Below are 144,179 nucleotides of genomic sequence, written 5' to 3' on the forward strand. Positions count from 1 at the left end.
TGTTCTGCGTTTCTTCTCTCGGGTTCCCTGTTTTGGATAGGTGTTTATTACCACGGTGTCCAATCTTCCTCTCTTGGGGGATTGTGCACACAATTTCCCCCCCCTCCTCGGTTTTGTGTTTGTCCACGTCCCCTCCATGGTGGTCCTCCATAACCTCTCTTGGGAAAACCCCCTCGGGGTTGGTTACAATTCCAGGTTGGTGGGTTATAAGTGTAATATTGATTATTTTGTTGTCATTGGGGTCTTCCTCTTCCCATTCCCCTTCCTCTATTATTCCCATTATGGGAGGGTGGTTGTCCATTTCCTCTATTATTCCCATTGTAAGGAGATGGTTGTTTGTTCCTTAAGATTTCAAATCTATTTTGTACTGGAACTCTGTATTGGGGGGTACTAAGGTTGCGACTCCTTGATTGTGGGGTGTTTTGATAGGGGGTATCATATATTTAGCGGACTGAATGAGGTGTTGCATATTCATCCTCACTGCTAGACCGCCTTTCTCTTGCATAAGTGTGTAGAGAAAAGCAGCCTCAGCCGGAGGAGGTAGGTACAGGCCAACTATCACAAACTGAACAGAGTAAATTGTGGCATGTAACAAATCATAGCGACCTCCCGGGTCAATCCTGACCTTGAGAAGGTGAAATGGCAGAGATCTGTGAATGAGGATGCGGACCCCCCCTGGCATAGTTGGAGTACAGCACGCTGCACTCAACTCCTCTGGACCACAGGGCCTCCTTAACCTCATCAAATGACTGCTGCAGCCTCTGCGTCTCAACAGTGTAATCAGGGAAGATCATCAGCCTGGTGTTGTGGTAGGTCAGGAAACGTGCAACCCAGGCCGCCCGCAGGGTCTCATCCCTATCCCTGAAATTCAACAGGCGTAGGATCATCGTGCGAGGGGGGAAGCCCTCTGGACCCGGTCTCAGGGTGACTCGATGGGCACGCTCCACCGTGTAGTGGGGAGAGTACTAGGCAGAGGGTAGCAGCATCTTCAGTAGATCCTCCGCGAAGAGCGTAGAATCCTTGCCTTCCCCACCCTCTGGTAAGCCCACGATCCTGAGATTGTTGCGTCTGTTTTTGTTCTCAGCATCCTCCGCTCCACATTCAAGGCACTTACTTTGGTGTGCAGCATTCGCAGGGAGGCAGAGTGATCAGCCACATCATCCTCCACGTGGCCGATCCGCTGTTCCGCTGAAGCAAGCCTGTAGCGGATCAAAGTCCTGGTGCAGCGGGCCCACGTCCAGCCTCGATTTTAGTGGTCAGGGCCATTTGACATGCCGTAATGGCCGCCATCTCCTCCGGGATACCAGGCGGATGGGCGGCGGGAGCTTTCTCCGAGTCTGTCTGAGAGGCCATGTTGATAGCACGTGACGGCGATCTCGGCCGCTCCGGTCCAGGGGACAGGGCCGCACGCTGATCCGTGCCCTGGGGGGGAACCAAAGCTTCTTCCCCCTCTGCGATCTACCTGAAGACTTACAGGGCATGCAGAAACTGTGACAGGCACACAGGGAGGGGTAAGTTAAGTGCCGGATGGCTTACAGGATTTTTTCTCTCGGAGCTCACAGCAGACACGTAGGCTCAGTTCGCTATTTTGGACACGCCCCCACCTGTGTGTAATTAATTCTCAGTATGAATATAGCTGTTCTGTGAAGCCCCCAGAGGTTTGTTAAAGAACCTTAGTGAACAAACAGCATCATGAAGGCCAAGGAACACAACAGACAGGTCAGGCATAAAGTTGTGGAGAAGTTTAAAGCAGGGTTAGGTTATAAAAAATATCCCAAGCTTTGAATATCTCACAGAGTACTGTTTAATCCATCATCCAAAAATGGAAAGAGTATGGCACAATTTCAAACCTACCAAGACATGGCCATTCACCTAAAGTGATTGGCGGGGCAAGGAGAGCATTAATAAGAGAAGCAACCAAGAGGCCCATGGTATTTCTGGAGGGGCTGCAGAGATCCATAGCTCAGGTGGGAGTACATTTCAAAAATCTGGCCTTTATGGAAGAGTAGCAAAAAAGAAAGTTATTGGAGAAAGAAAGCCATGAAAAGTCCCATTTGCAGTTTATGAGACGCTATGTGGGGGGACAGAGCAAGCATGTGGAAGAAGGTGCTCTGGTTAGATGAGACCAAAATTGAATTTTTTGGCCTAAAAGCAAAACGCTATGTATGGCGGGAAACACTGCACATCATCCTGAACACACCATCCCCATGGTGGTAGCAGCATCAGGATGTGGGGATGCTTTTCTTTTAGCAAGGACAGGGAAGCAGGCAATTTTTGAAGAAAACCTGTTAGAGTGCAAAATACTTGTGACTGGGGCAGGGGTTCACCTTTCAGCAGGTCAACAACCCTAAACATACAGCCAAAGCTACAATGGAATTGTTTAGATCAAAGCATGTGTTAGAATGGCCCAGTCAATGTCCAGACCTAAATCCAATTGAGAAACTGTGGCAAGACTTGAAAATTGCTGTTCACAGACACTCTCCATCCAATCTGACAGACGTTCAGTTATTTTGCAAGGAAGAATGGACAAAATTTTCACTCTAGATGTGCAAAGCTGGTAGAGACATACCCAAAAAGACTTGCAGCTGTAATTGCAGTGAAAGGTGGTTCTACAAAGTATTGACTCAGGGGAGCTGAATACAAATGCACACCACACTTTTCGGGAATTTGGAAAACATTTGGAAAACCATTTTTCATTTTCCTTCCACTTCACAATTATGTACCACTTTGTGTCGGTCTATCACATATCCTAATAAAGTAATTTACGTTTTTGGTTGTAACATGAAAAAACTTTGAAAAATATCATGGGGTATCAATACTTTTTCAAGGCACTGAATACATAGATAGATAAGGGCTGCAACTAACAAATATTTTCATAATCAATTAGTTGGTAGATTATTGTTTTTATTAATCATATAATGAACCTTAAGAAAAGTGTGGTGTATGTTTTAGTTAATATGTAAAGTTTAAAAAAAAAAAGGCAATTTATTTTTAAACTTTGATATGCAGTTGGTAAATATAAATAGCCAACTATATGGTTAGGGAGCAAAAGCTCTAATCCACTCTGAGAATAACAGACAGAAGAGATATACTATAAGATGTTGAATCTGGTAAATATCATCAGACTCAGAGATCCAATTTTTTATTTAAAGTAAAAAAAAAATGACAGACTGTTTTGCTAATTTTCAGACAGAACTGTAATATATTATGTATGACGGAATCCTTTGTCATAGGCAGGTGGCTTGATAAAAGCTACCTGCACCTGCTGTCACTTTTTTGGGCATTTTTTTGGGTTCTTTGGAGGCAGGCAAAACATCTGAACTTGTGTATAGGGGTATATATATATATATATACACACACACTTATATGTATTTTACACATACACATAATATAGGTGTGATAGAAGCGTAACTATATTGGTGTTAATTATTTCATTAGCGCAAGTAGTGTTTTCTGCTCCTTTCACACCTATATATGTGCAGGTGTATATATACATACATGGGTGTGTATATATACCCCCTATACACATGTTCAGATGTCATGCCTGACTCCAAACATGTGCTCAAAAAAAACACCTACAGCCAAAAAGCAAGCTGACCGGTGAGAAGCCATATTCCTGCACCGAATGTGACTTAAGAGAAACTATCTTTTCTCTATAGCGGTCACCCTGATATGGAAGGGTTTGGTCACCCTGCCATAGCAGTCAGTTAACCCTACACTACACTACAGTGTCCTTACACTTAACACTTTCCCTACAGAAACTAAATTTTTGCATCTAACTAAAGTGTAAAAGAGCACCCTAACTACACTAGATATCCCTTACCTCACACTAATAAATGCTAAATCACACTTTTAAAGTAAAATTAACAGAACTGCTTCCACTCTCTTCCATGTCCCTGTATTACAATGCTAGGAATTTGCCAGGGCTATCTTATATACTGGGGGGCGTATTCACTAATGATTGGTCTAGGGACCCCTTAGTCACTTCAATCACATTCCTAGCATTCTCCTGCCCCCTCAATTGGCTTTTGCTAATGGTTCTGATCCAATCATGGGCTTTAAAGCCCATTTCCTGTCCCATTGCATTTTGGTCGGTTCTGGTTGCCGAATTCCGAACTTTTTCAGCAAAAAGTTCTAAATTCGGCCGAACCTCGAACAGTCAATGTTCGGGTCGAACCGATGGTCGACCCGAACCGTTCGATCATCCCTAGTCTTAATGCCATAAGGCATATAAGACTCACGTGGTCTGGTGAGTGAGCAATTTTACTATTAGCCACGGTGGAAAGTAAAAAGTGACACCAGTGATTGATTGGAGAGCCTGGCACTGAGCACCTGCACTTTGCACTGCATTGAATTACCTTAATATCTTTGAACTTTGAACAAGAATTCACATTTGCACATGAACTGTATGGAGTATTTATGAGATCATTCACACATCTCATGCACTACTTATGAACTTGAACTTTTCCATTTTATTTGTACATTTTTATATATATTATTTTATATATCTAATTTTATTGAACAAGCAATTTTGTTTTTTTTGAATATCCCATTTATTCGCTCACTTGGTTTTTTGCACAACGCTATGCACTTTAATATAAGTACTAATTTTTCTGAAATATTATAAGATTGTATATAATTTATATCAAATATCTGCACTTTAAATAGAGCAAGCGCTATAGGTAATCCTGTATCAAGGTTACTTCACACACAGATTAAAAGCGCAAATTGTGGCAAAAATGCACTACTTGCTTTTCTGCAGCTTCTCCATTGAAGTCTATTGAACCAAAAAAGCAAACAAAAGCACCATTTTGCGTTGAATAAAGTCCTTGACCTTTCCAAATACCAAGCGCCTGAAAAAAGCATAGATGTAAATGTGTCCCATAGGACACCATATTAAATGAACTGTAGTGCGTTTCCTTTTGTAGCAATATTTCCAGGCATTGGGCCTGATGTGAGTCCGCCATGGTCACCGGTAACACCAACAGCACATTTAAACTGATTTCCCAAGTGTGAGATCTGAGTCAAAGAACAGTCCGGCATCTTTGTTTTGTTTTGTTTTTTTTATATAGGGATGGGAGAAGGAAATGAATGGGATACTCCTCTGGCTCAACTAGGTACAAATTGGGACACTTGAGAGAAAAATGCCTTTCAGCACTGACTTGACGCCGGCTGGATGCCAACCAACGCTTGCTGGTGCTTGAAATCACTGACTTGCTTGTACTGTACTGAAGACTGACTTCTGACACTCTGGTTAGCTCAAAAGTCCTTGACACTGCTCCCTCCAGTCCTTCCTGACTGAGGTATCCTTTTGTAACACTGCTGCTGCTGCAACTCTCAACACTGTACACTGCATGCTGTACACTTCCACTGTAAACTGAATACTTCAGGGCCCAATCACTGGCACCCCCTTTACTCTTTAGGGTCAACAATGGCACCCCCTTTTACTCTTCCTGCACTAGCTAGCTACCAGATCCCTCTGACCTTCTCCGGAGTGGTCCCCTCTCACTAGGCAGACCCTAAGGGGCAGTTTGCAGTACTCACGACTGGGAATGCTTTCCTGCAACTCGACCCCTCTCAGCTCCGCTGGTCCTCAAAACACTGGATCCACTCTGCAGCTCAGCCCTCTGTCCCCTCAGGCAAGCCGCCTGGGACACCTGATTCCTTTTGACAGGAGGAGAGACAGCCACACTCTCCCCCCTGGGACTCTACTTCCCGCCAAAGACGCTGCGTCATGTGCTCACCTCAAACTGATACCCACTCCCAGAATGCTGTGCGGCAGAATCTGCCTTTCTGGGGTAGATACAAGCCTGGGTGTGCCATTGGCCGGGTTTCCTACACTGCCCAATGAGAGCCCACATTGAGCACAGTGGGGAGACTCCCCAGTCTCAACAGTCACACCTGGGAACCATGACAACCTAGCTGAAAATCGTGGCCCTGCTGATAAGCAGACCAGGCTTACTACACTTTACCTAGCACCTACCTTATAGGGTGCTACATCTTTATACTGAACTTTTTTTGTTGCTTTTTTTCTACAATCAAGTTGTTCCTGTGAGAACTACAATCAACTGCCGGACTGGGTGATGCACTGGATATCATAGATCCTTACGGTTGTTCCTGTCTGGCCAACGAGTGCATGCAGACCTCAGCTCCGTACTAGGTTGGCCGTGACATGGTCCCACTGGAGGGACTGACTTGCGAGTGGGACACCTCGTGAGGACGCACACAACCTGGTCGTGACCGGAGTCCCAGCGTTCCTCTGGCCCGCAGCAGCCCCCGTTCCAAGATAGGAAGGTGACCTGTTTAGAGTGACCCCCGCCTGGTTCCAATGGTATGGTGAGTAGTGCCCCCGTCTCCCTCTGGAGTGAACGCAGGGCTCCCATGCGTCCTTCCCACCCACATCCCCCCCCCAACTAGCGGGGTTCCCCCTGCATGGGCTCTCTCTCCCCTACTCCCGTGGGGTGCACTGGGGACTTTAACAGTTTTTAGTGGTAAACTGTCACCTCAGTGAGGTGAGGTGAGTTGTGTGCCTGTTAGGTGGGGTGGGAACATCGAGTCACATCTGGGTCGCTCCGAGTTGCTGAGCGGCTGGATGCCTGCCTTGAGGGTGTGGTGTACTGAGGGGGTTTAATACAAAGCCCCCCTGGCTGTGTACATGCCTCATGGTATTTGCACACCCTCCAGCACCGTTGCCATTTTCTTGTGGCCGCATGTATGGCTGTTCGGTGGCCATTTTCCCAGAGTCAGGGGCCATGTTTTGGTGTTTTTTCTATAGAAGTTGTGGCAGCCATTTTCTTGTAGCCACGTATTTATTTTTACACTGTCGCTTTAACTTTTTTTAAATCCTTTTATTACTGTCACAAAGAATGTAAACATGCCTTGTGACAGCAATAGGCATGTGATAGGTACTCTTCATGGAGAGATCTGGGGTCAATAGGACCCCAGATCCCTCCTCTGACCTTAAAAGCATTTGATCACACCAAGTTCATTGGTCATTGCTTCCGGGTTACTATATCATAGAGCGGAACAAAGCTGATACAATCTTTGCTGGGCTCTAAACTTGATTGGAACTCCTGATGGGATGGGAGATCCCGGTAAAGACAAGGAACGTAGTGGGAGGGGTTGGGGATGTCCCCTCCTGCTGCTTATAAAAGTAATCCAGCAGCTAGTTAGCCACTTGGATTGCTTTTACAAGAGAGCCAACTGTCGACTGTACCGGGGTCGCATCAGCCCAGTACTACCACTTGAAATCCAGCTATGTAGGAGTAAGTCGCTAGTTGGCAAAAGGTTAAGTTGCCCCCTCTCTTCCAGGAACCCTGCATGAAAGTACTTCTGGAGGGAGCAAGAGATCTCACCTTTCCCCAACTTCAGTAGTGCAGGGGGTGACGTCATCCTCTGGTTGACAAAAATGTGGGGAATTCCGAGCACAGCACAGTGCAGAGTCATCTTGTGAGATCTGGCCAGAAGTATGAGGACATCTGCCTCCCCCAGGTGCAGTAGAAGGAAGACAGGGAAAGGGAAGTATATTATACATTTTCCCTTAGTGTTTTGGGGAGGGGGTACAATATGAATTGCCTCTAAAGTGAAAGATCCATTATGAAGATACAATTGGAAACAATTTATATTAGTTCGACAAGTGCAGAAAAAAATCCCAGGAGCAGCCTCTAATGTTTAGCAGACTATATAGCTTCCTATAGGACAACTGCAGGACACAGGGAGGGCTCATGCACATGGCTGTATAGAAATGGCTAATTTTTATCCATCCAGTATATTTTTCTATAGGCCCATGTACAAAGCAGTGTAAAGATCATTAAACTCATGCTCTGTTCACAGCTATAATATCAAATAAAAGAAATCTGTATCCACAGTCTTGTGAATAGATTGTATTTTATGCAGTATGTTTGTGCCTTAAGTGTACAATGTAAATGTCTTCTATTGGCCTGCTAGGGGCCAACCTCGATTCATCAGCAATGTGTAATGAGATTGATTCCACACTAGTCAGGTGACATGGCAGCTTGCATCCTACCAACCAACAGGGACAACTGATCTGTGCTACACACTATAGATATGTGAATTACAGCACAGTTGTTACACGAGCACAGTGTACAGACAAAAGTTTACATTGGATCTCACTACCAGCAAGATGCTCAGTCATATCACATGCTTCATGTGCACAAGTCTGGAATGGAGGTTAATGCTGGGCCTCAGTCAGCTGAAGGGGCGCACACCGATGCATGGACAACAAAATCCTTTGGGCTGCCATACTGTGATCTGGTTTCCCTGCTGGTACTTGTAGTTGTAGGAGCACAGATTGAAATAAATGTGTGTATAGCCCAAACTTCTCATTTCTGGAAAGGGTAGGAAAGGGCACACGCCAAGGATGATGTCATTCTGCCAGCGGCCAATCGAGAAGCCAAATCCCAGCACCCGGAATTAGCCAGGGAGAAGATGACATCGGCCAGAGAGAAATTTCACTGCTGCATCACTGGAATAAAGAGGTGGGTATTTCTCAGAGTTGAGTTCCACTTTAACCACTTTACCACTGGAGGATTTTGCTGTCTTATGTCTGGGCCACTTTTTGCGATTCGGCGCTGTGCGAATTTAACTGACAATTGCACGGTCGTGCAACGCCGTACCCAAACAAAATTTACGTCCTTTTTTCCCCACAAACAGAGCTTTCTTTTGGTGGTATTTGATCACCTGTGCGATTTTTACTTTTTGCGCTATAAACAAAAAAAGAGTGTTTATTTTGAAAAAATAACAATATTTTTCACATTTTTTTATATGAAATTCCCCCCAAAAAATATGTAAAAATCAAATTTTTTTAAAATTTTTGGCCAATTTGTTTTCTGCTACCTATGTTTGGTAAAAAAAAAATCACAATTAGCGTATTTTGATTGGTTTGCGCAAAAGTTATTGCGTTTACTAACTAAGGGAAAGATTTTTGTCATTTTTGGTGTTTTTTTTTTAACGAGTAATGGCGGCGATCTGCGATTTATTTTGCGGGACTGCGACATTGCGGTGGACAGATCGGACCCTTGACCGACATTTTTGACACTTTTGGGGGTACCAGTGACATTACTGCAGTAATCAGTGCTATATATATGCACTGTTACTGTAAAAATGACACTGGCAGGGAAGGGGTTAATTTTATTGGAGAGGGAGGGGTTAATGTATGCCTGGTGCTTACTAACGTGTGGGGGGGGGGGAGGTGACTGAGTGACACAAGGACAGATCGGATGTTCAGCTATGCTGAACACTCCGATCTGTCACTCAGGAGATCCGTCCGCTCTGTTTACACAGGCGGCCGGATCTCCAAACTAGATTCCCCGACGATCGGGGAAGAGCGGCGGTGATCGCCGCCGCTCCTCCCCTGGCCCGACTCCCGCTGTGAATGAAAACAGCGCGAGTGCCGCCTACAGGGGGAGGAGTCCAGCGACGTAGGTCTACGTCGCTGGACAATAAACGAGCCACTGTGCTGCAGTAGAGGCACAGTGAGCGGAGGTCAAGTGGTTAAGGTCTGATACACACATCCTCCTGCATTTCTGCAAAATAAATTGGAAAATTTGGGAAGTATAAACAAACTATATTTTCCAGATTCATTTCTCCTGCATCTAGATGTATTTGTGTTTACACACATTCAGCTGCAGAAAGTCAGGCTAAATGGTCCTGGGACGCACAAATATCTTGTTTATCTAAACAGCTACATCTTCTCCATCCTGTCCCTGTAGTGACCTGTATATGAAGACCTTCACCTCCCCTATCCTGCCCATTATGGCCCTCATCTCTATTTTCCCATTGTGTGTGACCTGTACATTAACCCCTTCAACCCATCCTTCCTCTGTGTGGGACCTGTACATCAAAAATGGCATCACCTTGTGCAGTTGCTCCAGAGCTTACTATATATGAGGGGAAGTGCTGCTGACTCCCATCATCCAATCATGTGCAAGCAAAAACACTTGTTTTTTTTTTTTTTTTTTTTCCTTGTATGTAATTGGGTATTCTTTGCAAAGTGAAGCTTTACCTCATTTTCTAAGCTGTAGAACAACTGCACTTGTCCAGTCTATTTGCAATTAGGAAATCAACCCTACACTGTCTGCATTGAGGGACATGCACCCAAATGGATGTCAAAATGAGACCAGCGGCTTTGTCCATGTACCTGCTGTATTCCAACAGACATGTGCACCCATTGTGGGTTAAGACTGCACTTCACATGGTTTGAACATAGGTACACGCGTGTGAATGAAAAATAAATACCACCAAAACTAGATTGACCCCAAAAAAAAGATATTAAATGCATTGGGTATTGTGTTGCATACCCAAGTAATTATCCATAAACGATCACAGCACTGAAAACTGAAATTTGGCTTAGAAATGAAGGAGTATATACCGGCTAGTACTCAAGTGGTTAAAGGAAAAGCTTCCCACCTTGCATTCATTCTGAATGATTTTCACAAGTGCACTGAAACGACCTGCTTCCGCGCCTGGAGAACAGCACGGGTACAAATATCCCATAACTTGAATTCCTTGGATCATATTATACTGTAATGTTACATCGCTGGCAAGATTTGTCTATAGAAATGAGTAATCATCCTTGTTAATGACCGAATAAATTGATTTGCTCCATAATAGACACTGGCCTGATTTTGCCATGAATTTAGTCATGCCACATATGATATCAGTAGTATAATAAAAAAAAAAAAAAAAACCTTTACACATCATTAGGAATTTATCTGAGCAATAAAAGGATAGGTTTACTACAAAACACCTGAACATGGGGGAATTAACATGAGCAAGTTCTGCTCATCAGTTTCGAATGACAACGGCTACATTGGAGTGAAAATGGCAAGTATCAAAACTATTACATATAATAAACTAAATCAAATGGTTTTGTTAAATGTAATCATTATCATTCTGGAGTTAGTAAACCGATAATAAATGCTGTAAATACACCGAGAGATATCTAGAAAGTTTTTGAATCGTTTCAGAAACCTGTGGCTGTTTTACGTACCCCAAAATATTTGTACATGAACAGTTCTATCCATTGCCCACGGCTGTCTATCTGTGAGATGATTTGCTCACAGCACTGCACTGAATAGGCAATTGATCTTATAAGTTGGATATGGTTGTCTAAGATGGCCCTGCCCAAAAAAAAAAAAAAACCCCTGCCTCAAAAAAAAGAAGGCTGTACATACACTCACCTTTTCCAGTGCCTGGGCCACTGGACATTGGTCCCCCGAGAACTGCTAATAACATTAGTGATGTGAGGTCATAGGGAGTCGTCCTCGAGAGCTGTGAGAACTTTGCAGACTGACACTTCCAGAAGTGTTGTCTTCCCAGAGCACTTCGGGGGCTAATTCTGTGACTACCATGGTGTTCAGCAGCAAGTGAATTATTAACTTCTTCTTTTAATTTTCTTGACAGGCTCTCTTTAAGTATGTCAGTAGTCAGGGACTACCAAGCAATCAGCAACTGTTGAGACAAGTAACACTTTGGTTAGAAATACAGTATTATTTTCAGTGTATAAAGTGCAGGGTCAAGAGGATATAATGTACAACATAAGGTATATAGTGCAGAAGTCAGGTGTATATAATGCACAAAGTGCAAATATCAGGAGTATATAATGTATTGAGCGCAGAGGTCAGGAATAGAGAGTGCATGAAACATGCAGTATACAAATGCAACAGTAAGGGACATGGGCGTCCACAAGGGGGGGGCGGGGGGGCGAGTGCCCCCCCCCCCCCCCCGGAATATCAGCTTGATTGCACACACACACAAATATCTTTTTGCTTTTGCTCAGCAGCGCTGATCCGCCCGCCGCCTCTGGCTCCCGCCTCTCTCCGTCCTCGGGTCCTCTGCTGCCCTTTCCGACAGCTGCAGGGGGCGGGCCGGAGATTCCCTGCTGGCTGCTGCTGATGTCAGTCAGCAAGGGGCGGAGCTGCGGCCCGCGGAGGAGAGAGGAGCCTTAGCGTGCCCTGGAGAGGATGCGGGAGAGAAAGCGGGTCTCGGAGTGAGAGTGACCTGACAGTCTGACACGTGACCTGAGCGGTGAAGAGTAAAGCCCCGTACACACGTACCGAATGTCAGCCGAACGATCGGCCGCCTTTTGTCTGGTGCTGTCCTGTCGGCTGAAAAGTGCTAAAGACTGCACACGAATTTTGTCGGCCAACAACAGCCGACTGCAGAAGGGATGTCATGTGATGGTTAAATTTCCGTGTCTTTTTTCTTTTCTGAACATGCCCAGTCTTGCTAATCGGCTGTTTGTCGGCCGAATTCTGTACTGACTGGCGAACAATCGGCCGTTCTGGTGTCGGCCAACAAAAATTTTAATGCCTGCACAACAGATTCTGTTCGGCCGAAAAGTCGCTGTCGGTTGTCGGAAGCATCATACTAACAAGCTGACAATCGGCCGATCGTTCGGCGGCCGAATTTTTACGGCCGACAATCGCTACGTGTGTACGGGGCTTAAGTCTTATTGTCACTGTCATCATGTCACTGATAATCAATTAGACATTTACTAAATAGTGACATACTACATCTATTGCTGTTATAATATTATAGTGAGCAGATCTATACAGCCTGGAGGACTACAGGTACCAGCTGCACCAGGGATCCTGTCTGCTTTATGGAGTCACTAATCTCTAATTGTAAAACAGACAAATGACATCTAATATTATAGTGAATAGATCTATACAGCCTGGGGGACTACAAGTACCAGCTGCGCCTGGGATCCTGTTTGCTTACCCTATAGAGTCACAGATCTCTAATTTCTGTACATAAATACTACATCTACTGCTGTCATATACTGTTATAATGAGTAGATCTATACAGCCTGGAGGACGACAAGTACCAGCTGTATTTACTAATGTCATTTAGTTCTACATCTGAAAATTTCTCAGAAGAAGATGTAGAACTAAATGTCTAATTGATTGTCAGACTCAGATTATGCAGAAAAATGTGTAATAATTGTGTCTACCTACCTACTGAATGTCAGACTCAGAATATGCAGAAAAATGTCTAATAATTGTGGCTACCTACCTACTGAATGTCAGACTCAGAAGAAGATGTAGAACTAATGGCAAATGGCATGAGCCATCAGCCATGATAAGACACAGTCAGGGCCAGAGGCACTGCCACTAACTCACACAACATGATTGGCGATTTAAAGTGAAGGATATTAATCCTAGGGAATGGGAATGGGAATGGGATATTGGTGTCTTAGGCCCTTTTCACACAGGCTTTTCGATCTGATCCGCCTGTCAGTTTCTCAGGCGGACCTGATCGGATACTCCATGCACCTCTATGGAGCAGCAGATGTCAGCAGGGACATATCCGCCGACACACGCTGCTATCCGATCCGATCCTGTCCGTGAAATCCAGAAGGAAGGAAACCCTATTTTCTATCTGTCTGGAGGATCGGATCGGATGAAAACGGACAGGCGGTCCATTTTTATCCAATCTCCCATAGAGGAGAGCAGGAGGAGCTCTGTCTCTGCAAAGTAAGCAGAAATGGAGCTGTCATCCGCCTGCTCAGCGGGGATCAGCGGATCAATCCCCGCTGAGCAAAATGGAATCTGCCGGGCGCACCCCTCATTTGAAAGGACCCTTATACACCAGGGGCGCGCAGCCGCCCCCACTAGACAGCGGGGATGCCGATCAACGGGACTGGTGGCACCGAGTGTCGCCGGCCACCCACGACCACTCCCCACTGAGAGAGAAGAACGGTCATCCATGTAGACACAGCAGACCGTTGTTCTCCCTGAAATGAACACAGAGCGCCTGTGATCCTGCTATATAGGATCACAGATCTCCGTGTTAATTTCATAAGCCCATCCCCCATACAGTTAGAAAACACCCCCTAGGCTCACACTTAACCCTTTGATCACCCCTTGTGTTAACTCCTTCCCTGCCAGTGTCATTTTTACAGTAACAGTGCATATTTTTAGCACTGATTACTGTAGTAATGACACTGGTACCCCCAAAAGTGTCATGTCAGTTAGGGGTCCGATCTGTCCGCTGCAATGTCGCAGTCCCACTAAAAATCGCAGATCGCTGCCATTACTACTGTGTTTCCCCGAAAATAAGACCAGGTCTTATATTCATTTTGGCACCAAAAGACACAGTAGGACTTATTTTTGGGGTAGGTCTTATATAATGTGTGGTCTTCTCTCCCTCCCTGACTGTCAGGAATCCCCTGTGTGAACCTAGTAAAAGTGTTTGTAAAATCCTAGAATCCACTCTATTATTAGTGTATCATGTCCAATGTGTGTGTTCCTGTATTATAATTGTGCCAAATACCTTCCGTTACAGCGCCGCTCGGTGCTTCCGTGACCCCCCTGGAGCTCTCTTCTCTTTGTATAACATGTCCAATGTGTGTGTTACTGTATAATTGTGCCAAATACCTTAGTAGGAGCCCTCTTCTACTATATGCTCTGAGCACTGCAGAGGGAGGGTCTGAGATCCCCCGCTGACAGCTGGGAGAAGAGAAAGAAAGCAGCAGGGCAGGAGATCAGCTGAGCGCCGAGCGGGGCTGCACCAAAGGTATTTGACTGTTATAATACAGAAACACACACATTGGACATTTTATAAAACAGTAATAGAGTGGATTCTAGGATTTTTTAAACACTTTAAACTAGGGCTTATTTTCAGGGTAGGGCTTATATTGCAGCCCTCCCCGAAAATCACAGAAGGTCTTATATTAAGGATTGGTCTTATTTGCGGAGAAAAACGGCAGTAAAACCAATTAAAATACGCTTATTGTGATTTTTTTTTTTACCGAAAACATGTAGCAGAATAAAAATTGGCCTAAAAGGATGACAAAATGTGGGAATGTCATATAGCAGAATGTGAAAAATGTTTTTTTTTTTTCAGAATTGTCGCTCTTTTTTTTTTATAGCGCAAACAAAAAAAAAAACGGCAGAGGTGATCAAATACCATCAAAAGAAAGCTCTATTTGTGGGAAAAAAGGACATCAATATTTTGGGTACAGCGTCGCACCACCGCGCAATTGTCAGTTAAAGTAACGCAGTGCCTAATCGTAAAAAATGGCCTGGTCGTTAAGGGGGCAAATCCTTCAGGTCCAGAAGTAGTTAAATATCTCTGTGCATGCAGGAGTGAGAGCAAAAAATATAGGTCCATTGTAGGCATGTGACGGTATCAGATTTCCATGCTGCGATTAATTGATTAAGGTTTTGCCACGGTATACGGTTTTATCACGGTATTCAATTATATGATTTCAAGTGGCCTTGATCCGATGGCCTGGTGATTAAGGGGGCAAATCCTTGTGGTCCAGAAGTGGTTAAACCTGCAGGAGGACCAGTGTTTTTATTTATAAATTACTTTACTACTGCTTTAGGCCTGGTTCACATGTATGTGGGTTGGCGGCCCACATTTGCACAGGCATAGCAGCCCATTGATTTAAATGGGCTGCTATGCCCTCATTTTCTGCAGAAAAAAGGTGAATGCAGCATTTAAAAAAATATAGTGGCCCGTGAAATCCATCCTGCTTTTGCACCATGCGACTTACCTGCAGTTCCTGCACTGGCAAGCTTTCTGCGTTTTTATATACGTGGGCCCAGTATTTAAAAACACAGTTTGCTTGTGCAGTGTGCAGGAACTGCAGGTAAGTCGCATGGTGCAAAAGCAGGATGGATTTCATGGCTACTGCATTTTTTTTAATTCTGCATGCACCTTTTTTCAGCCGAAAACGCAGGCATAGCAGCCCAAGCCTATTCGAATCAATGGGCTGCTATGCCTGTGCAAATGTGGGCAGCCAACCCGCATACATGTGAACCAGGCCTAAAGCAAAAGTAAAGACTTTGACCACATGATGCGATAGTTTGGCTGATTTTATATATTTTACTCCAATTGTTGAAGGGAGTTTTTTGGTCTGATATGTTCCAGGCCCACCAGTGATAACGCAAGTCAAAGTTTTATTGTTTCTATTTTATCCATACGTTTTATTCAGGATTTTTATGGCATGATGCAATGTCAGCTCTCCTAGAGCCTTTAAGATTTTATTCCATCAGCGCCGATTCATTTTTTGCATAAAATTTATAAATAAAAACACTGGTCCTCCTGCAGGTTTAACCACTTCTGGACCGCAACCCCCTTAATGACCAGGCCATCGGATCGGAGCTGAGCGGCAGGACCAGTCACCAGGTAGGCCAGACACTGCTTGATCACTATATAATAATGTAATGTGGGCTGCTATGCCTATGCATATACATATATCTCATATACGTGTATATATATATATATATATATATATATGTATACACACAGTGACAGTATATAATAATAGTAATGGGTAGGTACTTTCAGAGATCTGTAGTAGGCACTGTGTCTGTCTGTCTGAGCCTGGGAGGAAGCATGCGGTTGCAGTATAGAGCAAAGCTGCTGCTTCCTGTGTATGGCTCCTCCTGTCACAGGCGGAGTTCATCTGATATCACTCCGCCTGTCAGCCGAATCTTTACAGGAAGTAGTGGCTCCGTTCTAGTAAAGGAAAGCTGACCCGGGATTCCGACACAACGGGGAGACGCGGGGGGCAGCTGGGCAGACGTGAAGAACAGAAAAATACCGTATTTTAAAAATGACCACAATAACAATACAGTGTATATGCGATATATCGCATTACCGAAAACCGGCATATCTCTAGTCCGTTGTTCACAGTTAACTCTACACTGTTGACCTGTAGGAGCTTTAAAAAATTGGCTATGGAAAGTATAAGGTATTGCAGTTTGTTGCCGTTTTACAGGTGCACACAATTTTAACACTTGACATGTTGGGTATCTATTCCCTTGTCACAACTTCATCTTTTTTATTTTACCAAAATTTGGGTAATAGATTGCGTTTATGTTCTCTAAATTTAACTCTAGTGCATTTTTTTTTTTTTTAATTAAGCATTTAGTTAATTAAGATAAGTGAAGCCTTGGGTTGGGCATCAAAGTGCTACTTTTATTACTATATAGTGAGAAGTTGGGTGGGGGTTGTCAAGAGAGTCATGGCATGTTAGTGAAACCTCCCTCCAGGTCCCATTAGATTCCTTTGTAGTCTCTAATTGGGACTGGAGGGGGCTCTTTCTAACAGAGACTCTCTAATAGACACAGAGAGGGCCTCTGTTTGAGCAATCTGTTGCTGTGGGTATATATTTACTATGGTGTTGTTTCTGGTGCTGTGGAGTTTTGCCCATTGCTCTGAATCTTTATCTTGTGCTGTGGGTTTATACTTGTGCTGTGGGTGTATATTTTGTTCTGTGGTTTTATTGCTGGCGTGGCGGTGCCATGGGTTAATATCTGGTGAAGTGGATCTTTATCTGGTGTGGTGGGTTTATATCTTGTGCCATGGGGTTAATTTATAGATTTGGTGATGTGGCAAGTCTTTTGGGTGCAATCTAGGGCTGTGGCAACTGCTGTGGGTACAATCTGGTGATGTAGCCTGGTGATTAGCAGAATATTTAATGATCTCCATTTCTTTTTAGAAATAGATATCCGCAAAATTTTTTCAAAACGAAAATTGGATAATGTAGAATATGATAAGGGAGCAAGAAAAGAATCTAGACATGGTGAACAAGAGGCAGAATCAAGCACAAGTAGTTCTAAAGGTCCAGTTCCAGCTCCAACAGAATGTAGCCACGTTGATGCCCCTGTAAATGATATTGGATTGTATTTTAATTCATCAAAAAAACTAACAGTTGATCTTAAATATAATCTGGTAATAAATACATATACCCCACCAGAAAATTATGACTTCAAGAAGGATTCAACTGGACCACGCTATTTCCGTCAGGTGTGGATTAATCCATATTCACCTTGGCTTAGCTACTCTCCACAACTGAAAGGTGCAATTTGCAAGTATTGCACAGTTTTTCCACAGCCAGTTCATTGTGGTATACAAGGGGCGTTAATAACTACGCCTTTCACAAAATATAAAGATTTCCATGAAAGTGCACGGAACCAAGTTTCAACGTCTTGGCATAGAAATGCACAAGTTAATGCAACTAATTTTTTGGAGATCAGAAAGAAACCAGAAACAAGTATTGTTTGCCAAATAGACAGCGCTGTCAAAAGGCAAGTTGAAGAAAATCTGAAAAAGTTATTTCCAATTTTGTCTACTATCTTTTTTTGTGGAACACATGACATTGCTTTACGTGGGAAAAAAAGTACAACCGGAAACGTGCAAAGTCTGTACCAATTTCACATTGAGGCAGGAGATGTGATCCTAAAGAACCATCTGGAAAATGTACCAGTTAATGCACGTTATACATCAGTTTGTGTTGCAAATGAATTGATTGCATTATGTGAAGAAACATTACGAGAAGATCTAGTATCCTTAGTCAACATGTCAAATGGGTTTTCAATCATTGATGAAAGTGCTGACATATCCGAGAGAGAACAGATGTCACTTGGAGTATGTTTTGTAGACATAAGTAGCACCGTAGCTGTCATTAGAGAAGAATTCCTTGGATTTGCAACCTTAAAAGAAATGGATGCTATCTCAATTGCAAATATGATTATGGATACATGTTCTAAATTGCGATTAAACTTAGAAAAACTCTATGGCCAAGGATATGATGGATGCACTACAATGGCAGGAAAAGAAGGTGGCGTTCAAGCCATAATAAAGAGAAAATATCCTAAAGCTGCTTTTGCTCACTGTGCTGCACATAAACTCAATTTGGTTGTTAATGACCTGAATGCTGTTCCTGATATACGGAATTCTATTGGCACAGTAATAGCCATCATCAAGTTTTTCTGTGAGAGTCCAAAAAGAAGATCTCTTATTCCTAATGTGCCATTGCTGAGTGAAACAGGATGGACAGCCAAATAAAAAAGCACTAGAATTTTTAGCTCAAACTTTGAAGATATTTTTAATCTATTAAGCTTACTGGCCACTACAGCATCAGGGAAAACACGTCAGGATGCATATCAATTGCAATGTTCTTCAAGCACAGTGAGCTTCCTCTTTTGCTTGACCCTCATTTCAAAATACTCTTCAATATTGGAATCAGTAAGTCAGGCTCTCCAAGCTGTTCAGCTTGATATCCTCAACGTGTGTAAACACGTGCTAGACCTTCTGACTATGTTCCGCGATCACAGAGAAAAAGCAGAAGAACAAGTTAAGGAAATATTTTTAAATGTTCAAATAATGGCGGAAAAATTGAACATCGGACTTTGTGTTCCCAGACACTGTGGTAGGCAGGTATTTCATTCTAATTTTGGTTCCTCTTCTGTGGAAGAATACTATCGTCAGTCTATCTATGTGCCATACATGGACTCAATCATTGCATCATTAGAAAGCGGGATTGGAAATGAAAACAAGAAACATTTCAGTCTGTTCTCACTTTACCCAAGACAAATGGCAAAAATGACACTTGAGCAATACAAATGCCATATTACAGACATCAAAGAAATTTACGGCATTGAAAACCTGGAAGCCGAAGCGGTCACGTGGTTTGAGATCTGGTCATTGAAGGATGAGCAGTTTGATAATGGATTTCTGGATTTGCTAAACCACACAGATTTATTTCCATCAGTCCAGCAAGCAATTATCATTGGTGTATGTGTATAAAATTCCGCGCTAATAGATAGTGATGAAAATTAAAAAATGAGAACTAGCAGCTGCACATAGGAATCATAGAAAAATCCCCATATAATATCCAGTAACAAAATGTGCTGCGCTAAAGGATATGTGATTAGGATATCACTAAGTGTGACGTTAGTGCATAGAAGTATTTATATAAAATTAGAGAGTGTTAAATCAACTACTTTCTTTAAGCATATATATTAACCAATACATGTATCAAACAAACCAGTCCATGCAATGAAAAATGAGAAAAAAAAAATAAAAATCTGAATCCAAAAAAACAGAAAGTCCTCAGTGATGTGGTATAGTGAAGAAAAAATTAGAATTCAAAATAAACCACAAGTCCCAGAAATTATTACATCCGCAGGGTATGTTGAAGATGAAAAGAACACCAATGTGCAGGTCACCGTGTGATTGAATAAGTTGGCAGCTTACCAGATCGAATGGGTCACTCAAGTGAATGAGTAGACCTGTATGAGCTTTTAGGTGGTAATACCAGGAATGGCCACAGGGTGTCACCTCACCGACTCAAAGCAGATATCCATAAGATATACACAGGAAAGATGATGACAGGGACATAGCGTAATTCCGTTTTAAATAAAATCCGTTTATTCAATAAAAACGTATCAAACTCACATTTAAGATGAATGACATAGGCATGTAGAACTGTGGACCAACACTTAGAAGAGAACGAACATCTCCTACGGTATGGCGAATCGTGGAAGCCGGCTGTTGGGGGCATGGTAGCATCACGTCTGACTCACCCGACCAGTTTCGTCATATGCTTGACGTCATCAGGGGCCCTGACATTACCATTGACCACTTGTACAGTGGAACGGCCTTTCAGCACAATAAGAAGGGTGAAGACCTGGCTGAGGTCAACAATGGCAGATGATCGATTATCGGGTTTGTGCATGATGAGCATACATAGAGCAAACATTTCTGAAAACAAACAACAACTGATTGATAAAGTAATTGATAAATTTGCACAGGACCACAGACGTTTACAGTTTCTTTTTCGAGATCACTAACCAGTGAACAAAAATTGTACGAAACTACTCATTGAAAAATGTGATTGTTAAAGTTGAGCAAGAGTGTAGTGGTTTGCAGTTCCTAACCTGCAACAGATATTCAGTTAAAGTTTATATGGTTTTTTTTTTCCAAATTAGATGAGAACAGTTATATAAATATTTAAGTTAATATACCTACTGTTATTTATTTTAATATATTTAAGTTAATACTAGAGTTGAGCGGACACCTGGATGTCTGTGTTCGGCGGGTTCGGCCGAACTTGAAAAAAAAGTCTGGGTCCGTGACCCGGACCTTTTCCGAACTTTACCCGGACACCGAACCCCATTGAAGTCAATGGGGACCCGAACTTTCAGGCACTAAAATGGCTCTAAAAAACCAATGGAAAGGGCTAGAGTGCTGCAAATGGCAGCAACGTGTAGTTAAGAGCATGGCAATTGCTCTGCAAACAAATGTGGATGGGGAAATAACTTAAAACAACAAAAAAACAGAAAAATAAAACAATTTTCTTCATCTGTGAAGGACCAGGCCCATATGGAGTAAGAGGGAGGTTGAGGTGGCGGTGGATGTGGCGGTGTAGGTGGAAGCGGCGGTGGAGGGGGACGAGGTAGCCAACACTGCTTTTTTTAGTCATTTTAAATTAGGGTACACCCCAAAAGAGTGAGAAAGTTCAAAAATATAACAATGGCTGGGTAAGGTCGGTATCCATCTCTATTCTGCACAAGGTACGGAAAAGTCCTGTGGGATCCATGCCTGGTTCATTTTAATGAATGTGAGCTTGTCCACATTGTCTCTGGACAGGCGGCTGCGCTTGTCTGTGATAACGCCCCCAGCCGTGCTAAATACACGTTCAGATAATACACTGGCTGCAGGGCACGCCAGCACCTCCAAGGCGTAAAGGGCAAGCTCAGGCATGTGCCCAATTTGGAGACCCAGAAGTTGAAGGGGGCAGACCTGTTATTCACTACATGTAGACGTGTGCACACATACTGCTCCACCATGTTGGTGAAATGCTGCCTCCTGCTAAAACGTTCCATATGAGCTGCTGGTGCTGCTGTTTGTTGTGGCGTGCTGACAAAGCTTTTCCACATTTCGGCCATGCTAACCCTGCCTTCTGAGGTGCTGGCGGTGCCCTGGTTGCGTTGGCGACCTCTTCCTCCTCCTCCTTTGCCTTGGCTTTGTGCTTCCACTGTGGCCTCGCTGTCAGGTGGGAATGCCAGAATCATCGCGTCTACCAGCGTGCGCTTGTACTCGCGCATCTTGCGATCACGCTCCAGTGAGTGAATTAAGGACGGTACGTTGTCCTTGTAACGGGGATCCAGCAGCGTGGCCACCCAGTAATCAGCACAAGTTAGAATGTGGGCAACTTGGTGCTCGTTGTGGAGACACTGCAGCATGTAATCGCTCATGTGTGCCAGGCTGCCCAGAGGCAACGAAAGGCTGTCCTCTGTGGGAGGTGTATCGCCTGTGTCCTCTGTATCCCCCCAGCCACGCACCAGTGATGGCCATGAGCTGGCCTGGGTGCCACCCTGCTGTGAACATGGTTCCATCTCCTCCTCCATCTCCTCCTTCTCATCCTCCTCATCCTCCAGAACTGTGCCCCTGCTGGCAGGGCCGGACTGGGAATAAAATTCAGCCCTGGAAAAAATGTCATACCAGCCCCATAGCATTATTATACCGGCCCAACAGCATAGCGCCATTATTTCCTTGTTCATAAAAGGGAAAACCATGCATTTTAAAGCAAATTTGAAGAGTGTATTATACATAGATAAGATAGATATGAAAGCATATAGTGCTTTATATATAAAAGAGCAAATTCTAGTTAAAAGTGGTAAAAGTGCGGACATGGTAAAGGAGATGTCATAGGCTGTGCGGACATGGTACAGGACATGTCAGGAGCTGTGTGGACATGGTACAGGACATGTCAGGGGCTGTGTGGACATGTTACAGGAGAGGTCATTGGCTGTGCGGACATGTTACAGGAGATGTCAGGGGCTGTGTGGACATGGTATAGGAGATGTTAGGGGCTGTGCGGACATGGTACAGGAGATGTCAGGGGCTGTGCGTACATGGTATAGGAGATGTCATAGGCTGTGCGGACATGGTACAGGAGATGTCACAGGCTGTGCGGATATGGTACAGGAGATGTCAGAGGCTGTGCGGACATGGTACAGGATATGTCATAGGCTGTGCGGACATGGTACAGGAGATGTCATAGGCTGTGCGGACATGGTACAGGAGATGTCAGAGGCTGTGCGGACATGGTACAGGAGATGTCAGGGGCTGTGTGGACATGGTACAGGAGATGTCAGAGGCTGTGCGGACATGGTACAGGAGATGTCACAGGCTGTGCAGGCATGGTACAGGAGATGTCATAGGCTGTGCGGACATGGTACAGGAGATGTCAGAGGCTGTGCGGACATGGTACAGGAGATGTCAGGGGCTGTGTGGACATGGTACAGGAGATGTCAGAGGCTGTGCGGACATGGTACAGGAGATGTCACAGGCTGTGCGGACATGGTACAGGAGATGTCAGAGGATGTGCGGACATGGTACAGGAGATGTCAGAGGATGTGCGGACATGGTACAGGAGATGTCAGAGGCTGTGCGGACATGGTACAGGAGATGTCAGGCGCTGTGCAGACATGGTACAGGAGATGTCAGAGGTTGCAGACATTATGAGGGGGGGTGGGATGAGTGGCAGCAGGGGTGGTGGTGAGGGGGGTGGCATCAGTGGAAGCAGTGGTGATGGTGAGGGGGGTGGGATAAGTGGCAGCAGGGGTGGTGGGATCGGTGGCAGTGGTGGTGGTGAGATCGGTGGCAGCGGTGGTGGTGAGGGGGGTGGGATCAGTGGCATCAGGGGTGGTGATGAGGGGGGTGGGATTGGTGGCAGCGGTGGTGGTGGTGAGGGGGGTGGGAATCGGTGGCAGCGGTGGTGGTGGTGAGGGGGGTGGGAATCGGTGGAAGCGGTGGTGGTGGTGAGGGGGGTGGGAATCGGAGGCAGCGGTGGTGGTGGTGAGGGGGGTGGGAATCGGTGGCAGTGGTGGTGGTGGTGAGGGGGATGGGAATCGGTGGTGGTGGTGGTGAGGGGGGTGGGAATCGGTGGCAGTGGTGGTGAGGGGGATGGGAATCAGTGGCAGTGGTGGTGAGGGGGGTGGGAATCGGTGGCAGTGGTGGTGGTGGTGAGGGGGGTGGGAATCGGTGGCAGTGGTGGTGAGGGGGGTGGGAATCGGTGGCAGTGGTGGTGAGGGGGTGGGAATCGGTGGCAGTGGTGGTGAGAGGGGTGGGAATCGGTGAAAGTGGTGGTGAGGGGGGTGGGAATCGGTGGCAGTGGCAGTGGTGATGGGGGGTGCCATCCTCCCCACCGCCACTGCTTCCCCCCCATCCTATTAGGGATAAGATCTGTGGGGGTGGTGAGATCAGCAGGGGGCAGTGGTGGTCTGGTGGAGGTCGAAGGATGGGATCAATAATTGCACTGCAGTCTGCTGATTTTTATTACTAACTTGGTCAGTGTAACGCTCCTGCGTTTCTTATATGGTGTGGATTTTCAGCTGCAGAAATAGTTCCACGTCAGTAGTCATGTAAGAGATATGCTGAGATACCATTCCCAACCTCAATGACTCATCATGTGTGGAAGGTCTTATTTCAGCCAGTAAATACACACAATTAGCAAGCTGGTTCCTAGAGTGACTTTATATATGTGATAACATAATGATGAAGGTTGAGGGATAGGTTGAGTGGAGGTGGTAGGTGATAGACACTTGAAGGTGAGACAGTAGCAGATGGATGCAGGAAGGTTTAGCAATGTTGTATGATAGCAGATGATAGAATAGCAGGTGGACATACAAAAGAGATCAACCCAGTGCAGAAAAGTAGCAGTAGTCTCAAGAGCTAGCAATCTAGTTTATGCAGATGTGATAAACAGTCTCTACTATGCAGAGCTAGATAGTGTAAGCTTAGTATAAGTTTATAGAGAATTCCCCTGCGGGGTACTTAGCACTATTAGCGATACAGCCGAAGGGTGGTTCAGGAGAGGCGGATGATCCAGTAGCGGGATACAGGGATCAGCGCAGCGAGGTTCCGTCAGCGAAGTAAGCTTGCAAGCATGGAAGCTTCAAGCAAGGTTAGCATCCAGATAAGGGTGTTTGAACGAACACATGTGAGTGAGAACCGACGCCTTAAATAGCCATCTAGTCCGGCGCTGAGTGATGACAGCTCCAGTCTTAAAGGTGTATGCGCACCTTTCCAAAAGTAAATGGTAGGGCGCATACACTTGTGGAAAGTGTAATTTAGGGTACCAAAGGTACCGGAACATTACAATACCCCCCCCTTAAGGCCTGCTCCTGAAGGCCTCTGGAGCTGGTTTGTCTGGGTATCTCGCATGAAAATTGCGGATTAATCTAGGGGCATGTATGTCAGAGGTGTTTAGCCAGGTGTCGTCTTGGGGCCCATAGTTCTTCCATCTAACCAAGTACTGAAGTCTTCTTCTGTAGATACGAGAATCCAGAATCTCTTTTATCTCGTATTCTTCTCCACCTTCAACTTGTACAGGAGGGGGAGGTGGAATATTAGGCCTTATTCCTTGGTCCGGAACATGGGGTTTTAGTAGCGACACATGGAAAATGGGATGGATTTTTAGGTCCATTGGCAATGTAAGCTGCACTGCAGCTTTTCCAATAAGTTTCTTGATTGGGAAAGGTCCCAAGAACAGAGGTCCAAGCTTTTTGCTAGGGATCTTCAGTCTCAAGTTTTTTGTTGAGAGCCAAACGAGGTCCCCGATAGTATACTGTGGAGAAGGTCTTCTACGAAGATCATAGTACTTCTTTTGTTGACTGTGAGCGTGTGCAATGGTAGTATTTAGTAAACCCAGAGAATCCTTTATTTGGGAAAGATAGTCTGAGGCTACTGGGTTATTTGAAGGAAGGATGCGTGGAGGGAGAATAGAGGGATGGAACCCATAGTTCAAGTAGAACGGACTCTGCTTGGTTGTACTGTGAGTTGCGTTGTTGTAGGCAAATTCTGCCAGGGGGAGAAGATCCAACCAATCATCCTGTTGGTAAGAAGTGTAACAACGTAAATACTGCTCGATGCATTGGTTGACTCTTTCAGTCTGTCCGTTGGTCTGCGGATGGTAAGGAGAAGTGAGCTTCCGCTCAATCCGTAGTATGTGACATAGTTCTTGCCAGAATTTAGAAATAAATTGGGATCCACGGTCAGACAAAAGAGTTTTTGGGATACCATGTAATCTGAAGACATGTTTCATCAGGAGTTCTGCCGTTTGTTTGGACGAAGGTAGTCTGCGAATAGCAATGAAATGTGCCATCTTTGTCAGATGGTCCACTGACACCAAGATGGTATTAAATCCTTTGGAAGGAGGCAATTCTACGATGAAGTCCAATGACAGAACCTCCCATGGAGTTTGGGGTATTGGTAGACTGCATAGTAGACCGGATGGTCTCGTAGTGTCAATTTTGGACCTGGCACAGACATTGCATGAAGAGACGAATTTTTGTATAGATGTTTTCATGTCAGGCCACCAGAATTGCCGAGAAATCAAATTGAAAGTCTTTGTCATACCCATATGTCCTGCCATAGGCACATCATGCGATAATTCCAAGATCTTGGTGCGTAGGGTAGGTGGTATGTAAAGTTTGTCGTTGTAGTAGAGGAAGCCTTCTGCATCAGTATTTAGTTGTGGTGGGGGTGAATCCAACCTTATACCATGCAGAACCTCTTCCTTCAAGGAACGGACAACTCCAATAATGCGTTTGTGAGGTATTATAGGAACGGAAGGAATTTCAAAGTAGTTTTCTTCAGTTAGTCGTGATAGTGCATCCGCCTTTTTGTTCTTATCTGCAGGTGTGTAGGTCACTAGGAAGTTAAACCTTAGAAAGAATAGTGACCATCGTACCTGTCGATGCGAGAGAGTTTTGCTAGTCTGAAGATATTGGAGGTTTTTATGGTCCGTGTATATAATTATTGGTAATTGGGTGCCTTCGAGTAAATGTCGCCAATTCTCCAGAGCCAATTTTATAGCAAGCAGTTCCTTCTCACCCACGGGGTAATTTATCTCGGGACTGCTCAGGGATTTAGAAAAAAAGGCGACTGGATGAAGTGGTGAAGTGGGGGTAGGTCGTTGGGAGAGTATTGCTCCTACTGCCAGGTTTGACGCATCTACCTCCAGAATGTATTGGAGGGATGGGTCTGGATGGCGTAATATGGGAGCGGAAGTAAACCTTGTCTTTAACAAGTGGAAAGCCTTATTTGCTTCTTCTGACCATTTAAATGGTATTTTTATGCTAGTGAGCTGTGTGAGGGGTCTCACAATAGCAGAAAAGTTTTTTATGAACTTCCTGTAGAAATTTGAAAATCCCAGGAATCGCTGTAGCGCCTTGCGTGTAGTTGGTGTAGGCCAATCCTGAATGCAGGATATTTTACTCATGTCCATCTCGATTCTTGTTTTGGATATGATGTAGCCTAGAAAGAGTACCTCATCTTTATGGAACAAGCATTTCTTCAGCTTCACATAAAGATTATGTGCAAGCAATCTCGATAATACAAGTCTTACATGTCTTATGTGTTCAGACAGGGTCCGTGAATATATAAGTATATCGTCCAGATATACCACAACACAGACATCTAGTAAGTCTTTAAAAATATCGTTTATAAATCGTTGGAAAACTGCAGGGGCATTGCATAGGCCGAATGGCATCACAAGATATTCGAACAATCCGTATCTAGTTCTGAACGCAGTCTTCCACTCGTGTCCAACACGGATTCGAATGAGATTGTATGCTCCTTTCAGGTCTAATTTTGAAAAATAGGTAGCTCCACGCACCTGCTCAATGAGCTCAGGGATAAGCGGTAGAGGATAGCGATCTTTTATTGTGATAGCATTCAATTTCCTGTAGTCGATGATAGGTCTGAGACTTGAATCTTTATTGCGAACAAAAAAGAGTCCTGCTGCTGTGGAAGAAGTGGAAGGTCTAATAAAACCTTTTTCCAAGTTCTCATCCAAATAGGTTTTGAGATGGGCAAGTTCATCCTGTGAAAGAGGATAAACATGACCGAACGGCAATTTGCTATTTGGGAGTAGATCAATGCTACAATCATAGTCTCGATGAGGAGGTAATGCTTGAGCATTTTTCTCAAGAAAAACCTCAGAAAGATCCTGATAACATAGTGGTGCAATCTCATCTGTCACCACAGACAGAATCTTCCCGGAAAACGGGAGGTTACACGTTTCCTCGCAATAACAAGAAGGGAAGGTCAAGGACCGTTTCTTCCAATCTATGGTTGGTTGGTGTGTGTGCAACCAGGGAAGTCCCAACACAATGGGAAAGTGGGGTGATGGTATTAAATCGAAGGTAGAAGTCTCCCTATGAGACTCGTTAATAATGACTAGAAGTGCTTGTGTCTGATCGGTGATCGGACCAGAGGATAACGGAACACCGGTAATAAGACTTACTGAGACAGGTTTGAGTTTAGAAATAATAGGAATTTTATTTAAAGCAGCAAAACATATATCCATATAATTTCCACAAGATCCTGTGTCAATCATGGCCTTAGTAGTAATCCTGTTCTGGTCCCACTGTAATGTCAAAAAAACAGAAATGTAGGGGTTAGTGAATGAAGTTGTCAATCCTCCTAGAGAGACATGTGAACACTCACCCTTCTTTTTGTTGACTAGGGGACAGACGTTTATCTTGTGATCCGGGGATGCACAGTACAAGCAGAGATTTTCATTTCGTCTTTTGGCTTTTTCCATAGTTGATAGCGGTGGGCGTATGGTTCCTACCTCCATAGGAACGGCCAGACTCCGAGAGGAAACGGATAATGGCATTCCCATCTTTTCAGCCTTTCTTTCTCGTAGTCTTCTATCTATGGTAATACTGAGTTGTATTAATGCATCCAGGGTTTTTGGCTGATCCGCTCGGGCGAGCTCGTCCTTAACGGCTTCTGATAGGCCAAGCCTAAATTGGGTTTTCAGAGATGCATCATTCCATTCTGAATCAAGGGTCCATCTCTTGAACTCTGCGACAAAGTCTTCCACAGGCCTCCTTCCTTGTTTCAAGGATCTTAACTGAAGATCAGCAGTACTCTGCCTATTGGGGTCATCATATAGGCTAGTGAGCTCTGCCAGGAACAAGGCATAGGAGTTGAGAAGCTGGTCGTTTTTCTCAAAAAGAGAATCTGCCCAGGCTCGAGGATCGCTTGATAGGTAAGATATAATAGTACAAACCTTAATGTGATCAGTAAGGTAGGTACGAGGTTTTAGCAAAAAAAGTAATTCACATGCGTTTTTAAATTCGCAAAATTTTTTGCTGAATCCATTTTTAGGTTCGTTCAATCTGTAACGCTCCTGCGTTTCTTCTATGGTGTGGATTTTCAGCTGCAGAAATAGTTCCACGTCAGTAGTCATGTAAGAGATATGCTGAGATACCATTCCCAACCTCAATGACTCATCATGTGTGGAAGGTCTTATTTCAGCCAGTAAATACACACAATTAGCAAGCTGGTTCCTAGAGTGACTTTATATATGTGATAACATAATGATGAAGGTTGAGGGATAGGTTGTGTGGAGGTGGTAGGTGATAGACACTTGAAGGTGAGACAGTAGCAGATGGATGCAGGAAGGTTCCCCGGGTGCGATCATGCTGCTGGGCTGGCGTCTGTGTAGTGGGTCTCTCTGCGCCGTCACCTTGACCGTCCGTCTTGCTGACAGTCACATGATCCACCGCCGGCCGCAAGATCTGACGTCATGCCGCTCATAGCGGCTGACGTAGTACAGACTTCACCAGGGCTGCAGCGGCCATCACAGCGCGCCCGCGGCGCGGTCCCAATAGCGGCCGCGTCTTAAAGCGGCCACAATAGCGGTCGCGTCTTAAAGCGGCCACAATAGCGGCCGCGTCTTAAAGCGGCCACAATAGCGGCCGCGTCTTTAAGCGTCCACAATCTTAAAGCGGCCCCAGGGCCGGCGGCCCACTGGGAAATTTCCCGGTATCCCGGTAGGCCAGTCCGGCCCTGCCTGCTGGACAATTGTGTACCTGGCGTTTGTGGGTGCAGGAACCCACCCTCGGAGCCACTTGTGAATGACTGCCCTGAAAGCCTTGGAAATGATCCCTCTTCCTCCTCATCCTCCTCCTGTGCCACATCCTCTTCCATCATCGCCCGAATCGTTTTTTGAAGGAGGCATAGAAGTGGGATAGTTAAGCTGACAACGGCGTCATCGGCACTGGCCATGTTGGTGGAGTACTCAAAACAGCGTAACAAAGCACACAGGTCTCGCATGGAGGCCCAGTTATTGGTGGTGAAGTGGTGCTGTTCCGCAGAGCGACTCATGCGTAGTGATGTCGCGAACCTAAAATTCGCGGTTCGCGAACGGCGAACGCGAACATCGGCAAATGTTCGCGAACCGGCGAACCGGGCGAACCGCCATAGACTTCAATAGGCAGGCGAATTTTAAAACACACAGGGACTCTTTCTGGCCACAATAGTGATGGAAAAGTTGTTTCAAGGGGACTAACACCTGGACTGTGGCATGCCGGAGAGGGATCACGCAAAAAAAAGTTCTTAAAAATTATAATTTTTTGATAGAGAGCCAATTATTGGAAAAATTAAAAAAAAATAAAAATAAAAAATTTCTTTGGATTTAGCATCTGGGGGGTCTAAAAAGTGTACCTGTGAAGTTTCAGCTCTGTAGCATGTCCAGAACCCCTAAAAAACAGCATTTTTCTTATATTTTCAGGAATATGGCTTCTCTGCGGCTGGCTTTTTCTCTTGCAGGCATTTATCGGGCATTTTTTTAGGCAGGCATGTCATTTTTTGTATTTAGTGTCTGGGGGGTCACAAAAGTGTACCTGTCAAGTTTCAGCTCTGTAGCATGTCCAGAACCCCTAAAAAACAGCATTTTTCTTATATTTTCAGGAATACAGCTTCTCTGCGGCTGGCTTTTTCTCTTGCAGGCATTTATCGGGCATTTTTTTAGGCAGGCATGTCATTTTTTGTATTTAGTGTCTGGGGGGTCACAAAAGTGTACCTGTCAAGTTTCAGCTCTGTAGCATGTCCAGAACCCCTAAAAAACAGCATTTTTCTTATATTTTCAGGAATACGGCTTCTCTGCGGCTTACTTTTTCTCTTGCAGGCATTTATCGGGCATTTTTATAGGCAGGCATGTCATTTTTTGTATTTAGTGTCTGGGGGGTCACAAAAGTGTACCTGTCAAGTTTCAGCTCTGTAGCATGTCCAGAACCCCTAAAAAACAGCATTTTTCTTATATTTTCAGGAATACGGCTTCTCTGCGGCTGGCTTTTTCTCTTGCAGGCATTTATCGGGCATTTTTTTAGGCAGGCATGTAATTTTTTGTATTTAGTGTCTGGGGGGTCTAAAAAGTGTACCTGTCAAGTTTCAGCTCTGTAGCATGTCCAGAACCCCTAAAAAACAGCATTTTTCTTATATTTTCAGGAATACGGCTTCTCTGCGGCTGGCTTTTTCTCTTGCAGGCATTTATCGGGCATTTTTTTAGGCAGGCATGTCATTTTTTGTATTTAGTGTCTGGGGGGTCACAAAAGTGTACCTGTCAAGTTTCAGCTCTGTAGCATGTCCAGAACCCCTAAAAAACAGCATTTTTCTTATATTTTCAGGAATACGGCTTCTCTGCGGCTGGCTTTTTCTCTTGCAGGCATTTATCGGGCATTTTTTTAGGCAGGCATGTAATTTTTTGTATTTAGTGTCTGGGGGGTCACAAAAGTGTACCTGTCAAGTTTCAGATCTGTAGCATGTCCAGAACCCCTAAAAAACAGCATTTTTCTTATATTTTCAGGAATACGGCTTCTCTGCGGCTGTCTTTTTCTCTTGCAGGCATTTATCGGGCATTTTTTTAGGCAGGCATGTAATTTTTTGTATTTAGTGTCTGGGGGGTCACAAAAGTGTACCTGTCAAGTTTCAGATCTGTAGCATGTCCAGAACCCCTAAAAAACAGCATTTTTCTTATATTTTCAGGAATACGGCTTCTCTGCGGCTGTCTTTTTCTCTTGCAGGCATTTATCGGGCATTTTTTTAGGCAGGCATGTCATTTTTTGTATTTAGTGTCTGGGGGGTCTAAAAAGTGTACCTGTCAAGTTTCAGCTCTGTAGTATGTCCACAACCCAAAAAAAACAGCATTTTTCTTATGATTTTTAGTAGAAAACTAATGCAGTGTCTTTCCAGCTGTCTTTTTTTCTTTCTGGCAAGCTGAAATATGATATGCCAAGGCAAACATGCCTATCAGTTGAGCTATGACACAGACAACACTGCACACATGGGGAAATATGTAAAACAAAAAACAGGAAAAGGAAATTAGGTGACGGTAACAAAACATGATATTGTGATTGGCCAAATAAAAAGTCACCTCGCGATGAGGTCGCGCCAAAGTCGCGCTAAGTCGCGCCAAAGTCGCACTGGAAGCGACGCTACTTTAGTGGTAGCGGCAGTGTAAACCAGCACTAAAACATCCAGTGTGTGAATACGATCAGGTATGATGTTTTATCGGTCAAGTAGTGTAAGGGTTACGCCCGTTGCCCGCTTCACAGTGACAGACCAAACTCTGACAGACCAAACTCCCCGTTTAACAGTCAGTCAGTCCATTTGCACAACCGCAAACTCCCAATTTGCACAAGGTTGGATACCAAGCTAGCCATGTCCCGTTCCTTGTCCTCACTGACATCATTGAAGGTCTCTTCCTCCACCCAGCCACATACAACACCAAGGGTCCCCGAAAGGTGAGAACAAGCCCCCTGGGACGCCTGCTGTGGCTGGTATTCCACCTCCTCAAAGCCACCTTCCTCCTCTGACTTCTCTTCTTCAGACTCCTCTCTCTGCGTTGCCACAGGTCCAGCAATTGACAACGACAAGGCTGCTTCTGGTGGTGATGAGGACCACAACTCTTCCTCTTCATGCTCATCTACAGCCTGATCCAGTACTCTTCGCAGGGCACGCTCCAGAAAAAACGCATATGGGATGAGGTCGATGATGTTGCCTTGGGTTCGACTGACCACCAGGGTTGTCATCTCCGCAAAAGGACGCATGAGCCTACAGCCATTGTTCATGAGCATTCAGTAACGCGGCCAAAAAATACCCAGCTCCGCAGAAAGAATGAAAGAAAATGAATGTTTTTTTTTATGAAAAATTATCCTGCGGATCGCTTTTGGTCTGTACACAATGAAGCAACGACCTTATCATCTGGGGTGTGCCAACACAATCCTAGAGGTGATCGCTTCATTGTGATACGCAAGCCCCTTCACCACGACAAGGTAACGATCACGAAGGGGAATTGACACATGTATGTGCCTTTTTTTTTGTTTTTTGTTTTTTTGCAGCCACAGTGTAGCACCAGAGGCCAGAAAAATTAGGCATGTACACATGCATGAAAAAGTAGGTATTGTTGCAGCCGCTGCTGTAGCAGCGGCCTGAAAAATTGAGGTTTTAAGGCAGAAAGTGCACTAAAACATTGCTGCTTGAACCGTAGTTGGTGGCGGAGACGTCACGTATGTCATCCGGCATGCAGAGAATGATTATATACAGCAGCGTGTGGACCATTTTTAGGCCAAGGCATCTCAGTCATCACCAGGCCTTTTTTAGTCAAATGCATCCCCCACTGTCAGTCCCTTCGGGATCCATGCCTCATTCATCTTAATAAACGTGAGGTAATCAAGACTTTTTTGACCTAGGCGACTTCTCTTCTCAGTGACAATACCTCCTGCTGCGCTGAAGGTCCTTTCTGACAGCACACTTGAAGCGGGGCAGGCCAGAAGTTCAATGGCAAACTGGGATAGCTCAGGCCACAGGTCAAGCCTGCACACCCAGTAGTCAAGGGGTTCATCGCTCCTCAGAGTGTCGATATCTGCAGTTAAGGCAAGGTAGTCTGCTACCTGTCGGTCGAGTCGTTCTCTGAGGGTGGACCCCGAAGGGCTGTGGCGATGCATAGGACTAAAAAAGCTCCGCATGTCCTCCATCAACAAGACGTCTGTAAAGCGTCCTGTCCTTGCCGGCGTGGTTGTGGTGGTAGGAGGAGGATTACTTTCACCTCTTCCCCTGTTGGATTCCCGTTGTGCTGTGACATCACCCTTATACGCTGTGTAGAGCATAGTTTTTAACTTATTTTGTAGCTGCTGCATCCTTTGCGACTGCCGGTAATTGGGTAACATGTCACAGACTTTCTGCTTATACCGGGGGTCTAGTAGCGTGGCCACCCAGTACAGGTCGTTCTCCTTCAGCCTTTTTATACGAGGGTCTCTCAACAGGCATGACAGCATGAAAGACCCCATTTGGACAAGGTTGGATGCCGAGCTACTCATGTCCAATTCCTCGTCCTCACTGATGTCATTGAAGGTGTGTTCTTCCCCCCAGCCACGTACAACACCACGGGTACCAGATAGGTGACAACGAGCACCCTGGGATGCCTGCTGTGGTTGGTGTTCCTCCTCCTCAAAGCCACATTCCTCCTCTGACTCCTCTTCCTCACACTCCTCTTCCAGTGTTGCCGCAGGTCCAGCAATCGATGGTAAGGCTGTTTCTGGTGGTGGTGATGGTGACCACAACTCTTCCTCTTCCTCTTCACGCTCATCTACGGCCTGATCCAGCACTCTTCGCAGGGCACGCTCCAGGAAAAAAACATATGGGATGATGTCGCTGATGGTGCCTTCAGTGCGACTCACTAGGTTTGTCACCTCCTCAAAAGGACGCATGAGCCTACAGGCATTGCGCATGAGCGTCCAGTAGCGTGGCAAAAAAATACCCAGCTCCGCAGAGGCTGTCCTAGCACCCCGGTCATACAAATACTCGTTGACCGCTTTTTCTTGTTGGAGCAGGCGGTCGAACATTAGCAGTGTTGAATTCCAACGTGTCGGGCTGTCGCAAATCAAGCGCCTCACTGGCATGTTGTTTCGCCGCTGAATATCTGCAAAGTGCGCCATGGCCGTGTAGGAACGCCTGAAATGGCCACACACCTTCCTGGCCTGCTTGAGGACGTCCTGTAAGCCTGGGTACTTCTGCACAAAACGTTGCACAATCAGATTCAACACATGTGCCATGCACGGCACATGTGTCAACTTGCCCAAATTCAATGCCGCCAACAAATTGCTCCCGTTGTCACACACCACTTTGCCGATCTCCAGTTGGTGCGGGGTCAGCCACTGATCCACCTGTGCATTCAGGGCGGACAGTAGTGCTGGTCCGGTGTGACTCTCTGCTTTCAGGCAAGTCAACCCCAAGACAGCGTGACACTGTCGTATCCGGCATGTGGAATAGCCCCTGGGGAGCTGGGGGGGTGCAGTTGGTGTGGAGCAAGACGCAACAGCAGAAGAGGACTCAGCCGAGGAGGTTAGCATAGAGGATGGAGTAGGAGGAGTAGAGGAGGTGGCAGCAGGCCTGCCTGCAAGTCGTGGCGGTGTCACCAACTCCTCTGCAGCAGAGCCACGCATTCCATGCTTGGCAGCCGCCAGCAGGTTTACCCAATGCGCAGTGTACGTTATATACCTGCCCTGACCGTGCTTTGCAGACCAGCTATCAGTGGTCAGATGGACCCTTGCCCCAACACTGTGTGCCAGACGTGACATGATTTCTTTTTCCACAATAGAGTACAGGTTGGGGATTGCCTTTTGTGAAAAATAATTTCGGCCGGGTACCTTCCACTGCGGTGTCCCAATAGCGACAAATTTTTTGAAGGCCTCAGACTCCACCAGCTTGTATGGTAAAAGCTGGCGGGCTAAGAGTTCCGACAAGCCAGCTGTCAGACGCCGGGCAAGGGGGTGACTCTGCGAGATTGGCTTTTTGCGCTCAAACATTTCCTTCACAGACACCTGACTGTGGGCAGGTGACGAGCAGGAACTGCTGAAGGTGAGAGGCGGAGGGGCGGGTTGTTGATAGGGGGCATGGAGGACAGCAGTGGTTGACGTGGCTGAAGATGCTGGACCAGGAGGAGGATGGTGGCTTTCAGTTTGTGTGCTGCTTTTACTCATGTGTTGATCCCATAGGCGTTTGTGATGTGAGATCATGTGCCTTCGCAAAGCAGTTGTACCTAGGTGGGTGTTGGACTTCCCACGACTCAGTTTCTTTTGGCACAGGTTACAAATGGCATCGCTGATATCAGAGGCAGACACACAAAAAAAATGCCACACTGCTGAGCTTTGCAAGGACGGCATTCTGGTGGTGGCAACAGCTTGCGTTGATTGGCGTGCTGTCTGGCTGACCCCGGGTGCCGAATCTACATGCTGTCTGACTGCGCCACTAGCTCCTTGCGATGACCTCCTCCCCCTGCTTCCAACTCGTCTCCTCCTCCTCTCTGTCTCCCCATCTGAACTTTCCCCCTCTTCTTCTGCTCTTCGAGCAGGCACCCAGGTGACATCCACAGACACATCGTCATCATCAGCCGCTTCACTTGACAACTCAGCAAAGGCAGCAGCAGCAGGTACAACATCATCATCATCACAATGTACGTCCATGTGTATAATGCTGCCTGACTGAGACATATCCCCGTTATCTACATCCTCTGGCACTAATAGTTGCGCATCACTTATTTCTTCAAACTGATGTGAAAATAACTCCTCTGACGGATCAAGTGAAGCGGCTGTGGTGCTAGTGTTGGTGGTGGTGCCGGCGGGCTGGCGAGTGGTAAATTGAGAGGTGCCCGAAGCTGAGCTGGAGGAGGATGGTGCATTAAGGTTCCGAGCGGAAGCTGTAGACGATTGGGTGTCCTGTGTAAGCCAGTCAACTATGGCCTCAGAATTTTTTGAGTTCAGGGGCTGTGGTGGCCTCTGAACACTGGGCATTATTCTAGAGCCTAAGGAAATCACAGCACCACGACCACGACGGCCCTTGCGGGGTGGCCTGCCTCTGCCTGTCATTTTTTTTTTAATGTGTTGTTACTGTTGTACTATGAGTGCAAGCTGCTGTGCCACCTTATATATCAGTGGTGGGTGGGCAGTGGCACAGTACACTCTCTGTGGACCTGACAGCAGTCACTGGCACCCAGGCAACTGCAATTTAAAAAATATATATATTTTTTTTTACTTTGCAAGCTGCTGTGCCACCTTATATATCAGTGGTGGGTGGGCAGTGGCACAGTACACTCTCTGTGGACCTGACAGCAGTCACTGGCACCCAGACAACTGCAATTTAAAAAATATATATATATTTTTTTACTTTGCAAGCTGCTGTGCCACCTTATATATCAGTGGTGGGTGGGCAGTGGCACAGTACACTCTCTGTGGACCTGACAGCAGTCACTGGCACCCAGGCAACTGCAATTTAAAAAAATATATATATATTTTTTACTTTGCAAGCTGCTGTGCCACCTTATATATCAGTGGTGGGTGGGTGGGCAGTGGCACAGTACACTCTCTGTGGACCTGACAGCAGTCACTGGCACCCAGGCAACTGCAATTTAAAAAAATATATATATTTTTTTTACTTTGCAAGCTGCTGTGCCACCTTATATATCAGTGGTGGGTGGGCAGTGGCACAGTACACTCTCTGTGGACCTGACAGCAGTCACTGGCACCCAGGCAACTGCAATTTAAAAAAATATATATTTTTTTTTTACTTTGCAAGCTGCTGTGCCACCTTATATATCAGTGGTGGGTGGGCACACAGTGGCACTGCAGTGGGCACAGTACACTCTGTGGACCTGACAGTCACTGGCAGCCCAGGCAACTGCAATAATAAAAAATATTTTTTTTTTCAATTTATTGCAACAAGATGCTGTGCCAACGTATATATATCAGTGGTGGGCAGTGCACTGCAGTGGGTACAGTGCACTCTGTGGACCTGACACAGCACTCACTGCAATTATGACAGAGAAAAAAAAAATATTTTTTAAAATGCCAGGTACTGTGCCTGTGCCACCCGAAATGAGTGTGGTGTGCACACAGTACAGTCTGTGGTAGGTCTGTGGCCTCTCACACACAGCGGGCAGGCAACTGCAGTGTACAATAGATATATATATATATATATATATATATATATATATATATATATATAAAGAAAAAAATCTATTACCTTACCAGCCCTTGAAAGGGCTTTTGGGGACACTATATATATATATATATATATGTATATATATAAAAATAAAAAAATCCTCAATTACCAGCCCTTAAAAGGGCTTTTGGGGACACTAGATAGATATAGATATATATATATATGAAGAAACAACTCAATTACCAGCCCTTAAAAGGGCTTTTGGGGACGCTAGGTACAGTGGGTACAGAAAGTATTCAGACCCCCTTAAATTTTTCACTCTTTGTTATATTGTAGCCATTTGCTAAAATCATTTAAGTTCATTCTTCTTCCTCATGAATGTACACATAGCACCCCATACTGACAGAAAAACACAGAATTGTTGACATTGTTGAAGATTTATTAAAAAAGAAAAACTGAAATATCACATGGTCCTAAGTATTCAGACCCTTTGCTGTGACACTCATATATTTAACTCAGGTGCTTTCCATTTCTTCTGATCATCCTTGAGATGGTTCTACACCATCATTTGAGTCCAGCTGTGTTTGATTATACTGATTGGACTTGATTAGGAAAGCCACACACCTGTCTATATAAGACCTTCCAGATCACAATGCATGTCAGAGCAAATGAGAATCATGAGGTCAAAAGAACTGCCTGAAGAGCTCAGAGACAGAATTGTGGCAAGGCACAGAACTGACCAAGGTTACAAAAAGATTTCTGCTGCACTTAAGGTTCCTAAGAGCACAGTGGCCTCCATAATCCTCAAATGGAAGACGTTTGGGACGACCAGAACCCTTCCTAGAGCTGGCCGTCCGGCCAAACTGAGCTATCGGGGGAGAAGAGCCTTGGTGAGAGAGGTAAAGTAGAACCCAAAGATCACTGTGGCTGAGCTCCAGAGATGCAGTCAGGAGATGGGAGAAAGTTGTAGAAAGTCAACCATCACTGCAGCCCTCCACCAGTCGGGGCGTTATGGCAGAGTGGCCCGACGGAAGCCTCTCCTCAGTGTAAGACACATGAAAGCCCGCATGGAGTTTGCTAAAATAGACCTGAAGGACTCCAAGATGGTGAGAAATAAGATTCTCTGGTCTGATGAGACCAAAATAGAACTTTTTGGCCTTAATTCTAAGCGGTATGTGTGGAGAAAACCAGGCACTTCTCATCACCTGTCCAATACAGTCCCAACAGTGAAGCATGGTGGTGGCAGCATCATGCTGTGGGGGTGTTTTTCAGCTGCAGGGACAGGACGACTGGTTGCAATCGAGGGAAAGATGAATGCGGCCAAGCACAGGGATATCCTGGACAAAAACCTTCTCCAGAGTGATCTGGACCTCAGACTGGGCCGAAGGTTTACCTTCCAACAAGACAATGACCCTAAGCACACAGCTAAAATAACGAAGGAGTGGCCTCACAACAACTCCGTGACTGTTCTTGAATGGCCCAGCCAGAGCCCTGACTTAAACCCAATTGACCATCTCTGGAGAGACCTAAAAATGGCTGTCCACCAACGTTTACCATCCAACCTGACAGAACTGGAGAGGATCTGCAAGGAGGAGAGGCAGAGGATCCCCAAATCCAGGTGTGAAAGACTTGTTGCATCTTTCCCAAAAAGACTCCTGGCTGTATTAGATCAAAAGGGGGCTTCTACTAAATACTGAGCAAAGGGTCTGAATACTTAGGACCATGTGATATTTCAGTTTTTCTTTTTTAATAAATCTTCAACAATGTCAACAATTCTGTGTTTTTCTGTCAGTATGGGGTGCTATGTGTACATTCATGAGGAAGAAGAATGAACTTAAATGATTTTAGCAAATGGCTGCAATATAACAAAGAGTGAAAAATTTAAGGGGGTCTGAATACTTTCCGTACCCACTGTATATATATATATATATATATATATAAAAAAAAAAAAAAACACAAATACCAGCCCTTAGAAGGGCTTTTTGGGGTGCTGATATTACAGCAGTAGTGGACCAAGAACACTGCAAGACCAGGAACACTGACTAACTGTCCCTAGCTTAACAGCAGCAGCAGCAGCTCTCTCCCTATTCTCACTACACACACTGCTTCAGAATGATCTAAGATGGATGCTGCCCTTGCTTATTTATAGGAGGTGGGAGGGTGTGGGAGGGAGGTACGCTGATTGGCTGGAAATGTGTCTGCTGACTGTAAAGTTCAGGGTCAAAGTTTGCCTCAATGATGTCTTATGGGGGGCGGACCGAACATCGCATATGTTCGCCGGCAGCGGCGAACGCGAACATGCTAAGTTCGCCGGGAACTGTTCGCCGGCGAACAGTTCTATACATCTCTACTCATGCGGGCGTGCTGCAGCTGAAACTCCACTATGGCCTGCTGCTGCTCGCACAGTCTTTCCAGCATGTGCAAGGTGGAGTTCAACCTTGTGGGCACGTCACATATGAGGCGGTGAGCGGGAAGGCCGAAGTTACGCTGCAGCGCTGACAGGCGAGCAGCAGCTGTGTGAGAATGCCGAAAGTGCGCACAGACGGCCCGCACTTTCTGCAGCAGCTCTGACATATCGGGGTAATTTTTAAGGAACCTCTGCACCACCAAATTCAGCACATGCGCCAGGCAAGGGATGTGCGTCAAACCGGCTAGGCCCAGAGCTGCTATGAGATTTCGCCCGTTATCGCACACCACCAGGCCGGGCTTGAGGCTCGCTGGCAGCAACCACTCATTTGTCTGCTGTTCCATGCTCCTCCACAACTCCTGCACGGTGTGTGGTTTTCCCCCCAAACAGGCAAGTTTTAAAACTGCCTGCTGTCGTTTACCCCTGGCTGTGCTGAAGTTGGTGGTGAAGGTGTTACGCTGACCGGATGAGGAGGCGGTAGAGGATGAGGAAGCGGAGTAGGAGGAGTTAGGAACAGGAGGCAAACTGAAGCGCCCTGCAATCCTCGGTGGTGGAAGGACATGCGCCAAATTGCTATCTGCCTCAGGCCCAGCCACCAATGGGCCTGAGGCAGATAGCAATTTGGCGCATTTACCCAGTGTGCCGTTAGGGAGATATAACGCCCCTGACCGTGCTTACTGGTCCACGTATCGGTAGTTAGGTGGACCTTGCCACAGATGGCGTTGCGCAGTGCACACCTGATTTTTTCCCCCACTTGGTTGTGCATTGAAGGGATGGCTTGCCTGGAAAAGTAGTGGCGGCTGGGCACGACGTACTGTGGGAGAGCCACCGACATAAGGCTTTTAAAACTGTGCGTCTCCACCAGACGGAATGACAGCATTTCAAAGGCCAAGAGTTTTGAAACGCTGGCATTCAGGGCCAGGGATCGCAGGTGGGTAGGGGGGTACTTCCTCTTCCTCTGAAGTGTTTGGGAGATGGAAAGCTGAACGCTTCCACGGGATATTGTGGAGATGGTTGGTGACCCTGGTGGTGGTGTTGCTGACAGATCCTCTGTTTGCGTGGGTGGCAGGTGCCGGTATCACTACAGAGTTGGATGAAGAGGCCGAGACTGCAGCAGAAGAGGAAGCAGGAGGAGCCTTTCTTGGTTTTGAAGGTGTCTACTCCACTGCAGCTCATGCTTTGCATTTAGATGCCTGATCATGCAGGTTGTGCTCAGGTTAAGAAGGTTTATGCCTCGCTTCAGGCTCTGATTGCACAGGGAGCAAACCACTCGTGTCCTGTCATCAGCACATTGTCTGAAGAACTTCCACGCTAGAGAACTCCTTTGAGCTGGCTTTGGTGCGCTCGGTCCCTTGCTGCGTTGGGCAATAGCAGGTGTATTGTCTAGGGCACGGCCGCTCCGCTTCTGCACCCTGCTCCCTCTTCTGCTGTGCTGGTGGCTCTGTGCGACCACTGCCTCTTCCTCCAAACTACTCAGGTCACCTGCATGACCTACATTCCATGTGGGGTCGAGTACCTCATTGTCCTCAACATCATCTTCCACCCAGTCTTCACCCCTGCCCTCCTTGTCGGTCTCCACAATTCTGAGTGCCGCAGCAGTTGGCACCTGCATTTCGTCATCATTGGAGACGTGCTGTGATGGTCCTTCCATGTACTCATCTTGAGAAATAAGTGGTTGGGCATCGCTGCACTCAATCTCTTCCACTTCTGGGGCAGGGGCTAGGTGGATGGCCCTGGGAAACCCTGCTGACAGAGTCATCAAAAAGAAGAAGAAACTGCTGCATGACTTGGGGCTCAGACTGCTTGCCTGATTTGCAAGGGGGTGAGGTGAAAGACGGTTGGACATCGGCTGCAGGTGCCAACTCTGACCTTTCTGCAGTAGACTGGGTGGGAGACAATGTGAAGGAACTGGAGGCACTGTCAGCAACCCAATCTACTATCGCCTGTACTTGTTCTTGCCTCAACACTTAGAGGCGCATGATGCCCTACCAAATTCTGCTGCAGGTTCTGTCGCCTACTCACACTTGAGGAAGGTGTTTCACTTGTGCGTGTAGCTGGCACAGATCGACCACGTCCTCTCCTTGCAACAGGAGCTCTACCAGCAGCACCACGACCCAGGCCATGGCCCCTATTTGACGGTCTCCTCATATTTCTGTAATTTATGATCTTGCCCTAGAAAGGTGTTTATTGAATAGCGGAACAAAACAACAACAGTATCGCACGGGTGTATCTCACAGTCAAATATGCAAACTATGCCGCAATTTAATTTTTTTTACCCCAAAAGGGTGTTTATTAAATAGCGGAATAGAAAAACAGTATACAAATACAACGGGTGTATCTCACAGTCAAATATGCAAAGTATGCCGCAATTTAATTTTTTTCACCCCAAAAGGGTGTATATTGAATAGCGGAATAGAAAAATTTTTATAAAACGGTGTATCTCACACGTACAAACACAGACTAGGCCCCGATTACAATTTTTTGTACCCTAAAGGGAGGATGAGGAAGAGGAGTAGGAGGAAAAAGCGCTGAGCCACCCCCACCTTCGTGATATCCTGGCTGTGATTGGTCCAGTCTCCAGCCTGGACCAATCATCATCCAGGACATCGCTGACTCACAATGGGGGCGGTGCCGGTGCGTGCGTCAGTCACGCACCGTCACCGCCCGATCTCCTTTCTGCCGCCCGGACCGGAAGACAGAAGACTGAAGAGGAGGACGTCCACGACGCTGCTCGTCTCGGTTCCCGGAATCTTGCCATCCTGCCGCCGTCAGAAGGTAAGTGATTGAAGCCGACCTGTGCCCTCACCTGTGCCATGCCTGTGCCCTCACCTGTGCCATGCCGGTACCATCACCTCTGCCATGCCTATGCTATCACCTGTGCCATCACCTGTGCCATGCCTGTACCATCACATGTGCCATGCCTATGCCATCACCTGTGCCATGCCTATACCATCACCTGTGCCATGCCTATGCCTTCACCTGTGCCATCACCTGTGCCATGCCTATGCCATCACCGGTGCCATCACCTGTGCCATGCCTATGCCATCACCTGTGCCATGCCTATATCATCACCTGTGCCATGCCTATGCCATCACCTGTGCCATCACCTGTGCCATGCCTGTGCTCTCTCCTGTGCCATGCCTGTACCATCACCTGTGCCATGCCTATGCCATCACCTGTGCCATGCCTATACCATCACCTGTGCCATGCCTATGCCATCACCTGTGCCATCACCTGTGCCATGCCTATGCCATCACCTGTGCCATGCCTATACCATCACCTGTGCCATGCCTATGCCATCACCTGTGCCATCACCTGTGCCATGCCTATACCATGACCTGTGCCATGCCTATACCATGTCTATACCATCACCTGTGCCATGCCTGTGCCATCACCTGTCCCATGCCTATACCATCACCTGTGCCATGCCTATACCATCACCTGTGCCATACCTGTGCCATCACCTGTGCTATGCCTATACCATCACCTGTGCCATGCCTATATCATCACCTGTGCCATGCCTGTACCATCACCTGTACCATCATCTGTGCCATGCCTGTACCATCACCTGTGCCATGCCTATACCATCACCTGTGCCATGCCTATACCATCACCTGTGCCATGCCTGTACCATCACCTGTGCCATGCCTATACCATCACCTGTGCCATGCCTGTACCCTCACCTGTGCCATGCCTATACCATCACCTGTGCCATGCCTATACCATCACCTGTGCCATGCCTGTACCATCACCTGTGCCATGCCTATACCATCACCTGTGCCATGCCTGTGCCATGCCTATACCATCACCTGTGCCATGCCTATACCATCACCTGTGCCATACCTGTGCCATCACCTGTGCCATGCCTGTGCCATGCCTATACCATCACCTGTGCCATGCCTGTACCATCACCTGTGCCATGCCTGTACCATCACCTGTGCCATGCCTATACCATCACCTGTGCCATGCCTGTACCATCACCTGTGCCATGCCTATACCATCACCTGTGCCATGCCTGTACCATGCCTATACCATGACCTGTGCCATGCCTATACCATGTCTATACCATCACCTGTGCCATGCCTGTGCCATCACCTGTCCCATGCCTATACCATCACCTGTGCCATGCCTATACCATCACCTGTGCCATACCTGTGCCATCACCTGTGCTATGCCTATACCATCACCTGTGCCATGCCTATACCATCACCTGTGCCATGCCTGTACCATCACCTGTACCATCACCTGTGCCATGCCTGTACCATCACCTGTGCCATGCCTATACCATCACCTGTGCCATGCCTGTACCCTCACCTGTGCCATGCCTATACCATCACCTGTGCCATGCCTATACCATCACCTGTGCCATGCCTGTACCATCACCTGTGCCATGCCTATACCATCACCTGTGCCATGCCTGTGCCATGCCTATACCATCACCTGTGCCATGCCTATACCATCACCTGTGCCATACCTGTGCCATCACCTGTGCCATGCCTGTACCATCACCTGTGCCATGCCTATACCATCACCTGTGCCATGCCTGTACCATCACCTGTGCCATGCCTGTACCATCACCTGTGCCATGCCTATGCCATCACCTGTGCCATGCCTATACCATCACCTGTGCCATGCCTATGCCATCACCTGTGCCATCATCACCTGTGCCATGCCTATGCCATCACCTGTGCCATGCCTATACCATCACCTGTGCCATGCCTATGCCATCACCTGTGCCATCACCTGTGCCATGCCTATACCATGACCTGTGCCATGCCTATACCATGTCTATACCATCACCTGTGCCATGCCTGTGCCATCACCTGTCCCATGCCTATACCATCACCTGTGCCATGCCTATACCATCACCTGTGCCATACCTGTGCCATCACCTGTGCTATGCCTATACCATCACCTGTGCCATGCCTATACCATCACCTGTGCCATGCCTGTACCATCACCTGTACCATCACCTGTGCCATGCCTATACCATCACCTGTGCCATGCCTATACCATCACCTGTGCCATGCCTGTACCATCACCTGTGCCATGCCTATACCATCACCTGTGCCATGCCTGTACCCTCACCTGTGCCATGCCTATACCATCACCTGTGCCATGCCTATACCATCACCTGTGCCATGCCTGTACCATCACCTGTGCCATGCCTATACCATCACCTGTGCCATGCCTGTGCCATGCCTATACCATCACCTGTGCCATGCCTATATCATCACCTGTGCCATACCTGTGCCATCACCTGTGCCATGCCTGTGCCATGCCTATACCATCACCTGTGCCATGCCTGTACCATCACCTGTGCCATGCCTGTACCATCACCTGTGCCATGCCTATACCATCACCTGTGCCATGCCTGTACCATCACCTGTGCCATGCTTATACCATCACCTGTGCCATGCCTGTACCATGCCTATACCATCACCTGTGCCATGCCTATACCATCACCTGTGCCATGCCTGTACCATGACCTCAAAGTCATGCAATTTTTTTACCGTCTTTTTTGCCGTGAAGCAATACCTATTACATTTTTCTTTTTGCGCCCCCCCCAAAACTTTTGAGCACCAGCTGCCACTGTAATCAGACAATGGCAGATTGATCCTTCTTTTGCATCAGGTTTCTCAAACCTTCACATGCCTGCGCTTTATTTGATAATGACTAAGCCCCTCCCCTTCATGACATTGTCAAAAAGGGGCGGAGCACGGGTGACCATAAAATGATGCCCCTCCTGAAAAAAGTTCTGCGGATGCCCATGTATATACCTGAGCTCTTAACACATCTCTGTGTTCAGGGTTAGGTACAGGTGACAGATGGGCAGAAGGGCTCTGTGAGGTGTCCCAGAAGACTGGGTGGAGGGGGGGGGATTAGAACTTCTGCTCAGGTCGCGTGTCAAAACTAGGTACCCATTCCCCTAATAAAAATTACATGCCAAAGGTGGCAGGGAGGAGGACTTAAAGTGAAACTTTCCCTTTTTGGTGGTATTCCTCTTTAATAATTAGTAAAACAAAAAAAAAAATGTTCTGTGTAAAAGACATGATCCTAGCAGGGGTGTTGCTTTGGCACCAAAGGTTGTGTGTATACAGTCTCCAGCAATGGAAATTTGGACTTAAAGATAAGTTAAAGCAATTCATCACTCAGAATGCTGGTTGGGTTTTCTAACTCTGAGCATAAAAAAATAAATGAGTTAAAAAAAAAAAAAGCTATTGTGTTCCAGAAATGCTGGCGCAGCACAAGCACAAATATTTATGTACTCGGATACAACACTGGGAATAAAAGTGAAATGTATCAAAGACAATACAATTATCACCTTCCATAACTGACAGAAGGTGGCGATTGCCTTATTTGAAATGCTACTAACATAATTATTTGAGTAAGTGGAACACTTTGAAGATGACAGTCTATTTCTCTTTGTGGATTGCACAAGCAAAATAACCTGTCTCTGCATTTAAGTGGAAATATGGGAAGCTAAGCAAGCCGTTTGCCTTCATATCCGCTCTTGCTTGTGGTCATGTAGGTCTCATAATTGAAATTTTCATCGTCTGTAGGGCCTGCTGTTTTATAAACTTATCATTCAATATTTCCAACTGAACAAAACCTACCATCTCACGTCCAGTCCACGCATTTCTCTGGGGGAGCAGTATTTATTTCCACTTCCAGTACAGACTACGTAATTACATAACAACATGGAGGCAGTGATGCCACCATCAATCTTCTTTCACCACAGGGGTGCCAGGTTTGTTTGCTGCATACTCTTTGTCACATAACACTGAAGCTCGGTTGATTAGAATTTTCACATGTTGTAATGAGAAGAGGACAGTGACCTTTTTCAGATCTGACCCATGGATTTTACATGCTGAGAGACATTTAAGAAGCTGACCGACAGTGCATCTAATGTAACAAAACTGCTTTTATTGCTTATATAACCCAGAAACACGGTACTGCACCACACTATGTTCTCTGAAAAAGTGGTTGCTTGAAGTTTTATCAATGTATCCGAAGAACGCCCACATAAGCTGCAGAATTTCACTGGCATAAAGATTCTGCCTATTGGCCATATGCTTTTAATGTTGGTGCAACAGTTACATGCATACAGAGGATAGTGTCCAGGCACCCTATTGGCTGCCTTTGCTGCTCCTTGTCAACATGTTAATAACAACAATCTGTAATCAGCATTGTCTGAACTACTGGTTACTGATGGTTTGAATTAGTCATTGATACACAGAAGGCCCAAAGTAAAGTGACCTTGGGCAGTCATTTAAAAACGATGCCCAAAAGTCATTCTGTGCATGCGCCACCAGCATATCAATGACTTTCTCAGACGGTGTGTAATTAGTGGTGCGGGTACCACTAATTACATATCATTGATATTGACATGTTAGCTGGGAGCAGTAGCGATTGCCAATGGAGTCCCCCGTACATTTACTACTGTACACATGTAAATGTTAGCTAAAATGTTTATATGCATGCAGCACAAAATACATCCAAAATTATGTCCCTGGAAGCAGCCGTGCTATATGTAGTTGAACACTTATGCTGCTATAGGCAGCTATGTAAATGGGCTCATTGACTAGTATACAGCTGCTTAGAAAACAGTATATTGTACGCAGCATATATTATTTCCATGTGAATAAGCTCTAAACCACTTAAGGACCGCCCGCCGCAATTTTACTGTGGCAGGCAGCCCCTTCTGCGCGAACCGACGTAGGACTACGTCGGACGCACGCCTGCTGCTAGGGGGCGAGCATGCACAACCGGCAGCACGCTCCCGCCCCCACTCGGTTGCGGGGACTCCGATGCACAGGGCTGGCGGCTCCGATTGCTGCCGACTACCCGTAATCGCTCCCCGCTGAGAGAGAAGGACGGTCAGCTGTTGTAAACACAGCTAACCGTTCTTTTCTCTGGAATGATCACAGAGAGCCTGTGATCCTTTTATATAGGATGACAGGTCTCTATGATCATTTCAAAAGGCCATCACCCCACAGTTAGAAACACTCCCCTAGGCTTACATTTAACCCCTTGATCACCCATTGTGTTCACCCTTCACTGCCAATGCCATTATTACAGTAACAGTGCATATTTTTAGCACTGATTACTATAGTAATGTCACTGGTCCCCCCAAAAGTGTCAGAATGTCAGTTAGGGGGTCCGATCTTTTCGCTGCAATGTCCAAGTTCCGTTAAAAACCGCAAATCGCCGCCATTACTAGTAAAAAAAAAACAATAAAAATGACATAAATCTTTCCCCTAGTTTGTAGATGCGATAACTTTTGCGCAAACCAATGAAAATACGCTTATTGCAATTTTTTGCCAAAAATATGTAACAGAAAACAAATTGGCCTAAAATGATGAAAAATATTGATTTTTATTTATTTATTTTTTTTATGGTATATTTTTTTTTTTCAGAATTGTCGCTCTTTTTTTGTTCATAGCACACACACAAAAAATTGCACAGGTGATCAAATACCACCAAAAGAAAGTTTTATTTGTGGGAAAAAAAGGACATCAATTTTATTTGGGTACAGCATTAAAATAACGCAGTGCCAAATCGCAAAAAATGGCCTGGTTATTAAGGGGCAAATCGTTTCGGTGCAGAACTGGTTAAAGAGACACTGTTATCCTGTTCATGCAGGACAAAGTGGCAGTGTCTATAAAAAGCCCTCCCTCCCACCAAACCACTCCACCCCTATACTTACCTTACCAGTGCTTCCCCACCACTTCTTACTTCTCTGCAACCAGGGAAAATTACCAGTGCTTCTGGGTATGGAGGAGTGTGAGATCACCTTCCCTGTGACAGTGTTCAGGTCTAGCGGCCAGTCGCTGAAGTGAGGCTATAATAAGGATGTCACAGATCCCCGAGTTGCAGAAACCAAGTTTTCAGTGCTGGCTCTGAAAGAGCATGGAGCCATGAGAAAGTGCTGGTAGTGTGGATATAGAGGGGGTCAGTGGAGACAGTCTTTTGCAAAAACATTGTCACTTTACCCTTCATCGGCAAGGCTACAGTGTCTCTTTAAAGAGGTTGTAAACCGAGAAAAAAAAATTTTCTCTTCTTTACATCCTGAAAGAGAAACCCATAATGAGCTAGTATGCATCGCATAGTAGCTCATTATGAAATACTTACCTTAGAACGAGCCCCCGCCGTGCCGTCCGCTTACCTGTATGACGGGCGACATGTATAGTCGCCCGTCTTCCGGGATCGCGGCATCCGGCCATCTGATTGGCCGGAGCCGCGGTGACGTCACTCCCGCGCACGCGCGCGGGAGCCGACGGTCACGGCACGGGGCTCTGAAGGAACGGCACGATCTGCCGTTCCTTCAGAGCGCATGCGCCAGTGACGTCACTGGCTGCATTAAAGGTAAATATCTCCTAAACGGTGCATGTTTAGGAGATATTTACAGTACCTATAGGTAAGCCTTAATATAGGCTTACCTATAGGTACAACTTCCTGAGGAGGGTTTACTTCCTCTTTAAGGAAGAATTTGATCGTGAACTGAAGGGCTGTTGAAATCACCAAAGATAACATTTAATAGTTTACCTATTTATGCAAAACATTAAAGCAAAATATATATTTTTTTTTAATCAATAGATTTTTATAAAGAGTTTTCAAAAGTAATACAGATAAAAAACAGAGCCCAGAGTGTAAGAAACATAAAGACAAAGTCTACAACAAACCAGCAATATACAATATAGTGTATCACAACTAGGCAAATGATGATAAAGCAAGGAAACTGCATCTAATATAAGTTCGAGAGCCCCAGCGCGCTGCGTCATTCTGCTGTAGATTAGGGAGAGAGCACACATCATACGTGCTGGCTGCTGATTAGGGACAGACAGTGATTCTGTGAAAAATTGTATCCGAAAAGAATGCAGGGACAGGTCGGAGGGCAGGCAGGGAGAGTTATTAGAGCATTTTAGGGTGAGGCTGAAGATTAGGCAGGGTCAGTCTTCTACATCGATTTTGCTGTGTGGGGGGTTGTGCAGTGAACGATCTTATTGAGCATATTAGGGACAGGCTGGAGATTAGGCAGGGTCAGTCTTCTACATCGATTTTGCTGTGTGGGGGGTGGTGCAGTGAACGATCTTATCGAGCATATTAGGGCCAGGCTGCAGAGATTAGGCAGGGACAGTATACATCGATTTTGCTGTGTGGGGGGTGGTGCAGTGAACAATCTTTTTGCCCTCACTTGAGCCCACTGAGGAGGAGGAGGAGGAGGAGGGAGAAAAAAATCTATTTTTATCAGTCAGTTGTGTGCAGCGTTCATCTTAGATCTATCTTACACCCTTTGGGGTAAAAAGAATTAAATTGAGGCATAGTCAGAATTGGTATGTGTGAGATACACCTTTCCAATTTTTGGGGCGCATCTTACACCGCCGAGGATTGCAGGGTGCTTCAGTTTGCCTCCTGCCTGTTCCGAACTCCTCCTACTCCTCATCCTGCCTTTAGGGTACAAAAAATAGTAATCGGGGCCTAGTCTGGGTCTGTACGTGTGAGATAGATACACCTTTTGATATCATATTTTCTATTCCGCTATTCAATCTACACCCTTGGGGTAAAAAGAATTAAATTGCGGCATAGTCTGTATCGGTACGTGTGAGATACACCTTTCCAATTTTTGGGGTGCATCTTACACCGCCGAGGATTGCAGGGTGCTTCAGTTTGCCTCCTGCCTGTTCCAAACTCCTCCTACTCCTCATCCTGCCTTTAGGGTACAAAAAATAGTAATCAGGGCCTAGTCTGGGTCTGTACGTGTGAGATAGATACACCTTTTGATATCATATTTTCTATTCTGCTATTCAATCTACACCCTTGGGGTAAAAATAATTAAATTGCGGCATAGTCTGTATCGGTACGTGTGAGATACACCTTTCCAATTTTTGGGGCGTATCTTACACCGCCGAGGATTGCAGGGTGCTTCAGTTTGCCTCCTGCCTGTTCTGAACTCCTCCTACTCCTCATCCTGCCTTTAGGGTACAAAAAATAGTAATCAGGGCCTAGTCTGGGTCTGTACATGTGAGATAGATACACCTTTTGATATCATATTTTCTATTCCGCTATTCAATCTACACCCTTGGGGTAAAAAGAATTAAATTGCGGCATAGTCTGTATCGGTACATGTGAGATACACCTTTCCAATTTTTGGGGCGCATTTTATACCGCCGAGGATTGCAGGGTGCTTCAGTTTGCCTCCTGCCTGTTCCGAACTCCTTCTACTCCTCATCCTGCCTTTGGGGTACAAAAAATAGTAATCGGGGCCTAGTCTGGGTCTGTACGTGTGAGATAGATACACCTTTTGATATCATATTTTCTATTCCGCTATTCAATCTACACCCTTGGGGTAAAAAGAATTAAATTGCGGCATAGTCTGTATCGGTACGTGTGAGATACACCTTTCCAATTTTTGGGGCTCATCTTACACCGCCGAGGATTGCAGGGTGTTTCAGTTTGCCTCCTGCCTGTTCCGAACGCCTCCTACTCCTCATCCTGCCTTTAGGGTACAAAAAATAGTAATCAGGGCCTAGTCTGGGTCTGTACGTGTGAGATAGATACACCTTTTGATATCATATTTTCTATTCCGCTATTCAATCTACACCCTTGTGGTAAAAAGAATTAAATTGCGGCATAGTCTGTATCGGTACGTGTGAGATACACCTTTCCAATTTTTGGGGTTCATCTTACACCGCCGAGGATTGCAGGGTGCTTCAGTTTGCCTCCTGCCTGTTCCAAACTCCTCCTACTCCTCATCCTGCCTTTAGGGTACAAAAAATAGTAATCAGGGCCTAGTCTGGGTCTATATGTGTGAGATAGATACACCTTTTGATATCATATTTTCTATTCCGCTATTCAATCTACACCCTTGGGGTAAAAAGAATTAAATTGCGGCATAGTCTGTATCGGTATGTGTGAGATACACCTTTCCAATTTTTGGGGCGCATCTTACACCGCCGAGGATTGCAGTGCGCTTCAGTTTGCCTCCTGCCTGTTTCGAACTCCTCCTACTCATCATCCTGCCTTTCGGGTACAAAAAATTGTAATCGGGGCCTAGTCTGTGTTTGTACGTGTGAGATACACCGTTTTATAAAAAATGTTCTATTCCGCTATTGAATATACACCCTGTTTGAGTGTAAAAAATTAAATTATGGCATAGTCTCTATCGGTACATGTGAGATACACCTTTTTAAATTTGTTTGGCGCATCTCCTTCCACCGCCGAGGATTGCAGGGTGCTTCAGTTTGCCTCCTGTTCGGAACTCCTCCTACTCCTCTTCCTCATCCTCATCCTGCCTTTAGGGTACAAAAAATTGTAATCGGGGCCTAGTCTGTGTTTGTATAGTGATGTCGCGAACCTAAAATTCGCGGTTCGCGAACGGCGAACGCGAACATCGGCAAATGTTCGCGAACCGGCGAACCGCCATAGACTTCAATAGGCAGGCGAATTTTAAAACACACAGGGACTCTTTCTGGCCACAATAGTGATGGAAAAGTTGTTTCAAGGGGACTAACACCTGGACTGTGGCATGCCGGAGAGGGATCACGCAAAAAAAAGTTCTTAAAAATTATAATTTTTTGATAGAGAGCCAATTATTGGAAAAATTAAAAAAAAATAAAAATAAAAAATTTCTTTGGATTTAGCATCTGGGGGGTCTAAAAGGTGTACCTGTGAAGTTTCAGCTCTGTAGCATGTCCAGAACCCCTAAAAAACAGCATTTTTCTTATATTTTCAGGAATATGGCTTCTCTGCGGCTGGCTTTTTCTCTTGCAGGCATTTATCGGGCATTTTTTTAGGCAGGCATGTCATTTTTTGTATTTAGTGTCTGGGGGGTCACAAAAGTGTACCTGTCAAGTTTCAGCTCTGTAGCATGTCCAGAACCCCTAAAAAACAGCATTTTTCTTATATTTTCAGGAATACGGCTTCTCTGCGGCTGTCTTTTTCTCTTGCAGGCATTTATCGGGCATTTTTTTAGGCAGGCATGTCATTTTTTGTATTTAGTGTCTGGGGGGTCACAAAAGTGTACCTGTCAAGTTTCAGCTCTGAAGCATGTCCAGAACCCCTAAAAAACAGCATTTTTCTTATATTTTCAGGAATACGGCTTCTCTGCGGCTGGCTTTTTCTCTTGCAGGCATTTATCGGGCATTTTTTTAGGCAGGCATGTCATTTTTTGTATTTAGTGTCTGGGGGGTCACAAAAGTGTACCTGTCAAGTTTCAGCTCTGTAGCATGTCCAGAACCCCTAAAAAACAGCATTTTTCTTATATTTTCAGGAATACGGCTTCTCTGCGGCTGTCTTTTTCTCTTGCAGGCATTTATCGGGCATTTTTTTAGGCAGGCATGTCATTTTTTGTATTTAGTGTCTGGGGGGTCACAAAAGTGTACCTGTCAAGTTTCAGCTCTGTAGCATGTCCAGAACCCCTAAAAAACAGCATTTTTCTTATATTTTCAGGAATACGGCTTCTCTGCGGCTGTCTTTTTCTCTTGCAGGCATTTATCGGGCATTTTTTTAGGCAGGCATGTCATTTTTTGTATTTAGTGTCTGGGGGGTCTAAAAAGTGTACCTGTCAAGTTTCAGCTCTGTAGTATGTCCACAACCCAAAAAAAACAGCATTTTCCTTATGATTTTTAGTAGAAAACTAATGCAGTGTCTTTCCAGCTGTCTTTTTTTCTTTCTGGCAAGCTGAAATATGATATGCCAAGGCAAACATGCCTATCAGTTGAGCTATGACACAGACAACACTGCACACATGGGGAAATATGTAAAACAAAAAACAGGAAAAGGAAATTAGGTGACGGTCACAAAACATGATATTGTGATTGGCCAAATAAAAAGTCACCTCGCGATGAGGTCGCGCCAAAGTCGCGCTAAGTCGCGCCAAAGTCGCACTGGAAGCGACGCTACTTTAGTGGTAGCGGCAGTGTAAACCAGCACTAAAACATCCAGTGTGTGAATACGATCAGGTATGATGTTTTATCGGTCAAGTAGTGTAAGGGTTACGCCCGTCGCCCGCTTCACAGTGACAGACCAAACTCTGACAGACCAAACTCCCCGTTTAACAGTCAGTCAGTCCATTTGCACAACCGCAAACTCCCAATTTGCACAAGGTTGGATACCAAGCTAGCCATGTCCCGTTCCTTGTCCTCACTGACATCATTGAAGGTCTCTTCCTCCACCCAGCCACATACAACACCAAGGGTCCCCGAAAGGTGAGAACAAGCCCCCTGGGACGCCTGCTGTGGCTGGTATTCCACCTCCTCAAAGCCACCTTCCTCCTCTGACTTCTCTTCTTCAGACTCCTCTCTCTGCGTTGCCACAGGTCCAGCAATTGACAACGACAAGGCTGCTTCTGGTGGTGATGAGGACCACAACTCTTCCTCTTCATGCTCATCTACAGCCTGATCCAGTACTCTTCGCAGGGCACGCTCCAGAAAAAACGCATATGGGATGAGGTCGATGATGTTGCCTTGGGTTCGACTGACCACCAGGGTTGTCATCTCCGCAAAAGGACGCATGAGCCTACAGCCATTGTTCATGAGCATTCAGTAACGCGGCCAAAAAATACCCAGCTCCGCAGAAAGAATGAAAGAAAATGAATGTTTTTTTTTATGAAAAATTATCCTGCGGATCGCTTTTGGTCTGTACACAATGAAGCAACGACCTTATCATCTGGGGTGTGCCAACACAATCCTAGAGGTGATCGCTTCATTGTGATACGCAAGCCCCTTCACCACGACAAGGTAACGATCACGAAGGGGAATTGACACATGTATGTGCCTTTTTTTTTGTTTTTTGTTTTTTTGCAGCCACAGTGTAGCACCAGAGGCCAGAAAAATTAGGCATGTACACATGCATGAAAAAGTAGGTATTGTTGCAGCCGCTGCTGTAGCAGCGGCCTGAAAAATTGAGGTTTTAAGGCAGAAAGTGCACTAAAACATTGCTGCTTGAACCGTAGTTGGTGGCGGAGACGTCACGTAAGTCATCCGGCATGCAGAGAATGATTATATACAGCAGCGTGTGGACCATTTTTAGGCCAAGGCATCTCAGTCATCACCAGGCCTTTTTTAGTCAAATGCATCCCCCACTGTCAGTCCCTTCGGGATCCATGCCTCATTCATCTTAATAAACGTGAGGTAATCAAGACTTTTTTGACCTAGGCGACTTCTCTTCTCAGTGACAATACCTCCTGCTGCGCTGAAGGTCCTTTCTGACAGCACACTTGAAGCGGGGCAGGCCAGAAGTTCAATGGCAAACTGGGATAGCTCAGGCCACAGGTCAAGCCTGCACACCCAGTAGTCAAGGGGTTCATCGCTCCTCAGAGTGTCGATATCTGCAGTTAAGGCAAGGTAGTCTGCTACCTGTCGGTCGAGTCGTTCTCTGAGGGTGGACCCCGAAGGGCTGTGGCGATGCATAGGACTAAAAAAGCTCCGCATGTCCTCCATCAACAAGACGTCTGTAAAGCGTCCTGTCCTTGCCGGCGTGGTTGTGGTGGTAGGAGGAGGATTACTTTCACCTCTTCCCCTGTTGGATTCCCGTTGTGCTGTGACATCACCCTTATACGCTGTGTAGAGCATAGTTTTTAACTTATTTTGTAGCTGCTGCATCCTTTGCGACTGCCGGTAATTGGGTAACATGTCACAGACTTTCTGCTTATACCGGGGGTCTAGTAGCGTGGCCACCCAGTACAGGTCGTTCTCCTTCAGCCTTTTTATACGAGGGTCTCTCAACAGGCATGACAGCATGAAAGACCCCATTTGCACAAGGTTGGATGCCGAGCTACTCATGTCCAATTCCTCGTCCTCACTGATGTCATTGAAGGTGTGTTCTTCCCCCCAGCCACGTACAACACCACGGGTACCAGATAGGTGACAACGAGCACCCTGGGATGCCTGCTGTGGTTGGTGTTCCTCCTCCTCAAAGCCACATTCCTCCTCTGACTCCTCTTCCTCACACTCCTCTTCCAGTGTTGCCGCAGGTCCAGCAATCGATGGTAAGGCTGTTTCTGGTGGTGGTGATGGTGACCACAACTCTTCCTCTTCCTCTTCACGCTCATCTATGGCCTGATCCAGCACTCTTCGCAGGGCACGCTCCAGGAAAAAAACATATGGGATGATGTCGCTGATGGTGCCTTCAGTGCGACTCACTAGGTTTGTCACCTCCTCAAAAGGACGCATGAGCCTACAGGCATTGCGCATGAGCGTCCAGTAGCGTGGCAAAAAAATACCCAGCTCCGCAGAGGCTGTCCTAGCACCCCGGTCATACAAATACTCGTTGACCGCTTTTTCTTGTTGGAGCAGGCGGTCGAACATTAGCAGTGTTGAATTCCAACGTGTCGGGCTGTCGCAAATCAAGCGCCTCACTGGCATGTTGTTTCGCCGCTGAATATCTGCAAAGTGCGCCATGGCCGTGTAGGAACGCCTGAAATGGCCACACACCTTCCTGGCCTGCTTGAGGACGTCCTGTAAGCCTGGGTACTTCTGCACAAAACGTTGCACAATCAGATTCAACACATGTGCCATGCACGGCACATGTGTCAACTTGCCCAAATTCAATGCCGCCAACAAATTGCTCCCGTTGTCACACACCACTTTGCCGATCTCCAGTTGGTGCGGGGTCAGCCACTGATCCACCTGTGCATTCAGGGCGGACAGTAGTGCTGGTCCGGTGTGACTCTCTGCTTTAAGGCAAGTCAACCCCAAGACAGCGTGACACTGTCGTATCCGGCATGTGGAATAGCCCCTGGGGAGCTGGGGGGGTGCAGTTGGTGTGGAGCAAGACGCAACAGCAGAAGAGGACTCAGCCGAGGAGGTTAGCAAAGAGGATGGAGTAGGAGGAGTAGAGGAGGTGGCAGCAGGCCTGCCTGCAAGTCGTGGCGGTGTCACCAACTCCTCTGCAGCAGAGCCACGCATTCCATGCTTGGCAGCCGCCAGCAGGTTTACCCAATGCGCAGTGTACGTTATATACCTGCCCTGACCGTGCTTTGCAGACCAGCTATCAGTGGTCAGATGGACCCTTGCCCCAACACTGTGTGCCAGACGTGACATGATTTCCTTTTCCACAATAGAGTACAGGTTGGGGATTGCCTTTTGTGAAAAATAATTTCGGCCGGGTACCTTCCACTGCGGTGTCCCAATAGCGACAAATTTTTTGAAGGCCTCAGACTCCACCAGCTTGTATGGTAAAAGCTGGCGGGCTAAGAGTTCCGACAAGCCAGCTGTCAGACGCCGGGCAAGGGGGTGACTCTGCGAGATTGGCTTTTTGCGCTCAAACATTTCCTTCACAGACACCTGACTGTGGGCAGGTGACGAGCAGGAACTGCTGAAGGTGAGAGGCGGAGGGGCGGGTTGTTGATAGGGGGCATGGAGGACAGCAGTGGTTGACGTGGCTGAAGATGCTGGACCAGGAGGAGGATGGTGGCTTTCAGTTTGTGTGCTGCTTTTACTCATGTGTTGATCCCATAGGCGTTTGTGATGTGAGATCATGTGCCTTCGCAAAGCAGTTGTACCTAGGTGGGTGTTGGACTTCCCACGACTCAGTTTCTTTTGGCACAGGTTACAAATGGCATCGCTGATATCAGAGGCAGACACACAAAAAAAATGCCACACTGCTGAGCTTTGCAAGGACGGCATTCTGGTGGTGGCAACAGCTTGCGTTGATTGGCGTGCTGTCTGGCTGACCCCGGGTGCCGAATCTACATGCTGTCTGACTGCGCCACTAGCTCCTTGCGATGACCTCCTCCCCCTGCTTCCAACTCGTCTCCTCCTCCTCTCTGTCTCCCCATCTGAACTTTCCCCCTCTTCTTCTGCTCTTCGAGCAGGCACCCAGGTGACATCCACAGACACATCGTCATCATCAGCCGCTTCACTTGATAACTCAGCAAAGGCAGCAGCAGCAGGTACAACATCATCATCATCACAATGTACGTCCATGTGTATAATGCTGCCTGACTGAGACATATCCCCGTTATCTACATCCTCTGGCACTAATAGTTGCGCATCACTTATTTCTTCAAACTGATGTGAAAATAACTCCTCTGACGGATCAAGTGAAGCGGCTGTGGTGCTAGTGTTGGTGGTGGTGCCGGCGGGCTGGCGAGTGGTAAATTGAGAGGTGCCCGAAGCTGAGCTGGAGGAGGATGGTGCATTAAGGTTCCGAGCGGAAGCTGTAGACGATTGGGTGTCCTGTGTAAGCCAGTCAACTATGGCCTCAGAATTTCAGGGGCTGTGGTGGCCTCTGAACACTGGGCATTATTCTAGAGCCTAAGGAAATCACAGCACCACGACCACGACGGCCCTTGCGGGGTGGCCTGCCTCTGCCTGTCATTTTTTTTTTAATGTGTTGTTACTGTTGTACTATGAGTGCAAGCTGCTGTGCCACCTTATATATCAGTGGTGGGTGGGCAGTGGCACAGTACACTCTCTGTGGACCTGACAGCAGTCACTGGCACCCAGGCAACTGCAATTTAAAAAATATATATATTTTTTTTTACTTTGCAAGCTGCTGTGCCACCTTATATATCAGTGGTGGGTGGGCAGTGGCACAGTACACTCTCTGTGGACCTGACAGCAGTCACTGGCACCCAGACAACTGCAATTTAAAAAATATATATATATTTTTTTACTTTGCAAGCTGCTGTGCCACCTTATATATCAGTGGTGGGTGGGCAGTGGCACAGTACACTCTCTGTGGACCTGACAGCAGTCACTGGCACCCAGGCAACTGCAATTTAAAAAAATATATATATATTTTTTACTTTGCAAGCTGCTGTGCCACCTTATATATCAGTGGTGGGTGGGCAGTGGCACAGTACACTCTCTGTGGACCTGACAGCAGTCACTGGCACCCAGGCAACTGCAATTTAAAAAAATATATATATTTTTTTTACTTTGCAAGCTGCTGTGCCACCTTATATATCAGTGGTGGGTGGGCAGTGGCACAGTACACTCTCTGTGGACCTGACAGCAGTCACTGGCACCCAGGCAACTGCAATTTAAAAAAATATATATATTTTTTTTACTTTGCAAGCTGCTGTGCCACCTTATATATCAGTGGTGGGTGGGCAGTGGCACAGTACACTCTCTGTGGACCTGACAGCAGTCACTGGCACCCAGGCAACTGCAATTTAAAAAAATATATATATTTTTTTTACTTTGCAAGCTGCTGTGCCACCTTATATATCAGTGGTGGGTGGGCACACAGTGGCACTGCAGTGGGCACAGTACACTCTGTGGACCTGACAGTCACTGGCAGCCCAGGCAACTGCAATAATAAAAAATATTTTTTTTTCAATTTATTGCAACAAGATGCTGTGCCAACGTATATATATCAGTGGTGGGCAGTGCACTGCAGTGGGTACAGTGCACTCTGTGGACCTGACACAGCACTCACTGCAATTATGACAGAGAAAAAAAAAATATTTTTTAAAATGCCAGGTACTGTGCCTGTGCCACCCGAAATGAGTGTGGTGTGCACACAGTACAGTCTGTGGTAGGTCTGTGGCCTCTCACACACAGCGGGCAGGCAACTGCAGTGTACAATAGATATATATATATATATATATATATATAAAGAAAAAAATCTATTACCTTACCAGCCCTTGAAAGGGCTTTTGGGGACACTATATATATATATATATATGTATATATATATAAATAAAAAAATCCTCAATTACCAGCCCTTAAAAGGGCTTTTGGGGACACTAGATAGATATAGATATATATATATATGAAGAAACAACTCAATTACCAGCCCTTAAAAGGGCTTTTGGGGACGCTAGGTATATATATATATATATATATATATATATATATAAAAAAAAAAAAACACAAATACCAGCCCTTAGAAGGGCTTTTTGGGGTGCTGATATTACAGCAGTAGTGGACCAAGAACACTGCAAGACCAGGAACACTGACTAACTGTCCCTAGCTTAACAGCAGCAGCAGCAGCAGCAGCAGCTCTCCCTACTCTCACTACACACACTGCTTCAGAATGATCCAAGATGGATGCTGCCCTTGCTTATTTATAGGAGGTGGGAGGGTGTGGGAGGGAGGTACGCTGATTGGCTGGAAATGTGTCTGCTGACTGTAAAGTTTAGGGTCAAAGTTTGCCTCAATGATGTCTTATGGGGGGCGGACCGAACATCGCATATGTTCGCCGGCAGCGGCGAACGCGAACATGCTAAGTTCGCCGGGAACTGTTCGCCGGCGAACAGTTCTATACATCTCTATGTTTGTACGTGTGAGATACACCGTTTTATAAAATTTTTCCTATTCCGCTATTCAATATACACCCTTTTGGGGTGTAAAAAATTAAATTACGGCATAGTCTGTATCGGTACGTGTGAGATACACCTTTTAAATTTGTTTGGCGCATCTCCTTCCACCGCCAAGGATTGCAGGGCGCTTCAGTTTGCCTCCTGTTCCGAACTCCTCCTACTCCTCTTCCTCATCCTCCCTTTAGGGTACAAAAAATTGTAATCAGGGCCTAGTCTGTGTTTGTACGTGTGAGATACACCATTTTATATCCTTTTTTCTATTCCGCTATTCAATATACACCCTTTTGGGGTGAAAAAAATTAAATTTGCGGCATACTTTGCATATTTGACTGTGAGATACACCCGTTGTATTTGTATACTGTTTTTCTATTCCGCTATTTTATAAACACCCTTTTGGGGTAAAAAAAATTAAATTGCGGCATAGTTTGCATATTTGACTGTGAGATACACCTGTGCGATACTGTTGTTGTTTTGTTCCGCTATTCAATAAACACCTTTCTAAGGCAAGATCATAAATTACAGAAATATGAGGAGACCGTCAACTAGGGGCCGTGGCCTGGGTTGTGGTGCTGCTGGTAGAGCTCCTGTTGCAAGGAGAGGACGTGGTCGATCTGTGCCAGCTACATGCACAAGTGAAACACCTTCCTCAAGTGTGAGTAGGCGACAGAACCTGCAGCAGTATTTGGTAGGGCATCATGCGCCTCTAGAAGTGATGAGGCCAGAAGAAGTACAGGCGATAGTAGATTGGGTTGCTGACAGTGCCTCCAGTTCCTTCACATTGTCTCCCACCCAGTCTACTGCAGAAAGGTCAGAGTTGGCACCTGCAGCCAATGACCAACCATCTTTCACCTCACCCCCTTGCAAATCAGGCAAGCAGTCTGAGCCCCAAGTCATGCAGCAGTCTCTTCTTCTTTTTGATGACTCTGTCAGCAGGGTTTCCCAGGGCCATCCACCTAGCCCTGCCCCAGAAGTGAAAGAGATTGAGTGCAGCGATGCCCAACCACTTATTTCTCAAGATGAGTACATGGAAGGACCATCCCAGCACTTCTCCGATGATGACGAAACGCAGGTGCCAACTGCTGCAGCACTCAGAATTGTGGAGACCGACAAGAAGGGCAGGAGTGAAGACTGGGTGGAAGATGATGTGGAGGACGATGAGGTCCTCAACCCCACATGGAATGAAGGTCATGCAGGTGACCTGAGTAGTTTGGAGGAAGAGGCGGTGGTCGCACAGAGCCACCAGCGCAGCAGAAGAGGGAGCAGGGTGCAGAAGCGGAGCGGCCGTGCCCTAGACACTACGCCTGCTACTGCCCAAAGCAGCAAGGGACCGAGTGCACCAAAGCCAGCTCAAAGGAGTTCTCTAGCGTGGAAGTTCTTCAGAAAATGTGCTGATGACAGGACACGAGTGGTTTGCACCCTGTGCAATCAGAGCCTGAAGCGAGGCATAAACCTTCTGTGACAGGAAGTCAGGTAAATCTGGGAATGTAGTCACAGGCAGGAGATACATTTCCACCTGATTTAGAAAGTTCACTAATTACTATAGGGTGTTGGCTACAGAGCTAGCCAGCAGAAAGTTGAAAGGCCTTCAGCTGTTCGGAATGAGGAAATGAAGGCCTCTATAATTTGTCCAGAGTAAGTCTATGGATTGCTGCCTCCTGTCGCCGTGTGGGCTGGGAGAGGAGGACAGACATACGTGTGCCTCCCGACGCCATGTGGGCATGGGAGAAGGACTGCTGCCTCCTGTCGCCGTGTGGGCTGGGAGAGGAGGACAGACAGATGAGTGCCTCCCGACAAGCTGGTGAGCATGGGAGAAGACCCCCTGAAGTGATGTGCGCTAAGGAGGGTAAACAAGTGTGAAGACTACTCGAAGTGAGGTCTTGGATCGTCTCAAGGTGAGAAGAGAAACTATTTCTATGAAGAAATAAATGCACTGCTTGCTATGTGGAGAGACAAGCAAATGAACTGTGTTCAATGAGAAGAGTGTGAAGAAACAAAGGGACATGTTCCATATGAAGAGGAAAAGGGACATGTTAAATGAACTGTTTGCTGTGTGAAGAGATTATAAAAGGACTATTGATGGTCTGCTGTAGGATCAGCAAAGTCTGCCCAACAGTAGGTTGGGGACAGACTTCATTAGATAGGTTCCAGTGTGTGAGAAGGTAGCCGCACACAGTGGCAAGGATTTATTTTGTTTTATTTTATTTTGGCTGTTTTGAGGCGTGCAATTGTGTGAAGTAAATTGCATGAATAAATCAGTGTTGTTTGCAACCACTGCTCGGCTATCTCTCTGTGAAAACGCACCCCCAAAGGGGTCATCCACGCCTACCACCGAGCTAATCCCTCACACTTCTCAACCTGAGCACAACCTGCATGATCAGGCATCTAAGTGCAAAGCACTAGCTGCAGTGGAGTAGACACCTTCAAAACCAAGAAAGGTCTCTGGCTCCTCCTGCTTCCTCTTCTGCTGCAGTCTCGGCCTCTTCATCCACCTCTGTAGTGATACCGGCACCTGCCACCCCGCAAACAGACGATCTGTCAGCAACACCACCACCTGGGTCACCAACCATCTCCACAATGTCCCGTGGAAGCAATCAGCTTTCCATCTCCCAAACACTTCAGAGGAAGAGGAAGTACCCCCTACCCACCCGCGATCCCTGGCCCTGAATGCCCGCATTTCAAAATTCTTGGCCTTTGAAATGCTGTCATTCCGTCTGGTGGAGACGCACAGTTTTAAAAGCCTTATGTCAGTGGCTGTCCCACAGTACGTCGTGCCCAGCCGCCACTACTTTTCCAGGCAAGCCATCCCTTCCCTGCACAACCAAGTGGGGGAAAAAATCAGGTGTGCACTGCGCAACGCCATCTGTGCCAAGGTCCACCTAACTACCGATACGTGGACCAGTAAGCACGGTCAGGGGCGTTATATCTCCCTAACGGCACACTGGGTAAATGCAGTGGCGGATGGGCCTGAGGCGGATAGCAATTTGGCGCATGTCCTTCCACCACCGAGGATTGCAGGGCGCTTCAGTTTGCCTCCTGTTCCTAACTCCTCCTACTCCGCTTCCTCATCCTCTACCGCCTCCTCATCCGGTCAGCGTAACACCTTCACCACCAACTTCAGCACAGCCAGGGGTAAACGACAGCAGGCAGTTTTAAAACTTGCCTGTTTGGGGGGAAAACCACACACCACGCAGGAGTTGTGGAGGAGTATGGAACAGCAGACAAATGAGTGGTTGCTGCCAGCGAGCCTCAAGCCCGGCCTGGTGGTGTGCGATAATGGGCAAAATCTCATAGCAGCTCTGGGCCTAGCCGGTTTGACGCACATCCCTTGCCTGGCGCATGTGCTGAATTTGGTGGTACAGAGGTTCCTTAAAAATTACCCCGATATGTCAGAGCTGCTGCAGAAAGTGCGGGCCGTCTGTGCGCACTTTCGGCGTTCTCACCCTGCTGCTGCTCGCCTGTCAGCGCTGCAGCGTAACTTCGGCCTTCCAGCTCACCGCCTCATATGTGACGTGCCCACAAGGTGGAACTCCACCTTGCACATGCTGGAAAGACTGTGCGAGCAGCAGCAGGCCATAGTGGAGTTTAAGCTGCAGCACGCACGCGTGAGTTGCTCTGCAGAACAGCACCACTTCACCACCAATAACTGGGCCTCCATGCGAGACCTGTGTGCCTTGTTGCGCTGTTTTGAGTACTCCACCAACATGGCCAGTGCCGATGATGCCGTTGTCAGCTTAACCATCCCACTTCTATGCCTCCTTCAAAAAACGATTTGGGCGATGATGGAAGAAGATGTGGTAACATTTCCAAGGCTTTCAGGGCAGTCATTCGCAAGTGGCTCCGAGGGTGGGTTACTGCACCCACAAACACCAGGGACACAATTGTCCAGCAAGGGCACAGTTCTGGAGGATGAGGAGGATGAGGAGGATGAGGAGGAGGAGATGAAGGAGGAGATGGAACCATGTTCACAGCAGGGTGGCACCCAGGCCAGCTCATGGCCATCACTGGTGCGTGGCTGGGGGGATACAGAGGACACAGACGATACACCTCCCACAGAGGACAGCCTTTCGTTGCCTCTGGGCAGCCTGGCACACATGAGCGATTACATGCTGCAGTATCTCTACAATGACCGCCGAGTTGGCCACATTCTAACTTGTGCTGATTACTGGGTGGCCACGCTGCTGGATCCCCATTACAAGGACAACGTACCGTCCTTAATTCACTCACTGGAGCGCGATCGCAAGATGCACGAGTACAAGCGCACGCTGGTAGACGCGATGCTGCTGGCATTCCCACCTGACAGCGGGGCCACAGTGGAAACACAAGGCCAAGGCAGAGGAGGAGGAGAAAGAGGTCGCCAACGCAACCAGGGCACCGCCAGCACCTCAGAAGGCAGGGTTAGCATGGCCGAAATGTGGAAAAACTTTGTCAGCACGCCACAACAAACAGCAGCACCAGCAGCTCATATGGAACGTCTTAGCAGGAGGCAGCATTTCACCAACATGGTGGAGCAGTATGTGTGCACACGCCTACATGTAGTGAATGATGGGTCTGCCCCCTTCAACTTCTGGGTCTCCAAATTGGGCACATGGCCTGAGCTTGCCCTTTACGCCTTGGAGGTGCTGGCGTGCCCTGCAGCCAGTGTATTATCTGAACGTGTATTTAGCACGGCTGGGGGCGTTATCACAGACAAGCGCAGCTGCCTGTCCAGAGACAATGTGGACAAGCTCACGTTCATTAAAATGAACCAGGCATGGATCCCACAGGACTTTTCCGTACCTTGTGCAGAATAGAGATGGATACCGACCTTACCCAGCCATTGTTCTATTTTTGATCTTTCTCACTCTTTTGGGGTGTACCCTCATTTAAAATGACTGAAAAAAAAGCAGTGTTGGCTACCTCGTCCTCCTCCACCGCCGCTTCCACCTACACCGCCACATCCATCACCACCTCAACCTTCCTCCTACTCCATATGGGCCTTGTCCTTCACAGATGAAGAAAATTGTTTTATTTTTCTGTTTTTTTTTGTTGTTTTAAGTTATTTCCCTATCCACATTTGTTTGCAGAGCACTTGCCATGCTCTTAACTACGTTTTGCTGCCATTTGCAGCACTCTAGCCCTTTCCATTGGTGTTTTAGAGCCATTTTAGTGTCTGAAAGTTTGGGTCCCCATTGACTTCAATGGGGTTTGGTGTCCGGGTAAAGTTCGGAAGAAGTCCGGGACACGGACCCAGACTTTTTTTTCAAGTTCGGCCGAACCCGCCGAACACGGACATCCAGGTGTCTGCTCAACTCTAGTCATCAGTGAAATTCTGCTGGAAGTCGAGTTCCAACTGAATCATGGGGGTGGTTTTTGAGAATATTTCTTTGCCCTGGAGAATGGAATAAAACAGTGAGATTCACTTAGTTTTGGATTTAGGGCTCAGGAGGTATTTTCAAGCATCATGGTATATATGTATGGAAGGTTTGGGATGTGCTTTTAGGAATGTGGACACCTTCATGTAGGTGAAAAGGTCTTTAGCTGAGATATGGTATGTACAATTTAATCTTCCATGGATTTGAGTTGCGACCCCTGGAATAGGTCCTTTACCCATAATGGTACCCGTAACCTGCTACCATTTTGTGAAAAGGTCTGGGATAAAAAATTCTGGGGTTGAAAGGAAAGTAAGGATTGTATGGGTGTGAGAATTTATGACCTTATAGTGAGTAAAGGTGCCATAAGGGCTGCTTTTACTGTGGCAGGGAAATGAGTTGTATCTATATGTTTCCATGCATTAGCTAGGAGAGCTGCATTATGGTCCGATGTATGCAAAAGGTAGTACTCAATGTCCACCCATACGTTGCCCAATTTTCAACATAGTCCACCTATTCCCCCAGCTCCTGGATTTCTATTATTAATGCAGGTCAGTAGATCAGCCTGTAAACAGGCTCGGAGCGAAAGTAGCATGACCTTAAGCATTGTGTCTGGCACTGGTTGGCTTATAGTTGGGAATGCTGCAATCCGGTCAACAGTAGGAGTCAATGGTGATGATGGTGCTTCAGCACTTGCCTACCCCAGAATATCCTCCTCGCATGGCTGCAGAGGGTCCCTGTGGGGTTTAGATTTAATCGGGCTGGTAAAGAAGGGGGTGGAGGCATCTGAAATTTTTGCTGTCTCAGTCAATGCAACAGTGCCATGGGAAGATGGAGTCATTGCTGCCGCTAGAGGTCCAACATCGGGTCATAGGTTTCAGGAACCGCCTCCATTTTGCCGTGGACCGTGGGACAGTGAAGTGAAAAACCTCAATAACTTATGGGCAGAGTGTGGGAGGGGGCCCCAAAACACTCAAGCATCACTTTTTTTCTAAGCTCCTGTGTTGCTAAAGCCTGTCCAAAAGCAAAGCCAATAATGCGCCCATACTACTCTGCAGGCTTCCCGACCCTTGGCGGAAAGGAGAAAAACACTCTCCCGGGCACAGGTTTCTGACAGGCTGGCTGGTTGGATCGGGACAGTGAGAGCTCTTGTACAGGTGCACTGATTTCTGCCCAACAGACTGAAGATAAGAGACAGATAGCAGACTGCATTTTCTCCTCCAGTGAGTCCTGCCCTGTCTTGTCTTCCACACTGTGCAATACTGTGCTGTAAGCCTATACTGACCCTTTCAGTGCAGGTTTACTAAAGAGAAAATAAAAATGTTTTAAATAGGTTAGGAATATACTGGGACTTTTCAGGCTCTACACACTATAGGTGTATTCCACATACACAGTGTATCTTAATGAAAATACAGGCATCCCAACCTGCAAAAACTCATTTCAGGGAGATGGCACTCCAACTAGAGGATGATCAAATGAAATGGAATCAGTATACAGAGGTTTACTTCTTCTGATATTAAAGGAACACTCTAACCACTATGACCACTTCAGTGATTTGAAGTGGTCATGGTGGTAGGAGTCAGAAACACTGCACATGCTGGCATATTTACAGTTATGTGCTGGGGGTTTATTGCACCCCTATCACATATGACTTAGGCAGCCAGAAAATGTCATGTATGAACAAGGACATGACATATTATGACAAAACACAACTAGTGATTGAAATTCATATTGCAACAATTTAACAAAATTCTAATGCACATAACTTTTCTACTTATTTTGCAGACTGCTGGCAGTTACTGCTGGCGGATACTGCTGGTGGGTAATGCTGCCAGTTACTGCTGGCGGTTACTGCTGGCGGGTAATGCTGGTGGGTACTGCTGGTGGGTAGTGTTGGTGGGTAATGCTGGCGGTTACTGCTGCCGGGTACTTCTGGCAGTTACTGCTGGCAGGTAATGCTGGTGGGTAATGCTGGTCAGTACTGCTTGCACTGCTGGCGGGTAATGCTGGTCATGCGGGTACTGCTGGAGGAAACAGCGGCTGCAGTAGAGAGCAGAGCAGCTGCTTCCTGTATGGCTCCTGTCACATGTGAAGTGCATTTCATATTACTCCACCTGAGAGCCAGAACTGTACAGGAAGCAGCGGCTCTGTCACTGACTGCAGACATCCTAAGTTTCCCGCGGCAGCCGGGAGATCGCACGGCACTTGCGGGTGTTCGTGAGCCGCCGGCCAAAGGAAGGAGACTCCCACAAGTCGCGGGAGACTTGGAATGTCTGAAAATCATGCCTTTTAATAAGATATAGTATGTGTATGGAATATGTGTATGAAAAAAGGTGCCCTGATCTGTGATTACCGCTACCAGAAAAATAATAATAATAAATGTGCAAATATGGATGGTGCGCTAAATCCAATCAAACATGAACACATAAATGTGACCAAAACAAATATAATCAGAAAAGTCCCAAAGTCCCAAGTGATGAAACTCCTTTGATTATAAATATAGTAACACATAAACAGGTGTAAATAAAGGTGATGTATCGAACAATGGTGTTGAAATCCCTCCACCTGGTGAAATTCCTCCTTACCCGGCGGATGTTAGGTAAGTGCAAAATATAATGTTCCAAACAAACACTCCTTGTGACCACACAAAATAAATGTGCTCTTCACCAAATGTGCAGAAACCAAGATGGCTTCTTACCAGAATGATATGTAAATGGCGCTCTGTGAAATCATGGGGATAATCAAACTGCTTCTCTCCATAAAAACAGGTGTAGCAGGTTCCCAAAGTTTATCAGGGCTTATATCATCCTCTCCAACAGGTACATGCAAAGCAATATTAGCCAATAGTGCATTACCCTTTTCAAAACATTTATTGAAGAAAAAAAAATGCACTTACATGTAGATGGTATATTCTCGCTTATGTATTCGGTCTGACCAGACTTCTGAGGTTGAGCACCCCCCCCCCCCCCCCCCACACACACCTGTACTCTATCAGTGTCCACTATCAAGTAGATATAGGAGAAGTCCCTTGTAGTGCAGTTGCACATCTCTCCCAGCAAGGAGTGTTATCTCCAAGGGTTAGAGAGGCTGGATTCATCCTTTTTTATGGATAGTGTAGGACCCACTGACAATGGGGTACTTTGACGTAGTGGTGGACTTGAGCACAATATGGCCATATGGTGGGACCAAATCCCCATTTTTATTTAATGATTGTCTCCATATTTGATAGTCATTTCTTTTGCATGTGTGCGCTATTCTTTCTTAATATACATGTCGCTTGGTTCATAGCTGCACCGGCTTTAGATATACATGTTCAGGGTTTTCTCCCCCAATTTTTTGCTTGTTTATTAAGTATAATAAGCATGCTTTACTGCATATACAGACTGATTTTACTGTTTTGGGTTTAGTAACACTTTAAATTAACCAAAAAAGCTCTTAACAGTTATTAAAAGCTTAGGATAGTCAATAAAGGGTATTATTGAAAGCTTTATACTTTCTCCATTAATGATGGCTATCACATTACAATCTTCTACTACTAGTATATAGGAACAATACAAAAGGTAGTGCAGTTTAAAGTCTTTTAAAGTGTATATAGAGGTAGATTAGTTCTCTTTTACTATAATGCCAGCATGGTCCCTAATTAGGAAATGAAGAAGCTGTGTTTGTACGACTGCTTCATTACTATAGAGTAACAGATGGCATGTTTACCGGTCCCCAGCTCTCCATCCTGAAACTGATTCCCCTGTGTGTCCGAAGAAGCTGACAGGGTGAGTAAGAGAAGTTATCTAGCAGCACTAGAGGAAAGGGGTGCTGGGGGATAAGTGCTGCAAGAAGTGGAGGATGGGGGATAAGATAGGTGGGAGTATTGTGTGAGTCCAATTCACTTCGGTGCCCACAGCAACTGACAGACAGTAGGAGGGAGAGGAAGGGAAGTCAGCAGATCTGTGAGGGACCACAAGGTGATCAGAGTGGGGGGTGGTTCAGCTGCATTGGCCCCCTGTTGGACTGATGGAGCTCAGACTTTATGCAGGGGGGCCAGTTCTACCCCCTTATTGATGGCCTGGTAGAGACCATACCATGTCGCATGACCAGACTCTCAGCTGGAGATTTCAGAGTGCAAGGTGGAAGGCACTGCGTGTGTATACTCTTAACCCTGAGATGCATGCAAGATCTAGGACATGGGGAAATTATTTTTGCATGCCTTCTTTTTTGCTACACTGGGTTAAGCTTAGGAAGGCCCCAGAAAGGTTTACAGCTTTGCAAACATCCCTCCTAATCACCTTCCCTATGTCTAACTGACTCAGGTATACCAATAATATAAATGACGCACACACATTTTCACCTCAAAGTGACTTTCTTCTTTTTTATTGTTCTGATGAATCGTATAGTTTTTTACCTTTTGCATTACCCCCTTTCACCTAACAGCTTACTGTAAGCCTTTTTAAAGGCTTTTATTTATAAAAGGTTAACAAGTACCAAGTGGCTAGCTATTATCACTAACTACATGGTGTAAATCACAAAATGCTCAAATTAGAGTAGAGACCAGAATGCTTAAGTCAGAGTAAAGACAGAAACAGGAAAAATTAGTTTACATTGGTCCATATAATATGTGCACATGACATCTGCATAAGAGGAAATAGTAATGGGTATAGTTAAAGAGGTGTGCATTGCACAGGGGGGTAAGCAAAGCACTGAAGAATAGATTGTAGGTCTACTCTAACAAAATACCAACAAAACATTAAGCCTGGGTTTGCAAATGTGCGAATTGGAAGCGGTTTTCACCGCATCGAATTCGTATGACATGTGAGTGTGACCTGCTCTCGATGAAGCCAGTCCACACATGCCAGGGGTGGCCGCAGTGCGGTATCTAAAAGGGTCCTGTGCATTATTTTTACTTGCGACTTCAGACAAAAATTCAGACCTGAATCACACCTGAACTGATGAACAGAAACACACCAGACCCCAGGCTGGAAGCTGAGCTCCGCACATATGTGAACCAGGCCTTATTCTCTGTGAAAGAGCTATTAACAACACATATTGATACATAAATTCTGCTACCTAACCAACAATCAAGATCCTATACGTGACAGCATGCCTCTTTATATTTGTACAATATATGTTATCTTAGGCTATAAAAGGCAAGTGAGAGTTGTCAGTAAACTACACTGGCCATTGTGCTTTGTAATTTCAGTGATTTCTGTAAACTCATTCCAATGTTATCTGTATACATGCTTATGTTTAGAGGCCTTTTTAATTAGTAAAATACTCACCCACTCTTTTACCACATGGAAAAATCCATATAACCGAAAAATAACAATACGTCATTCACCAAACAATGTCCTTCTACACATCTGTGAAAATTTAGGTTTTCTTATGCAGATAACTGTCAGCCAATTGTTAGAATTCTGTGGATTTCATTTTATAATTCTGTGTTCAATATCTGATGCCTTGTGAATTATTAATATAGCTTTGCATATAGGTCATTGCATAATGTACACCGAGCCAATTGTTGTGCTATATCTGGAGAAAATAAACACTTTGCAATATTGTTTTAGATTTACATTGTTTTAATATATTGAAAGCAAAGGACATACCTGTCTTTAGAATTGTTGTGGCACTTAAATGACTAAAGGTGCTGCTAAGTTTATTATCCACTTCAGCTCTTATACCTGTATACCCCTTAGAAACCAGAACTATAGACCTGTTAAATGTGGTAATAACATTGCCATTACTTGAGATAACAGAGTAATACAATTTAGGGGTACAATTTAGGCTTTCTTTTAGCAATGCTGCCAAGCCACCTAAAAGAAAAGGCCCTTTAGGTTTTTTTTTTTTAAGGTTAAACTGCTATTTTTTTCAGCAAGGCTTCTCTAAAAATGGCCTATCAATATACAATAAAAAAAAAAATACACCCCTAAAATAAATAAAAACCCCTAAACACTACATTATTAGTTTGGGTGTTTATTTTTTTTTTTATTTTGGGATATATATATATATATATATATATATATATATATATATATATATATATATATATTAATGTATGTTTCCCATTTTAGGAAAAAATAGCAGTTTAACCAAAATAAAAAGCTTATATACATGAAATAACAACAATATACCCTCAAACTAAATGAAAACCCCCAAATAATACACCCTTGTTACAAAAGCCCATTTTCTCACAGGGAAGACTTGCACTGAAAAAAAACGTTACTATGGCTAAGAAAGCATGATAAAAGTGACCAATGACTTCAAATCATTAATAAAAAAATGAAAAAATCCTGAAAATAATAATACGAAAAATTAAAGGCAGCTAATAGGCTGATTTCCAATCAGAGCTGAAATACAGTTCCCTAACTGACTTTCTCCGTGTGCAGTTTGACAGCTTTCCATATTCTTTGCCTGTATTACCTTCCAATACACTGTGACTGTTCTGTGATCCTCCCCCCCTTTTTGCTTCCTTTTATATTGAGGGAGCAGGAACACAGCTAAACCCCCATTGCCTTTACAATGAATTCAGAACGGTGAATTGTCACATTAGTTCACCTGTTCAATGAACACTGAACAGACTGGTTTGCCCACAAACCTAATGCTGTCCCAAACCTAAATTTCTTCCTTCATCCCATTCCAAATTTATAGAAACACATTGGACAGCAGTATACTTTCCTCTTATTATTTCATTTATACCAGTAATACTGCACTGCAATATATCAATAGACTTATAGAAGAGAACAGGCGCCACTGTAGTAAGCCAAACCTTTATTGCATAACAAAACGATATAATAACTTACATTCAAGAAAGCTTCAATCTATGTTCCGTGTCATGGTGTTTCTTAGCATCTAGTCTGCACTATTCCGGACGTCCTGCAGCCAGGAAGTGACGTCATAGGAAGCTAGTCCACGGAGCTGGTTAAGCCGGAAGCCGCAATGGAACGCAGGCTAACCGGAAGTGACGTAACGCGTTTCGCAGCATGCGTACTCGGCTCCTTCTTCAGACGTGGGGGGCCGCCATCTACAGTCAAGATTTATATGGCGCCGGCTCCAACGGTTGTCATAGCGATAATAGGCACGGCTTATACAACGGAAATAGCTACTCATTTAGCAATCCCGATGTATTTACAGCCTTCCTCATTGTACAGATGGGCTAAAGCTTGTTAAAAACAACCTAATTAAGTAAGTTACTATGCCTAATAAAATCTTTATACATATCTAGAACTGCATATATATATAAAGAGAGGTGTCACGTCCCTAATAGGTACATATGAAATGAGAAAAAAATATAAATAAAATGAAAAATAAAATGAAAAAATAAATTAAAAAATAATAAATAATAATAAATAATAAATAAATAGAAAAAATATTATCAGTGCATGGACACAGTGCCCAAGTTAATATGTTTCCTATTTATATTTATATTATTATTATATATTTTTTCTATTTATATATTTTCTTTAGTATTATTTTTCTATTTATTTATTATTTATTATTATTTATTATTTTTTAATTTATTTTTCATTTTATTTTTCATTTTATTTATATTTTTTTCTCATTTCATATGTACCTATTAGGGACGTGACACCTCTCTTTATATATATGCAGTTCTAGATATGTATAAAGATTTTATTAGGCATAGTAACTTACTTAATTAGGTTGTTTTTAACAAGCTTTAGCCCATCTGTACAATGAGGAAGGCTGTAATTACATCGGGATTGCTAAGTGAGTAGCTATTTCCGTTGTATAAGCCGTGCCTATTATCGCTATGACAACCGTTGGAGCCGGCGCCATATAAATGTATGTAGATGGCGGCCCCCCACGTCTGAAGAAGGAGCCGAGTACGCATGCTCCGAAACGCGTTACGTCACTTCCGGTTAGCCTGCGTTCCATTGCGGCTACCGGCTTAACCAGCTCCGTGGACTAGCTTCCTATGACGTCACTTCCTGGCTGCAGGACGGCCGGAATAGTGCAGACTAGATGCTAAGAAACACCATGACACGGAACATAGATTGAAGCTTTCTTGAATGTAAGTTATTATATCGTTTTGTTATGCAATAAAGGTTTGGCTTACTACAGTGGCGTCTGTTCTCTTCTATTGTTGCCAGCGGGATTTCTTGAACTTTAACCGCCAGTGCTGCCCTGGATGTCGGCTACCTTGGACAGTCAAAAGCACCTTTCGGTCATCTTTTGTGCCTTTTTTTGGTGGACATTCCTTCTGGTAATTAGCGCCCAACACCCATCTCCTATCAATAAACTTATGGCTGGCCCATTACACAATTTAACTTTTACACATGCCTAATTGGCAGAGCCCACCTTGCTGATTCAGTCCGGTGTCACATAGACTTGGGGGGTCCACCTGATGTTTTGGCTCAATGTACATACATTAAGCCCCTACTCCAAACAGAAAGTCAACATTTTAATCCCTCTCTTTCTAAAAGATGAAAAGTGAATCCTTCCACTATCACAATGACACTGCTAACATGAACATAGCACGTTATCCCTGGAAAAATTAGATGAGGTAGATATTGGCTCTCAAAACTCAAGACTGCACAAGATGAGATGAGTATCCTTTAATAGTCTAATTAAGTGCTTATAATGTGATTGGACTATTTAGGTAAGTTGTTGTTTTTCACATCGCATAGTAATTGGTAACATTTGCCGATCCAACACGTCAAAATCTAATTGTGTATGTTCACTGACCCTGGGCAGAATTGCAGCCTGAGACATTCCTGGTAGTTTCCTGAAACCATTTGTGCGTGCATAAATGTATTTGTTCTTTGACTTGGTTCATGCTCCCATGACGAGGACTAGTTCATGTAATGAAATTCAGAGTACTTCCAAGAAAGTTAACACTACTCAAGCCTTAAACAGATCCACATCAGCAAAAATGGGCATCTAAAAACTCTAGTTCTCTTTTCAAATGTTTTAATTTAGAAGAAGAGTAATGGAGTAGACATACAGGTCTATGCTTGTAACTGAAGTTTCTGTTTAATTATGTATGAAATGTAACAAGCAGTTAACCTACGAGTATAGAAAATAAATTATGTTCAGTCAATTTCCAAAGGCGCACTCACACCTCCCACTGCCTGCCTTTCACACCATCTTTTTATACTCCCTCACAGATGCTAGTGTATTCCTTCTACCCTTTAAATTTTCCCTGAAAGCATTGTCAATTCCATGTTCTTTTATTTGATGTAAAATTATTATTTGCTTTGTCTAATTGCATGCTTTTTCTTTCTACCAAATAGTGTTTGAGTGTAGATGAAATAACCCTAAATTTCTGAATGTTTTGCGCACATCTTCAGCTTTAAACACTTTAGTTTATGTGAGTTTTAAGAAAAATCATCCTTTTGAAAAACTTTTGGAATTTTCACAATGTAAGTTTAATTATATAATAATCTGCATCTGCTCTTGAGGAAACTGGTTTTAGCATTAAAATTTACAGTTAGGTAGTACTGGGGGCACCTGTTAACAAACTCTATACAAGGGGATATGTACACAGAGATTTACATGCATGCTAGGAAATGTATTCAACCACCCATTCAGTCACTTCATTGATATGAGAACAGGATACAGCCCTTTGGTTGTTCAGTTGTGACATAATTCACAGAAGTCAGAAAAAAAACATTATGATGGTTATTTGGACACAGAGATCTGAGCTGTCTTTAAAGCGTATCTAACCCTATAGCAAACCTGTAATTTTTTGCAGCGTATTGGTCCTTAGATGTGGCGCCTGCACTCATTTTCTTTTTAAGGCTTATTTCTTTATTTTTAGCTGGTAATCCTGCTAGAAATTAAACCAGTTGTAGGCCTCAAAGATTCATATAGATACACAGGGTGGGGGGGGGGTACCATCATCTTAACCACTTTAGGACCGGAGGATTTTCCTGCTTTACGTGCAGGCCACTTTTTGCGATTCGACACTGTGGAATTTTAACTGACAATTGCGCGGTCATGCAACGCTGTACCCAAACATAATTTACGTCCTTTTTTTTCCCACAAACAGAGCTTTCTTTTGGTGGTATATGATCGCCTCTGCGCTTTTCATTTTTTGCGATATTAATTAAAAGCGACAATTTTGAAAAAATAACAATATTTTTCTACATTGACAGTTAAAAGATATCCAATATATTAAATTTTTGTCATAAATTTAGGCCAAAATGTATTTAGCTACATGTCTTTGACAAAAAAAATTCTCAATGATCGTATTTTTAACCGCTTTAAGACCGGAAGATTTTACCTCATTCCTGACCAGGCCATATTTTGCGATTCGGCACTGCGTTATTTTAACCGACAATTGCGTGGTCGTGCGACACTGTACCCAAATTAAATTTATGCTCTTTTTTCCCCACAAATAGAGCTTTCTTTTGGTGGTATTTGATCACCTGTGCGATTTTTACTTTTTGCGCTATAAACAAAAAAAGCAACAATTTAGAAAAAATAAAAATATTTTTCACATTTTTTTATATGAAATTCCCCCCCCAAAAAAATGTAAAAATCTAAATTTTTTTAACATTTTAGGCCAATTTGTTTTCTGCTACATATGTTTGGTAAATAAAATCACAATAAGCATATTTTGATTGGTTTGCACAAAAGTTATCGCAGCTACTAACTACGGGAAGTGTATGTCATTTTTATTGTTTTTTTTTAACTAGTAATGGCGGCGATCTGCGATATTTTTTGCGGGACTGCGACATTGCGGCGGACAGATCGGACACCTAACTGACATTTTTGACACTTTTGGGGGTACCAGTGACATTACTACAGTAATCAGTGCTATAAATATGCACTGTTACTGTAAAAATGACACTGGCAGGGAAGGGGTTAACTTTTATTGGTGATGAAGGGGTTAATGTATGCCTGGTGCTTACTGACGTGTGTGGGGGGGAGGGGACTGTGTGACGCAGGCACAGATCGCAGGTTCAGCTATGCTGAATCCTGTAAGCTGTCCCTGCCTGTCACATAGGCGATGTGTAAACAAAGCGGGCGGATCTCCTCACTCGATCCCTGACAATCGGGGAAGAGCGGCGGTGATCAGCACCTCTCCTCCCCTGGCCCGACTCCCGCTGTGTCTGAATACAGCAGTAGCGAGCCTCCGGCGGCGTAGACCTACGTCGCTGGACGATAACGAGCCACTTTGCCGCAGTACGTTCCATGTGAGCGGTCGGCAAGTGGTTAATATATAGACAAGGAAGAATTTGGGGGCATCCCTCATATGCCCACCAAAAAAGATTTAAATGGACTATTTTGGTACCAAATTAATGTATAAATGTTTTTTTTAATAAAGAATACAAATTTATTAAATCAACTTTAAAAACAATCAAAGCATATGTCCGTAATTTCAAAAACATTCATTAGAGTAACATATTTAGTGTCATCGCTATCCCAGATGGATATTGCTGGCGAGACACTGTCCTCAGACTTTAAATTTGGTTTATTAATTTGTATTTTTTATTTAAAAAAAACACGTATATGTTCTTTCAGTACTGAGATAGCCCATTTAGTTCATTTTTGGTGGGCATATGAGGGATGCCCCCAAATCCTTCCCAATCCTGCTAGAACACACTTCATGTCTTATGGTGACTACACTTGCTCCCTGAATGAATACACCTCCTTCTATCCGTATCTCCAAAACATAGAAGGAAGATGTTTTGTAGTTCACAGAGGTATCATGGACAGGACTGATAACATTGCCACATGCACCAGACAGCACTGGTTTTCTGATGGATTCAACTGAAATGGCTTTGCACTTATTGGGCTGATAACAAAGGGCTTCCAATGGCATTATTAATAGAGAAAATAGGAAAAGTTTATTGTAAGAGTTTACATACTGTGGGGTTCAGCTCAAGTGTAGCGCCTCTCATGAACTTCAGTTTAGCTAGTGAAGTATGTTTCAGGACCCAGTTGAAGGCGTCATCTCTCCCACATCTCTACAAAGCCTCTGGGCTCCAGAACCCAATCCAGGAGTTACCAATCCTGGAGAAAACTGTAAAACCCATAATATATCACAGCTTACCAGTAATGGCTGCAATAGTTTTCCTATTTTTAGACCAGTGATCCTGCATAAAATACATTTCCTGTGCCTTCATGTCTACACTCAGTTCTCCATTGTATCTACGGGGGCAGCCATGCTTGTCACATGGCCTGAACCTCAAACGTGTGTGCCGTTATTCTATTCCATTACACAGTGGATTGATGGGATTAGTAGCTTACACAAAAAAAAATAAGAATGTTTTTCCTTTCTTTATGGCCTCTTGCATACTGCTGCCTAAGGCCCCGTTCACATAGGGGCGACGCTACTTCGCACCGCGACCTCGGAGCAGCCGCCACGGACTTCATAACATTGAAGTCTATGGCGGTCGCCTCCTGGTCGCCCCAAAGAAGCTCCGGACCCTTTTTCTAAGTAGGAGCGACTTGTGTCGCTCCTATTAGAACGGGTCCACAGCTTCCCTATGGGAGGCAACCTACGGCGACCTGTGAGGCGACCAGGTCGCCTCACAGGTCGCCTTAGTGTGAACGGGGACTAAAAACATAGGCATACAGGTGTTATTTTTAAACTGATATAAACTGATCTAAATGCAGACCATTGTTTTCAATGTGCCTGTACAAATTGTTAGTAAGTTTTTTTTTTTTAACCAAATATTTATTGAATTTTTGCAAGAAGGTTAGGTACAAACGTTGTAGTAGTATAATAAGGAAGAGAAAATTATCACAATGGTCACAGATTTGAAACAAGAAACTTGAACATAATAAAAGGTCGAGTCAAGGCACTTCAGGTGAACCTTGCCGGTGACACATGAGTGTGTTGAGCTTCCACCATGTGAGGACCAAACATTAAGGTACACCGGGCTCCGACTACCCCACATGGGAACCAACCGTAGTCAGGACCGGGTACAACAGGGGGATTATTATGGGTTGGGGTCAGCAATGATTAACTTTTGGCAGGCCAATCGGTGGGGGGGCTACGAGAGGAGGGACCAGGTACCGGCAAGCTTCCACAAAAGGAAAAAGAAAAAGTGGACATCTGATGCATAAAGCGTGGTAGTGTCCCCAGTCCGTGGGGATGCATTGTATGTTAGTAAGTTTTTTTTATGTGCTACACATGTAAAAAGTTAATTTGAAGAGGTTACATTTCCATTCTGAGAGCTAGAAATTAGTTTTCTTGTGTTCACATGTACAAACAAATATGTGCACATACAGTATGTATGTGCAAAATAAATGCATGAAATTGTGGCCATGAATACTGATGTTCAAACATCAGTACCATGTGCAAGTACCCTTAAGCTCAAAGGAAGTATCAAGGACACTGTCAAGGACACCAGATTTCAGGCACAATCAACAAGAACTTTCCGTATTTGCTGAAAATGTTTTTAGCCTGATTAAAAATGTAGGAACCACATCTAAGGACAATTAAGGTACAATATATTATGTGTGTGTTTTAGGTTTAAACACATTTTAAGGGTTCATTCAAACAGGCGATTAGCATGCTCTGCGGATTCCTGAATCTGCAATGATGGGTGTGTGTGAAGAGCTCTGGCCACTTAACCCATACCATGCAATGACATTCACACAGCCTGAGTGGTTGAAGCTCTTCATCCACACCTATCCATTCCAGATCTACAGATTCTTGCCGATAGAACTCTCCAGGTACGCTAATTGCCCATGTGAATGGACCGTCAGGCTTGGAACTCTAGTCTACAATAGACAAACACACTTCTGATAAATTGCTCCATCAAATATGCCCTGTTGATCCACTCTGGAGTGAAAGAAAGCCTCAGCGAATACATTTTCTCACTATAGATTTTTATGGGATAAAAATGGATTTTATTTATTTATATATAATATATTTATATATTTATTTATTTTATTTTCATTTTATAATCAAAGAAACAAATACTTCCTTCTAAGTTTCCACACATAGCTCCCCCAACCTTTTTTAACTAAACACAACTAACTATAAAGGAATCTGAATAAAAACATTACTGTGACAAAGATTATTTTGTCAAGGGCACTGGGGAAAATTTATTTTTTTTCATATTTTTTGGCAACTGTTGTACTGACAATGTGTATATGAGGAGATGACTTTACCTAAAGGAGATTATTTTACCTAAAAGTAGGAGATTATTTTATCTAAAACATGAATTATGACTAGCAGAAAAGTTTTTTTTTTATTGTTTCCTTTTTTTGTCTATTAAATATTTTATTAAATTAGGGGAAAGGAAAAGAGGGGTAAAATATAAGCTGAAGAAAATATCTTTTTAAAGTTTTGTGTAAACCATTATCTTTCCATATTGTTATACTGTAAGGTTTTTTATTTTTAATGTATATTTGTTATGTACAGGCATACCCCGCTTTAAGTACACTCACTTTAAGTACACTCGCGAGTAAGGACACAGCTTGTTCAGCTTGGCATGACACTACTCCCAGTTTTTAACATTGGCGTCTATAGGAAATCTTGGTCAGCTTGACATGGCACTGCTCCTAAACCATAAGTGACAGGGATACCAAACTTAGGGAGCACAGAGAGGGGACCCAGGACTACACCATATCCTTTGTGGCTGGCCAGCTTGCCTAGGTAATCTATGTCCTAGTCCTGGATCCCCTTAACATGCTCCCCAAGCTTGGTGTCCTTGTCACATTGTTTGGGAGCAATGCCATGTCAAGCTGACCAAGATTTCCTATAGAGATAGTGTATTTACATGCATTGAGAAATGAAAAAAGGTATTGCTTCACTTTAAGTACATTTTCGTTTTACATACATGCTCTGGTCCCATTGTGTACTTAAAAGTGGGGTATGCCTGTATGTGACAAAATTGAATAAAAATATTTAAAAGGCTTTTTTTTTTTTTGGCAGTGTAGCATGGATGTAGTACATACATAACTATACTTAACCACTTCTGGACCGGAAGATTTTCCCTCTTAATGACCAGGCCATTTTTTGTGATTCGGCACTGTGTGATTTTATCAAACAATTGCGCAGTCGTTGGGACGCTGTACCAAAAATATTGATGCCCTTTTTCCCCACAAATAGAGCTTTTTTTTGGTGGTATTTCATGACCTGTGCAATTTTTTTTTTTTTTTTTTGCACTATAAGCAAAAGAGCGCCAATTTTAAAAAGAAAACAATATTTTTCACTTTATCCTATATAACATTCCCAAAAAAAAATATTAAAAAAATCAAAATTTTTCATCATTTTAGGGCAATTTGTATTCTGCTACATATTTTTAGTAAAAAGAAAATCCCAATAAGTGTATTTTAAATGCTTTGTGCAAAAGTTAGCACGTCTATAAACTAGGGGAAAGATTTATGTAATTTTTTTTTCTACTAGTAATGGTGGTGATCAGTAATTTTTAGCGGGACTGAAACATTGCGGCGGACAGATTGGACCCCTAACTGACATATTTGACACTTTTGGGGGGGACCAGTGACATTACTACAGTAATCAGTGCTAAAAATATGCACTGTTACTGTAATAATGACACTGGCAGGGAAAGGGTTAACCAGGGGCAAGCAAAGGGTTAAGTGTGAGCCTAGGGGATGTTTTATAACTGTGGGGGGGGGCTTGTGAAATCAATACAGAGACCTGTGATTCTAAATAGGAGGAACACAGGAGCTCTGCATTGATTCCAGAGAGAACAACGGTCTGCTGTGTTTACAAGAGCAGACCTTCGTTCTCTCTTCACAGGGAGTGATCGCGGGTGCTGCGGCCCTGCAATTCATGGGAACCTGCCGAACTGCCACTGTACAACTGCAGCAGCTGGTGGGCAGTTTGTTAAAAATAAATTTAGATAAACGTAAGCCTAATGCCCAAATTAGGCATGTGTGAGTTTCTCCAATGCCACTGTAGTGGCAATGGGGTGGATTTACTAAAGGAAAATAGACTTTGTATTTTGCAAGGGCATGTGCGCTCATTTCCCCCAGAGCTTAGTAAATGCAGTAAAGCTCTACTGATTTCCATTATCCAATCATGTGCAAGCAAAAATTATGGGTTTTTTTTTCTTGCATCTAATTGGTTATTCTTTACAAAGTGAAGGTTTAGCACGTTTTAATTTAATAAGTAAAATAAGTGCAACTGCACTTGCAAGGTGCACAGTCTGTTTGCCTTTAGTAATTCCGCCCTACTGTTTTAGTTTTACCTCTGACCGCATCAACCAGGTGAAGGTAGGAAGAAATCATTTGGCAGTTAGTTGCCATATGCATGACAGCAGCTTTAAGGCTTTATAGTTTTCTCTAACCAAGTGCAAAAGGTGCAACCATTCAAAACACTATACACCGCTCAAGGTCGGTCCACTTCTCTCTAATGCCCCGTACACACGTACCGATTGTCGGCCGTAAATATTCGGCCTACGACCGATCGGCCGATTGTAGGCTTGTTAGTATGATGCTTCCGACAGCCGACAGCGCACTTTCGGCCGAAAAGAATCTGTCGTGTAGGCATTAAAATTTTTGTTGGCCAACACCAGAACAGCCGATTGTTCGCCAGTCAGTACAGAATTCGGCCGACAATCAGCAGATTTGCAAGACTGGGCATGCTCAGAGAAGAAAAAACACAGGGAAAGTTAACCATCACATGACATCACTTCTGCAGTCGGCTGTTGTTGGCCGACAAAATTCGTGTGCAGTCTTTTGCAGTTTTCAACAGACACGACAGCCCTGGACAAAAGACGGCCGATCATTCGGCCGACGATCGGTACGTGTGTATGGGGCTTTACTCAAAAAAACACAGGAGCCGGTCAGGCTCGTATTGCAGGACAATTAACAGTTGGATGACCATACAATACTGTTGCTAAGATCCATAAGTTTATTGAAAAAAAATCTAAAAAGTCCCAATAGCATAACACACAGTAAGCAGTCAACATTTGCTTTTACCATTTGTTATGCTATTTGGACTTTTTTTTTAATTTTTAAAATAAACGTATGAATCTTAGAAAAAACAGTGTGCGTCATCCACCTGTGAATTGTCCAAGCTCAAAAGGTGCTGTTGGCAATAGGAACAATGTCTGCAAGATGAATATCTAGAAGGAGAAGTGTCTGCTCTTGGGGCTTGATTAGGCAAATAATAGCAGCTAAGTACCTTCTGAAAAATGATACTAAGCTGCCATTAGTTTCTCAAAGACTGCCAAATTGAATAACTGTTAGGGAGGTGACTGTACCACTAGCAGTCAGATGGGAGAGCATTTAGTTGGCTGACAAGTATATAACTGGTTTCAAATTTCTATTATCCTGCTTGGATACTAACGTATTGTATGAGTCAAAACTTGTGGGCAGGAGAAAAATGCTTTTCTTGGGTGTTAGAGAGAAACAAGAGTTTTCATTTCCCTAAACTTTCTGTTTTGGCAAAATGGATTGGCGTCAATGGAGAGGGCAAAGTTAAAGTGATTTTTGGTAGGTTTTGAGGGTGCAATGTGCTTTAAATGGCTCCTAAGGATTACAAATGCATTTATCAGAGGCAGAGAGAGCAAAAACAATTAGTGAAAAATAATTTGAAATAGAAGAAAATAACAACAATACACAAATAAGGATCAAATACACAAACTAAAGGGGAAAAATCGAAATGGAAACAAATCATTTTGGCAGATACAACAACTTCCACATTTGTACTATATCTGTGTATTTAAATGTTTGACTGGAGTTTCGCTTTAACTCATTGGGGTTAATTAACTGGGGGCAAATAGGCTGTTCATTTTGCAAGGGCATTTTCCCCAGAGCTTAGTGGCTGGGTTGGAATTTCACTTTGTAAAGAATATCCAATCATGTGCAAGGGAAAAAAACAGCACTTTTTTCTTGCACATAAATGGATGAGGAAGTCAGCACAACTTCACCTCATTCACTAAAGGAATTCACTCTGGGGAAAATTGCTTGGCAAATTTCAGACAACCATAGATAACATTATCTTGTAGTAACTATGTTGTTAGCATTGGTTGTTACATGCAATGCCAAGCCGCTGCAAGCAAAGCCAACAGAATACTGCATGTATAAAAAAGAGGATTCACTCCAGAAATAAAGAGATTATTCTCCCACTCTATAAGACTCTGGTCCGGCCACATCTGGAGTATGCTGTCCAGTTCTGGGCACCGGTCCTCAGGAAGGATGTGCTGGAACTGGAGAGAGTCCAGAGAAAGGCAACAAAAATAATTAGGGGAATGGAGGGCATCGGCTATGAGGAAAAACTACAAGCACTAAACGTATTCTCTCTGGACGATTGAGGGGGGATATGATATCAATGTACAAATACGGCAGTGGTGATGAGCCTAGCATAAGGAACAAACTTTTTAGAGAAAGGGAATATAATAAGACACGTGGCCACTCACTAAAACTAGAGGAAAAATGGTTTTACTTCAAAATACGTAAGGGGTTCTTCACTGTCAGAGCGGTAAGGATGTGGAATTCTCTTCCACAAGCAGTGGTATCAGCAGGGAGCATCGATAGTTTCAAAACCTATTAGATGGGCACCTTAAAGACCACAACATACAGGGGTATACAATGTACAGTTAACCACAAACACGCACACACACATCATAGGTTGAACTGGATGGACTGATGTCTTTTTTCAACCTCACAAACTATGTAACTATGTAACTAAAAACTTTTGAACTCAAAACCATTCATGCTTGCTTTATTATCTCCTGGATTCTAGCTGTGATGCCCAAAAATACCATTTTGTACTACGGCAAAAAAAAAAAATTGACAGAGATTCTAACCTTTTACATTATCCAGAACCGATAAAAAAGCTGGGTTTGGACTTTAGTACCTATTTCTATCTGCCCCAATTGTATGTTAGGTACTTGTTTTATTGGGCTTGAATTGTATGCAATGTTAATAAACCTTTTCCCAAGACTCCAAAGTGCATGTTAATACTGGCATTTACAGGTGCATCTCACAAATTGGAATATCATGAAAAAGTTAATTTATTTCAGTAATTCAATTTAAAAGTAAACTCATATATTTTAAATAGATGCGTTACACACAGAGTGATATATTTTTAAGAATTTCTTTCTTTTAATTTTGATGATTATGGCTTCTAGCTAGTGAAAACCCAAAATTCAGTATCTCAGAAAATTAGAATATTAGACCAATAAAAAAAATAATTTTTAATACAGAAATGTTGGCTTACTGAAAAGTATGTCTAAGTACAGTATAGTAGGCACTCAGGGCTACTTTTGCATGAATTACTGCTTCAATGCGGCGTGGCAGAGGCCATCAGCCTGCGGCACTGCTGAGGTGGTATGCAAGCCCAGGTTTCTTTGATAGTAGCTTTCAGCTCATCTGCATTTTTGGGTCTGGTGTCTCTCATCTTCCACTTGACAATAGCCCACAAATCCTCTATGGAGTTTAGGTCAGGCAAGTTTGCTGGCCAATCAAGCACAGTGATACCATGATCATTAAACCAGGTATTGGTAGTGTTGGCAGGTGCCAAATCTTGCTGGAAAATGAAATCAGCATCTCCATAAAGCTGGTCAGAAGAGGGAAGCATGAAGTGCTCTAGAATTTCCTGGTAGAGGGCTGCGCTGACTTTAGACTTGATAAAACACAGTGGACCAACACCAGCAGATAACATGGATCCCCAAATTATCACTGACTGTGGAAACTTCACATTGGACCTCATGCAACTTGGATTCTGTGCCTGTTCCTCCAGACTGTGGGACCTTGATTTCCAAATGAAATGCAAAATATTCCACCACAGTCCCAGTAAATTATGATGAGTGTTTATATATACTGTATATATATATATATATATATATATATATATATATATATATATATACCGTATTTATCGGCGTATAACACGCACTTTTTTCCCCTGAAAATATAGTGCAAACAGTGGGTGCGTGTTATACGCCGATATTTTTTTTTCCAACAAGGGGGGGGGGGGGGGGGGCGGGGATCACGTGGTCCGCCCAGCCTCTCCTGGCCCTGGGACAGCCCTGCCAGCGTACTCTGCAGTTAAGAAAAAAATCACTGCCAGCCCTTTTTATAGATACTTACTACATTCTATCACTGTCATTGAAAAACGCTGCCTCTAAATACCTTGTTAGCTTCATTCTTGCTGGCTGCTCTCCTCCTCCCGCTCCTCCTCCTCTGAGTGTAGCTTCAGATTGGTGGAGGAGAGCGATCACATGACCGGCCATTAAACGTCAGAGAAGAGCAGTCACATGACCGGCCATGAAAGAACGGAGCTACTGAGGTATTTAGAGGCATCGGTTTACAATAACAGTGACACATTGCAGGAAGTATCTATGGAAAGGGGCTGGCAGTGATTTTGTTTTTACTTTAGAGTACGCTGTCAGGGCTGTCCCAGGGGACTGGGGGTCTCCTGGGAGTGCAGGGGGGCTGTGCAATGTAAAGGGGGCTTTGTAATAAAAGGGGGTATGTAGTGTGCATGGGGGGAACTGTGCAATGTATAGGGGGGCTGTTTAATGAAAGGGGCAGTGTACTGTTATTTTTAAATATTTAAAATGTTTTTTTCCTAAAACTTCCCTCTTAAAGTGAAGGTGCGTGTTATACGCTTGTGCGTGTTATATGCCAATAAATATGGTATATTATATGTGTGAAGCACCGCCTGTGATTAGTAGTGATAACTTTATTCCACTGGATAGTCGTTTGTGTATATTTGCTACACCACCACCGTTAAAAATATCTCTTGCAGGTATGAGGTATATGTTTTAAATATAGCATAGTTTATGATCTTGTTAAGATTGATCTTTTAAAGTGATCTTCCAAGTGGCCTTTTTGGGATTAGGCTTGTCTTCACCGGATACAAGATTTGCACTTTTGGCTCTTTGAATCTATTGTTTTTCACCATCTTTACCTACATCATGGAGATTTGTCTATAACCTCAGGTCTTAACCCAGAAGATATAACCCTAGATTTTGAGAAGTCTGGAATACTTGGATCTCGTCTCCTGTGTACATGACTTTATAATTTTTTCTTTTTGTTTCTTGCAAACTATAAATAGACTTAGATCTTTAACTACTGGACCTTTCAGGGGGATTTTTTTCTCCCATGCACTACACATTTTATAGATGGTAGTTTTCCAGAAGGGGGTCTTTTGTTTTTATGTTTATTGTGTTATAGATTATAATTGTTGATTGCGTTTCACTATATTATTATCATATATATTCCATGTGCTGCTGTGGTGTTTTAAGTAATCCTACATAAATAAAGTGTTGCGCTGTCATGTACTAAAATCATAAAATCAAAAATAAATTCAAGTATAAGCAAATCCACCAAAAAGTCCAGCAATAATCTTTAAGGTAGACAAATAAAGAAGAGAGAACAGAGCAGCGCCACCTGAGTGTAGTATTAAAACAATCCTTTATTGGCATAAAAGGTAATGCACTCACATGAGTGATAGGAAAGCAGGCTTTACAGCAAGTCATCCGATCCACTGCAGGGGAGGCAGGGGAGGTGTGGACAGCCTGGGTCCTGGCTGTGTCAGTGACTTCTGGCACTTCCTGGTGTCCTGTCAGGGTCACAGCTTCTCCCTCAACACATCTGGCGGGAGCAGGGCGGTGCTAGCGTTCGGGGCATGCACGCCCCTTCGTCAGGCATTGCCTAGAGACCAAAGGAAGCTCCCTCTTATATGGCTAGAGCTGGAGCCAGTGTCATCAGTTGTCAGGGAGATGGGGGAGTGGCTTGAAACAGAGACGAGCTAGTGTACAGCTGTGATAGATAACGGCTGAACATCCGAGGCTGATTGACCCTATGTGCACTTGTTTGGAGTATTATGGGTAGTTATGCAAGACGCTATTTAAGATATAAGAATATACTATACTTGAATATTGGTCTGCCATCTTAGATGAGGTGTTCTGATGGAAGTTCCCACGTTGGGATTAGGGGGCTGCTATAGAGTAGAGGGAAAAGATAGGGGGTAATTTGTACGGTGTCTATGCGCACAAGTGAGACTTATGTGTGTGAATCACACGTGGTCACATGACGATAAAGGAGCCAAGGTTTTTCCCCCTATGTGCACTTGTGTTAAGTATTATTAGGAGTATTTATAGAGATGGTATTTGAATAATGAGGCGCTCAGGACCGATAGGATCAGACAAAAAAAAAAAAAAAAAGGAAAAAACTGTGATCTTAATGCACTTTGGAATTAAACAGATATACAGATATACTGTAAATGAATTATGGGCAAGTGTCTTTTCTTGGGGGTCCTGTTGGGAGCGGAGGGGAAGGGGGAGGGTTTTTCTAATGCTGTTTATGTACACAAAAATGGCGAATCGCACGTGCATGTTTTTTATTCATATGTTTGCGTATGTTTGCTATATATTTTTGCACATCAATATCCACATGTACCTGACATACAGGGTGGCCTGTGTTCGATTAGGAGACTAGTTATCAGATTTATAATAGTGGGTTGACCTCTATCTCTTCATTGAGGCCCCCGGGGACCAAAGTATCCAAGCGATAAATCCAATAGGATTCACGGTTGCATAGCCATTTGAATCTTAACGCTGGGGGAAGCTTTTGGGGGATGGCTTCGATGACCCATACTTTCAGTTCTCTTGAGGACTGGTGGTGGTGTTGGAGGAAATGCTTGGAGACGCTGAGTTTGTCAGAACCAGCTTCAACGGAGCATCTATGCTCCCCGAACCTTTTCCGCAGAGTGCGTATGGTGTGGCCTACATATACACGTAGGCTGCAGGGGCACGACAGGCAGTAAACCACGAATTCCAAGGAGCAGGTATAGAAGTCCGAGATAGTATAGGTTTGGCCTTTGGTATGAAAGCTTTTTTGACCGTGAGTGACATGTTTGCAGGTCAGACAGAGGGATTTTCTGCATTGGTACATGCCCTTGATACTGAGGAAGGTGAGGGGGACATCAGCTGTGTGGGATGGGGTGGTTTTGATTTTACTTGGTGCAATCTGGTTCTTCAAATTTCTGGCCTTCCTATAGGACACTTGAGGATGATCTGGGATGCTGGATCTGAGGTGTGGATCGGCTTGGAGGATTGGCCAATGCTTCCTCAGCATGCCCTCCATTCTCCTAAAACGGGTGTGGAAGGTGGTAGAGAATCGCAGGGGCTGTTCAGTTGTTGTAGTCTGACTTTTTTCCTTTCTGGGAAGTGGATTATGTTCGTAGAGGCTGAATGCTTCGTCGACCAGCTTAGGAGGATAATCTTTTTCAGAGAATTTATTTTTAAGGTGCTGTCCATGCTTGATATAGTCTGTCGTTTTTATCTTTAAGTTGCATCCACTTGTGCACTTCAATATGATAAAACATCTTCACCAATCTTCATGCTCCAGTTTTGCTCCAGCTACAGGATTGGTTACCAGAACGTAAGTCCTCAAAGCAAAGAAGGTCTAATATTGCTTTGAATTTCCCTCAGGGGGATGGATGGCTTGAATTCCTTTACAGGAGTATGGATGGCTCTTTCATACTCGGACACTGCATATACTAGAATCCAGTCTCATACATAAAAGAATGAAAAAAGAACCCAATAGTGTAGTAATTTCTTCCAACATTTTATTAAAAAAATACTTGAAATACTGATAAAGGAATTAATACAGAACAGACTCCACTGTCCGAGCTGGTAAAGATCGGTGAGATCAGTGAAGATGTTTTATCATGTTGAATTTCACAAGTGGATGCCCTTTTTTTTAAATCAGAAAAAAGTTTATTGTGTCAAATACTCATACAGCAAAAACAAAAAGAAAGTCACAGTGCAATGACATATAAAAGTAGGCAGACATGTACATTTCTAGTAAAAGAACACTAGCACTCCTAACTCGAGCAATAATGTCATCTATAGTATAGGTATAGCACATTAGCACTGCAAGTTAACTTAGAACACAATCAATTACCTAAAGTGACACGTAATCACCCAATGGAAACAAATAACACTTAAACAACCAAACCAACAAAGGAGAAAGCTTGAAAATAGAAAAGAGAAAGAAAAGAAAGATTTAACCGCTTGATTCACAGTTGGCCAATGGCCAGAATAACCAAGACCATCTAGTCTCCTTCTCATCCCACCCACAATACAGGCAACCCCACTGCGAAACAGCCATAACTGGTGCTGATTGCAAGCACAGTTCCCAAGTGTCATCGTTTATGTCTCCCAAATCCCCGGTCCATCCCCGTAACCCCAGTAATGCCGGGTTCTGTATGGTCATCAATAGGGTAGAATATATGTAGGAGATCATGCCCTTTCTGTTAGTGCGTGGATGCACTTTAAAGGTTATTGTGGGATTTTTTTTTTTTTTTTTTTTGTGTATTTGCTTATACTCAAATTTATATTTGATTTTATGATTTGGGCACATGGCAGTGCAACACTTTATTTATATAAGGTATTCCTGGTATCATAGTATTCTGATATCTGTGAGTGCTGCTTTACTTTATTTATTTGTGGTTAATTTTGCACTGATTTTTGCTTCAGAACTAACCACGGATTTATTTTTATTATTGAGTATTTCAAGGAATATTTTTACATTTGTACCAATCAGTAGGAATATAATATATTACCACAAGCAATAATAAAGACAAATGAAGGATAGCGACAGGTATAAAATGCAAGCATGCAGTGGTACCTGTACATACAGTATATGAAGCAGCTTTCAGTATTCTCTGGCTTGGTCAAATAATGGACTGCTCTGATCAGGCAAATCTTTAGCACTTCATAGTGCTAAAACTTTCCTACCACTCTATGTATGCTTTGACCAGTAAGACTTTCCATCACAGTAACTGTCCAGTAGGGACACGTGGAGGTAGGACTTAGTGACGGGCTGAAGCACTGGGACTTTGCCTGATCAGAATAACCTGGCATTTGGCAAACCAGAGAATACTGAAAGTTTGTACAGTTAGAGTATGTGCAGGCACTCTAGGTATCAGTATTCATAAATGAACAGAGTTTATTTAACCACTTCAAGACTGGAATGATTTGTCCCCTTAATGACCAGGCCCTACTTTGCGATTCGGCACTGTGTTATTTTAATGGCTGTACCCAAACAAAATGTATGTCCTTTTTTCCCACAAATAGAGCTTTCTTTTGGTGGTATTTGATCTCCTGTGCGATTTTTACTTTTTATAATATAAACAAAAAAAGAGCGACAATTTAAAAAAAAAAAAAAAAAAAAACAATATTTTTCACATTCTGCTATATGACATTCTCAAAAAAAAAAAATGTAAAAAATCCAAATTTTTTAACATCTTAGGCCAATTTGTTTTCTGCTACATATTTTTGGTAAAAAAAATTGCAATAAGCATATTTTGATTGGTTTGCACAAATGTTATCGTGTCTACTAACTACAGGAAAGATTTATGTCATTTTTATAGTTTTTTTGCATTTTTTTACTAGTAATGGCAGCAATCTGCAATTTTTTGTGGGACTGCGACTTTGCGGCGGACAGATCGGACCCCTGACTGACATTTTTGACACTTTTGGGGGGACCAGTGGTATTACTACAGTAATCAGTGCTAAAAATATGCACTGTCACTGTAATAATGACACTGGCAGGGAAGGGGTTAACACTATGGGTGATCAATGGGTTAAATGTGAGCCTAGGGGAGTGATTCTAACTGTGGGGGGCGTGGCTTCTGAAATCACCATAGAGACATGTGATCCTATATAGAAGGATCACATGAGCTCTGTGATCATTTCAGGGAGAAGGACGGTCGGCTGTGTTTACAACAGCTGACCACTCTCCTCTCTCAACGGGGAACGATCGTGGGTGTCAGGTGGCAATCGGAGCCGCCTGACACACGCATCAGCTTCCCCGCTGACGAGCAGGGTCAGAAGCGCCCCGCAGGTGGCGCGCGCTCGCCCCCTAGACTTCTGAGAGTGAGCGACGTAGACCTACGTCGCTTTGCCCAGGAGCGGCTGCCTGCTGCAGTAAATCTGCGGTAGGTGGTCGTTAAGCGGTTAAGTTCAATTTTTTTTTTCACTATTCCATGCCATCACATTATTGTGCCGGCCTCTGAAGTACAGGGGCCCTTTAAGAGCAAGAATGCATCATTGCAACACAGCATGCTAACAAATAATGGTTAATATAGTGAAAGAAATATATACCCAATACTTTTTGCAGACCTCTACAGTTTCATGTAGATAATATGGGAATATGCTTTACAATAGTTTCCTAACCTTCAGGCAATTTACAGCTTCAATTTAGATCTGTTCTCACCCAGAGAGATCAAAGTATTCATCTTTTCATTCAGAGAGTTTACAGCTCAGTGGGCGGACTCTGGTTACACGCTGCAAATGTAATAGTAATGGCCTGAAAGCTTATTTTATGAATTCCATGTTAATTTAATGACATGACGTGTGATATTTAAGATAACTCATCAAACCATGACCTTAGAGGAAAGGACAGATAAGATGAAGAAAGAAAATGTGATTAGAAAACGGGTGTTATGCACTACTGCAATCCCTGATAAGGTGGAACTAAATCTTTCTATCCTTTATAGGCAAGAAAGTTAGCCCCTTTGATCTGCAGTTGCCATGGTGCTGCACATGTGATAAGTTAGGACACCCGCCAATGATGGCTTGACGATTCGAGAGCCCAAGCACCTGTGACAGTTATCATTCCAGGCATGACACATATAAGGCTATCCCTTAATCTTACAGTGCTTAATCTCTTAAAGGGTAACTCCACTTCCATAGGAAAAAAATTGCAAATAAACAAATAATTAAATAGCATATACAATTGAGACACAAGTCCTATTTTAAAGTATAAATAAAGGCAAAACTTTTTTTTAAGTTTTTGACAGAGAAGAGAGGCATTAAAAGCCCTGTCAGTTTTTATTGCTGTCTTTGCCCCCCGTTAGGGAGATTCACCCTCTCTATTTGTCCTGTTTACCATTATAATTGAAAGTGAAAGTAAAATCCCAAATTTTGGGTTGTCACCAAAAAAAGTAATAGAGGAGAAATCTTCCAATTGGACACTAGATTTGGTGACATGGGGGTCGAGGAGGGATTTTCTCTCACTTACTGTTTATCAATTGGACAAGAAGTGAAGGAATACTGTTGAAGTCAGCGCCCTATCGGCAAAGACGTAACGCGTATAGGGGGCCTGTCCTGCTGCTCGCTGCATCCTCTTAGCTGTGCGGATTGTATCTGTTACAAGCATTATTCCAAGAAGCTGTTTGTAAGTACCTCTATGTAATAAACGGCTATATTGATTTACCGGCACGGAGAGCATTAGATCTTTTTTTGCTTTTCTTTATATGCTGTGATCTCTATGTGCCCCCTGTGTGAGAGTGGCACCATTGCGGTTACCTTGTCCCTGTGTGTCCGATAGGGAATCCTCCACACTATCTGGTGATACCTTCCTGTGACCCCTGAGGGGTAAAGCTTGTTCTGGCTCAGCTTCCTGGGTCAAAGCATAAGGTGAGAGGCTTATGTCTCTGGTGGTGGCGGAGTGGAGCACATTATTTTGTATTAAGCATGATTATTGGGTGACTACAAGCTTTGGACACTGGAATGCACTTATGATTTATGGACACTTAAACTGCACTTCTTATTTTATATACAGACTGATTTTGAATATATGTTACACTATGTTTCTGGCGCAGCACTTTTGATGTTTGATAAGTGAAGGAATATCTCCACAATTGGACACAGATGATGGAAAAAATCTGACAGGGGTTATAATCCTTCTGTACGCTATCCAAAATGAAAAAATATTTTTGCCCATAGTTCTACTTTAATTGAATGTTAATAAAAACGGCCTTTCCTTTTAAATCTGCAGCTCTGTAATGTTCTGTAAAATGTGATGCAATATGGCTACCTGGAGGTGTTCTGTACACAGAATGTGTACAGAACGCCCCCCAGAAACATTATTTCCTGCATGTGTGAATGGCTTATTGATTTCCCTAGAAGTCTACACTACACATTTTTTGGTGAGATACTCACAAAAGGAAAATTACCTCTAATGGGATACAGATCCTGCCACCTTCCTCATTGGCGCCCTGCAGGTGCAGCAGCTGGCTGACATGGGCACAGAGAAACACACAGGGATTTTTTCAGAATAATAAAAGGTATGAATCTGCAAAAAAGTTTTTTGAAATTCCTGCAATGTTCATAGATCACCCAGAATGTTTTTTTTTTTTTTTTTTGCCAACAAAAGTGGAGTTACTCTTTAAATAAAGCAAAAAAAATGTGTATATAGAAATATAAATGTAAAAAATACTAAATTGCTAAAATACCACCCAAACCAAATGAGTTCATGACAGCACATACAAATCATCTAGACACTCCTTAGTGCTTAGATCTACACCCTGTAGTACATTGATATCCCAGGTATAGGATAAAATAAGAATATCTTTTAGATAAGCATGAAATAACAAATTAACAAATAATTCAAATAACATCAGTACATTAAGGGCTCTTTCACACGGGCGGTCCGATCAGATCCGCCTGTCAGTTTTTTAGGCGGATCTGATCGGATCCTCCAGGCAGCTCTATGGGGCAGCGGGTGTCAGCGGAGGTCACCTCCGCTGACACCCGCTGCCATCCGCATCCGATCCTGTGCTGAAATCTGGACGGATGGAAACCCTATTTTTCCATCCGTTCAGTAATCGGAGCGGAGCGGATCTGATGAGAGCGGACAAGCGGTCCGCTCTCCTCCGATCCCCCATAGAGGGCAGCGGGTGCTGAGACACCTCCCTCTCCGCTCTGCAAGCGGAGACGGAGCTGTCATCTGCCCGGCTCAGCGGGGATCGCGGATCGATCCCCGCTGAGCAACACGGATCCGCCTGCGGAGGCGGACCGTGTGAAAGAAGCCTAAAGCATCCCAAAAAGCCAAAGGCATGCATTGAATATATTGTAACCGTATTGGACTACAGAAATGACAGTTGGAAGGGGATTGGTTTCCATTGGCAACTAAAACATTTTCTGTAGAACACTTTTCATCAATCAGCCTAATTATGTCAAGAAATCAAACTTAAAGTACAACTAAAGGCAACATTTTTTTTTTTTAGTTTTAGGTAGAGTGGAGAGGGGTTAGAACATTTGTCAGTTTTTATTTAAGTCTGTGTCCCTGTTAGGGAGATTCATCCTCTATGCTAGCCCTGTTTACCATTATCATTGAAAGTGAAAGTAAAGGAAAATACCACATTTTGGGTTGTCCCCAGAAAAGTAATAAAGGGGAAATCTTCCAATGGGGAAACTAGTTCTGGTGATCTGGGGGTCCCCAATGAATTCCCTTTATTTGCAGAGGTTTCCTCTCACTTCCTGTTTGGCTATGGGACAGGAAGTGAAGTGGAATCTCTGCAATGTGACACAATTGGCAAAAATAAAAATCTGACAGGGGTTATAACCAGTGGCGTAGCGTGGGGGGTGCAGGGGGGGCCGGCCGCACCGGGCGCAACATCTGGGGGGCGCATCCTGCAGTGTCACTCTGTCTGACATTATATATATTACTAACACAGTGTCATCACACACTGTTTGCGGCTGCCGCCATCTTTAGGCTGGGAGATAGCCGGCGGGCGCCCTATGGCTGGAAATTGCCCATTGGCGTAGCGTTGCAAGCCAAGCTCCGCCTGCACAGCTCAGTCAGCTCAGCGAATCAGCAGCCTTCTTTTCACTCAGCCGCCTGACGCTGTCACAGGAATCATTTATCTCTATCTTTCCAGTTGTGGTGAGCACAGCGTGAAGAGGACTGAAGAGAGAGTTGTGAGAGGTGAGGTGAGACCATGAGAGATGTTTTTCTGGACTGACAGACACACAAGGCATCTAGGGAGGGAGGAGGAGGGGGGGGAGCAGCCTGGACGGGAGAGCACTGACTGCAGTAAAGTGAAAGTGGAATTGTAGGGGAGGTCAGTGTAGGTGTCAGTGGGGGGTGGGTCAGTGAATGGGGGTCAGTGTAGGTATCAGTAGGGGGGGGGTTAGTGAAGGGGGGGTCAGTGTAGGTGTCAATGTGGGGGGGGGTCAGTGTAGGTGTCAATGTGGGGGGTCAGTGTAGCGGAGTCAGTAAAGGGGTCAGTGAAGGGGTCAATGTGGGGGGGGGGGGTCAGTGTAAGGGTTCAGTGAAGGGGGGTCAATGTAGGGGGGTCAGTGTAGGTGTCAGTGTAGGTACCAATGTGGGGGGAGGGGTCAGTGTAGGTGTCAGTGAAGGGGGGTCAGTGAAGGGGTCAATGTAGGGTGGTCAGTGTAAGGGTTCAGTGAAGGGGGGTCAATGTAGAGGGGGGTCAGTGTAGGTGTCAGTGTAGGTGTCAATGTGGGGGGGGGGGGTCAGTGTAGGTGTCAGTGAAGGGGGTCAGTGAAGGGGTCAATGTAGGGGGGTCAGTGTGGGGGGTCAGTGTAGGGGGGTTAGTGTAGGGGGGTCAGTGTAGGAGGGGGGTCAGTCTAGAGGTCAGTCTAGGGGTCAGTCTAGGGGGCAGAGAAGAAGGGTCAGTGAAGGGGGGGACAGTGTATGTGTCAGTGTAGGTGTCAGTGAAGAGGTCAGTGTAGGGGGGGTTCAGTCTAGGGGGGTCAGTGAAGGAGGGTCAGGGATGGAGGGGCAGGGAAGAAGGGTCAGTGAAGGGGGGGTCAGTGTAGGTGTCAGTGTAGGTATCAGTGAAGGGGTCAGTGTGGGGGGGGGTCAGTGTAGGGGTGTAAGTGTAGGGGGTCAGTGAAGGTGTCAGGTAGGTCAGTGTAGGAATCAGGAATGTCAGTGTAGGGGGTCAGTGTAGTAATAAGGTAGGTCAGTGTAGTGATCAGGGTTGGTTAGTGCAAGAATCAGGTAGGTCTGTGTAGTGGTCAGGTAGGTCTGTGTAGGTGTCAGTATAGTAATCAGGTAGGTTAGTGTAGGAATCAGGTAAGTCTCTGTAGTGGTCAGATAGGCCTCTGTAGGTGTCAGTATAGTGATCAGGTAGGTTAGTGCAGGAAACAGGTAGGTCAGTGTAGGGGTCAGTGTAATTGTCAGGTAGGTTTGTGTAGTGATCAGGTTGGTTAGTGCTGGAATAAGGTAGGTCAGTGTAGGTGGCTGTGTAGTGGTCAGGTAGGTTAGTGTAGGAATAAGGTAGGTCTCTGTAGTGGTCAGCTAGGTCAGTGTAGTGGTCTGTGTAGATTTGTGTAGGGGGCGAAAATTACTTACCTTGCCCTGGGCGCTGACAACCCACGCTACGCCACTGGTTATAACCGTCCCTTACTTTATCCAAAATGAAAAAAAAAAGTTTTCGTCTATAGTTCCACTTTAAATGACCAATATACCTAAATTACACAATTGTGGTGCATATAACAATATTTCTGGTGGACAGATAATGTTTGTCACAAGAGGCAAATTATGGGGCCAGGGAAAAGCATGGAGCATACTTCATAGACTAAAGACAGGGCAGGAAGTATTTGGCCAGAGACCTATCCAAAAAAGAAGGCTAAAGCAAGGTTCATACCAAGAGTACTAATCAGGACCACAGTGGTGGTTAATATCCCAGACTCAATGAAGAACACCAAGCCTTCAGTTTCTCATTTTGACCAGCAGATATTGCTGGCAGGTTCTTAGTAGAATATGCCAGACCTAAAGGGAAATGCATTTGACTAAGAGCTAGCTGTATGGACCAGTATCTCACACTCACCCCTCATTGCTTACAGTACAAGGAATTGTGACAGGCTGAGTACATATTTCTAACTTGGGATTTTATTTGATAATGAGCATAAGAATTATGGCAGGAGTGCTTTTTTTGCCTCTTCTACATTTCATTTTGATGAAGTGCAGGGCAATAGAATAAACTTAGAATGATCAGGATGCCTCTGATCTTAATAGTTTGGTTGACCCTTCAGTAACTAATTTCTGTACATATCTGTTTGCATATCCCACCTCTCTCCCTGGTGTCTGTATTCAATATATTATTCCCATTAGCAACAACAGAAGGATTTAAAGAGGCATTAAATCCAAAACCAAAAATGTATTAAACAGTAAGGCAGCTTACCAATCATTTAACCGCTTGCCGACTGCCGCACGACTATTTACGTCGGCAGTCAGCTCCTCACAGGCAAAGCGACGTAGGGCTACGTCGCTAGCCTGTGAGGCTCTAGGGAGCGAGCGTGCGCCGCCGGAGGCGCGTTACCGCTCCCGTGCAGTCACGGACCCCCCCGCGAGTGTGCCCGGAGGACCCGATGTCCGCCGGGCACTCGCGATTGTCTGTTACACCGGAAGAAATGCAGGCGGCTTATGTAAACAAAGCCGCTTGTCATTCTTCCCTGTGTAAGAATGGAGATCACACGGTTCTACTATGTAGGACCGTTGATCTCTGTTCTTACACTAGTAGCCACAGCCAATCACAGTTAGAAACACAATCCTAGGGACACACTTAACCCCTTCCTCTCCAATAAAGTTAACTCCTTCACTGCCAGTGTCATTTTTACAGTAACAGTTCATATGTATAGCACTGATTACTGCAGTAATGTCACTGGTAACCCCAAAAGTGTCAAAAATGTCAGTCAAGGGTCCGATCTGTCCGCCACAATGTCGCAGTCCCGCAAAAAAAATTGCAGATCGCCGCCATTACTCGTTAAAAAAAAAACAACAAAAATGACAAAAATCTTTCCCTTTGTTAGTAAACGCAATAACTTTTGCGCAAACCAATCAAAACATACTTTTTGTAATTTTTTTTTACCAAACATAGGTAGCATAAAACAAATTGGCCTAAAATGTTAAAAAATTTTGATTTTTACATTTTTTTGGGGGAATTTAATATAAAAAAAATGTGAAAAATATTGTTATTTTTGCAAAATTTCCACTCTTTTTTTGTTTATAGCGCATGATCAAAAAATCGCACAGGTGATCAAATACCACCAAAAGAAAACTCTGTTTATGGGAAAAAAAGGACGTCAAATTCATTTAGGTACAGCGTCGCACGACCGTGCAATTGTCCGTTAAAATCACGCAGTGCCGAATCGCAACATAGGCCCTGGTCAGGAAGGGGGTAAAATCTTCCGGGGCTTAAGTGGTTAATGAGGTGCCTGAATTCGTTTTCTTTTATTAAATCTTTTTTCTCTCTGTTTTTATGGTGATCTAGCCAGTAACACACTATCTGAATTAGAGTGCCTACACTCTGGGTGAATAAGCAACAGAGACACCTTTGGACAGCAACATTTTCAGTCTGGGCATGGGAAATGTTAGATGTACTAGTAAATTAGGAACTCCAACTAACTGTTTTTAGGCAGATACAGCAACAGTTTTGTTCCCTTGGGCTAAACGTTTTATATACGCTATATTACTAAAAAAGTATTGGGGTGCCTGCCTTTACACACACATGAACTTTAATGGCATTCCAGTTTTAGTCCTTAGGGTTCAGTATTGAGTTGGCCCACCCTTTTCAGCTATAACAGGTTCAGCTCTTCTGGGATGGCTGTCCACAAAGTTTAGGAGTGTGTCTATGGGAATGTTTGACTATTCTTCCAGAAGCACATTTATGAGGTCAGACACTGATGTTTGAGAGTAGGCCTGGCTTGCAGTCTCCGCTCCAATTCATTCCAAATGTGTTCTATTGGGTTGAGCTGAGGACTCTGTGCAGACCAGTCAAGTTTCTGCATCCCAAACTCGCTAATCCATGTCTTTATGGACCATGCTTTGTGCACTGGTCCAAATCATATGTTGGAGGGGGGATTATGGTGTGGGGTTTGCTTTTCAGAGGTTGGCTTGACCTCTTAGTTCCAGTGAAGGGAACTCTTAAGGTGCCAGCATACCTAGATATGTTGGACACTTTCATGCTCCCAACTTTATGGGAACAGTTTGGGGGTGGCTCTTCCTGTTCCAACATGACCACTGCACAAAGCAATCAACCCAATAGAACACCTTTGAGATGAATTAGAGCAGAGACTGTTAGCCAGGCCTTCTTGTCCAACATTAGTGCATGACAAATGCGTTTCTGTAAGAATGGGCAGGGAGGTGACAAGGGAATTAGAGAGCAGAAAGTCTTGGGAGGAACGAAGAAGGCAATTAGTTTGATATTTTGGCAGTAGTTTAGTGATGTAGCTGGGGGCAAATTAGTGGATGGCTTTGTAAGTTATTGTTAGTATTTTGAGTTTAATTTGTTGGGTGAGCGGAAGCCAGTAGAGGGATTGGCAGAGAGGGGTAGTAGACGCTGAGCGGTTGGTAAGGTGGTTGAGTCAGGAAGCAGTATTCATGATGGATTGAAAGGGGGATAGCCTATATAAAGGTAAACTAATGAGGAGGGAGTTGCAGTAGTCGAGGGGAGAGATAACCAGGGAGTGAATTAGGAGCTTTGTGGGGTTATTGGTTAGGAAGGAGCGTATTTTGAAGATGTTGCAGAGGCTGAGGCAGAAAGCTTTGGAAAATTATTGGATGTGGGGCTGAAAGGAAGGTTCAGTGTCCAGGACTACACCTAAGAATTGGTAAGCAGCAACATAATAAATTATTGCTTTTGGGTTTAATATCACCTAACAGGTACAGGTAAATATTGGCTGACTGCACAGCACTACCATGTGTGGTCCTTCAGTTGGTCCTTTAACTATCTATCTGATAGACTTGATAGGCAGCCTGACAGCCAACTAAAGGAGTGTACACTGCAGACTGACAATTATTTTGATGTCTGCAAGGCAGCAGTTTAGTGTTGTAAATGGGCAACAAGAAATGTTGCTACTTGTAGAGTCTCCAGTCAAATTTGAAAAATTCTACTATATGCTTGTTATGTTTTCATTCACACAGCACACCTAAAAATATATATTTTAAATATTTATTGCCTTTCTAGGTGTTTCTTGGAACAGGCCTTGGTAGACTGCAAGCTACTCTGAAATGAGAAGAAACTCAATCTGTCCCCACTGACAAAGAGGGACACACTGAGCTTTCCCCTCATTAGCATGCAATGTGGGCTCATATTCTAGATCACATGTATCAAACACAAGGCCTGTGGGCTGAATCCAGCCCACCATGCCATTCCAGGTGGCCCTTACACCTCTCCTGCAGCTGCAGCAATGTCTTCCTCTCTGCTCCCACCTTGCCGGCAGTCAGTGGCAGAGTTGAAGACAGAACTGCTAGGTCCTGCATTTCTCTGTACAGCCTCAAAGAGCCCTGTCTTCCTCTCCCCCCCTTTACAGATACAACTGTCTCCTTGAGGGCACCCATAATGGTGATGCAGGCAGTGCCGGGACAAGGTCATACAGCGCCCGGGGCAAACATACCAAACTGCTCCCCCTTCCTTCCCTTAGGGTTAGGGTAAGGACGCCCCCATCCCTGCAATAAACCAATGTGCCCAGGACAGTCCCCTCCTGCCCACCCCTTGTCCCGACCATGGATGCAGCCTGCGATGAAAAGGAGTTTGACACCACTGTTCTAAATCTTTAACCTTGCGACAGTGTTCAAAATCTAGTGTATAACTTCTAATGAGATCTGTCAGCACAGTACAGGCACGATTAATTATGGTAAACTTTACCAAAGAAACTTCTACATTATCATAAAAGTGACAATAAAAATACCTTTAGAAATATCTGGTTCTGGCAATCTACAAACATATACTTAGAATTGTACACTTTTTATTCTTTGCATACCTTTTTTCTTTTCCTACCTATTCTTCTTAAAGTAGCCATATTCACTAAGGGCAGATGAATCTGTCTCCCTATACTTTCCAGAACTCTCATAAGAACTCTGGGTCTGCCTTCTGGAACATGTGACAGGAACTTCCCAGGATGCAGCTGTAAGGCCAAGGTTACATCACCAGGGCTTCACTTGACCAGGAAGTGGAAAAACAGTAATTATAAGTAAAAAGCAAGAAATGTTTTCTTAAAGCGGAGTTCCCCTAATTTTTGTGTTTATTAAAAAGTCAGCAGCTACAAAAATTGTAGCTGCTGACTTTTAATAAACACACACCACCTTTCCCATTGTCAAGCAATGAGGCCTCCCGAAGCTTCACCTCTCTCCTATTCTTCTCTGTGGCGCATTGAAAGCGTGGGCACCCGGCTGTGACAGCTTGCAGCGCCTCCCCATTGGTAAGGGAATCTTCTGGGACCTCTGATGTGTCCCAGAAGATTGCAAGGAGGGAGGGGGAGAGTGGAAGTGGGAGCAGGTACCTGTCAAAACTAGGTACATGTTCCCCCTCCCCCCAAAAAATGACATGCCAAATGTGGCATATTTGGGAGGAGGAGTGCCTAAAGCAGAACTTCACCTTTTGGGTGGGGCTCTGCTTTAAAGTGGTACTAAACCTACAACAGTAAAATCAGTCTGTATATGCAGTAAAGCATGCTTGTTATACTCACTGTGGGACCCATGGGGTTAATCCTCTGCATTGTGTAAAAAGGCTGTTTGATCCTGTTTTCTCTGATCTTCCCCTTCTTCCACAGTCCTCAATCCATCTCCTAATAGAGCCTTTAGAGTTACTCTGCACATGCTCAGTTTTTTGTATATTGCTAGAGAGGAGAGTTGGATCACTTTAAACACCTGCTTTATACCCCTGTGTGGGGTGGGTGTCTCTGGTAAGTGTGCCTTTCTACCAGAAGGATCACCCAGCACCTTACCACCCACCACGGGGTCACTCCTCATCAACTATTCACCAGAGTGTTGTCACCCACATCAATTTGTGAATATTTACTTGCTTGTGGTCACTACATGTGACATATAGACTGTTTTCCCATACTGGACTTTTGAGCTGTGCATATTGTACATTGTTTACTGTTGGCACTTTATATCACCCCCACACCATATTATATGGTAATACTGGGGTTTCCAGACACCATAGCACTTTTCTTTAAAAGCACTTTATTATTGCATGAATTTAATATTGGTTGGTGCGATATGTGGTTTATTGCCTATGTTTGATATTTATCACAGGTATCACTAATTTATGCACCAGTCACTTTAACTTTTTTTTTGGAGGCACCTTAATATATCTGCACTTGTAGATTTGCACTATTTGATGTTAATCATTGTATTATTGTACTGGTGATCTTTAGGTATTTTTTGCATATACCTTTGTTAGCACTAAGTCTATCTTTGGCTATTGAAGACACAACACTAAGATCACTTTACCACACCTTATATCAGTTTTCTATTTGTAGGCAGCGCCATCATCCCTCCTTTCTTTTACATTCACGGTATAGTCTCCGGACTGTCATTCAGGGAGGCTGCAGCCTATTTTTAGATCACACTTTTTTTATATACACATTTTATATATATTTATACACTGAGAGTTCACCCATCCTCATCTCCAAATAGTCCCTAGCGCGGAAGTTTTATATCTTTCATGCAGCCTCGTAGGACAATCAGGGGAGAATTAAAACTCCTTCTGTAAGCTTTAACCAATAATTGATAGTCATAAGTCATAAGACTGCTATATACTGCTGATGAGAAAATTTAGCAGCTTATTAAATAATTGCATTTCCATGTTCTGTGTACTATGGGTGTTCTTTAATTTCCCAGCCCCCTCTGCAAATCACAGGAAAACTGTAGGAAGTATATCTGAGTATATGCTAGTGTGTGTGTGTGTGGGGGGGGGGGTTAGGATACCAGGCTGTGATCTGAATGGGGCTTCTCAGAGATACAGGCAGTGGCATACCTAGAGCATTTGGCACTCGGGGTGGATCCTATATCTGGCACCCCCCCAACATTAAAATGTAAAGACATCCACAGCACAGCATACCACATACCGCATACTCCTGCCACAGCAGCATAGATCTGCTTTTACAGTATGCTCAGCATGGTCAGATTTCTAAAGCAAGGTTGATTGAATGTCAGGACCACCAGATATTTCTGTGCAAAAGATTAAAAAAAAAAATACAGGCCACAGTTTTACACATGAACATGTCTCACACACACACACACACACACACACACACACACACACACACACACACACACACACACACACACACACATGGCTACAAAAGTGGAAATACACTTTGACTAATCTATTCAAAAACCAGAGATGTATAGTAACGAAGTAGAACTACTTAAGTACTGTACTTAAGTACCGAAATGCGGTATCTGTACTTTCCTAGAGTAGAATTTTTTTCTCCTACTTCTACTTTTACTTCACTACATTTTTTCGATGATTTCGATACTTCTACTCAAGTATTTTTTTTTTGTGCTGCATAGTTACTCGTTACTTTTAAAAAAAAATACCACTGCCAGAACAGTACATGGCAGGTTACATAAAGCTCAAAAAAATGTGTATAATGTCATTTGTAAATCAGTGCATACGAAAATGAAGGCTGTGTATAATAAAAGCTGCTATACCAAATCTTTTCAATAAAAAGAAAATATGAAACAAACAAATAAATTGTGCAACAGCGCTTAAAGTGCATCAAGAAACTACTAACAAACACAACTTGGCTGTGTGAATAAAGTGCCTGTGCAATCGATATAATATCATTGTTGCCCCCAGTGCCCTGCCCACACTCCACACAGTATCAAAAATAAAGTGACATGAATGTGCTAAAGCCTAAATGCAGTGAAAATAATTATTCCCACAATGTAACAGTAAATTAAATTCATATAAAATATGACAATAAATCACAATAAAATAAGTTATGAAATAAGTTAGGTCAGGTGCGTGCAACAAGTTGAAGTGTGTAAACCTATCTATAACGAAAAGTCCATAAATGAATTCCAGTGTGCAAATCTAAAGTGTCACTTCACTTGTCAGATGCTTCCACCTCCTTCAGTGCTCGAGTGACCGACCAACACACTTAATGGTGGTGGCACTGGTGGATAGCGTCTCTTTGGCACTGGTGGATAGCGTCTGGGTGGCACTGGCACTGACTGCACTGGTTCAAAATGCCATATATATTTAATTATTTCAATTCTCAATCCCATAGGTCCTCTCCTCATAAGATATTAATAACTTAAGATTAGGTGATGAACTTCTTGGCGGCCCTGGCAGGATGACGGGGACACCCGCCACTTCTGGAGCCGAGCCGCTGTGATTCCCCAACATGTGACAAAGTGAAAGCCAGGAGATCTAGTGGCTAGTAGTGCTCAACAATACCGCTTTTATATATAAAAATGAAATAAAATATACTGACTCACAATTTAGTAGTAGTAGTAGGTAGCGTGTAGCAGTAGGCAGCACAACTCAATTCAATCAATCCCACAGCCTCGCTCGCGCCGCGAGCTTCTCTATGAGGTGAGTGAGGTGGACCGTGGAGAGGGCCTAATCCTTGCTATGGCAAATGTGCCATTTGAGAATCAAATAATCAATATAAAATATTAATATTATATACACACGGGTCATGGGTGGCTTTTTAGAACCAAGAAGAGTGAGACTGACGGCTATGATGATTATCCGACCATCCATGGTCCATGGACCATAAGTGTTGTGTTGTGGTGGTGCCTGTGCTTCCTGCGGCCTGCCTCTGCCTGTGCGGCTGTGCCTGCACTGCAGTGGCCACTGGCAGTGGCACTTGACTTGAGCAAAGCAAGTGAGCACTACTAATGTGAAGGATAGGTGGTGGAAGCATGTTCTGACAAGTTCTTATAATGAAAATAATATAGACAGCTTTTTGAACCAGTGCAGTGCCAGTGCTACTAAGGTGAGAGGCAGAGAGAGAGGCTATCCAGTCCACCACTTTACTTGAGCAGATCACAGAAGAAAGGTGGAAGCATCTGACAGCAAGTGACAAGCACTTCTTAGATTGCACACTGGAATTCAGTTATGGACTTTTCGTTATAAAGTTTAGTTTACACACTTAAACTTGCACCTAACTTATTCACAATCACAACTTATTTTATTGTGGTATTGTCATATTTTATATGAATTAAATTTACATTGTGGGAATAATTTGCACTGCATTTAGCACAGACATGTCACTTTATTTTTGATACTGTGGGCGATGATTTTGAATACAAGAAGAATATATATAATTGCAGCAGTGGCATATTTAGGCTTTGTGCTGCCCTAGGCCTGACTAAACTTGTGCACCCCCTAATTTAAATATGACCCACCCCTTCCTGTAAAGGCCACACCCCTTCCTTTTTATGACCCGCCCTGTCATCTGTAAATCACAGACCACAACCACAGTCTATCAGTGCAGACTCATCAGTTCCCATAAGTTCAGCCCCATCAGTGCAGCATACCAGTGCTGTCTTATCAGTGCAGCCTCATTAGTACCCATCAGTGCAGTTTATCAGTACCCACCATTGCTGCTTCATCAGTGGCCATCAGAGCAGCATATTAGTGCCCATCAGTACAGCCTATTAGAGCCCATCAGTGCAGCATATGAGTGCCCATCAGTGCCTGGGGGCAGAGAAGAGTAGGCGGAGCATTTGGCTGCAGTGCTACACTTATTAGCATTGGGGCCATGGGGCCAGTTGTATTAAGTGTGGTCGGCGACCTGCGGTCTGTCTGAATGTCCTGACCGGTCGGTATTATCATACTGGTAGGTAGCAGTGTGACTGCTTTATGGGGGTACCAGGCTGATTTGCCTCCTGGACCCTGCCCTCTGGCCCAATTCACCACATAAGACTGGCACTATACAAAAAGTGTAGCGCAAGCCGGGGGGGGGGACCCTTTTCATGATGGGAGGAGGCTGTTTATTTTTTTTGTGCAGGGTGCAGCTTTTTGCTGCCCCCCCTACAAAGTGCCGCCCTAGGCCTGGGCCTTGTTGGCCTAGGCCAAGATACAGCACTGAATTGCAGGCACTTTATTAGCATTTTTAGCACAGCCACTTTGTTAGTAGTTTTTGATGCATTTTTCACTTTAAGCGTTGTAGGTTTGATGAAGCTGGCCTGGCACATCATCATCAATTGAGCAAATCAAATCAAACCGCGATTAAGAAGACGCATGCTCCTGTTCTGCCTTTTGATCAGCTGAAAAGATGGACAAACCAAAAACACCACCTTCCACCCCTGGCCCTTCAACTTCAAGTGATCTGCCTGGCTGTGAGAGTGAGGAAGCTCAGGAAGGAGACCAACCCTGGCTTTAAAAGGGGAAGGGAGGGACATACTTTATCTGTTTTTTGTTTACAAAAAGTTACAGCCTAAGGAATTGTGATTGTCCTTTAGGTTAATCATTTGAATAAATCATTTGAAATAATAAAAAACAATATGATGTTCAAACTTTTGACTTCTTTCTTTAATAACTACATAACACAGTACTTGTACTTCTACTTTCAATACTTGAGTAGAAATTTTGTTTCAAAACTACTGGTACTTTTTACTTTTAGTACTTAAGTAGCAAATTTTTTGAAAAAACTACTTGCAATACTTAAGTAAAAAAATATGTTGAATACTTTAGTACTTCTACTTAAGTAACTTTTTCTGCGAGCACTTCCACTTCTACTCAAGTCACTTTTTGATCGAGCACTTGTACTTTTACTCAAGTAGAAATTTTGAATACTTTATACAAGTCTGTCAAAAACTAAAAAAGTTTTGCCATTAGATATACTTTAACCACTTGCCTACAGTGCACTTTCACCCCCTTCCTGCCCAGACCGATTTTCAGCTTTCAGCGCTCTCACACTTTGACTGAGAATTACTCAGTCATGCAACACTGTACCCATACAAAAATTGTGTCCTTTTTTTCACACAAATAGAGCTTTCTTTTGATGGTATTTGATCAATACTGGGTTTTTTATTTTTTTTGCTATAAATAAAAAAAGACTGAAAATATCGTGAAAAAACGCATTTTTCTTTGTTTCTGTCATAAAATTTTGCAAATTAGTCATTTTTCTTCACAAATTTTGGCCAAAATTTATACTGCTACTTATCTTTGGTAAAAAAAACCCAAATAAGTGTATATTATTTGGTCTTTGTGAAAGTTATAGAGTCCACAAGTTATGGTGCTATTCATTGAAAATTGATCACACTTGATCACACCTGATGTACTGAAGGCCTATCTCATTTCTTGAGACACTAAAAGGTCAGGAAAGTACAAATACCCCCCAAATGACCCCTTTTTGGAAAGTAGACATTCCAAGGTATTTAATAAGGGGCATGATGAGTTTTTTGAAGTTGTAATTTTTTCCCACAATGCTTTGCAAAATGAAGATTTTTTTTTTTTATTTTTTTTTTTTTACAAATTGCCGTATTAACAGGTTATTTCTCTCACACAGCACATGTATACTTGCAACTACACCCCAAAACACATTCTACTACTCCGCCTGAGTATGGCGATACCACATGTGTGAGACTTTTTCACAGCCTGGCCACATACAGAGGCCTAACATCCGAGTAGCAGCGTCCGGCATTCTAGGAGCACAAATTACACATATCATTTCCTGACAACCTATCGCACTTTTGAAGGCCCTGGAGCACCAGGACAATGGAAACCCCCATAAAATGACCCCATTTTGGAAAGCAAACAGCCCAACGTATAATTTTTGAGGCATAATGAGTCTTTTGAATATGTCATTTTTTTCCACAAGTTTTTGGAAAATGTGGAAAGAAAATGAAAACACATTTTTTTTACACAAAGCTGTCCATTTATGCAATATTTCTAACACATCGCATGTACATAGCAAAACTTGCACCCCAAAATACATTCTGCTATTCCTCCTGAGTATGGCGATACCACATGTGTAACACTTTTTCACAGCCTGGCCACATACATAGGCCTCACATCCAAGTAGCGCTTTACACAAAGTTGTCCATTTATCCACTTTAAGACTGGGCCTATTTTTGACACTTGGTGTTTACAAGCTAAAATCATTTTTTTTGCTAGAAAACTACTTTGAACCCCCAAACATTATATATTTTTTTTTAGCAGAGACCCTAGAGAATAAAATGGAGATCGTTGCAATATTTTTTATCACACCATATTTGCGCAGCAGTCTTCCAAATGCGATTTTTTTGAAAAAAATTCACTTTTTTGAACTAAAAAATAAGAAAACAGTAAATTTAGCCCAATTTTTTTCCATAATGTAAAAGATAATGTTACGCCGAGTAATTAGATACCCAACATGTCATGCTTCAAAATTGCGCATGCTCACAGAATGGCGCCAAACATTGGTACTTAAAAATCCCCATAGGCAACATTTTAAAAATTTCTGCAGGTTACTAGCTTAGAGTTACAGAGGAGGTCTAGGGCTCAAATTATTGCACTCGCTCTAACGATCGCGGCGATACCTCACATGTATGGTTTGAACACCGTTTACATATGTGGGCGGGACTTGCGTATGCGTTTGCTTCTGCGCGCGAGCTAACGGGGACAGGGCGCTTTAATTTTTTTTTTTTTTTTTTTTCCTATTTATTTTATTTATTATTTTTTTATTTTTACACAGTTTAAAAAAAAAAAATGTTTTGATCATTTTTATTCCTATTACAAGGAATGTAAACATCCCTTGTAATAGAAATTGGCATGACAGGTCCTCTTTATTGTGAGATCTGGGGTCAAAAAGACCTCACACCTCACAACTACACTAAAAAAGAAAAAAAAAAAAAAAAATTGTTGAAAGAGGGAAAAAAAAAAAGCAAAAAAAAAAAGCGGCCCTTTAAACCGGTTGCTAGGCAACGTCTTTTGACGTAGCTCTGGTCCTCCAAGACCATAGAGTTGAGTGAGGGCCATCTTGCCCTCACTCGACTTCCTGTCTCTGAGGATCCGGGACCGGATAGTTTTCCCCGCTGCCGGCGGGTCCGGTAAGCTGGGAAAACGTCTGGGACGCGGCAGGAGGGGGGGGGCACCTCTTCCCCTGCACCGTAAGGGTAATTCCGCGGCGAATCCGCCACTGGGACCACCCTTATCTGAAAGCCGACCGCCCGCCGTTTCAAAAAATACCGGGGTTATGGGGGCTATCTGCTGCCATAACCCCAGTATTTAGCTTTTAATGGCCGACGCATATAGTCGTTAGGCGGTCAGTAAGTGATTGCATGTATATGGCAAACAGGTGACGATGACTGACGGGGTGACAGGTGACGATGACTGACGGGGTGACAGGTGACGATGACTGACGGGGTGACAGGTGACGATGACTGATGGGGTGACAGGTGACGATGATTGATGAGGTGACAGGTGATGATGATTGATGAGGTGACAGGTGACGATGATTGATGAGGTGACAGGTGATGATGATTGATGGGGTGACAGATGACGATGATTGATGGGGTGACAGATGACAGTCACTGACGGGTGACATGTGATGATGATTGATGGGGTGACAAGTGACGATGACTGATGGGGTGACAGGTGACGATGACTGATGGGGTGACAGGTGACGGTGATTGATGGGGTGACAGGTGATGGGCGATGGTCACTGATGGGTGACAGGTGACGGGCGATGGTGCACGGCGGTACTGATGGCAGTCTCTGGTGACCGGTGAACTTTAGGCTATGTTCACATGTGAGCGTAGCGATCACGGTCAGAATCACTGCGATTCTGCCCGTGATCCAGAAATCATTGCAAATTGCGGGGCGCCTGTGCGTTGCCCGTGATTTGCAATAGCACCCCAAACGCTGTGCGATGTTGCTGCCATTTCCGCCTGCCGAATCGTGGTAACATCGCGCAAACAACGCATGACGCCCCAAAGAAACTCTTGTACCTTTTTTGGGCGTCATGCGATGTTTGCGCGATGTTACCGCGATTCGGCAGGCGGAAATGGCGGCAACATCGCACAGCGTTTGGGGTGCTATTGCAAATCAGGGGCAACGCACAGGCGTCCCGCGATATGCAATGATTTCCGGATCGCGGGCAGAATCGCAGTGATTCTGCCTGCGATCGCTGCGCTCACATGTGAACGTTATGGGTGTCAATTTCTGGGCACTGATGAGGTGACTGTTGGGTGACAAGTGACATTGGGGGGGGCTGAGGACTGTGTGGGGACCTTTATTTGTGTGATTTTTACTTTGTGACATGTGTACAGAGCAGTAACTCACTATTTCTAGCTCTTCTCCCCTCATACTGGAAGCTGTATGAGGAGAGAAGAGCTAGTAACAGTGAGTTACTGCTCTTTGTTTACATTTTCTGATCGGCTGTGAATGGATTCACAGCCGATCACATAGTAAACAGTCACTATCAGTGACTGTTTACTACCGCCGGTGACAGCTGTGTTCCTACGGAACACAGTGCCACCGACATGACCGCGCTGCGCGCTCCCGATCGCGCATGCGCGGTCATCTAGTGGGCGCCTTCATTGTGATCGGCTGTGTCATTGGAACACAGCCGATCACGTGGGAAACAGCCGCGCCCATTGGCTGTTTCCCCCCTGCCGGTGACGGGGGGTGTCCCGGGGACACCCCGACACCGGCAGTGCAGGGCGGCGCGCCCGCGATCGCGCGCCTGCCCTGCTTAAAGTGCCGCCGTCATATGACGGCGGCCCAGGATAATGGTCGCTCCGCTCCGCCGTCATATGACGGCGGGCGGGCGGCAAGCGGTTAAACCACAAAGCTGAAGCAATGGTTAAAGAACAGGAAATCAGAAACCATTAGTAAAGAGATGGGAAAACAGTTTACATTCCAAACCTACAGTGCGTCCAGTGGCAGCAGAGATACATGCATAAATGATGCTGTAAATCCATTACCAAGTACATACCTGTACATTCTGTGGGATTACTTACTAAACACACACATCCTGCCTTAATGGCCTACCTTATTGATCTCCTCAGAATGTTATCATAGCTTGTCTGCACAACTCCTTGTAAATCATTAGACACTTTTATCATAAATCATACAGTAAGTTGGATACACAGGAACTTTAACCTGTGCAGTTTTTTTTTTTTTTTTATGTCTTTCTCTGAAAGTTTTTTTGAATATCGGGATGGGAGAAGATAGGGGATGAAGAAAGGGAGGCCCGGAGTAAAAAGAAACAAGACATCAATGGAGGGCCAGCATGACAGGGGTTAAAGGGTCATAGGGGCAAAAATAGTTAAATATGTTAGATATATACTTGGGTTTTTTAATTGGTTTAGAAGGGGGAGTAGGTAAGGGATGGGAGGAGTTGCATGGGGGGGGGGTTGGATAGGCAGAAGGGAGGGCTGATCCTCAGTCGAGGGAGATCAGCCAGGGGAAATCTTCCCTCCCGCCCGACCTGTTATTTTTGCTCCCCTCTGTTAACTGTGTAATTTATTTGGATTGGAGGATTGGGTCACTTGTTCTTAAGCGGATGGCGGGGTTCAAGGTCCTTGTAGTTTACTGTGGGTACTAAAAATGTACTTGGTAGGGACCCATCTGAGGTATGGATCCCAGTTGTTTTAATAGAGGTATCTGCTGCTGGTTGTCTCCGAGTTGGTGGTGTTGCGGCTGAAGGCCTGTAGTAGGTCGCAGGTATTTTTCTTCTTGTGAATGAGGCCTACGCGGACCCTGAGACTCCAGTTCTACTGTAATTCACGTTGTTATGTTTTATGTTATTTATTACATTGGTTAATAAAAAGGCCGCTTTGACCATTAACTCCAGTTGGTTGTCAGCCTGTTTATTAAAGGGTTAGAGGGAGTGGTATTGGTCAAAGTGGTTACAAAGACAAATTTAGTACCTTAGTCAAGACAGAGGGTTAAGGGATTAAAGTAGAACTAAAGGGAAAACTTTTATTCACTTTGCAGGGTAGGGATATATCTCCTGTCAGCAGGGCTGGAGAAGGGGGCCTGTTGAAGAAGACCCATTAATGTGAATAGTGTTGCAACTGTGTGCAAACAACACGTGTGCTAGTGTTTTTTAACTACTCTGATCTCTGGGGGATCTTTGGTGAAGTATCAGGCATCTAAACATTTGAGATTCATCAGTCCCTTTCTCTGCAGCCTCAGCTGCACAGATGAATGAATAGGAAGTGCTATGATGCTTTTGGCTCATTCACAAACAGAAATCTAGTAAACACAGTTTGCTATACTTCAGTGATGAATAGATACAGAAGCAATTGGTACCAATCACATACTGTGCTCATTCAGGAAAATGTCATATTTACCGACCCCCTTTCTCGGCTCTTTCCTTCCTGAAGCACCCCCCTGCATTGCCTCAGAAGCTACCATTGGAAGAGGAGAGAAGCTGGCAGCAGTGCGGGTGAAAGGGGCACCCAGTGGTGCTTGGACAGCGTGGGGAAGGGGGAGCAGATAATAAAACCAATCCCTCTGCAGTGCAGCCAGAAGGAGCGAAGGGGAAGCCAGCAGCGCTGCAGGACGATCCGCAAGAGTCACAAGTGTCAGCAATAAGGCAGTACAGCCAGCCCTACTGCCTGGTAGGTGCCCGGGCCCCTGTGTTGATGTCCGAACGCCCCTGATGATGTCAAATGTATGACAAAATGCGTTGGATGAGACCAGATGTGACGTCACCACACTTATCGGCTGTTCATTGTGATTTCTTCTATGGCTATCACTGCAGCTTCCTTTGTTTTTACATGCTCGTTTTTAATATGGATCATATGAGTGTACTTTTTTTTTTTTATAAAATTGTTTATATACAGTATCACACTATGAGCTTGTATATCCTATATATATGTATAATGGGAATGAAAGCCTAATCTGGAGATCACTGGGATTAACAGTATCCAGGTGCAAGTGTTTGGGAAACCAATCCCTTAGGCTCGTTTGGCTTTTCCATTAGTTTGGAAGCCAATATGCTCTGGTAAGAAGCCATTTTTATTAATTAGTGTTTATCCACGGAGAAGTTCTGGGAAGTTGGTTTTTCCTATAAATTCTTTTCTGCATCTATAGATTCTGAATATAATTTCACAATTCTCATAACTTTTCTTTTTTGAACATTTTATGCACCTGTATGGATTTTTTATTAACTGTTTGAAGTCATTATTTGGACACATGAATTTATTGTATATTTTGTCATATATGAATTGTTTTTATTTTTGTATTGTGGTGTGGTATTGGCACACAGCACTGAGTGAGACCATTTTGTTGCATACATATGGTGTATCAGGTTTTAGCGCAACACTTTTTATACACATATTTTTGGGGTTATCTATTGACCTGTGCTAGCAGCTGCCACATACCGGTATATTTTTATGTATGTATTTAGTGCAGATTTTGCACAAAAAAAAAAATAAAAAATAAGGCAGTACAGCCAGCCCACGGCTTGGCAGGTGCCCAGGCCCCCGTTTTGAACTAATGGGGCCCAGGCCCGATACAGGAGGGCCGTCTGTACTGCCTGTCAGGGGTTTTCTTTCATCTATATCCCATTGGGGAGATTTCCTTTCACTTCCTGTCCTATAGTCAAAACAAGAAGTAAAGGAAATCCCTTCAAAGTGAAGAAATATCTTGTTTTTACCAGGGTCAAAAGAACTAGTGTCCCTACTGGAAGATTTCTCTTTTATTACTGTTCTGGGGACAACTTAAAATGTGGGACTTTCTTTTGCGTTCACTTTCAGTGATATGTGATAAACAAGACAATTATACAAGGTGAATCTCTCGAACAGGGGTGCGAACAGCAATAAAATATGACAGGTGTGCAATCCCTCATCACTCTATCCACAACCAAAAAGTACCGGGGGGGTATTTTAAGAAGGTTTGTCTTCATCATGGAGAGAAGGTATCTCCGCTGTTTAATAATACCTGTGGAGATTTTCAAGCTTTGTTTCCTGCAGAGAATTATGGAGTTTACCCTATTAGAGTCCCCATTAGAGTCCAGGGCACCCATATTTTATTGTATCAATTTATAGTAGCATTCATCCTCATTGTTAAAGTGGTTGTAAAGGCTCAAGGTTTTTATGCATGAAGGTAAAATATTTTCAGCGTGCAGCAGCCCCATCTTGATTCAGCGATGTGCACGAGAGCAGCGGCTCATACTGGGTCTCTTCCTCCTCATTGGCCAGTAAGCCAATAAGAAGAAAGCGGGTAAGCGGGGGTGGGGTTAAGCAATGCTTTGTGTGTCTGTGTGAATAGACACACAGAGCAGCGGATCGGGAGCGTTCCTGCTCGGGTGCCCTTATAGCAAGCTGCTTTGGGGGGGCACTCGGAAAGGAGAGAGGTACCAGAAGCACCCGCAGGGGGACCTTAAAAAAACAGGTCAGAATAACGTGTTTGTTCTTTGCTAGTCTAGTGCCTTGTACCTCTCAATAAAGATACTACCTTTGCTTTAAGCTAAGTTCTGCGGCTTACCTCTATGCAGCAACATATTTAACTTTCCTAAACTATTATAGATATCAATTATATAAGGCCTTCTTTAGCACTGGGAACTGCAATTGACCGCTTGCAAGCTTTTGTGCTTATTTTTTTGTCCACCTCCTGAATATGAATAAATCAGGATTCCTTACTGCCTAGGTATGGATATATCTAATTATATAAGGATATGTCTGCCTACTGTATATTTTTTTTTTATTATTCACTTCATATAACTTATCTTAATTATTTTACTTTAAGATCCTTGATTTCCATCATGAAATATTCAAAGTGGGGGCCCTTACTTTTAGCATGAACATCAGTGATTTTCCACCTTTTCATTTACAAATAAAACCAATGTGCCTTTGGCAATATAGGTGGGATTTAATTAATTTTTTACATATACCCATATATCTACAGTGCCTTGCGAAATTATTCGGCCCCCTTGAACTTTTCGACCTTTTGCCACATTTCACGCTTCAAGCATAAAGATATAAAACTGTAATTTTTTGTGAAGAATCAACAACAAGTGGAACACAATCATGAAGTGGAACGAAATTTATTGGATATTTCAAACTTTGTTAACAAATAAAAAACTGAAAAATTGGGCGTGCAAAATTATTCAGCCCCTTTACTTTCAGTGCAGCAAACTCTCTCCAAAAGTTCAGTTAGGATCACTGAATGATCCAATGTTGACCTAAATGACTAATGATGATAAATAGAATCCACCTGTGTGTAATCAAGTCTCCGTATAAATGCACCTGCACTGTGATAGTCTCAGAGGTCTGTTTAAAGCGCAGAGAGCATCGTGCAAGAACAAGGAACACACCAGGCAGGTCCGAGATACTGTTGTGGAGCAGTTTAAAGCCGGATTTGGATACAAAAAGATTTCCCAAGCTTTAAACACCCCAAGGAGCACTGTGCAAGCGATAATATTGAAATGGAAGGAGTATCAGACCACTGCAAATCTACAAAGACCTGGCCATCCCTCTAAACTTTCAGCTCATACAAGGAGAAGACTGATCAGAGATGCAGCCAAGAGGCCCATGATCACTCTGGATGAACTGCAGAGTAGGGATGATCGAACGGTTTGGGTCGACCATCGGTTCGGCCCGAACATTGGGTGTTAGAGGTTCGGCCAAATTTAGAACTTTTTGCCCAAAAAGTTCGGAATTCGGCAACCAGAACCGACCAAAATGCAATGGTTCAGGAAATGGGCTTTAAAAGCCTGTGATTGGACCAGAACAATTAGCAAAAGCCAATTGAGGGGGCAGGAGAATGCTAGGAATGTGATTGGAGTGATTAGGGGGTCCATAGTCCAATCATTAGTGAATACGCCCCCCAGTATATAAGATGCCCAAATATATACCACTATACACAAGTTTAGATGTTTTGCCTGCCTCCAAAGAACCCAAAAAAATGCCCAAAAAAACGCCAAAAAAAAAAAAAAAAAAAACAAGTTTGTTGTTGCAGGCATTTTTAGGGGGTTTTTGGAGGCAGGAAAAACATCTGAACTTGTGTACAGTACCACTATACACAAGTTCAGATGTTTTTCCTGACTCCAAAGAACCCAAAAAAATGCCTGCTATTAAACCGGCAAGGTGTGAAAAGCGAGAAGCCATATTCCAGATCTATAATTGCACTAATACAAATGATCTTTTATTTTTATGGTTCTGGACATGCTACAGAGCTGAAAATTCACAGGTACACTTTTTAGACCCCCCCCCCCCCTATACTAAATCCAAAGAAAATTTTTTATTTTTTTTATTTTTGTTTATTTTTTCAATAATTGGCTCTCTATCAAAAATCTATCAAAAAATGACAATTTTTAAGAACTTTGTTTTGTGTGATTTTGTGTCTGGGGGGTCTAAAAGGTGTACCTGTGAAGTTTCAGCTCTGTAGCATGTCCAGGACCCCCCAAAAAAAGATCATATAGGTGTAAAAGTAGGGTCCCACCATCCCTGCTCTACTGAAAAATTATCTTTTTTTCTGGTTCTGGACATGCTACAGAGCTGAAACTTCACAGGTACACCTTTTAGAACCCCCAGATACTAAATCCAAAGTCAAAATAAAAAAAATCTCTCTTTTTTTTTTTTTTTTTTGTTTACATTTTTTCAATAATTGGCTTTTTTATCAAAAACAATTTTTAAGAACTTTTTTTTTGTGTGATTAATAATCCCTGGGGCATGACCCAGAACCCTAGGCACTTTTTAGGGGCATTTATTGGGTTTTAGGGCTTTAAAATTGTGTTTTTGGATTACCGAAGTTCAGGTCCATTGATTTCAATGGGGTTCTGAAATCCGGGCCGAACTTTCGGGTAGTTCGGATGTTCTGGCCAAACCGAACTTTTCAAAAGTTCGATCATCCCTACTGCAGAGATCTACAACTGAGGTGGGAGACTCTGTCCATAGGACAACAATCAGTCGTATACTGCACAAATCTGGCCTTTATGGAAGAGTGGCAAGAAGAAAGCCATTTCTTAAAGATATCCATAAAAAGTGTTGTTTAAAGTTTGCCACAAGCCACCTGGGAGACACACCAAACATGTGGAAGAAGGTGCTCTGGTCAGATGAAACCAAAATCAAACTTTTTGGTAACAATGCAAAACGTTATGTTTGGCGTAAAAGCAACACAGCTCATCACCCTGAACACATCATCCCCACTGTCAAACATGGTGGTGGCAGCATCATGGTTTGGGCCTGCTTTTCTTCAGCAGGGACAGGGAAGATGATTAAAATTGATGGGAAGATGGATGGAGCCAAATACAGGAACATTCTGGAAGAAAACCTGATGAAGTCTGCAAAAGACCTGAGACTGGGACGGAGATTTGTCTTCCAACAAGACAATGATCCAAAACATAAAGCAAAATCTTCAATGGAATGGTTCACAAATAAACATATCCATGTGTTAGAATGGCCAAGTCAAAGTCCAGACCTGAATCCAATCGAGAATCTGTGGATTCTCTCAATGTGCAAAACTGATAGAGACATACCCCAAGCGACTTACAGCTGTAATCGCAGCAAAAGGTGGCGCAACAAAGTATTAACTTAAGGGGGCTGAATAATTTTGCACGCCCAATTTTTCAGTTATTTATTTGTTAAAGTTTGAAATATCCAATAAATGTTGTTCCACTTCATGATTGTCTCCCACTTGTTGTTGATTCTTCACAAAATATGACAGTTTTATATCTTTATGTTTGAAGCCTGAAATGTGACAAAAGGTCGAAAATTCAAGGGGGCCGAAAACTTTCGCAAGGCACTGTATGTGTTTTGTGTTTTTCTTTTCCCACCATTTTATACTTCCAGCATAAAATAAAAATGCACATTGCTTTGGCGTTTTTATTTCTTAGCCACACCACACCCGCCTGGGGGGGGGGGGGGGGTTTGATGCGGCTTTCTTTGCTTCCCTTTCCTTAAACATCATTGGTGGAGGTGTTACGGTGATGGTTGGGCATTCCTGGTGGCTCTTCTGACTGTGTTGTGTTTTTGTGATATGTTCTATTTACTTTTTTGACGCTGTTGTTTATTATTTCAGCTTATACCAAACTTCTGAAGAAGCGGTTTAATCACCGCGAAACATGTCAAGTGCTCAATTGGACATGGACCATCCTGCTACTCTGTAGTAAGAACATCTTACTTTACTACGGACAACAGTTTATTGTTTATCAGTTCATGTCCCATTTATTAACCACTTGCCGACCGCCGCACGACTATCTACGTCGGCGGTCAGCCCCTCACAGGCAAAGTGACGTAGGGCTACGTCACTAGCTTGTGAGGGTCTAGGGAGCGAGCGCGCGCCGCCGGAGGCGCGCTCCCGCTCCCGCGTGGTCACGGACCCCCCTGCGCGCGTGACCGGCGGACCCGATGTCCGCCGGCCACTCTGCGATCGGCGGCGGAGAGGGAGAAAGTCAGGCAGCTTGTGTAAACAAGCTGCCTGTCATTCTCCCCTCTGTATGAGAGATGATCATATGGATCTACTATGTAGATCCGTTGATCACTCTGCATACAGTTGAAGCCACAGCCAATCACAGTTAGAATCATGCCCCTAGGGACACACACAGCCCCTCCCTCTCAAATAAAGTTAACCCCTTCACTACCAGTGTATTTTTACAGTAACAGTGCATATATATAGCACTGATTACTGTAGAAATGTCAATGGTAACCCCAAAAGTGTCAAAAATGTCAGTCAAGGGTCCGATCTGTCCGCTTCAATGTCGCAGTACCGCAAAAAAAATCGCAGATCGCCGCCATTACGCGTTAAAAAAAAAAACAACAAAAATGACAAAAATCTTTCCCTTTGTTAGTAAACGCAATAACTTTTGCGCAAACCAATCAAAATAAGCTTTTTGCGATTTTTTTTTACCAAACATAGGTAGCATAAAACAAATTGGCCGAAAATGTTAAAAAATTTTGATTTTTACATTTTTTTGGGGGGAATTTCATATAAAAAAAAGGGAAAAAATATTGCTATTTTTGCAAAATTTACGCTCTTTTTTTGTTTATAGCGTGTGATCAAAAAATGGCACAGGTGATCAAATACCGCCAAAAGAAAGCTCTGTTTGTGGGAAAAAAAGGACGCCAAATTCGTTTAGGTACAGCGTCGCACGACCGCGCAATTGTCCGTTAAAGTCACGCAGTGCCAAATCGCAAAATACCCCCTGGTCGTTTAGCAGCCAAATCCTCCGGGGCTTAAGTGGTTAACCGCTTGCCGCCCGCCCGCCGTCATATGACGGCGGAGCGGAGCGACCATTATCCTGGGCCGCCGTCATATGACGGCGGCACTTTAAGCAGGGCAGGCGCGCGATCGCGTGCGCGCCGCCCTGCACTGCCGGTGTCGGGGTGTCCCCGGGACACCCCCCGTCACCGGCAGGGGGGAAACAGCCAATGGGCGTGGCTGTTTCCCACGTGATCGGCTGTGTTCCAATGACACAGCCGATCACAATGAAGGCGCCCACTAGATGACCGCGCATGCGCGATCGGGAGCGCGCAGCGCGGTCATGTCGGTGGCACTGTGTTCCGTAGGAACACAGCTGTCACCGGCGGTAGTAAGCAGTCACTGACAGTGACTGTTTACTATGTGATCGGCTGTGAATCCATTCACAGCCGATCAGAAAATGTAAACAAAGAGCAGTAACTCAGTGTTACTAGCTCTTCTCTCCTCATACAGTTTCCAGTATGAGGGGAGAAGAGCTAGAAATAGTGAGTTACTGCTCTGTACACATGTCACAAAGTAAAAATCACACTAATAAAGGTCCCCACACAGTCCTCAGCCCCCCCCAATTTCACCTGTCACCCAACAGTCACCTCATCAGTGCCCAGAAATTGACACCCATAACGTTCACATGTGAGCGTAGCGATCGCAGGCAGAATCACTGCGATTCTGCCCGCGATCCGGAAATCATTGCAAATCGCGGGACGCCTGTGCGTTGCCCCTGATTTGCAATAGCACCCCAAACGCTGTGCGATGTTGCCGCCATTTCCGCCCGCCGAATCGCGGTAACATCGCGCAAACATCGCATGACGCCCAAAAAAGGTACAAGAGTTTCTTTGGAGCGTCATGCGTTGTTTGCGCGATGTTACCGCGATTCGGCAGGCGGAAATCGCAGCAACATCGCACAGCATTTGGGGTGCTATTGCAAATCACAGGCATTGCACAGGCGCCCCGCAATTTGCAATGATTTCTGGATCACGGGCAGAATCGCAGTGATTCTGACCGTGATCGCTACGCTCACATGTGGACATAGCCTAAAGTTCACCGGTCACCAGAGACTGCCATCAGTACCGCCGTGCACCATCGCCCGTCACCTGTCACCCATCAGTGACCATCGCCGTCACCTGTCACCCCATCAATCACCGTCACCTGTCACCCCATCAGTCATCGTCACCTGTCATCCCATCAGTCATCGTCACTTGACACCCCTTCAGTGATCGTCACTTGTCACCCCATCAATCATCGTCACATGTCACCCCGTCAGTGACTGTCATCTGTCACCCCATCAATCATCGTCATCTGTCACCCCATCAATCATCATCACCTGTCACCTCATCAATCATCGTCACCTGTCACCCCATCAATCATCGTCACCTGTCACCTCATCAATCATCATCACCTGTCACCTCATCAATCATCGTCACCTGTCACCCCATCAGTCATCGTCACCTGTCACCCCGTCAGTCATCGTCACCTGTCACCCCGTCAGTCATCGTCACCTGTTTGCTATATACATGCAATCACTTACTGACCGCCTAACGACTATATGCGTCGGCCATTAAAAGCTAAATACTGGGGTTATGGCAGCAGATAGCCCCCATAACCCCGGTATTTTTTGAAACGGCGGGCGGTCGGCTTTCAGATAAGGGTGGTCCCAGTGGCGGATTCGCCGCGGAATTACCCTTACGGTGCAGGGGAAGAGGTGCCCCCCCCCCTCCTGCCGCGTCCCAGACGTTTTCCCAGCTTACCGGACCCGCCGGCAGCGGGGAAAACTATCCGGTCCCGGATCCTCAGAGACAGGAAGTTGAGTGAGGGCAAGATGGCCCTCACTCAACTCTATGGTCTTGGAGGACCGGAGCTACGTCAAAAGACGTTGCCTAGCAACCGGTTTAAAGGGCCGCTTTTTTTTTTTGCTTTTTTTTTTTCCCTCTTTCAACAATTTTTTTTTTTTTTTTCTTTTTTAGTGTAGTTGTGAGGTGTGAGGTCTTTTTGACCCCAGATCTCACAATAAAGAGGACCTGTCATGCCAATTTCTATTACAAGGGATGTTTACATTCCTTGTAATAGGAATAAAAATGATCAAAACATTTTTTTTTTTTTAAACTGTGTAAAAATAAAAAAATAATAAATAAAATAAATAGGAAAAAAAAAAAAAAAAAAAAATTAAAGCGCCCTGTCCCCGTTAGCTCGCGCGCAGAAGCAAACACATACGCAAGTCCCGCCCACATATGTAAACGGTGTTCAAACCATACATGTGAGGTATCGCCGCGATCGTTAGAGCGAGTGCAATAATTTGAGCCCTAGACCTCCTCTGTAACTCTAAGCTAGTAACCTGCAGAAATTTTTAAAATGTTGCCTATGGGGATTTTTAAGTACCAATGTTTGGCGCCATTCTGTGAGCATGCGCAATTTTGAAGCATGACATGTTGGGTATCTAATTACTCGGCGTAACATTATCTTTTATATTATGGAAAAAAATTGGGCTAAATTTACTGTTTTCTTATTTTTTAGTTCAAAAAAGTGAATTTTTTTAAAAAAAATCGCATTTGGAAGACTGCTGCGCAAATATGGTGTGATAAAAAATATTGCAACGATCTCCATTTTATTCTCTAGGGTCTCTGCTAAAAAAAAATATATAATGTTTGGGGGTTCAAAGTAGTTTTCTAGCAAAAAAAATTATTTTAGCTTGTAAACACCAAGTGTCAAAAATAGGCCCAGTCTTAAAGTGGATGAATGGACAACTTTGTGTAAAGCGCTACTTGGATGTGAGGCCTATGTGTGTGGCCAGGCTGTGAAAAAGTGTTACACATGTGGTATCGCCATACTCAGGAGGAATAGCAGAATGTATTTTGGGGTGCAAGTTTTGCTATGTACATGCGATGTGTTAGAAATATTGCATAAATGGACAGCTTTGTGTAAAAAAAATGTGTTTTCATTTTCTTTCCACATTTTCCAAAAACTTGTGGAAAAAAATGACATATTCAAAAGACTCATTATGCCTCAAAAATTATACGTTGGGCTGTTTGCTTTCCAAAATGGGGTCATTTTATGGGGGTTTCCATTGTCCTGGTGCTCCAGGGCCTTCAAAAGTGCGATAGGTTGTCAGGAAATGATATGTGTAATTTGTGCTCCTAGAATGCCGGACTCTGCTACTCGGATGTTAGGCCTCTGTATGTGGCCAGGCTGTGAAAAAGTCTCACACATGTGGTATCGCCATACTCAGGCGGAGTAGTAGAATGTGTTTTGGGGTGTAGTTGCAAGTATACATGTGCTGTGTGAGAGAAATAACCTGTTAATACGGCAATTTGTAAAAAAAAAAAAAAATAAAAAAAATAAAATCTTCATTTTGCAAAGCATTGTGGGAAAAAATTACAACTTCAAAAAACTCATCATGCCCCTTATTAAATACCTTGGAATGTCTACTTTCCAAAAAGGGGTCATTTGGGGGTATTTGTACTTTCCTGACCTTTTAGTGTCTCAAGAAATGAGATAGGCCTTCAGTACATCAGGTGTGATCAAGTGTGATCAATTTTCAATGAATAGCACCATAACTTGTGGACTCTATAACTTTCACAAAGACCAAATAATATACACTTATTTGGTTTTTTTTTACCAAAGATAAGTAGCAGTATAAATTTTGGCCAAAATTTGTGAAGAAAAATGACTAATTTGCAAAATTTTATGACAGAAACAAAGAAAAATGCGTTTTTTCACGATATTTTCAGTCTTTTTTTATTTATAGCACAAAAAATAAAAAACCCAGTATTGATCAAATACCATCAAAAGAAAGCTCTATTTGTGTGAAAAAAAGGACACAATTTTTGTATGGGTACAGTGTTGCATGACTGAGTAATTCTCAGTCAAAGTGTGAGAGCGCTGAAAGCTGAAAATCGGTCTGGGCAGGAAGGGGGTGAAAGTGCACTGTAGGCAAGTGGTTAAGCAATATTATCATGGTTTTGTCTGTGAAAATTTTATGTATTTTCTCGTCATCTTTGACAAGATGTTAATACAGTAAAACCTTGGATTGCAAGCATAATTCGTTCCGGAAGCATGCTTGTAATCCAAAGCACTCTTATATCAAAGCAAATTTCCCCATAAGAATTAATGGAAACTCAGATGATTCGTTCCACAACCATTTATTCATAAGTCCTTCAGTTTATAGTCCATATAAAAAGATTATAGCATTGCGATAGGTTATATAACCATAAAATGTCCATCCACAAATAGCCCCTTCCACAAGGGGATAAGAAGCAAAATCCAGTAGGAGCTACAGAGTATCAAAGAGAAGAGAGGCGCCTCTAAGTGTAGCAATATGGTTCCATTTAATGAAGGTACAACATTTAGCAACTCACATGGTTGATGAATAAAACAGGCACATCTAAGTATGCCGGCATCCGGGGTAAAGCTGTCCACATGGACCATCTTCTGCACCGCCGGCTGCCAGTCTGTAATCCTGACCGGGAAGACCACCCTGCAGTAAAGCGATCTGAAAGCGAGGGGCAGCATGGAAGGGATGACGTAGATGGCGGTGCAGAGGATGGTCTATGTGGACAGCTTTAGCCTGGATACTTAGATGTGCCTGTTCCAATCATCAACCATGTGAGTTGCTAAATGTTGTACCTTCATTAAATGTAACCATATTGCTACACTTAGAGGCGCCTCTCTTCTCTTTTATACTCCGCTGTGACTTGAAGCTACTTGTATATCAAGACATCGCTTGTAAACCAAGTCAAAATTTATTTGAAAATTTTGCTTGTCTTGCAAAGCACTCTTAAACCAAGTTACTCTCAAACCAAGGTTTTACTGTAGTCTGTTTGTCTGTATTAATAAAGCTGTTCAATTTTATATAATTTTTTCTATGAATTGTGTGTTTATTTAGTCTTACGGCACCATAAAAATCCCCCATGGCCCAATTTTTTCCTTTCATTGTTTGACACTCATGCAGTGTTGGCTCTCTGCTCCCGTGGTTTTGGTTGGGTGAGTCAGCGTCCCTCGCCCCTTACTGGTGGGTTCCTCTGCCTCACTGCTTTGTGGTCAATCTATAAGAAAGATTTTTTAAAAATTCTATTGGGATGAGAGTGCCTTTTTCTTTCTGCAAATTCTATGTAATAGCCGCCTCCCTTCTTCTAATCTATCTTTACCTTCACTTTAAGTGCTCCACATCTTGAATTTGTGGTCATAAGCTTGTTAAAAATGACCATAGAAAGTTGTTTTTTTTTTTTTTAATTATATTAAGCAACAGGCTGCTTTAAGGGTTTTTTAGTCTTATACACATGCTGTATACACACACACATACACACACACACATTTATTATTATTATTTTTATGTATGTGTTAATATAAAGTTTTAATAGGATTTATTGCACATGCCTTCAATTGAATCATTATTGAGCTTGCTTCAAAAGTGCTTGCAACAGCAGTTCTGTAATGAGAGGAACGTAAATAGATACAATTAATTTCTAGCAATGGTTATTTATAAAATGAGAAGGTGTCTATAAAGTGAGTTACAATTCTTTTTAATCTGACAGCTTCCAGGATAATTAACTAGCATTGGATTTCCATTAATGTAGGGTGAAATTGCACTAGCTCATTTTTATGAATGTATCACATATTAACAGCATATCAAGTAAAATAATATGGAACACTGACATCAATAAACATAGAAGTATCTCAGAGTTATATTTTGTACTACTAAATGAAAAGTCCTATGGTATATCTTGACAATCATAAGGTTTTGGAAATTCACAGTTGTTGATGTAATTGTCTGTAGCCTCAGAAAGCTGAACAGAGTCTGTCACTGCCAGTAAAGACAGCTATTGCTGAGCTTACTTTCTAAAACTGCTAGTTGCCTGGCTGTCATGCTGACTTGCTTCAGTACTGTGGGTCAAATAACCAGACAAAGTAAGAGGAAAAAAAGATTGTACTTTTCGTAACTGGCTAACAAACTTGTTTTGGGTCAGTGACCCAGAAGTAATTAACCCCTTGACCTCTGGAAGGTTTACCTCCCTTCATGACCAGGCCGTTTCTTGCGATATGTGACTACGTTACTTAAACCACTGTGGGACGCTTTTTATTCTGTGGGCTATAAACAAAACCAAAAATAAAAAAAAAAAACAATATTTTTTACTTTCTGCTTTAAAACATGTCCAATAAAAAAAAAAAAATCAAATTGCTTTATAAAATGACGCTAATATATATTCTATTACATATTTTGGTAAAAAAAAAATCCCAATAAGTGTATATTGATTGGTTTGTGCAAAAGTTATAGCGTCTACAAAGTATGGTATACATACTGTAATTTCTATTTACCTTTGCAGCTATAACAGCTTCAACTCTATTGGGAAGGCTGTGGTCACAAGATTTAGTATTTGAATGTTTGAACATTCTTCCAGAAGCACATTTGTGAGGCCAGGCACTGATGTTGGAAAGAAGGCCTGGCTCGCAGTCTGCACTCTAATTAATTCCAAAGGTGTTCTATCGGGTTGAGATGTAGGTCAGTCAAGTTCTTCCACCCCAAACTCGCTCATCCATGTCTTTATGGGCCTTGCTTTGTGCACTGGTCCAAATCATTTGGTGGAGGGGGGTTTCTAGTGTGAGGTTGTTTTTCAGGGGTTGTGCTTGGATCCGTGGTTCCAATGAAGGGAGCTCTTGAGGCTTTAGTATACTAAGACATTTTGGACAATTTCATGCTCCCAACTTTGTGGGAACAGTTTGGGGATGGCCCCTTCCAGTTCCAACATGACTGCGCACCAGTGCACAAACAAGGTCTATAAAGACATGAATGAGTGAGTTTGGGGTGGAAGAACTGGCCGGCACAGAGTCATGGCCTCAACCCGATAGAACACATTTGGGATAAATTAGTGGAGACTGTGAGCCAGGCCTACTTGTCCACATCAGTGCCTGACCTTACAAATGCGCTTCTGGAAGAATGGTCAAACATTCCCATAGACACTCCTAAACCTTGTGTACAACCTTCCCAGAAGAGTTGAAGCTGTTATAGCTGCAAAGGGTGGACCAACTCAATATTGAACCCTATGGACTAAGACTGGGATGCCATTAAAGTTCATGTACATGTAAAGGCAGGCATCCCAATACTTTTGGTGATATAGTGTATGTGCTACTGCAGAGAATGGCTGCCCTATAGCAGTAAATCTGCTATAGGGTGGTCGGCAAGCGGGTAAAGCTAATGGAACAACATAGAGCCAGCCAGATAGCATTTTAAGAAGAAGGTCAGAAAAATTAGGCCTCGTTTTTCTCTCATGACACGTTTAGGTTAAGGGAAACCTTTGCTTTTGCAGGGTAAAGTTGCTTTAATCCCCTCTCCAGTAATTTGTAGTGATCAATGTTTTTGTATACACAAAGCCAACCCTTGCTTACTATGGCCCTTTATTTATGAAGAAAGCTATTTAATCATCATGTTAGTGCTGGCATGGTGATCACTTGTTTATGGGGTTAGAGTTCCTCATTACCTAATGTCATCTTTTAATGCATGAAGTGCATTGTTTGGCACAAGAAGAGGTCCAGAATAGTTCAAAGGAACTTCCCTAACCCTCGGGTACCAGCCCATTAAACCCTTAAAAACACAACCACCTTCATTTTGCCTAACCTGTTGACTTCAATACATTTCACCAAAATGTTTTACTGTAATGTCTCAATTTTCTCTGGAATTTTGAAGAAGCAAAAACTTAATTTCACTCATTATATCTAACTACCACCTATTAGGAGTAACCATCTACAGTACACCAAACACTCATACCATTACTATTACATTAATGAGCTTTAGCTTTTAAGGCTTTCTGGCACTGAGATTTATTATCAAAAAGCCACATTTTATTCCAAATCCAAAATCTTTTACCTCAAATCTTTAACAGTTAACACATATTGTAAATTCAAAAGTCTCTCCCAATATTTTTTATTCTGCACCTTAAAAATAGATGTGGGTCACTTGCACTCCAGCATCTTCATTCAGTAAACATCTTGCTTTCATTTCAATGAATGCAATGCGCTCTGTGATTGGAGTAGAGGAGATGGTGAGAATAATTTGCCCCTCTTCCAATTTCTGAGTGCCTTGCATTCTTTAAAAAGAATGCAAGACATTTATTGAATGGTGGAGGTAGAATGCGAGTGACCCACTGTGATCTGAGTATTCCAGCCAGAGCTGTAATTCTCAGTGCTTGACGTTCTAAAAAAACAATCTTTAAATGTAAGCTGCCCAGTGCCTTTAGTCATTTTTCAGATAATATTTAATAAATAAAAGTATAATATAGGAAACAGACACAAAAAAGATCAGTGCAGGCAAAGAGTAATAGAATAAAATAAAATGAAGGAAAATGGAAGCAGAACTAGAACCTAAAGTGTTATTAAACCCACAACAGCAAAATTAGTCTGTCTATGCAGTAAAGCATGCTTGTTATACTCAGTGTGGAACCTAAGGGGTAATCCTCTGCATTGTGTAAAAAGGCTGTTTGATCCTGTCTTCTCTGTTCCTCCCCTTCTTTCACAGTCCCCAATGCATCTCCTGATAGAACAAAGTCCAGGGGACAAGCTGCACATGTTAAATTCAATGTGTATTGCTAGAGAGTTTTTATTTATTTTTTTCTTGGGAGGATGCATCTGATCAGCAAAGGACCGAGCAGCACTGTCCAGACAGAGGATCAGGGGTCCTGTAACCTTAAAGGACATTATAATGAAAACTATTCCTACAAATTTAACCAGACACTGATAGAAGTCACAACACTGCTCCAACTGCTGATGAGAAAAGGTATTTAGCAATTTACAGTTACTAATATAATTGCATTTCCATGTTCTGTGTACTCTGGGAGACCAGGTATAGTTAATGCTGGGTCCTGGGTTTAGTAACACTTTAAAATGTTCACCATAGTCCATAATCGGTTAATTCTGTTCCCATTCGAAAACACTTGGCTGCAGCACCTCTAAAAGCCTGAAAAAATCCCTGTAGTAAAAAAACACGGGAACCAGAGGGCACCAGATTACCTGTAGTATTAAAAAGCTTTAATGGATAAAAGACAAATGACAACTCACAAGAAAAAAGAACAGCACCTTTCATCAAATCTTTTAGTCACAGGAGCTCTGCTCACTTTGGGTATACTTCATTTCATGCCAGGAAGTTGAATACCCACCACTGGCCGGGTGTAGTAGTGGGCTTGTTGGCTTGAGAAAGGAGTGAGTCAGCTCCGAAACACATAGTCACGCCCCTTTGCATTCCACCAGTGTATGACGTCATTTCTGGCCCAGTGGTGTGTTCCACAAGAGGTCTCTGTTATCTGGTTCTACTACTACATCAGGCCATCAGCAGTGATTTGGCTCCCTGGCATCAACTGTATACCCAAAGTGAGCAGAGCTGCTGTGACTAGAAGATTTGATGACATGTACTTTTCTCCTTTTTTCTTGTAGGTTACCATTTGTCATGGTCTGGTGCCTTATGGTGTTCCCTTGTTAACCTCCCTGGTGGTATGATTTTTTCCCGATTTTATCATTATTTTGATATTTGATAGTAATTCGTAAGGACGAGCAGCCCAAACCAACTATTTACATATGATTTTTTTTTACTGTACATTCTTCTGTATAACATCTCGGGTATGATAAAGTTTGAAACACAAAATCATAAATTATAATATAATAAATAACTACAAATAAGTTAAAGTATATATATATACTGCCGTCGGACACCGGTGATCGCTCCCCGCTGAGAGAGAATGATGGTCTGCTGTTGTAAACACAGCAGACCGTTGTTCTCTCTGGAATGAACACAGAGAGCCTGTTATCCTCCAATATAGGATCGTCTCTGTGTTCATTTCACAAGTCCCTCCCCCATACAGTTAGAAAACACTCCCCTAGGCTCAACTTAACCCTTTGATCACCCCTGGGTTAACTCCTTCCCTGCCAGTGTCATTATTACAGTAACGGTGCATATTTTTAGCACTGATTACTGTAGTAATGTCAATTGTCCCCCCAAAAGTGTCAAAAATGTCAGTTAAGTGTCCGATCTGTCCGCCGCAATTTCGCAGTCCCGCTAAAAATCGCAGATCGCTGTCATTACTAGTAAAAAAAATAAAAATGACATAAATCTTTCCCCTAGTTTGTAGACACGATAACTTTTGCGCAAACCGATCACAATACGCCTATTGGAACTTTTTTTTTACTAAAAATATGTAGCAGAATACAAATTGGCCTAAAAGGATGAAAAAATTTGTTTTAAAAAAAAAAATGTTTGGAAATATTATATAGCAGAAAATGAAAAAAATATATATTTTTATCAGAATTGTCGCTCTTTTTTTGTTTATAGAGCAATAAATAAAAATCGCACAGGTGATCAGATACCACCAAAAGAAAGCTCTATTTGTGGGGAAAAATGACATCAATTTTATTTAAGTACAGTGTGGCACGACTGCGCAATTGTCCGTTAACCACTTGCCTACTGCCTAACGCTGATCTACGTCGGCAGTCAGCCCCTCACAGGCAAAGCGACGTAGGTCTACGTCGCTCGCTTGTGAGGGTCTAGGGAGCGAGCGCGCGCCCCCGGAGGCGCGCTCCCGCTCCCGCGTGGTCACGGACCCCCCCGCGCGTGTGACCGATGGACCCGATGTCCGCCGGTCACTCGGCGATCGGCGGGGGAGAGGGAGAAAGTCAGGCGGCTTGTGTAAACAAGCCACCTGTCATTCTCCTTGGTGTAAAAACACTGATCACACGGATCTACTATGTAGATCCGTTGATCAGTGTCCTTACAGCTCAAGCCACAGCCAATCACAGTACAAAGCACGCCCCTAGGGACACACACAGCCCCTCCCTCCCAAATAAAGTTAACCCCTTCACTACCAGTGTATTTTTACAGTAACAGTGCATATGTATAGCACTGATTACTGTAGAAATGTCACTGGTAACCCCAAAAGTGTCAAAAATTTCAGTCAAGGGTCCGATCTGTCCGCCCCAATGTTGCAGTACCGCAAAAAAAATCGCAGATCGCCGCCATTACGCGTTAAAAAAAAAACAACAAAAATGACAAAAATCTTTCCCTTTGTTAGTAAACGCGATAACTTTTGCGCAAACCAATCAAAATACGCTTTTTGCGATTTTTTTTACCAAACATAGGTAGCATAAAACAAATTGGCCGAAAATGTTAAAAAATTTTGATTTTTACATTTTTTTGGGGGGAATTTCATATAAAAAAATGTGAAAAATATTGCTATTTTTGCAAAATTGATGCTCTTTTTTTGTTTATAGCGCGTGATCAAAAATCGCACAGGTGATCAAATACCACCAAAAGAAAGCTCTGTTTGTGGGAAAAAAATTACGCCAAATTTGTTTAGGTAAAGCGTCGCACAACCGCGCAATTGTCCGTTAAAGTCACGCAGTGCCGAATCGCAAAATACCCCCTGGTCGGAATGGGGTTAAAATCTTCCGGGGCTTAAGTGGTTAAAGTAAAGCAGTACCGAATCGCAAAAAATGGCCTGGTCATTAAGGGGGCAAATCCTTCCGGTCCAGAAGTGGTTAATGAAAATGGCAGTTTCAAAGTAATTAAAAAAAAAAATACAGAAGTTGATAGAATACAAATCATCCCAAATGTTGTGCCGGAAAAAACCATTTGTGTGGAAAAAACCATTTGTGTCCGGATAGAATTGAGGGACAGGTCGGAGTGTTTAGGCAGGGCGAGTTGTAGGCATTTTAGGGATAGAGTCTGCTGAATTATAGGGTCAGTGTCTTCTACAAACTACAATCGATATTGCTGTGTGGGGGGTGGGGTGAATCTGCACTCAATCCTGATCTACGATCTCTTCTCAATCCTGTTAGGGACAGAGTCTGCTGAATTTTAGGGAAACTGTGTTCTACAAACTACAATCGATATTGCTGTGTGGTGTGGGATTGGAGATAGGCAGGTGTCAGTGATCCACATCCATTTTTCTGTGTGTGAGCTGCAGTGAACACAATCTTTTTGGGCTGCAGTGAACACAATCTTTTTGGGGTGCAGTGAACAAAATCTTTTTGGGCTGCAGTGAACACAATCTTTTTGGTGTGCAGTGAACACAATCTTTGTGGGGTGCAGTGAACAAAATCCTTTGTGGGGTGCAGTGAACACAATCTTTTTGGGGTGCAGTGAACAAAATCCTTTTTGGGGTGCAGTGAACAACATCCTTTTTGGGGTGCAGTGAACACAATCTTTTTGGGGTGCAGTGAACAAAATCCTTTGTGGGGTGCAGTGAACACAATCTTTTTGGGGTGCAGTGAACACAATCTTTTTGGGGTGGAGTGAACAACATCCTTTTTGGGGTGCAGTGAACAAAATCCTTTTTGGGGTGCAGTGAACAAAATCATTTTTGGGGTGCAGTGAACACAATCTTTTTGGGGTGCAGTGAACACAATCTTTGTGGGGTGCAGTGAACACAATCTTTTTGGGGTGGAGTGAACAACATCCTTTTTGGGGTGCAGTGAACAACATCCTTTTTGGGGTGCAGTGAACACAATCTTTTTGGGGTGCAGTGAACACAATCTTTGTGGGGTACAGTGAACAGAATCTTTGTGGGGTGCAGTGAACACAATCTTTGGGGGGTACAGTGAACACAATCTTTTTGGGGTGCAGTGAACACAATCTTTGTGGGGTGCAGTGAACACAATCTTTTTGGGGTGGAGTGAACAAAATCATTTTTGGGGTGCAGTGAACAACATCCTTTTTGGGGTGCAGTGATCAAAATCCTTTTTGGGGTGCAGTGAACACAATCTTTTTGGGGTGCAGTGAACAAAATCCTTTGTGGGGTGCAGTGAACAGAATCTTTGTGGGGTGCAGTGAACACAATCTTTGGGGGGGTACAGTGAACACAATCTTTTTGGGGTGCAGTGAACACAATCTTTGTGGGGTACAGTGAACAGAATCTTTGTGGGGTGCAGTGAACACAATCTTTGGGGGGTACAGTGAACACAATCTTTTTGGGGTGCAGTGAACACAATCTTTGGGGGGTACAGTGAACACAATCTTTTTGGGGTGCAGTGAACACAATCTTTGTGGGGTGCAGTGAACACAATCTTTGGGGGGGTACAGTGAACACAATCTTTTTGGGGTGCAGTGAACAACATCCTTTTAGGGTGCAGTGAACACAATCTTTGTGGGGTGCAGTGAACAACATCCTTTTAGGGTGCAGTGAACACAATCTTTGTGGGGTACAGTGAACAGAATCTTTGTGGGGTGCAGTGAACACAATCTTTGGGGGGTACAGTGAACACAATCTTTGTGAGGTGCAGTGAACACAATCTTTGTGGGGTGCAGTGAACACAATCATTGTGGGGTGCAGTGAACTCAATCTTTGTGGGGTACAGTGAACACAATCTCATACTTCTGAAGATTTGAGGGTGCTGCCTGTTCCATACTCCCCCTACTCCTCATCTAGCCTTTTAGGGGTACAAACAATAGTAATTGGGGCCTAGTGTGGTTGTGTACGTGTGATATACATACACTTTTTTTGGATCATATTTTCTATTCCGCTATTTAATCAAAAACCTTTGGGGATCAGTTAAATTGGGGGATAGTCTGTGTTGGTACGTGTGAGAGAGATCCACCTTTCCAAGTTGTTGGGGTTCATCTCATACTTCTGAAGGTTTGAGGGTGCTGCCTGTTCCATACCCCCCCTACTCCTCATCTAGCCTTTTAGGGGTACAAACAATAGTAATTGGGGCCTAGTGTGGTTGTGTACGTGTGATATACATACACTTTTTTTGGATCATATTTTCTATTCCGCTATTTAATCAAAAACCTTTGGGGATCAGTTAAATTGGGGGATAGTCTGTGTTGGTACGTGTGAGAGAGATCCACCTTCCCAAGTTTTTGGGGTTCATCTCATACTTCTGAAGATTTGAGGGTGCTGCCTGTTCCATACCCCCCCTACTCCTCATCTAGCCTTTTAGGGGTACAAACAATAGTAATTGGGGCCTAGTGTGGTTGTGTACGTGTGATATACATACACTTTTTTTGGATCATATTTTCTATTCCGCTATTTAATCAAAAACCTTTGGGGATCAGTTAAATTGGGGGATAGTCTGTGTTGGTACGTGTGAGAGAGATCCACCTTTCCAAGTTGTTGGGGTTCATCTCATACTTCTGAAGGTTTGAGGGTGCTGCCTGTTCCATACCCCCCCTACTCCTCATCTAGCCTTTTAGGGGTACAAACAATAGTAATTGGGGCCTAGTGTGGTTGTGTACGTGTGATATACATACACTTTTTTTGGATCATATTTTCTATTCCGCTATTTAATCAAAAACCTTTGGGGATCAGTTAAATTGGGGGATAGTCTGTGTTGGTACGTGTGAGAGAGATCCACCTTTCCAAGTTGTTGGGGTTCATCTCATACTTCTGAAGGTTTGAGGGTGCTGCCTGTTCCATACTCCCCCTACTCCTCATCTAGCCTTTTAGGGGTACAAACAATAGTAATTGGGGCCTAGTGTGGTTGTGTACGTGTGATATACATACACTTTTTTTGGATCATATTTTCTATTCCGCTATTTAATCAAAAACCTTTGGGGATCAGTTAAATTGGGGGATAGTCTGTGTTGGTACATGTGAGAGAGATCCACCTTTCCAAGTTGTTGGGGTTCATCTCATACTTCTGAAGGTTTGAGGGTGCTGCCTGTTCCATACTCCCCCTACTCCTAGCCTTTTAGGGGTACAAACAATAGTAATTGGGGCCTAGTGTGGTTGTGTACGTGTGATATACATACACTTTTTTTGGATCATATTTTCTATTCCGCTATTTAATCAAAAACCTTTGGGGATCAGTTAAATTGGGGGATAGTCTGTGTTGGTACGTGTGAGAGAGATCCACCTTTCCAAGTTGTTGGGGTTCATCTCATACTTCTGAAGGTTTGAGGGTGCTGCCTGTTCCATACCCCCCCTACTCCTCATCTAGCCTTTTAGGGGTACAAACAATAGTAATTGGGGCCTAGTGTGGTTGTGTACGTGTGATATACATACACTTTTTTTGGATCATATTTTCTATTCCGCTATTTAATCAAAAACCTTTGGGGATCAGTTAAATTGGGGGATAGTCTGTGTTGGTACGTGTGAGAGAGATCCACCTTTCCAAGTTGTTGGGGTTCATCTCATACTTCTGAAGGTTTGAGGGTGCTGCCTGTTCCATACTCCCCCTACTCCTAGCCTTTTAGGGGTACAAACAATAGTAATTGGGGCCTAGTGTGGTTGTGTACGTGTGATATACATACACTTTTTTTGGATCATATTTTCTATTCCGCTATTTAATCAAAAACCTTTGGGGATCAGTTAAATTGGGGGATAGTCTGTGTTGGTACGTGTGAGAGAGATCCACCTTTCCAAGTTGTTGGGGTTCATCTCATACTTCTGAAGGTTTGAGGGTGCTGCCTGTTCCATACTCCCCCTACTCCTAGCCTTTTAGGGGTACAAACAATAGTAATTGGGGCCTAGTGTGGTTGTGTACGTGTGATATACATACACTTTTTTTGGATCATATTTTCTATTCCGCTATTTAATCAAAAACCTTTGGGGATCAGTTAAATTGGGGGATAGTCTGTGTTGGTACGTGTGAGAGAGATCCACCTTTCCAAGTTGTTGGGGTTCATCTCATACTTCTGAAGGTTTGAGGGTGCTGCCTGTTCCATACCCCCCCTACTCCTCATCTAGCCTTTTAGGGGTACAAACAATAGTAATTGGGGCCTAGTGTGGTTGTGTACGTGTGATATACATACACTTTTTTTGGATCATATTTTCTATTCCGCTATTTAATCAAAAACCTTTGGGGATCAGTTAAATTGGGGGATAGTCTGTGTTGGTACGTGTGAGAGAGATCCACCTTTCCAAGTTGTTGGGGTTCATCTCATACTTCTGAAGGTTTGAGGGTGCTGCCTGTTCCATACCCCCCCTACTCCTCATCTAGCCTTTTAGGGGTACAAACAATAGTAATTGGGGCCTAGTGTGGTTGTGTACGTGTGATATACATACACTTTTTTTGGATCATATTTTCTATTCCGCTATTTAATCAAAAACCTTTGGGGATCAGTTAAATTGGGGGATAGTCTGTGTTGGTACGTGTGAGAGAGATCCACCTTTCCAAGTTGTTGGGGTTCATCTCATACTTCTGAAGGTTTGAGGGTGCTGCCTGTTCCATACCCCCCCTACTCCTCATCTAGCCTTTTAGGGGTACAAACAATAGTAATTGGGGCCTAGTGTGGTTGTGTACGTGTGATATACATACACTTTTTTTGGATCATATTTTCTATTCCGCTATTTAATCAAAAACCTTTGGGGATCAGTTAAATTGGGGGATAGTCTGTGTTGGTACGTGTGAGAGAGATCCACCTTTCCAAGTTTTTGGGGTTCATCTCATACTTCTGAAGATTTGAGGGTGCTGCATGTTCCATACTCCTCTTCCTCATCCTCCCTTTAGGGTAGGAAAAAATTTAATCGGGCCTAGTCTGTGTTTGTACGTGTGAGATACACAGTTTTTTATCCTATTCCGCTATTCAATACACACCCTTTTGGTGTAAAAAACATTAAATTGCGGCATAGTTTGCATATTTGACATTTGCATATATTGTGCCTTGTTGCGCTGTTTTGGGTACTCCACCAACATGGCCAGTGGCAATGACGCCATTCTCAGCTTAACTATCCCACTTCTATGCCTCCTTGAAAAAACAATTTGGGCGATGATGGAAGAGGATGTGGCACAGGATGAGGAGGAGGAGGAGGAGGATGAAGAGGTAACATTTCAAAGGCTTTCAGGGCAGTCATTCGCAAGGGGCTCCGAGGGTGGGTTCCTGCACACACAAACGCCAGGGACACAATTGTCCAGCAGGGGCACAGTTCTGGAGGATGAGGAGGAGGAGGAGCTGGAGGAGGAGATGGAACCATGTTCACAGCAGGGTGGCACCCAGGCCAGCTCATGGCCATCACTGGTGCGTGGCTGGGGGGATACAGAGGACACGGACGATACACCTCCCACAGAGGACAGCCTTTCGTCGCCTCTGGGCAGCCTGGCACACATGAGCGATTACATGCTGCAGTGTCTCCACAACGACCGCCGAGTTGCCCACATTCTAACTTGTGCTGATTACTGGGTGGCCACGCTGCTGGATCCCCGTTACAAGGACAACGTACCGTCCTTAATTCACTCACTGGAGCGCGATCGCAAGATGCGCGAGTACAAGCGCACGCTGGTAGACGCCATGCTGCTGGCATTCCCATCTGACAGCGGGGCCACAGTGGAAGCACAAGGCAGAGGAGGAGGAGGAGGAGGTCGCCAACGCAACCAGGGCACCGCCAGCACCTCAGAAGGCAGGGTTAGCATGGCCGAAATGTGGAAAAGCTTTGTCAGCACGCCACAACAAACAGCAGCACCAGCAGCTCAGATGGAACGTCTTAGCAGGAGGCAGCATTTTACCAACATGGTGGAGCAGTATGTGTGCACACGCCTACATGTAGTGAATGACGGGTCTGCCCCCTTCAACTTCTGGGTCTCCAAATTGGGCACATGGCCTGAGCTTGCCCTTTACGCCTTGGAGGTGCTGGCGTGCCCTGCAGCCAGTGTATTATCTGAACGGGTATTTAGCACGGCTGGGGGCGTTATAACAGACAAGCGCAGCCGCCTGTCCAGAGACAATGTGGACAAGCTCACGTTCATTAAAATGAACCAGGCATGGATCCCACGGGACTTTTCCGTACCTTATGCAGAATAGCAATGGATACCGACCTTACCCACCCATTGTTCCATTTTTGCTCTTTCTCACTCTTTTGGGGTGTACCCTCATTTAAAATTTTTGAAAAGAAGCAGTGTTGGCTACCTCGTCCTCCTCCTCAGGGCCAGATTAATGTAGGGGCTATTGGAGCTGCAGCTCCAGGCCCCTACCTTTTATATAGGCCCCGGGTTGGCCATATTCACTGTTACCGCTCTTCTGTCACTTGTAAACACAGAAGTCTGGCTTCTATGCTCGCTTCCCCAGGCAGCACCCTCAGAACCTCCCCACACAGCGTGAAGGCCGGACAAGGAGGGACAGTTGGCGATGCATGGATGTGTTTATGGGCTTCAGAGACAGCATCCCATGTTGAATTAGGCATGCATGGCTGCACCCTTCCTCCTCTGGGTGCATGGCAATGCACGGCCCTTAAGGCCCTTCAAAATCCTCAGCACCAAGCCCATGATGCTGTTAATCCGGCCCTGGTCCTCCTCCACCGCCGCTTCCACCTACACCGCCCATAGGTGTGCGCAGCCTATTGCATTAAGGTGTGCACCCCAAAGTTGAAATACACATGCATGTGTTTGCCAGCAGGGAGAGTAATGTATCGGGGCCATGTACCTGTAGGCAAGGAGAAATAGAGCAGAGCAGGTCCCAGGGAGATCTTTCCCATCTCCTCACTGGCAATGCTATGTGCCCTAGGTGATTAGGGTGTGCCCAGGCACACCCAGCACACCCTGTGCGCACGCCTATGTCACCGCCACATCCACCACCACCTCAACCTCCCTCCTACTCCATATGGGCCTCGTCCTTCAGAGATGAAGAAGAACATTGTTTTATTTTTCTGTTTTTTTTTGTTGTTTTAAGTTATTTCCCTATCCACATTTGTTTGCAGAGCACTTGCCATGCTCTTAATTACGTTTTGCTGCCATTTGCAGCACTCTAGCCCTTTCCTTTGGTGTTTTAGAGCCATTTTAGTGCCTTAAAGTTCGGGTCCCCATTGACTTCAATGGGGTTCGGTGTCCGGGAAAAGTTCGGTAAAAGTCCGGGACACGGACCCGGACTTTTTTTTAAAGTTCGGCCGAACCCGTCGAACACGGACATCTAGGTGTCCGCTCAACCCTACATATAACTATTATATGTTTTTTATTATATGTTATTATAGAATTATTTAGTCAATTTAAAACCTCAGTGATTGTAAAGGTAGGGTTTAATTTATCAGACACAGTGATTGCCTCAGTTCTTTTCATCAGTGTTCCATAAAAATACTTGGCGTTAGACACCAGGTTTTTTCTGTAATTATGCATTTTCCTCTGAATTGTGGCTTATAATTAAAAATGTGAATATGTCCTTTTCCCTTTTTCATTTATACCTCAGTGAATTGCCAGCAGGAATGACTGTTGCTTGGTTCAGCTGATCTGTACTTCACAGCAATGAATCTGGGAGCTGTCCAGGGTACTGAACCTCTACATGCTACTAACTCATTAGCAGCTCCTGATGTAACGATGATACTTGCTTTACTACAATATTCTGCCTTTATCGCACCAAGAGGCAAGAAATCTGGACATTCAACATTTTTTTAAGTGGCAATTTTTTTTTTTTTTTATTCATAAAACAGGTATTGCTACTAAATCGGTTAGCATAGACGGTGCTTCCTAAATTTTCTAAATTCCAGAATATATTGGTAGAGCCCTGCTATCATTATCATGTGATGCAGTATTCTATTTGTACTTTATTATACTTATACATATTTTCTCCAGCAGTATACATGGACATCAAGGGAAATCTTAGTTTCTACACTCACCGGTTTCATCTGTCCCCCACCTGTTCCCCATTGGGATGTCCTTAACCCCACACCTCCAGCTTCTGGACCTTACCTTTCACCACTGCCTCAGGATTACAGTGTCATTTTGTTCATCTTGGCTCAACTTACTTGTAAGGACAGATCCTTATCATAGGGTCCTTCATGAGTCTTTATACTCCACTGGATATTATGATGTATACTCTTATATTTTGACAATCATACTTTATGTACCTTTCAGATATGTCTATGAGCATCTACTCTTGAAGAAGTGAGCTGTGTTCTCATGAAACGCGTTGAGTTTCAAGATGCTTTATTTCCATCATACACCATTTTTACTGTACTTACAAGCATATATAAACATATATTTATAAATGATTTATTTGTTATGCATATGTGGCCATACATGACGATTTTTTTATTTCCAATAAATCTACTACTTTCATCATTATATATCTAGTGGTCCTTTGTGTTCACCTCAGTCAAAGTCCCAGGGCATTTTTCTCCTTTTTTTTGTATATTGATATTAGGGATGGAGGTGTATCATTGGCAGTACTGGACCTTTTTATCCTTTTTTTGTATATTGGTAGAGCTTGCCCCTGGAAGTTTGAGAGCTAGTTTGTTTAAAGGGTGAGATGCTTAGAAACTTTGAATTTAAAGGCTAACAGGATTCAGTAAACAACCACAGCTTTAATAAATCAAGCTGTTGGCTTGATTTACTGAAATAGCAATAGAAAAATCAATGTAAATATATCATGTTTGCTGTGCTCAGGAAGCAAATTGATCAATCAAGAGGTACTCATTTTATTTCTTTGCCCTGTATGGAATATTTTACGCTTGCCAGACTAATAATGGCACGTTGTCATTTCATAAACGCAGTACTCATGTTAGGAAGAAACATGTTCTTTGCAGCAATTGACAGCCACTTAGTTTTGATAACTTTACTTAACCAAGATAAAGTAAATAACCCTTTCATTTAAATCTAAGTGGATGAAGGTCTTCAGAGTTCAGAAAAACTCAGGTAAAGGTAAAAGTTCTTGTGCACGATTACAACATAAGATTGCTTTTTTAGACTAACCTAGTTACATAGTAAGTATATATATATATATATATATAAAAAGGTTTTTTTTTATTTTTTTTTAATGAAAAACAAAGAATATAATCCTGATCCCAATGGTCCCTAGACTAACGTTTGTAATAGGCATATAGTTTACCCTTTCCAAGGTCTTTCCTACCCTACCCATCGCCAGACCTAAAATTGGGATACCCCTCCCCATCCCCTTTTCTCTTAAATCCAACAGAGGGAGTGGGAGATGGAGCCCCTAACCCTCTATCTCCCCTCCCTTTTTTTTTTACATTCTCTCCTCTCTCCTCCACCTGTTCTCCCTAACATCCCATTTTACATTTTAGGTCCCTTTCACACTTGTGCGACTTGTCCTGCGATTTGGGACTGCAACGTCGCATGACAAGTCGTACTCCATGATTTCCAATGAGTACCATTCCTATCTGTACGACTTTAAGTCGCAACGACTTCAAAGTAGTCCCTGCACTACTTTGGGACAATTTTAATGCATTTTGAGGTCCAAAGCCATAGGCATTGCTTCAAGTCCAGTCAAAATTGCTCAAAGTCACGTCATAAAAATCGCTGTAAAATTATGGCAGCAAAATCGCAGTAAAATTGTGAGACTTTTAGGTCGCATAAGTGTAAAAGGGGCCTTACTCTCTTCCTCCCTGATTCCTCATCTGACATACAGAGACCCTCTTACACGCAATGTCCAAACTTTCTGACAAGCACACACTTCATGCACCATTTCCCCAAAAAGTATCTTTGGAGATTCCCTTCTCCTATTGACATACCATATCCTCATCTTAAAATTAACATAATTATCCAGGTATGCCTAATATCTACCAACAAGCTAAAATTGATTGTCATTTGGACGGAAATGGTTTCTTAGACAATTTTTTTTTAATTTTCACCCAGTGGCCTATAGACCCCCTGAGATTTACACAATCACAACATTTCCATTTACTGTCTAGAGATAATCTATGATTAAATGATCCTACTGTACCTGTTAATATGATCAGATCTTGCTACATATCTCACATTGAAGTACAATTTGTGGAAATGTTTTCTTTGACAAGAAATACCTCCAAATGCTTCCTGTTTATATATAATTACACATTTTTTTTCTGATACTACCTGTGGAAATACGCATTTAACTATGTATCCAGTTTCTGTATTATAGTATATTTGCTTGACACTTTCATGTTCAATAAACCTTTTATGGAAAAAAAAAAAAACAAAATCCTAGTAAATGTACAAATGAATAACTGTATGGAAAAAACTTGGCACAGCAAAGGAAGTTTCACATTGATACTAGCTCATTTTGGGATGTATCAAAGAAATCTATGTGGACTGACCACAGTACATTTCTGGCAGTACCTGTATATACTTGATAGTACTGGGTATAATTCATGTTGATCCTTGAACAGTGTACATTGTTATTATCTATATATATTGTTTTATGTATTTCACTCATTTTCAGGGCTTATATTTTCCCACTTTTTTATGATTGTATTAATAAAAGTGGCATATTGCCTTTTAAACAAACTTACTTTTCATATACTGTATATATGTCTGCCTTTAAAGTCCATGGGGTCTATTCTTTATTGCACTTGGTGCATATATTTTTTCACAATTACTTTGGATGTTGGCAGCCCATTACACTCTGTTCCTAACACTTTATTATGAACTTTGAATGTTTGGGCGTTTGTCCAAACACCTGATTATTTACACACTCAACAGGAACCAAACATCTTGTATAGTAGCAGTAGAAATAAGTGTGACATTAATGTCCAAATATGGCCATTGCCATAGCATTTTGGTCAGTGAAAGGAAGAATAGCCAGCTATTAATCCTAGCAGCTACCAACCTGGGAAGATGCTTTGTGGCCCATGAAGCCAGAACTATGAACTGCCAAGGGAAGTCTGCACTGCATTAGTTATACCCAGGCCTAATACCTGGGCTTTGTGAATGGGTGCCTACCAGAGGATCGAAGTCTACTTAAGGGTTCCAATAGTTGGATAAGTCAAACTAGGCATATAACAGTTCTTTGGCTTGGAAATCGATTACACTCAAATATCTCTACAACAAACCTAGAAATTCACATGCAATAGGGGGTGTTTGGTCAGAAGCCAATTAAACTACAACATTATTTTTTATTAATAGGAGATAATCTATGTAAACAACAGGGAGATCATGCAAACTCCTGGCATCTAGATATTCTAAATGCTAGCCACTTAGCCATCTTGCTATACAATTCAAAGCTTTTGTGCCTAATGGATTGATCCAAATTTGAGATATGTTATCTTGGAATAGATACAAATACCCCCTCTACTATCACTTACCTTCTTAGAATGCCAGCTTTCTGGTTTCCTATATATTTAGTACATACTTAATCACTAACTCAGAACAGGCGCACAACCAGTCAGAAAACATTCAGAATTCAGAATCTACATATTTGTTCCAAGTCACTTTTAATGGAAATGTACTACATTTGAAAATTCCTGGAAAATATGTCAGAAGCACTGGCCCTTGTTTTGCAGTGGTTATCTGCTTCATGGAAATGTATTAAATATTTTGCTATACAACCGAAGCAAAACATACAGTATATTAATTTATTAGCTGTGCTAAAAAAAGCTAGATATTACTAAAGGGAATCTGAAACAGAACTCCTGAGAAACATTTACAAATAAAATCACATCATCATCAGGGCTGCCAAGGAAGATGGGTGATGAAAACTGATCTCTGAGTGTCTCCTATTTGCAGGACAGCAATAGAAAGGTTCATTGGAATGCCAAAGCCTGACCTTTTCTTGTGATTGGTCTTGGTGATCACATGAGTGTGGTCCTAAGAGAGAAGGCTGCAAGCATGGGTAGTGAGTGGATAGGAGATTATGTCCAGGCTGATGTAATGTGAGTGATAAAGTTTTGTTTCATACTAAGGTAGAGGTCCGTGACAACCCCTTTGGTTGTTGGTGAGCAGAGAAGACCTGGCCACTGGATTGTTAACTGGCTGTCATGCTGATCCAGGTGCTTTAGGTTTAAAGCACCAAATATTATATTGCAGGGTGGGTGCAAGGGTCGTGCCAGCACGCTTCTAATGGAAAAGTTGATGGGCGATACCAGAAGTCAGTCATGTGTGAAGCATGCAAACATGCTGACAATGAACAAGCTGCCTGGAGGTCAGAGCAGTATGATCAGAGCAATGACCTTATAAGTCTTCTGCTGCTGGTCCTACTTCTTCTGGGTGCTGTGGCTGCTTGAATACAAGAGACGGCAGTGGGGATTTCTCCATCCGCCCTGTCTTATGTGGCTGGGGAAGTCAACTACTTTTCTCCAGTTCAAACTGTGAGATTTCAAATCCTTTAGTGGGTAAAACACTTCCCATAAATGTATTTCATTTGTGTATCCAGAGATTTCCCCAGAGCTTTAGGCTCCATGTACACGGGACGTTGTTAAAAGTCCCTTTGAATGCTGGAATTTTTAGGACGTTTGAAACGTCCGTTCGGTCGCGTTTGTACCCGCGTTTAGCGGGCGTTTGTGTTTAGAACCGTTCCTAGAGGTCAAAAAAATGATTCCCCTTTAAAATAGAAAAACGCGAACCCTAAACGCGGGTCATCGCGTTTGGACGCGTTTGGACGCGTTCGGACACGTTTGTGCGTTTGAAACGCCGGGAAACACGCGTTTGAACGCAAATAATTGCGTTCTATAAACAGTCCCTGAACGCAACTGCCTGCAAATGACTGGTGTACATGGACAGATAAGATAAAATGTAGATGGGTTCAGGGGCTTCTGAAAAAAACGCCCAACTGCTCCTAAACGGCTATTTCCAGCGTCCCGTGTACATGGAGCCTTAAACTGCTATCGGTTGTTTGTAGCTTTGTGGTTTTTATTTTTTTTTACCATAAGTTTAGCAACCAAATATGACACCTCATCCTGCTTGTAAAATGTTAGCAAGCTTGTGGACGCCTAAAATTCAAGCTGCAGACACTTCAAAGATGATCGAGATTATGGGGTTAATTTACTAAAGGCAAATAGCATGTGCACTTTGCAAAGTACAGTTGCACTCTGCAAGAGCAGTTGCTCCAGAGATTGGGTAATCTTTGCCAAGTGAAGCTTTATCTTATATACTAAGCTCTGGAGCAACTGCAAACTGCACAGTCTATTTTCCTTTAATAAATCAACCCCTATGTGTCTTTTAAAAGTTCTCAAACTTCTTGGGCCTACCTATAATTTATGGTAGTTGCTACAGTGTACACACCACTCTCTGTTAGAAGCCCTGATGGAGCACTGTACACATGACAGGAGATGCCTCCTTTCTCGCACTGCACATTGCAAGCCTAAAGAGATGAGGGCCTGGCAAAGCTTGACACAATTGGAAAGTTAAGTTTAAACCTGAAGTTTGATCAGCTTATGCCTTTCCTTTCCTTGTTCCTCCTCTTTCCTGATAAAAATAAGGCTGGATCTTAGC

Source organism: Pelophylax lessonae (assembly GCF_965119305.1).
Source record: "Pelophylax lessonae genome assembly, chromosome: 6".
Classification (NCBI taxonomy): domain Eukaryota; kingdom Metazoa; phylum Chordata; class Amphibia; order Anura; family Ranidae; genus Pelophylax; species Pelophylax lessonae.